The following is a 108,518-nucleotide window of genomic DNA, read 5'->3' on the forward strand; positions in this document are numbered from 1 at the left end:
ATAAGTATTTATTTGGTTTTATCACGTGTGTTAGGCAAGGCATATATGCTCTTAAAAGAAAGCTTGCCACTAAAATTTTATTCATTATTGTTGCCAGGTGAAAAAGTTGTAAGGGAAAAAATTCAGAGGGGAAAAAAAATCCATAAGCTAGGTTTATATAAAATCCACAAATAAAGATGATTCACTGTTTGTTTCTTAATAAACTGTTACTTCTATGAGTAAATATATCTTTCTTGCATGCTTCTCTTTACTGGTATGTACATTTTCCACTAATTACAAAATCTTCTAGGAGGAACATTTTTATGTGAAAATATGAATTCGATATTTGACTTGAAATTTCTAAACAGACTTTTTTTTAACTCAGTAGGATTAATCATCATTCTGATATTCATTTCTGTATATTGGTTTTCATTTAAACTAAGAGCCTAAAGAGTAGATCTGGTAAACTTTTTTATTACTTCATATATTTTATTAAAAATTGTTGTGCTTTAAAATTATGTTTCTAAAGACAAGCCACATATGAAAATTTCTTCCATTAATACTTAGTCATTGCTGGTTCAATAAAATAGGATTCCCATGTATTTTGTTCTACATGTTATATATAACATATACTTTCTACATACACAAGTATTTTATGCGTATATCTTTATGAATACATTAATCTATGTATATTTAAATATATACAAAAATTAGGATTTTATATCCAACATTAGAAATAAATCCTAATAATCTTGAGAATTCATTAAATGCTCTCAATTTAGTATAAAATGAACTAACTTTAAGGATTTCTATTGATATAACACTGAAGTGGTCAAGATTCTAAGCAGTCTTTGATTACCAGAGCTCAAAATTTCCCAGCATATCAAGTATTTTATTAAACTTTTAATTGTAATGTAACACTAAAAATAACATAGTAGTTTTCTTCAAAAGCATCAATATGGTAATCATTTATTCACAGAAACTAGCAACTATATGTTTCAAATTATTTTCTGGATAAAGATAGTATTACAAAAACAAAAATCCACTATGCCATTTTTTTGGTTGTATAGCAGCTTGGTAGGTTTTTTTGGAGGGGTAGAGGGGGTGCTTGATTGTCAATTTATTTTTGTTTGTTGGCTTTTTTATTATTTAAAGATTATAAAAGCAATATTGATTGTTTAAAATATATTACCAGCATTAAAGAATAAAGGTAAAAAGTAGAAGTTCCCCTTCCTATCAAATCCCAGTTAGCCTCTTCAGAGGTTGAATTATATCATAGTTTCTTAGGTATCCTTTAAAAATAGGTATAAACAAAGCGCGCTCATGCATACAAATAGTTTTTACATAAAATCATACTATACAATCTAAATTTTAAAAAATTTTACTTAATGCAAGTTGGACATGTTTGCATAGCAGTACATATAGATGTCCATCTTTTTAAACCTGATTTATTTAAACCTGTTCCTATTGAAGATGTTTGTGTTTTGCTATTACAAATGTCCTAAGTACATCTTTGTACAACTATTGCTGCATACTTATGTGAGATATCTGTAAAAGGAGATATCTGTAAGGTATATTTCTAGAGATAAAATTTCTCTGTCAAAGAGAATTGCATTTTAAATTTTGTTAGAGCCAAACAAAGTTTCAAAATGCACCTCTAAACTGCCATCCCATCAAAGCTGGTTACTGTTGATACTGTTGTTGTTATTTATAGTTTATGGATAATTTTATTTGCTAAATGTGGTTTCATTTCCCCTAAATTATTTATCTTCAAGTAACCTCAAGTTTTCATGTCTTTAAATATATTAACCTGAAGAGGGCATCACAATGCAAGATGTAATCATGAGTCTGAAGAGATTATTAGATTATAAACTTCCTTCTACCTTTAGACAAATTACACCTAACTCTCCTCCATATTCTTATTTAATTACAATTTCAAACAGAAATTTTATCAGGCAATTTGTTCATTGCATTTCCTTTTACATTCATTCTATAGGAAAGTGAAGATGATGTTCATGTGATTCTAAACAGTTGGTACACCTACAAACCAAGAAGTTAGCAGGCAAATGCCAGGAAAAGAACACCTATTTGAGGTTACTAACTTCAGTTCTAGCTTTAGAGATTAACATTACTAATAATAACACATAATATTCTTCGTAACACTGTCAACAGAAGAGGTTAATTGATGTTCCAAATTTAATATAGGACACTGGGGATAAAAACTGAATTCTGCATAGTCAACTCTTAATTATATGTACCAAAACAAAGGCGAATTGTAATTAATTCAAATCTACATATAACTTAATCTTTGTGAAGAGTCAAATTGTAAATATGCTCGTGGATATACACACAGTTTGGTTACTCTTAAAATTTGATCTTTCAATGAAGTTATATTCATAAACTTTTACAAAATGTAACATAATTTTAAAAATGAAACTCTAGCCTTTTAAACACTCCAATTTAGTGATTTTCAGTCTACCAATAATTCAACTGTGTTCCATTTCTAAATGACTATGTAAAATAAGTACCAGTGGTGGTAACTTTACAAAATAATATTAACTGAAACACTCCTAAAATTAAAAATCTAATCTATGAAGATATTGATGTGGAATAATTACATTTAAAAGCTACACAGGAAAATTCAAAATCAAAACCTGAAAAACTCTATCCTTTCACCCTACACTTCTCATCAGCAATTACTGTAAGATTTTCAGAATTGTAATTTAAAATACATTGTGTTTTATAACAAATCTTAAAACCAATTAATGGCAAAGCTATGACTACATTATATATTATATGATAGTCCTATTTATGAATGTTTATGCAGTATGAAACTTTTTCTATAATAAAGGAAGTTTTAATATGAAACTTTGCAATTAACAGTTGGTCACTCCCTGTCTTTAATATCCACATAACTCAATGTCACCCAATCCGCATACCTGTGAATATGCTGGGACATGCTAAAATTTCCACCCATCATGTGCCCATTCATTTGGACTTTGTATACATTTACATGCATGTTATGATCTGTGATATAGAGCAAGGAGATGAATTTCAATAAGCCATGTAAGAACTCAATCATCTTATGAAACTGACAAAGGCTTGATCTCCAGAATGTATAAGCAGCTCATATGACTTAATAAAAAAACAAACAACCCAATCCAAAAATGGGCAGAAGACCTAAATAAGCAATTCTCCAAGGAAGACATACAAATGATCAATAGACACATGAAAAAATGCTTAATATCACTAATTATCAGAGATATGCAAATCAAAATTACAAAGAGGTATCACCTCACACCAGTCAGAATGGCCATCATTCAAAAGTCCACAAATGTTAAATGCTGGAGAGGCTGTCTAGAAAAGGGAACCCTCCTATGCTGCTGGTGGGAATGCAGTTTGGTGCAGCCACTATGGAAAACAGTATGGAGATTCCTGAAAAAACTAGGAATAGACTTACCATGTGACCCAGTAATCCCACTCCTGGGTGTATATTCAGACGGAACCCTAATTCAAAAAGTCACCTGTACCCCAGTGTTCATAGCAGCACTATTTACAATAGCCAAGGCATGGAAACAGCCTAAATGTCCATCAGCAGATGACTGGATAAAGAAGATGTTGTATATTTATACAATGGAATACTATTCAGCCATTAAAAAGACAACATAACGTCATTTGCAGCAACATGGATGTCCCTGGATAATGTCATTCCAAGTGAAGAAAGCCAGAAAGAGAAAATACCATATGAGATCACTCATATGTGGAATCTAAAAAAGAAAAGAAAAAGACAAATGAACATAAATACAAAACAGAAACAGACTCATAGACATAGACTACAAACTTGTGGTTGCCGGGGGTGGGGGGTGGGAAAGGACAGAGTGGGAGTTCAAAATTTGTAGATACTGACAGGTATCTATATAGAATAGATAAACAAGATTATACTGTATAGCACAGGGAAATATATACGAGATCCTGTGGTAGCTCACGGTGAAAAAGAATGTGACAAAGAATATATGTATGTTTGTGTATAACTTAGAAATTGTGCTATACACTGGAAATTGACATAACATTGTAAACTGACTATAACTCAATAAAACAAATTTAAAAAAAGAAATCAATCATCTTATTTTATAGTCCCTTTCTTCTCTCCTGATGGTTTTCTTTGCAGCCACTAATGTCAAACTTTGTCCATTCTCTTTCAATCTTGTGATTTCAACTTTTTTTTAATGTATACTCCCAAATCTTTACGTCTTGACCTTTCTCCCAAATCCAATCCTATATATCTAACTACACATATCCCACAAGCCTCTCAAACTGTCTCAAAGTGGATTATATTTCTTTCTAAACCTAACCTTTCTCTGTGCTTATTTTAATATACCTCAAATTTTGTGGTCACCTCATTCCAAGGTTGGGCTTATCCTCTTTTTTCTTTGGTTTCTTTGGTTTGAACCCCACTCCTACCCCAAACCAACCTTTACAAAATTTTAGCAATTCTATTCCCTTGCCTTGGAAGTTCAGCTTTCTAATTCCCTGAGACATTTCACCTTCTCTTTAAGCCATCCTACTCTGTGCTGTAGCTCTGCATGGTTATTTTCAGAGCCCTGTGGTTAAAAGGCTCTGGGTCATGGGGGCAAAGTGAGGGTTTTATGAGTGGTGGTTTTTTTCCTCCTACTTTTTGGCAAGAGGAATGACATGGGTATGAACTGAAAATGGGCATAAATTACACAAAAACATGTATGCCATGATAATCCCTGGACAAATATTTTCTCTGGCTGAAGAAGCAGATCCAGAGTTTTGGTAATGTTTCAGTTTATGTGAATCAGCAGGGTAACAGAAAAAATATGGATCTTGGAGACATACAGGTATGTGCTCAATTCCAGATCTTACCATATTTTACTCTTCTGAAGCTCAGATTCCTTATTTGAAATGAGAATAATAAACTACCTCATAACATTAAGATTAAATAAAGTACATATGTACCTGACTCTATACATGATATAAATATTTAACTGAATGAATGACTGAAAATACCCCTACTCTGAACACTCCTCTCCCACAGCTTCATCTACCTAATTTCTACTTGTCTTTTAAAACTCAATTGCATTTATCTGGATTTCCTCAGAATGATTTCTGTGTCCCACTTTTATGTTTCTTTAGCTCAGATGCCTATCTGCTTATCACACACTCTACAATTACTAATGCCCTATTGGTTTCCCAAGTTATTATATTCTGATAAATTTCTTGACGATAAGGATAATTTCTATTTGAATTTGTATCTGCAGAAATCAATGTGTTCCTGGCACATAGCCTCCACTATTTCAATATATGTTGAATGAATACTTAATACACGAGTAACCAAAGGCCTTGTACCATAAGCTTTACTAATTTTATTCTAATAAAGTGCAAAGTACAAACATACTGGAAGAAATTAATTTTAACCACCAAATAGCTATAGCAAGTATTTCAACAAAATGTTCATTCTGACTGGGTCATACATAATTCAGAGTGACAAAAATAGGCATTACAAATACAGCCTCTCTACATACACATAATCACTCATCCTCACTAAGGACTTGAGCTGTGCCAGTTACCTTACTAAGTAATTTAAAGTTATTTGATTTAATCCAGTTTACGCAACTCCGTGTAGGGCAACTTCTGTATCTATTATTAGCCCAATTTTACAAGATGTGGAAACTGAGCACTAGAGAGATTAGGTAACCTCAAGATCACACAAGTAGTGAGGTGTCTGGGTTCTGTCCAGGATGGGGAAATTTCCCCCTCTACCCTCACTCGAGTTCTTATGGTTGGACTAATAATAAAATTGACAAAAGGCAGATTAGCAAGAGAAAAAGAAACAAATGTTAATTTATGTATATGGATGTCCCATAGAAATGAGGGCTAAGAAGCGGCAAACCAGGCAGCTTTTATACTTTTTAGACACAGAAACAAACTTGTGAGGAATTGTCAGGCGAAAGAAACTCAGGCTTCAGGTGCTTAATCAGTGAAGAACCTAAACAGAATTTGGGTTTGGGGTAGTAAATTAAACAAATGACAAGCTCTGTTTATATAGACTTTGCCTATCTCTGATGGTAAGGGTATCTTCCTACTTCCTAGTACAGGGAGCATCCTATTCACGTAGGAGATTTATTTCCTGGTTTCAGGGACACAAGAGGGTCAAAGTGTCACTCTTGCATCAGCCATTCCTCAAGTAACTTTAATTCAAAATAATCAAAATAATCAATAATCATATTTTGGGGTGGCCTGCCCTGGGCCCCAACACTTCCAACTCAGACTTCTGAAACCCAGAGCCCCTACTCTTAAACACACTATACTGACTTCCTAGCAATAGCTGATGCTTCAAAGATGCTTAATGTGGTACCCTGACGCATGATGACTGATGTTATGTCTTCCCCCAGACTGGAAACCATCACGGATGGACCAGGAGCACACTTTCCACACCAAACTGACAAGTTCTATCTGCAAACGGTACCCTTGAAGGTATGTGTACTTTGCGAATGCACAGGGTTTTTTTCCACATGCTTTCAATAAACTACACTTTTCCTCTAGATAGAGTTATATCTGTTTTTTGTTTGTTTGTTTGTTTAATAAGCCATGGCTTTCTTTCAATTAACACCAAAAGGTCTTTCCCATTGTGGCCTGAAAACCTAAAAGCTTAACAACTAAGCCATCATTTTCAGTAAAACCGCAAAAGAAAAAAGGCTCATTTACAGTTTTGAGATCAGAGATCCAAACGAGACAGTCCTCGAGCCAATTAGGAGTCTCACGAACGCAGAACTGCCAGGTTATCACTCACTTGGGGGAAAACTCTGGTACCTTGATCCCGACAAACTGGCTTCAGAATTCCGTTACAGGAGCCTCTAAATCGTTTGAGACCAATTTAAAGAGCTCAGGGGCCGTCTTGCGGACTTCCAACCAGCAAACTTGGAAGGTGTCCCAACATGGGGAAGAAATCAAACTTCGTGGAAAATGGAAGCGGTGGGTGATGGGCATATGTTTAACTTTTAAACCAACAAAACCAGGGATTTTGAGGCTACCCTGTAAAGATTCCCATATCTTCAGTGAACGTCACGAATAAGTTCGCCACAGCTTTTTTTTCTTCAGGTGAAACACAGTAACTTTGCCTTATTAAGAAAGCGATACCTTAGTGGTATGTTTCACTTATTTTGGTTCCTTGCGTTAACAAAATGCAGACACAAATTCACTCATGGTGGGGAATGCAACAAAAGGGGCAGTAGCGAGCACGTATATGTATGAAGTATCACTTAAAAGCATTTATTACCGTCGCTGTGTGTTGCTGGTGACAGCCAAACTACGGATGTGGTTAATGTAGGTCGAAGGACCCCCAGCGGTTGGAGTCGCACTACCATCCTGACTCGTCAGTCAGACCACAGGGTACCACACATTCTCAAAATGGCGGCCGCTCCTCTTTCCGCGGGAGAGCACTACCCGGCGGAGGACGTCACGTCACCAGGGCAACGACGCTCTTGCGTAGGGGCGCGACCCGGGTGAAAGTTCAGGGCTGGCGCTGCGACCCCAGCCGCCGTCTCTGGGCCAGGGCGAGGACAGAGTCCAAGCGACATCCACGGTCCCCGGCCAGGCGAGCCTGGGCCCAGGCCTGCAGCGAACGAAGCGCGTATCTCCCCGCACTCCGCCTCGCGGGGCCAGTTGGAAGCAGGACGCTTGGACGCGAACGCAGGCCGGGGGGCGGGGCGAGCCGGGCGCCCGGCCCGCCCCCGACTGCGCCCTGGGTTCCGCGCCGGGCGGCACCAGCCGGAGTTGACGTTAGCCATGGAAACGCGGAGCGGGCCCCGACGCCACCGTGGTGAACTGGTAGCCCGGCTGCTACAGCTTCTCCGCCTCCGCGTTCGGACCGCAAGCAGTCTCTCAGCGGGAGCGCCCAACCCGGGTCTGCCTGCAAAAATGCAGTCCCCGGGATGCCTTCGCATCGCCTCTTCTCTTGGGTGACTCGAGGTACGTTCGATCCCCGACGCCCACCTGGGAGCTTCTTGGTCGCCCTTAATTTTCAAAGCCTGTGCAGAGCCACGTTGTTCTTACAGTTTTAATTGCCATAGATATTTTTGTTCTTCGTTATGAAATCTTTTAAGTTTGATTATTGCCAAATGGAAAATGGACCTTTCATTCTAGATTTCGGGATGGCTTTGTTATCCCAATGATGTTTACAGACTCTGCCCTTAGTACTGTATTCATTCTCTCTTTTATCTCCACTTTTGCCCCAGATTAGTCGTATCATGGCCCCTGAATATCATGGGCCCCCGAATTTGAGTAATTCCTTCCTCACTGTTCTGCACAACACTCTGTCTCTCAAGGACCAGCATTTACTTAAGTGAAGTTTGCTCCTCTGAAGTTCCTTATCAGGGCTTTGAATTGATTTGCTGCTGTATACCAGTCATTTCTCTCTTATTCAGCTGTGTAATATTAGGTGGATTTTTTTTCCTCGTTTACTCATACCTGCAGTTAGGGCAAAGGCCATCCTTTATGTTACTACGTATCCACTGCCACCCATGCCAAACCTTTGTCATAGCATCCAAAGCCAGACTCCAAGTTCAGATATAGCTGCTTTAGTAATTTAACTGGGCACCTGTCCGCTACTTTTAAATTTCCTACTTAAAGGAGCTGCCTACTAGTTACAAACTGCCATAGAAAATACCAGGTAGGGAACTTTTTCTGTTTCTGTTTCTTTTTCTTTTGTAAGAACTTTATTGTTTTCACATTGCATACCATTCAATTTTGGAACATTTTCATCACCCCAAAAAGAAACCCTGTAGCCTTTAACAATCAGTCCCTCAGCCCCCCAGTTCTCACTGTCCCCACCAGCCCTAGGCAGACACTTACCTCTTTTCTGTCTTTATAGATTTGTTTATCCTGGACTTTTCATATAAATGGAACTATACAATATGTGGCCTTTTATGATTGGTTTCTTCCACTTAGCATTCTGTTTTCAAGGTTCATTCATGTTGTAGCATGCAGTAGTGCTTCGTTCTTGTTTATAGTGTAGTATTCCATTGTATGGGTATACCACATTTTATTTCATCTGTTGATGGACGTTTGTGTCGTTTCCAGTTTTTGGCTATGAATAATATTTCTGCTATGCGTGTACAGATTTCTGTGTAGACTTAAACGTTTTTATTTCTCTTGGGTAAATACCTAGGAGTGAAGCTGCTAGATAATATGGTAACTCTATGTTTAGCCTTTTTGAGAAACTGTCAGACTGTTTCCAAAGCAACTGCACCATTTTACTACTTGAGATAATTTCTCCATAACCTTGTCAATACTTGTTATTGTCTGTCTTTTTTATAGCCAGTCAGGTGGATTTGAAGTGACATCTCATTGTGATTTTGGTTTGCATTTTCCCAATAAGTAATGTCAAACATCATCTTTTGTGCCTATATTGGCATTTGTATTTTATCTTTTGAGAAATGTCTATTCAGATTCTTTGCCCTTTTTAAAATTACTTGTTTTTTCATTATTAAGTTGTAAGAATTTTTTCTATATTCTAGATGTGAGTCCCTTTCATATATATGATTTGGAAAAATTTTCTCCCATTCTGTCAGTTGTTTTCTCTTCTTGTTGGTGAGACCCTTTTCTTTCAGATACTTTCCCCACTTGTGTTTCTTTATGTCTTATCAAGCAGTCCTACCTGCCATTGCCAAACAAGATCTTCCTATTCTTACGTGTGTAGCTAACAAAATCTTCCTATTCTGACGTGTGTAGATTCCTCTAAAGCTAACCTTTCTTTGAACACCCATTCTCCCAATTTATCCTTCTATATCTGAATCCTCAAAAGGAAATTCCCTTTCATATGGCAGTAGCTTGGTGTGACTGAAAAACCCAATCTTCCTCCAACTGACATTGGGTATTGATTGAGTCACTTAATATCACTGGTTCTCAATTTTATTTTCTATAAAATGGATGGATTTATTTCTGGTAATTCATATGAGTGGTAGATTTCATTTACCTGATACTTGATTTTGAAAGAGAACTTGTTAATCCATTTGAATTTATAATGGGTAAAATAAGTAAGGTGTGAGAAGGGTAGACTGGGATAGGAGCAGAAGTATTGCAGACTGTGCTGCACACTTATGATGCTCTGATGTGACCTTTGGGTATTTCCTACCATCTTAGTTTTCCGTAAATAACGGAATGCTGTCGATTCATATTTTAATGTTCTACATTTGGAAAGTGTGAATCACAGATCCAACATCTCATCATTCCACCTGTAAAGCATTGCCAATACATATTCTGCAGTAAATAGATCATTTTAGCTATCTAATCACCCTTCCCACCCAGTCATAGTTTTCCCTACAAATGAGTTCCTGTGAATTTACAAAAAACTCTTAGATTCAAAGACCCTTCAAAATCTGGAATTTGAATAACTATTTAATATATCCAAAGAGATGTTAATGTTCTTGTTCTTTTCTTTTTAGGTGTTTGGGTAGATTTTTGTTTTGTTGCTGGGAGGAAGAGAGTGCTTACTACATAACTGATAAACTATAACATGAAATGTATTTTTCATGTTTCAGCACCAAGTGTTTTTCAAAAGAATCTTCAAGAATTTAGCTGTTTGTCCATGGCATAGCATTTGGTTAAGATCCCACAGAGTATTTTCATAATTATAGGGGTAGCTGTCTTTGCATCTCTAGATTCCTACTAGGACCCTCAACAGTTAGTACATGACTATCAAAAAAGTCTACATATCTGTACTTTTTAGAGCTGTTCTGGTAGTGTCAGATGATTTTTCTCTAGAGCAAATGAAAATTAAGCTGTTTCATATTTTGCTTTTTGAGTAGTTAGGTGTAGACCATTTTGCTTTTTTTCCAAACATAATGTTTTTTGTTTTCCAAATTAGTAAAGGTGATGATGGAAAAGTAGAACTTTAGTGTATTTCCTTTCAAATTTTAAAAAACACTTTTTAGGAACATGGATGAGTGCATTCTATTCATTACTCTACTGACAAAGATTGTGTAGGCATTTTTAAACATCAGCAGGAATTACTTTTCTTAACAAGTTTAATATTTAAAATAATTTTAGGTTATTTATATACTAACTTTCTATTCCTTATTTATTCTCTTAATAATGAAAATTAAAATAATTCCACAGTTGCTTTTAACAGTAACAATTATTTGAGAGGAAAATGATCTCTACCCTACTGGACTGTAAACTCCTTTGGGTCAGAGAGCAGTCTTAGTACCATCACCTAACACATTGTAGGTATTCAGAAGTTATACAGAAGTTTACAATTGTGAAAAGTACTAATTTATCATTTAGCTGTTTCCTGTGAGAAGGATAACTCATTTAGTCTATTTTAAAGACTATCAAAATGTAGTCTTTAATCCTTGCCAAAATCTTCTTTAACAGTGCTTTTCAAGAGAAAGTTAACATAGAGGGGGAAAAGGGACTGTAACATGTCAGAGTTAATATCCTTCATATATAAAAAGTTCTTTCAAGTTAATAAGAAAAGTGAACACTTCAGTAGAAAAGAGTCAAAGGACATAAGATAGTGTACAAAAACATAGCATTTATCTACACACACACATACACATATGTGTAATGAATATTCCCTGAGAGACAGACTATATTCATGAAATAATAATAGGATTCTATAACATTCTCTAACACTATATACAAAAATAAACTCAAATGGATTACAAACCTAAATGTAAGACCAAAACTCCTAGAGGAAGACATAGGCAGAACATTCTTTGACATAAATTGCAGCAATTTTTTTTTGATTTGTCTCCTAAAGAAAATAAAAGCAAAAATAAGCAAATGGAACCTAATTAAACTTGAAAGATTTTGCACGCCGAAGGAAACCATCAGCAAAACAAAAAGACAACCTACTGAATGGGAGAAAGTATTTGCAAGTGATAGACCTGTAAGGGGTTAATATCCAACATTTATAAACATTTTATTCAACTCAAAAGAAAAAAAAAACTCAAGTAAAAAATGAACAGAAGAACTGAATAGGCATTTTTCCAAAGAGGAAATGCAGAATGACCAACAGGCATATGAAAAGATGCTCAGTATCACTAACCATCAGCGAAATGAAAGTCAGAACTGCAGTGAGGTATCACCTCACACCTGTCAGAATGGCTGTCATCAAAAAGAACAGAAACAACAAATGTTGGTGAGGATATGGAGAAAAAAGAACCATCATACACTGTTGGTGGGAATGTAAATTCCACAGCCACTGTGGAAAACAGTCTGGAGATTTCTCAAAAAACTAAAAGTAGAACTATCATATGACCCAGCAATTCCATTCCTGGATATATATCCAAAAAAAAAAAATTACTAATTTGAAAAATTACATGCACCCCAGTGTTAATAGCGTCATTGTTTACAGTTGCCAAGATATGAAAGCAACCTAAGTGTCCATCAACGGATGGATAATGAAGATGTAGTGTGTGTGTGTATATATATATATACACACACAGCAGAATACTACTCAGTCATAAAAAAGAACAAAATTTTGCCATTTGAAGCAAAATGTTTTGATATACAGAGAGAGGAGAGGCACATTTGGTCTAAGTGCCCTGCAAAATTTTCAGAAAGGGTTAGACTGAATTTTTAAAGTTGACTAAAATTACTAATTATGAAAGGAAGAAGAAGACATCCTGGGCAAAGAAGGGGGTCATGAGCAGAGGCACCCAGAAGGATAAGCATGGAATGTGTTTGCAGGGGATCGGCTGAGAGTTCTAGAGGATATTTGGTAATTTGAAGAGGTGTCAAAATGTTATGTTTAAAATACACACACAAACATAGCCTAGTGTGTATGACTTCTGAAATTTTTTACACTTATATACACTGAACAACCATGTATACATGTGTGTGTACTCTTTTTGTATATACAAGTGGGATATCAGTATGTTTATTTTACTTTTCAATATATTGTGGGCATCTTTCCATTATTCCACATCAACAGTAAATCTTCTTCAGAATATTCCACTGTTTAGAATATAATCACAGAGTATTCCATCGAATAGGTAAGAACATTTAAACTAATTTAAATTGGAGTATAGTTGATTTACAATGTTGTGTTAGTTTCTGGTGTTCAGCATAGTGATTCAGTTTTTTTTCATATATATATATTTTATTTTATTTATATTTCATATTCTACTGAACGTAGTTCTCTGTGCTGTATACTAGGACCTTGTTGTTAATCTATTTTATATATAGTACTTTGTATCTGCTAATCCCAAACTCCTAATTTATCCCTCTCCCACCCCTTCCCTTTTGGTAATGGTAAGTTTGTTTTCTATGTCTGTGAATCTGTAACTGTTTTGTAAATAAGTTTATTTGTGTCATTTTTTTTAGATTCTACATACAAGTGATATTTATATGATATTAAATCGGTCTCTGTCTGATTCACTTCACTTAGTATGATAATCTCTAGGTCCATCCATGTTGCTGCAAATGGCATGTTTCATTCTTTGTATGGCTGAGTAGTATTCCATTTGTGTGTGTGTGTGTGTGTGTGTGTGTGTGTGTGTGTGTGAATATTTGTATACCACAACTTCTTCATCCAGTTATCTGTCAGTGGACATCTAGGTTGCTTCCATGTCTTGCTATTGTAAATAATGCAGCTATGAACATTGGGGTGCGTGTATCTTTTTGAATTAGAATATTCTCCAGATATATGCCTAGGAGTGAGATTGCTGGATCATACTGGTAACTCTATTTTTAGTTTTTTAAGGAATCTCCATATGGTTTTCCAAAGTGACTGCACCAAATTATATTCCCACCAACAGTGTAGGAAGGTTCCCTTTTCCCACTCCCTCTCCAGCATTTATCGTTTTGGGGCTTTTTAATGATGGCAATTCTGACTGGTTTGAGGTGATACCTCATTGTAGTTTTGACTTGCATTTCTCTGATAATTAATGATATTAAGTATCTTTTCACATACCAAATGGCCATCTGTATGTCTTCTTTGGAGCGATGTCTATTTAGGTCTTCTGTAAACTAAACTTACGAAAGACTCAGAAGTACTAAAAGGTAAATGAATATGGTTAGTAACATGCAGCTAGATAATCTAGTTTATAAGTTTATCTTCAGTTTTTGGCTTCCTTTCCCAGTGAGTCACATCACTTTGTTCCTGACTTGCCTCAGTAGAGAAGGGGCCAGCTTTTACCTAACTTCCTGGAGAACTTTAAGGCACATCTAGATTTTTTCAAAATGCCCAGGCCAGCTATCCAAGCTCATTTTCCTCTCTGATAGCCTCTTCCATAACTAACTGAAATAAGAATGTTTACACATGCTCACAGGAGCATGCCCTTACTTACCTATGGCTTCTACTGAACAATCATATCAGAATGTAGTACACTGAGCCTGACATCCATACAGGAAATATTCTCATTCAGAGGGGAGGAAGGCAATCTTCTCATTCCAAGATTGAACCATCAACCACTAAGGCTCCATTTGGCCCACTGGTTCTGTAATTTTTTAAGTACTTTCAGGACTGTCATGAGTAAAAGCTATGACTTTCTGTGCAGAAGTAAGACCAGTAGCTGGGGAATATGAGATGATAAGTGTTTGCAGTATAAAAGACTTCCCAACAGTATAACAAGAGGTGCTGTAAGGCAGTAATTCTTAATGGTGACCAAAAAACCTTCTGTGATGGCCAGAACCTCTCTCCAGGGCTGATACTGGTTGGGTAGAAGTGACTTGAGGAAAGACTAAGTTAAACTCATTGGAAGAAAGGTTACTTTAAGATGGCTGTAAATTTTGTGTGTGTGGTAAAATGCATACAACATAAAATTTACTGTCCTAACCATTTTTAAGTGTGCAGGTCAGTGGTATTCAATACGTTCACACTGTTGTAAAAACGTCATTGCCGTCTATCCCCATGACTTGTGATCTTATAGAACTCTATAGCCATTAAACAATAGCTACCCATTCTTGTCACCCCACCAGCCCATGGCAACTACCATTCTTCTGTCTATGATTTTGACTACACTAAGTACCTTGTATAAGTGAAATCATGCAGTATTTGTCTTACTGTGACTGGCTTATTTTACCTCACATAATGTCCTAAAGGTTCATCCATGACATAGCATATTGCAGGATTTCCTTCCTTTTTAAGGGTAAATTATATTCCGTTGAAAGTATTTTAACATAGTTTACTTATCCATCCACTCTTCAATGGTCACTTGGGTTGCTTCCACATTTTAATTATTGTGAATAATGCTGCTGTGAACGTGAGTATACAAATTATCTCTTTAAGACCCTGCTTTCAGTCCTTTGGGTATATATCCTGAAGTGGAATTCCTAGATTATATGGTTATTTGATTTTTAATTTTTTGAGTAACTACTTGTTTTCCACAGCAGTTGTACCATTTTACCTTCCCACCAACAGTGCACAAGGGTTCCAAATTTTTAACATCCTTGCCAGTACTTATTTTTTGTGGTTGTTTTTTTGGTAGTGGCTAGTCAGATGAATGTGGGATGGTATCTCATTATATTTTTGATTTGCATTTCCCTAAGATTAGTGATGTTGAGCATCTTTTCATGTGATTTTTGCTGTTTATATCTTTTTTTGAAAAACGTCCATTCAGGATCTTTGACAATTTTTTAATCAGTTTGTGTTTTTGTTGAGTTTTAGAAGTTCTTTATATATTCACATCTTATCAGAAGTATGATTTGCAAATATTTCCTCCCATTCTGTGGGTTGCCTTTTCACTCTGTTGATAGTGTCTTTTGATGCACGTAGTGTTTTAATTTTCATGTAGTCCATTTTGTCTATTTTTTCTTCTGTTACCTGTACATTGGTATCATACCCAAGAAGTCACTGCCAAATCCAGTGTCAGAAGTTTTGTCCTATGTTTTCTACTAAGAGTTTTATTGTTTTAGGTCTTCAGTACTTGATCCATTTTGAGTTAATTTTTGTGTATGGTATTGGGTAAGGATCAAACATCATCTTTTTACATGTGGTTTACCAGTTTTCCCAGTACCATTTGTTGCAAAGATTGTTCTTTACTCATTGAATGGTCTTGGCACTCTTGTCAAATATTTGACTGTATATGTGAGAGTTTATTTCTGTACTCTCTATTCTTTTCCATTGGTCTATATGTCTGTATTTAGGAAGATGGCTTTAAACTTAATTTTTCTTTTCTAACAACATATGACTCCTAAGGTAATGCTTTCCTAACTGATCTTGTGGCAGACAACTTTTTTTTTTTTTTTCAGAATAAGCTACTGAGTATATCCCAAGAAAAGAGAAGTTTGACAAGAGAATTCATATTATTTGATCTTAGGCTTTTATGTCTGTTAAATGAAAATAATCTAGGCTAAAGCATGTATGAGTCCTATTATTATTTCAGCTTTTCCTAGTTCTGATAGATTTTGGTAATTGACAACAGAAAGAGAGACTAAAAATTGAATCATGAAGTGGTTTGCATGTGGTAATGTAGTTAAAAATAAGCATTTAATCTGACTTGTGGAGTCTTTTGGTTTCCAGTTCACTGTTCTTCCTACTACATGTTGAGCTGCCAGTACCTTTTTATTGAAATGCTACTATTTTAGCAAGATTTGACTTTTTAAATTATCAGAAAATCCTAAGTTTACTATAATTGTAAGTGATGTGACTACACACTGAGTATTTCTATTTTCCACTTCTATTTCCATTTCAATTCAACAGCATTATAGAGAATATCCAATTTTATAGAGCAGGGGTGGGCAGACCTTGGCCCACAGGCTAAATCTGGCCCCCAGCCTTTTTGGGTAAATAGTGTAAAGTTATACTGGAACACAACTACTAATATCCACTAATGTATGTATTATCTGTGGCTGCTTTTCTGCAACAACAGCTGAGTTGAGTCATTGTAACACAGACCGTATGGTCCACAAAGCCTGAAATATTTACTCTTTGGCCCTTTATAGAAACTTTGCTCACTCTTGTAATAAAGGAAAAAGTTCAAAAACAAACAACAGAAGCACTCAGGGAAACAATCGGTTAAACCACCAGCAGAGTTAAACTGGCTTTTTGAACTTTCCTTTGATCTTAAAATCTGACAATGTGAGTTACTTAAGAAATTCCAAATTTATCTAAGTTCTAGATAAATTAATAGTGAAACGTTTCTTTTTAATAAATAAAAACAACTTAGCAACTATTTGTTTTGTGCCAAGTGTGTGTAAGACAATGGGAAAGAACTAGAGAAGTGAAGTTACAAATCTTGTCCTTGAAGGAACTAATAGAAATGTGGAATTTTTCTCCCCCATGTCTCAAGTATGCCAGTTTCAAACAGTGACTTTTTTCTTTTTCTTAGAGACTGCTGTGTTACAGAAAAGGATGTGACTTTCAGAATAATCCTGAGTGAGAAGGATGAGTCCAGATGTCCCTCTGCTGAATGATTACAAACAGGACTTCTTTCTGAAGCGCTTTCCACAGACTGTTCTTGGAGGCCCTCGACTCAAATTAGGCTATTGTGCCCCTCCTTACATATATCTTAATCAGATTATCCTTTTTTTGATGCCATGGGTTTTAGGTGGAATAGGAACACTTTTGTACCAATTAGGCATCCTGGAAGACTATTATACAGCAATACTTTCAGGTGGACTAATGCTTTTCACTGCGTTTGTCATCCAGTTCACAAGTTTACACGCCAGAAACAAATCGGTAACAGTAGAAAGAATGCTGACAACAGATATCTTAGCAGAAGAAGATGAGCATGAATTTACAAGTTGTGCTGGTGCTGAGACCATCAAATTTCTAATTCCTGGCAAAAAATATATAGCCAATACAGTTTTTCATTCTGCTCTTGCTGGGTTATTGTGTGGTCTTGGAACATGGTATTTGCTCCCGAACAGAATAACCTTGTTGTATGGCAGTGTAGGAGGCACTGTTCTACTGTTTGTCTTTGGATGGATGACGTTATGTATTGGAGAATATTCATTAATTGTAAACACAGCTACAGAGACTGCGACTTTCCAAACCCAGGATACTTACGAAATCACTCCTCTTATGAGGCCTCTTTATATTTTTTTCTTCTTTTCAGTAGATCTTGCACACAGGTAATAAGCTATCAAATATTTTAAACTTGCTTTGTTTTTAAGCATACATAGTTAAAGCACTCTCCTTAGTATTAAAAAAAAAAAAAAAGAATCTGTGAATTGAAGGTCACCAAACCATTGGGTGATAGATTGTTTTGATGATTAATCTCTTAGGACTAATCTCTGTTAAACACACATCCTAAAGCAATAATTTAATCTTATTGAAGAATGAAAAAAAAACCTTTTTGTATGATAAGATAAATAAGCAAAATTCCAATCCTGTGTTTTACTTTAAATAAAGAGCTATGAATCTATAAGATTGCCTGACTGAAACCTGTGAAAAAAGATGAAAGTCTCCTGTTAGGGGAAAATGAAGAATTTAAAGTTTATACAAATAAATATTATGCATAGTTGGAGTGGATTTAAGATGAATAGAATAACTTACTTCATTTTGTTATAGTAACTATATAGAAGGAATCTTGATTTTTTAAAATATAAAGAAATAGAAAATAGCAATTTTAAACAAAATTGTTTGATAACTCCTTTTGCTTGCCTTTTCTAAATCTGACTTTTCTCTGTTTCTTTGGATTGTAGCTTTCTCTTTCACAGGTTAGTGTCCAGATAGAAATGTATAGGCATGTTATGGGCTGAATGTTTGTGCCCTGCCCCATCCCTGTTTCAAATTCATATGTTAAATCCCTTAGTGTGGTGCTATTTGGAGGTGGGGTCTTGGGGAGCTAATTGGGATAATGAGGGTGATGCCCTGGTCTGATGGAAGTAGTGCCCTTATATGAAGAGAGACCAGGGAGCTTGATTTCTTCTTCCAACATGTAAGGATAAAGTGAGAAGGCAGCTGTCTGCAAGCCAGAACAAGAGTTTTAACCATACTCTGATCATGATGGCACACTGGTCTCAGACTTCCAGCCTCCAGATCTGTGAGAAATAAATTTCTGTTGTTAAAGCCACCCAGTCCATGATACTTCATTTTGGCAGCCTCAACTGGCCAAGACAGATTTTGATATGAAAAAGGTGGGTGCTCCCATAACAAATACCTAAAACTGTAGAAGCAGCTTTGGAACTGGGTAATGGGTAGAGGTTGGAGGAGTTTTGAAATGCATGCTAGAAATGTGAACGTTAAAGGTAATTCTGGTGAGGTCTCAAGACAGAAACGAGAACATGTTATTGGAAATTGGAAGAAAGGGCGATCCTTGTAAAGTGACAAGGGACTTAGCTGAACTATTTTTTAATGTTGTGGAAGGTAGAACTTGAGAGTGATGAAGTTAAATATATAGCTGAGGAGATTTCTAAGCACAGGGTTAAATGAATAGCTTGATTTCTCCTGGCTGCTTGTAGTAAAATATAAAGAGAGAGAGATGTATTGAAGAAGGAATTGTTAAGCAAAAGGGAACTAGAACTTGAAGATTTAGGAAATTTTCAGTCTATCCATATTACAAAAGATAAGAAAGCATGTTCTAGAGGGGACATCAAGGATGTGGCTAGACTATCACTTAATAAATAGTTTGTGGGATTAATGAGCAGAAGCACTTCCAGTTTGAACTTAAGATGTAATGAATGAAGGCTGTCAACTTCTTAGATTTGACAGGTTGGGGATAATAGAGCTATTTGGCTGCGAACATGCACTATACTTTGAGAGGAAAATTACCCCAAAATGATTCAGAGATTATCACATGTCAAAAAACTAGGACTCTGCTGGAAGGCTTGGGGCTGGTAATGCCCTGAAACCCTGTGGGGGTGTGGCTCCCCACCTAGCGCTATTTGAGTGACATTACCACACTGGGGACCTGGAGGGCAGAGTATGTAGCCAAAGAGGATTATTCTTCAAACTTAAAATCTAATGGAATTAGCCATGCTAAATATTGGATTTCTTTGGGACCTATCACCGCATCTTTCATTCTTGTTTCTCCCTTTTGAAATGAGAATGTCCATCCTGTGTCCTGCCATTGCATTATGGAAGCACATAGCTTGTCACAGGTTCATAACTGGGGAAGATTTTGCCTCAGGATGGATCTTTCCTCAAGTCTCACCTGTATATGATTTAGGTGATATTTAAATGTAACTTTGGGCTTTAGTGTTGATGCTGGAATGAGTTAAGATTTTTGTGGCTGTTGGGAAGGAATCAATGTGTTTTGCATGTAATTTGTAACCACGAATTTGGGATACCAGGGTGGAATGTTAGGGACTGAATGTGTATGTCCCTTCAAAATTCATATATTGAAGCCCTAACCTCCCAATGTAGTGATACTTTGAAAGGGTCTTTGGGAGGTAACTAGGTCCCTGATGAAATTAGTGCCCTTATAAGAGGAGATACCAGAGAATTTGCTCTCCACCATGTGAGGATACAGTGAGAAGTTGGCTGGCTGCAAGCCAGGAAGAGAGTTCTCACTTGAATCAACCAAAATGGCACTCAGATCTCAGACTTCCTACCTCCAGAACTGTAAGAAATAAATTTCTATTGTTTGAGTCACCTAGTCTATGGTATTTTGTTACGGTAGCCCAAAATAAAACATGGCATTTAAAAGTATTTAGCTAGTTTGTGTACTGAAACTGACCAGTTCTTAGGTGGTCTGTCTGCTATTCCTTAACTCTTAATCTCTTCTAATTGTGCTGCATTTATGGGTCAGAGGACACTCTTTAATACCCTTGTAATTCTTCACTTAATCAAATATGTAAGGGGAGAATTAATTTGTGGGAAGTTCATTTATAATTGGTTTTTTAGTACCACTACCATTTACTAACTATAAAATATATTACAGTTAAATGCTTCATTTTGAAAAGTTAGCAATAAAATTGAGTTTAAATGTATGTCTATATGACCCCTTTTGAAAGATTTAAGTTTGTAAGTTTATTATTTTCAAAATACAGACTATTGAGTTACTATCTCACTGCCATTTCTGATATCAGAAATTATATACCTGCTATAATGCATCTTTATGTTTAAATGATGCTCTAGGTTCTTTAAATGTTTTAAAAATCTCAGTTAATTTATATTTGGTTTTCTTGACTTCCTGTGTTACTTATTTCTAAGTGAAAGAGAATAAAATGTTTTTTTACTACATTCAAGTTGGATTTAATATACAGTTTTAATGTTTACATTTTAATAGTTACAAATAGGTTTTTTTCAACTATAGCTAGAAGAAAGGACAAAGGCAATCCTCAAATCTATTTTTGAAGGGAAAAATGAAGATTGTGCAGAAAAATTACAGTTTTAGAATAATCTTAGCTTCTGATTAATAAAATAATAAAGGATCAAGGTATTCTTTATACAGTTGGTGTGATACTGCAGATAAGTACTATCTGAAATGTGTGACTATTCAAATTTGGTGAGTTGTCAGATATTTCAAGTTGTATCTTAATTTTCTTTCAGAGAATGTAAAAGTTGAAGAGATAAGCCCGAGAGTGTAATAATCTTTTCTCTTTTCTCATTCTTTATTCTAACCAGTACAGTTGTATATTACTAATTTTAAGTGACTTTTTCTATGCATTTTTAACAAACACCAGGGTTAAACCTACCATGCTTGCTCATAGACTTACAGGAATTGTTTGAATGGTGCTTGTTTATATCATCTTAACCATTATGAGGAACATCTTTTTTCTGGGCATGTGGATCTTAGAGAGTGTACAGAATTTGAAATATTTTCATGGTTGTTAGAAAAACAAAGTTTTTTTCTTACGGATTTAGTTTAGGTTTTTTTTTTTTTTTTTTTTTCCCTAGCAAATTCCTGTTACATTATCAAATGTTAGAATTTAAACATTTTTCCATTTAAAAGAACCATAGTAATCATCTATTTGGGGCTGAGTCATACACACAGGAAAGTAATCACAATGTTTGGTTACTTCAATTATGTATTCTTGTATTTATTTATGATATCCTTATACTTGTGTATAAATACTTTTCCATACTATTGGTTGTTGTTTAAGAACAAAAAGATTGGGTGGGTGAAATAGAACTTGACTGAAATACTTCCTGCTTATACTTGATTTTTACATAAATTATCCTTTCCTTGAATATGTCGGCAAGAGAAGTGTTGTCTTTAAGGAAAAAAAAAAAACTCGACAAATCTACATGTTTTCTTTGACCTTCCTATTGCTTATTGTGTGTGGTTCGATTTTCTTTTTTGCTACTTGGGTGTTTTCTTCTCAGAATGAAATGAATTTTATTTTAAAACTACTTTAGAGAATGTAGTGCCCTCTAGTTTAGCATCACATTGTTAACCTTGTAGTCATTCATTCTCTCGGCTTATAAAAATTTGAAGGACATACATTATGAGGCAAAATACATTAGCTAGCCTAGTCCTGATATCTGTGTGAGCAACCACATTATGCCATTATTATAATCGTAGTTGCTGTGCATTTGCTTCTGGGCTATTAACATAAAATTAAGTATATAATTATTCTAGAAGTTGCCTTTCTCCTTGACTTTGATTCCTAGCAGCTCAGGTATTGAAGAACAATGATAAGTTTTGAGATTTAGTTTTCTCTTTTGTAAGTTGTCTTTGGAACTCCATAAGTACTACAGCAAGTGTTGGTTTCCAGGCAAGGTGTTTGGTCAGCCTTATTCCAAAATCTTAGTAACATACTGATAATGTTAATTCTTATGTGCTTTCAAGTTCTTATTACATTATTTGAAACAATTTAATGATGTTATGTTTAACGTAAGGGCAGTACCAAAAACCAGTTTATCCACTTTAGAAGCCTTCACTAATTTATGAGATTGTATTTCACAAGTTTGTGTTCTCAAACCCATACCGTTATTATACAAAATAGGAACAATATTATGTGCCTGTTAAGTTCCCAGGCTAACCAACTGAGATACATTCATAACCTAATGTTGCTGACCTCTGATATTAACTATACTGACTTAAAATTCTAGCACCTGGGAGCAGTACAGGAGAGAGTAGGAGAAAGAGAAGAGCTTTCTTTCTTTGCTAGCTACTAATGTGTGAACAGTGGAAATGCTTTCACTTTCCCAGAGTTGCTTAAAATTTTAAATTTAAAAATATTAAACTCTAAAGAATCATTGGTAGAATTTCAGCCAATGTGGTTTAGACATTTAAGGGAGAGATATTTTTGCCTTGGACTCAGTTCAGTTTTACAAATCCCTAAATTAAATTTTATTCAGTATTACTTCTAATTACTTCTTTCTTCTTTTCACATTTGAATATACATATTCTCTAAGTACTATACTTGTACAAAATTGAATAGTTGCTGGTATAGGGAAAGGACCATGATCACAATTTATATTTGTTGATCTTTTGTAATTTGGGGCTGTAATTTGTTTCGGGTGGGAGTGGGGTGTGGAGGTAGATGTATGTGTTGTTTTGTTTTTTCCTGGAAAGATCTTCCATATATTGCTTTGTATGATTTAAATTTTTTTTATTGTAGGTTTATGGTAAATGTACCAGTTCTACAACAATTGAATCAACTTTTACACATCTTGTTTATATTTTTACCCTTTCTGTGGGCGCTCGGGACTCTGCCCCCACCTGATGCGCTTTTCTTATGGGCAATGGAGCAGGTTTTAGAGTTTGGCCTTGGAGGCTCATCTGTGTCAACCCACCTATGGTAATTATTTTAAATATTGAAGTTATATGTAACTCATTCTTAAAGAACATTTTTTCTTTTCAAGCAAATCTTTTTTTTTTTCCTCTGCAGGTTATTAATAATGTTCTTCATTTCTGCTGGAACAGCTGTAACATCGTATTTCATTCCCAGCACTGTTGGTGTGGTTCTTTTCATGACTGGACTTGGGTTCTTACTGAGTCTTAATCTAAGTAAGATAGGTTTTGTCTTCAAACTCAACGTGATCAGACACAGAGTTGGAACCAAATCTAAGACTTTACCCAATTGTTCAGAAAAACAGTTTACTTGGAAGGAATACCTTTTCTACATCATTGTGTTAGTCTTGGCTCTCTTAGAAACTGGTTTGTTGCATCATTTTGCTGGTTTCTCACAGATTGCCAAAAACAGTCCCCAGGCTATTCTTGGCTATATTTTGATGGTATTATTTATAATACTATGGATACTTAAGGAAATTCAAAATGTCTATATCTTTGGAATTTTCCGGAACCCCTTCTATCCAAAGGATGTGCAGACTGTGACTTTATTCCTAGAGAAGCAAACAAGGCTCGCGAAGATTGGTGTTGTCAGACGGATTTTGCTAAATCTAGGTAGGAAGATAAAATCTAATAAACTTGTATTATATCTGGGAAGTGAAAAATATTATGGAATTCCTGTATTTGTATAATATTATACTACATACAAGTGTTTATTCTTTCATGTTTTGGGTATTATTTTTTTTTTTTTGGTTAGTTGCTTAAATGTGCTCATAAAAATACTCATACTGACCAAAATAAAATATGGTGGAAGGTGTTATTTTGCCTTCATTAAATTTGTTTTTTTGTTTGTTTGTCTTAGTGTCACCTTTTGCTATGATAGCATTTCTTTCATTGGACAGTTCCTTGCAAGGGCTTCACTCTGTGTCTGTCTCCATTGGATTCACAAGAGCTTTTAGAATGGTAATCCTAATATGCGTTTAGTAGTATTTTCCTATTTTCAAATTTAATTATAATTTTATTTACTCTCACAGTTTACTTAGATTATAAAATTCTGCCTAATAAAGTAAATTTGTGTACTGCAGGTATGGCAGAATACAGAAAATGCTTTATTGGAGACAGTCATTGTATCAGCAGTGCATTTGTTGATCTCTAGTACAGATATATGGTGGAACAGAAGCCTGGATACAGGAATCAGACTCTTACTGGTAAATATGTTTTTTAACAGCTTTAATGAGATGTATTTCATACACCATAAAATCAGTCACTTAAAAAGTATAAAGTTCTGTGATATATATTCAGAACTTTGCAGCCATCACCACAATCTAATTTTAGAACATTTTCAACATCCCAAAAAGAAACCTCATACACATTCATAGTCATTCCCCATTCCCACTCTCCAATCTACCCACCCCTCACTCCAGCCCCAGAAACCATTAATGTACTTTCTATCTTTAAGGATTCGCCTATTCTGGACATTTCACATGAATGAAATTATATACTATATAGTCTTTTGCATCTGGCTTCCTTCACTTAACGTGTTCACGTTTCATCTGTGTCGTAGCATGTATCAGTATTTTATTCTTTTTTATTGCTGACTAATGTTCCATTATGTGGATATATCACATTTAATTAATTCACTCATTAGGTAATATTTCTACTTTTTGACTATTATGAATAATACTGCTATGAACATTCATGTACAAGTTTTTATATGGACATGTGATTTCTCTCAAATATGTTTACCTAGGTCTGGAATATCAGTTATTTATGAATTTTATGTTTTAATATTTTCAGGGTATTGCCAAATATTTTTCCAAAGTGATTGCACCATTTTACATCTCACCAGCAATATATGAGGATTCTAATGTCTCTGCATTCTCACCAAGAGTTGTTGTCTGACTTTTTCATCATAGCATTTTTATGGGTGTGAGCTGCAATCTTCATAATTTTGATTTGCATTTCTCTGAGTGCTTATGATGCATATTTACATATGTTTACGGGCCATTTGTGTATATTTGGGTGGGGAATGTGTATTCAAATTCTTTGTCCATTTTTACTTGGGTTATATATCTTTTTATTGTTAAGTTTAAGAGTTCTTTGTATATCCTGGATCGAAGTTCCTTGACAGATATGTGATAAGCAAAAATTTTCTGCCATTCTTAGGTTATCTTTAGCTTTTTTGATAATGTCCTTTGAAGCAAAAGAGTTTTGATTTTGATGAAGTTCTGGCTGAAAGGTATAGCTCAATTGGTAGAGCACATGCTCAGCATGCAAGAGGTCCCAGGTTTAATCCCCGATATCTCCTCCAAGCAGACATCAATGAAAAAACCCAATTACCTGTCCCTATGAATACAAATAATTTTGATGAAGTTCGGTTTATCTTTTTTTGTTGTTGTTGCTTGTATTTTTGGTTTCATATCCAATAAACATTGCCTTTTCCAAGATCATAAAGATTTACTATGTTTTCTTCTAAGAGTTTTACAGTTTTAGCTCTTAGATTTGGGTTTATGATCTACTTGGAGTTAGTATTTGTATATAATGTGAGGTCAGGTTCCAAATCCATTCTTTTGTATCTGGATTTTCGATTGTTCCAGCACCATTTATTGAAAAAAAAAAAATTCTTCCCTCAATGACTTTTTTTGTCACCCTTGTCAAAAATCAAAGAACAAATGTAAGGGTTTATTTCTGGACTCTCTTGTTTTTTTTTTTTTTCATTCATCTATATGTGTATCCTTATGCCAGTACTATACTGTCTTGATTGTAGTTTTGTAGTAGGTTTTAAAATTGGGAAGTAGTTTTTAAAACTGTGAGTCTTACGAGTTTGTTGTTCTTTTTCAAGATGGTTTTGACTATTCTGGTACCCTTACATTACCATAGAAATATTGATTTTGGCTTCTCACGTTTCCCAAAAAGATATCTAAGACTTTGATAGGGATTGACTTGAATCTGTAGATCAATTTGGGGAGTATTACTATTTTAAAAATGTTAATTCTTCCCATTCATCTAAGTGACATGTCTTCACATTTAATTATACCTTCTTTAATTTATTTCACCAGTGTTTTATAGTTTTCACTTCACACATTATTAAATATTAGCCCTAAGTATTTTTTTCTTATTTGATGATATTATTAATGGATTGCTTTCTTAACTCATTTTTTGGGTTGTTTATTGCTCAAGTATAGAGGGATTGATTTTTTTAATGTTAATCTTATATCCTGAAACCTCACTGAAGTATTTTATTGTTTCTAATAGGTTTTTAGTGGATTTCTTCAGATGTTCTGTATATAAGTCATGTCATCTACAAATTAGATATAGAAAAGATAAGTTTTGCTTTTTCCTTTCCAACCTGGATGTCTTTCATTTCTTTTTCTTACATAATTGCCCTGGCTAGAACCTCCAGTGTAACATTGAATAAAAGGGTAAGAGTGGACATCTTATGAGGAAAGCATTTAGTCTTTCTCCATTAAGTTGATGCCAGTCTTTTACCATTAAATGTGATATCAGCTCTGGGCTTTTTGTAGATGCTCTTTCTCAAGGAGGAAGTTCCCTTCTGTTCCTCATTGAGTCTTTTTATCATGACAGGTGTTGGGTTTTGTCAAATGCCTTTTCTGTGTCTATTGAAATGGTCATGTAGTTTTGGTTCTTTAGTCTATTAACATGGTGTAATACATTGATTTTCAGTTCTTAAACCCATGTTGTATTCCTGGAATAGATCTCACTCAGTCTTGTTGTAGTCTTGTTTATATGTTGTAGGATTCAGTTGGTTAGTGTTCTGTTGAGAATTCTTGTGTGGTATATATATCTGTAGCTTTCTTTTCTTTTTATATCTTTGATTTAGATATCAAAATAGCACTAGCCTCATAGAATGAGTTGGGAATTTTATATCAATTCTTAAATGTTTGTGGTATTTAGTATATATCATAAATATCTTATAGTATAGGTATTTTGTAGTATGGAAGCCATCTGGGCCTCAGCTTTTCTCTTTGGGTAGCTTTTAAAGTACTAATTCAGTTTCTCTACTTGTTATAGGTTTATTCAGATTTTCTATTTCTTTTTGAGTCGGTTTTGATAATTCATGTCTTTCTAGGAAGTTGTCAGTTTCTTCTAAGTGATCTAATTTATTGGCATACTGTTGTTTGTGGTATTCTCTTATAATCCTTTTTAATTTTTCCTTAAGATTGGTGGTAATGTTACCTCTTTCATTCCTGATTTTAGTCATTTGAGTTTTCTGTGTATTTTTCTTGGTCACTCTAGCTAAAGGTTTGTCACTTTTGTTGATCTCATTGATTTTCTCTATTTTTTAAATTCTCTATTTTATTAATTTTTGCTCTAATCTTTATTATTTCCTTACCTCTGCTTACTTGAGATTTAGTTTTGTAGTTTTTGTTTTGTAGTTTTTCTAGTTTCCTAAAGTGGAAGATTAAGTTACTGGTTTAAGATCTTTCTGCTCCTTTAATATTGGCATTTATAGCTATAAATTTCCCTCTGAGCACTGCTTTAGCTATATCATAGGTTTTGGTATGTATTTCATTAATCTCAAAATATTTTCTTATTTATCTTGTGATTTCTTCTTTGTCCCGTTGGTTATTTAGGAATGTGTCTTTTAATTTCCAGATTTATTTCTGTTGTTGATTTAATTCGGTTTTGATTGAAGAACGTACTTTACATGATTTGTATAAATATACTTAGCATGACTTCAGTCTGTTGAGGTTTGTCATATGACACAATATCTATTTCTTAATCAGTAAAATACTCTCTAAAATAAGGATAAATTGAGGATAGTCTCTTAACTGTTTACTATTTCTGGGTCTCATGACTTAATTAGCATGTAATGCCAAGCTTAATCAACCTTAAGATAAACATAGCACTCTGTCAGTTCTCTTTTGTACTACTTTTTTTTTTTGAAGAGCCCAAACTTTAAAAAATGTAGTTTCATTTATTAATTGTGAGATTGGAGAAAATTATAACAAAGAATCTCAAATAAGGGCTATTTTATCAAAAATATTAGCACAATAATAAAATTATACAGTTGTTCTTATATGATCTTGAAAATTCATGAAAAGTCTTTAAGAATAAAAAAGACATTTTTATGTCTCTACAGGTTGGTATCATGCGTGATCGTCTGATTCAGTTCATCTCTAAATTGCAGTTTGCTGTGACTGTGCTTTTGGCATCATGGACAGAGAAAAAACGTAGAAAATCAACCACCACTTTATGTATACTCAATATTGTCTTCTCTCCATTCGTGTTGGTCTTGATAGTTTTTTCTACACTACTCTCATCTCCCTTACTCCCTCTGTTCACCCTTCCTTTGTTCTTGGTGGGGTTTCCTCGACCTGTTCAGAGTTGGCCAGGAGTAGTGGGCACAACAGCCTGTGTGTGTGCAGATACAGTGTACTACTACCAGATGGTCCCTAGTTTGACCACTGCACTACAGTCTGCAATGGCGGCTGGAAGTTTAGGTAAGTAAATGAGCCGTGCTTAAGAAATCCTCATTAATGTATTTAAAATACAAAAGGATGAACACACAAAAGAACAGTCTTGATCCACCTATTATACAGATTCTAATACTTTTGATGTGTAGGCAGAAGGACTAAATATAAAGTAGAAGTATAATCTCCTACTCCTTATTTTGAGGTAAATAAAGTTATAAAATAAAAATACTAAGGGAAAATTTCATTAGGGTGATTTAACAAATTTTAAAAAACATTTTCTTGAATAAAATCAGGTGATAGTCCCACTATGAAACATGAAAACCCTTTATCTCCCCAAATTTCCATGAATTTGTAATGAGCTCATGCCAAGTAGATGGAATAGCTTAGACCCACTGAGAGTGAAAACAAGCATTATATAATATCACTGAAATGCTTAAGGTAATTTGCTTGTATCTTATTAGTTACTGTCCAGCAACTTAAGCAGTCTGATAAGATCAGAGGGCAGGTAACATAAAAGCTTTGGTCAATGATCAGTAGCCTCCCAAATGAAGGGCTGTGCGAATATTAACAACATTTTTGATGAGAATGAATTTATTTTATGGTAATTATAATTTTGTGATAATCTTATAATTTCATCATATACTAACTGTAAATTTATATTGTACTTCCCAAGATTGGTTTTAGATAAGGTACAAGCTGATGACAATAGTGTGTTGTCTCCCACCATGTGCCTTAGCCCCTGAAACTTGTTTAATTATGTCCAGTGTCTTCCTGGCAAACTTATTCCTGGCAGAGTAGCAATTTAAAATTAGAATTTTAATGAAATATTTATTGGGGTTGAACTTTTCTAATTATCTATTATATGAGATAATTTAGGAAAAACTTTTATTTTTGTAGTATAAATTTTTATAAATAATCATTTCCCTTTCTTAAAGGAAATATTCTACACTTCTAATACTTTTATCCAGCTCTAGTTAATTTTTATTATATAGTGCAATGCTACTTTTTAAAATATCTGTAAGTTTTAACTCACATCTGAAATAATAAATATCTTAGTAATGAGGTAGAAATTATACTTTATTATCCAATCAATTATATTCAATCAAGAAGTGTGTTATAAAGTATTTCCTGGGGGGAAAAAAAGTGAGGTAACATTTCACACACATGTGATTGGCAAAAAAGACTGACATTAACAAGTATTGGTACGGGAATGGGGAACAGGAACTCTCAAACCCTGCAAGAAGGTAATGTGTAAACTCATACAGCCACAGAGAAAAGTAAACTTAATAGTCTGTAGTAAAGATGTACATATCCCATAGCCTAGGGATTCTAGTTTTAGATTCCGTGATGCAGTGATTCCAGTTCTAGAGAAACTCTTACACATGTGTTTTTGGAGGGCCCCCAAACCATTTCCATTTTGATGATTTTCTAGGAGGACACACAAGACTCAGCATATAGTTGTACTCATAGCTAAGATTTATTAGGGCAAAAGGATGCAGAGCAAATACAGCAAAGGAGAAGTCACATGGGATGAGAGACTGGCTGAAAACTTCCAGGTGTCCTCTCCCAGTGGAGTCACATACAGCATGCTTAATGCCCCAGCAACTGATTGTAACAGTATGTGTGAATACGTTGACTACCAGGGAAACTTATTTGAGACTCACTGCCTAAGGCTTGTTTGTATTGAGGAGTTGATCAGTAGGCACCCTCTGCCTGCCACATACCAAAATTCCAGAATCCCAAAAAGAAAGCAAGTATTCAGTATGAACTATATTCTTTGCAGAAACAGTTTAGGCACAATGAGAGATTGTTTATCAGTTAGGGTGGTGTGAACGGTCTTGAAATTCAAGTTTCAAGTTGCCAGCCAAGAGCCAACTTTGTAAGCAGGCCTTTCAAAGGACAGCAATCAGTTCTGCTGTGTTAACTCTTTTTTGCATAATATGTTGTACAAGCAGACTTGCACAAAGATAATTTATACATCATTATTTATAACAGTGAAAAATGAAACATCTGAAATGTTTAAGTTAGAGAATGAATATTTAAATTCAGCTATATTCAGACAGTGAATTCTCAGTGCAGTTACAATGAATGACTGAGCTGTTTGTCGTTGACATAATGTCTCAGAGACATAATGTTGAGAAAAAAACTAAGTTTTAAGAGTATTTGTACAGTGTGGTAGATAACATTTTATGTAAATTTTTAACACCATAAAACATTTGTATATGCTTGTATATAAAAATATCCAAAATGTTTTAAGTCATTAATATGAAGTTGGCTTATATATATTTAATATGTTTTCCTAATATATTTAACATGTATTTAGGATTTTATATAGCAGGTTCTAAATTGTTGTTTTTTGGAAAATATATCCTTGAATTCTTATATATAGTCACCTATAGATTTTTTTCTTCCAACTGTTCCTGTAAAGAGCTTAATTTAATGCCTCCTTATATGCAATGAATAGTTGTTTTTATTCTTAACATAAAAAGAAGGTAGAAAGAGTTATGAATTAGTTCCCAGTGAGTTATTGATTTTGAAGATTCACATGGCAAAATAAGACAAACTTGAACAATTACTTAACTTTTTTTTTCTAATTTGTTTTAGGTCTCCTCTTACCTGGGTCTCATTACTTGGGCCGTTTTCAGGATCGTTTAATATGGATAATGATTCTAGAATGTGGCTATACTTATTGCTGTATTAACATTAAGGTCAATGTGCATTTGAAACCTCTCTAGTACATGTTTAAAAATTTTGTTTGTTATGCACACATCACTTAGTAGCTCACTTTCAAAAAGTATCTTTTAATTACCTGTGAAAACACCTAGGGATTTTTAAAGTATATTTCAACATGCACATACTGAAAGGCAGACTAGTATTGATTGTATAATAGAGCATAGTAACAAAGTACACTTGCCCCCTTTTCGTCCAGTTGTATTATTTTTATCCCTGTCTAGTTGAGTGTCTCAAAAATGGGACTCAGTAGTAATATTTTCCTCACTCCTATATCATTTAAGCACTCTCAACTTTATAAAAACCTTCTTTTGACCCCATTGCCCTTACCTGCTAACACTCAGTTTTTCTCCTTCCTATCAGAGCATTTGAGTTGCTTATATCTCCAATTTCATTTCTCCCATTCTGTCTTTAACTTACTCTAGGTTTTTGACCCTGTTACCTATTACTTCACTAAAAACCACTGTTGACAAAGTCTGCAATGGCTGTCACATTGCTAAATCCAGTGGTCAGTTCACAGACCTGACCTTACTTGACTTGTCAGCAGCATTTGACACAACTGATCTCTTCACTTGTTTCACCGGTTAATCCTTGTCAGTCTCCTTTGATAGTTCATTCTCTTTTCCTTGACCTCTTAAATCAGAGTGCCCCAATCCTTGCTGACAATTCCATCCTTCTGGTTGCTCAACTCAAAAACATTTGGGCTTTAGTCCAGTGATATTTGACTCCTTGTTTACTTCTGTACCCCACATCCAATCCAATAAGAAATCCTGTTTACTCTGTCTTTAGGTCGTAGCCTGTGTCCCACTGTTTCTCACCACCCTGCTCTCCACCACCTTAGTCCCTTTCCTGGGTAACTGCAGTGCTTCCTAATTGGACTCCCTGCTTCTACTTCTGCCACCCTACAGCCTATTATCAATCAGAGTGATCTTTAAAATCTTAGTAAGATCATGTTACTTTCCTACTCAAAATTCTACAGTTGATCTCTTCTTTCATTCAGAGTGAAAGCCAAGGCCCTAAATGGTGAGACTCCCTGTTCCCTCTTTGGTCTCATCTACTACTTGAACTTTCTTACTGTAATCCAATATATTAGCTGTTCCTTCTGCCTGGAACACTCTTCCTTCAGATAACCACAACAGTTAACTCCCTAACCACCTTCAAGGTTTTGCTCAGATGTCACCTTATCAATGAGGTCTACTATGCCCATCCTATTTAAAATTGCATACGCACTCCCATACCTGCTTACACTTCCAGTCCTCCTTGCTTGCTTTACTTTCTGTCTATTTCCTTAGCACTTACACCTTCTAAAAAACTATGTAATTTACTTATTAATTTTATTACTGATTGCCTGTGTCCCTCCACTCTCTAATGTAAATGTCACAAGAGCAGGGATCTCTCTCTCTTTTTGGAGGATGTATCCTAAGCCCCTGGAACAGTGCCTAGCACATAATAGGCCCTTAATAAATATTTGTTGAGTGAACAGTGAATGAATGAATTTTTTTGTCTTAGCACAGATTGGATAAAATTGCTGGTAACTAAAAAGCTTTTCCTTTAGTCCCGTGATTCTCCAAATGCAGTCTCCCAGATTAGTAATATTGACATCTCCTGGGAACTTGTTAGAAATGGAAATTCTTAGGCCTCACCCTGGATGTACTGAATCGGAAACTCTGGGGGAGTGTCCAGCAATCTGTGTTTTAACAAGCCTTCTGGTAATTCTGACTCACCTAAAGCTTGAGAACTACTGTTCTAGTCTAACATGCTTAAGTAGGAGAAGGCAAAACAAAAAATCCTGAAAAATTTAGAGGATGTTTTCATTGCTTAATTTAGTTCTGTTTTTTAAATGGTATAGTTTTATAATACCTAGTAATGTGAGACCTTTATTGATCTTTTGTGCTCTGTGACATTTGTTGTATGAACACAAATGGTGGCAGTCTTTTTTTTTTTTTTTACTTTTTTGGACATAGGCTTGCTTAGCTACTACTAACATTTATATAATACTTTAAAATTTACAGAGGACTTTAATTACTATCTTCATAACCCTATGTACTAGGATTACTTTTCTTTGAAAAAGAAGCAAAAGGAATGTTAGAGGATAAGTGATCTACTCAAGATTGTGTACTAGAATCTGGTAGAGCCATGGTTTAAAAGCAGGTTCTGATATCACATTCCATGTTCTTTCCCTGGATCATAATACAACCTAAAAGCCTTGTCTTTTATTAAAGACACTGGTAGTTTTATAAAAATGTATAAATAAATAAACAATAATTATAATAATAATAGTAAACAGTGACCTGGCATATCCTCTTCAAGTGATTCATTCTAGGGAAGAAATCAAAATGTGTTTAAAATTTATATAAGAACTTATTCATAATATTCATTCTTTCAACATACATTTGTTCCATACTTCACTGTGTGCCAGGTACTGGTTTAGGTACAGAGGATATAGTAGTAATCAAAAGAGAGCTGTTTATGTAGTTGGAGGAGATTGACAATAACCAAATACATAAACCTTTATTTTTTTTTTAAAGACCAGAAGAGAGAAATGGTTAAATAAATTATGGCATATCCATACCATAGAATAATGCTCTCATATAATGCAGGATGGAAAGGATACAAACCTGTGCCTATTGTGTAACTCCAATTTTGCTTCCCCCTCCAATTTTTTACAATTTAAAAAAATTTTTAAAAGTGTGATTCAACCTTGACTATAGATATAGTCTTATAATTATCATCATGCATTAAAATTGTTTTATCAATTTCTAGTAGAGTTTTTATATTATTCTTCATCTCTGTAACCAACATCAAATGTATTAAGTGCCATTAAGTTTGAATTAAGGTGTAGCTCTTGTGTTAAAGAATTTTTTTCCATTATATATATTTTTATTATGAGAATCCAATCCATGAGCATTTACAAAACTAGTTAGTTTTCTCTGTGTAGTAAGGGATCATAAGCTTAAGTACTTATTTCCTCTTTAGGGGTTAGAATTGCAAGAGACTTCCTGTCATACTGCTGAAGCTCGAAGAGTTGATGAAGTTTTTGAAAGTGCCTTTGAGCAAGAAGAATATGCAAGAGTATGTTCCATAAATGAACACTTTGGAAATGTCTTGACACCCTGTACTGCTTTGCCAGTGAAACTGTATTCTGATGCCAGGAATGTCTTGTCTGGCATAATTGATTCTCATGATAACTTAAGAGAATTTAAAGGTGACCTTGTTAAAGTACTTGTGTGGATACTTGTTCAGTACTGTTCCAGAAGGTCCAGCATGCAGGAGAATGTTCACAAAATTGAAAATAAAAGGAAAGCATCTCTAATAGTTCTGCCTGCTTTGAATACTCCACCGCAAACTGAATCCCCAGAAGACACAGACAGTTTAAATTCAGAAACTTTGGATGACTGGTCTGATGATGTTTTTGGTGAAGAGCCAACTATCAAAAAAGGAAGAGAAAAAGATCAGTTGAAAATTTTGCCAGGTATAAATTTGCCTATTCCAGGATCAGTAGAATCACAGAGGGTTGGTAATCATTCTACAGGCACAGTTACTGAAAATAGTCTTTATAAAGCAATTGTATTGGGATACCCTGCTATTGACAAAGGAAAACAAGAAGACATGGCATACATCCCTCTCATGGAGTTCAGTTGTTCTCATTCCCACTTGTTAAGCTTACCTGAAGAGTGGATGTCTAACTGTTTGCCTAATTCCAAAGTGAAGGAGATGAGCTCATTATTTCCGGAAGACTGGTACCAGTTTGTTTTAAAGCAGTTGGAATGTTTCCATTCAGAAGAAAATGCCTCAGTTGTCGTGGAAGAAATTGCAAAGGACAGAGTTTTAAAAGACTTTTATGTTCATGCAGTAATGACTTGTTATTTTAGTTTATTTGGAGTAGACAATATGATTCCTAGTCCTGGTCATATATTGAGAGTTTACAACGGTGTTTTGCCTTGGTCTGTTGCCTTGGATTGGCTCACAGAAAAGCCAGAATTGTTCCAACTAGCACTGAAAGCTTTCAGGTAATTCTTTTTGATTACATGCAAGTTGAAATATTGGCTGGAAAATGTTGATTTTTTTTTTTATAACCTAGGGGATACTCCTTCATTTCTAATTTTAAAATCACTTTCCTAAAAATGTAAAATATGTTTTGTGTAAGAAGTACACTTTGTTTTGAACTTCCTTTTTTTTTTATGTGGAGAACCTATTTTTCATATTGCTTACTAGATTTCTTCCCTTTAACTCTACCATTTCTCTCTGATCTTTTTTTCTGAAATGTGTATGATTTTACTTCAGTGTCTTATAAAAATACTGATTGAACAAAATCTATTCATCTATAAGGTTGATTTTTAGAATTCTAAAATTCTCTGTTTCTCCATTATTTAGGTATACTCTGAAACTCATGATTGATAAAGCAAGTTTAGGTCCAGTAGAAGACTTTAAAGAGCTGACTAACTGCCTTGAAGAATATGAAAGTGACTGGTATATTGGTTTGGTATCTGATGAAAAGTGGAAAGAAGCAGTTTTACAAGAAAAACCTTACTTGTTTTCTCTGGGGTATGATCCTCATATGGTAAGGTTAAAAATGTGTTTTTGAATGATTTTTATATATTAACCTTAAAGAACAGAAATCATTTATAAGGTATTTGATCTAAGTTATAGAGATATAATATTCTACTTATGGATATAGTAATTATAATATTAAGGCATTTGTAATCAAGACTTTATGGTCAACATAACCCAGTCCTAGAATGACTGATTATTTACTTTGCAAACCTAATAAGTGCCAATTAAGAATGCTGTATAGCCATTGTGCAATAACTAAGCTATAAGATAGTCAAGTAAATGTAATCTGCTATATAGCATATTTGACTAGATGGATTATAGTTATGACAGTATAAAGTGTATGAATTATCAATTTGGGTTTGACTCCTAGAAGAAAAATTAATTTATAAGTGGCAAAGTATTTCTCTTGCTGACATTCATGCTTTGAAGCAGATCTGACTTGTGAAAATATAGGAAGACTCTAAATAAGGAATGACTTTTTAAAGATTAAGTACTATTCTCGTTGCATTTAAAATGTCATTGAGTGTATGCAATATGAAAGATTCAGTGTTACAGGCTTATTGTGGGTTCTGTGTCTGGTATTACTGCAAATGCTCTTCCCAATGAAAATGATGAAAGTTATTTTTAAAAGATAACAATTTGCAGTCTTGGAAATGGTCCTAAAGGCATATAGCAAGTGAAAAAACATTTATTCAAGAAAATCTACTAAAACCTAGGAAGAACAGTTAGAGACTGTATTATTGAACAACACTTATGCCCTCCCAGCTCAGCAAGGCAGAAACTCCACTCAGAATGGTATTGCCAAGAACACAGGGCTCCCTCTCCCCTCAATTCCCAGTTGGAGGACTATTTACCTAAAAGAGGAAGGACATCAGAACTTCTCATCTTACTCCTACCTGCCTATTGTGAGACTTGTTTCTAAACATGTGTAGTCAAGAGGTGGGAACTCCCTTCTGGCCACCCCAACTTGTTGGATGGAGGCTTTAACTGGGCATGGTTCCAGTGAGAATAGTGGGGCTCTGATGCCCCTTGCCTACCTGTAAGGTGAAGGTTGCACACTGGGAGAGGCAAGCCAAGAAGACCTGAGTTTACTGCTCCTCTTCTACCAAACACGTAAGTCCTAAAGCACAGGTGTCACTCAGAGAGAAGTAAGCCATTGTCTTACCCCCCAGTTACAGAGCTCTGGCTCAGAGATTTTGCCCACTAGAAGAAGCAAACCATTTGAAGAAAAAAAAAGAAAAGCTCCAGATCTCTTTCCAGAGGAAGTGACATTTGCACATAGTGTGGACCCACCGAAGCTTAAGATGTTCTCAAAAATAGTGGCTGTTGTGGTAAAAAGTGGTTAGAGGCAATTGGTAAAATCACTTGAGATCCAAGTTAAACTGTAGGCTAGAGAGATTAACAGAGAGAACCAGGGAAAGAAATAGCAGAGAAGAGCCCTCCAGGGGTCAAAACAAACTTCAAACATTGACCTCCAAAACTATTCTTTCAGAGGAGCCCAAATTTAATTGGATCAGCTTTTGGAGCAATTTAGGTCGCAGGTCATTGTAGAAAATGTAGAGCCACCAGCTAGGTGTGACTATTTAAAAAAGGAGAACTCTGCCAAAATCACTGCCGTCTCATTGTAACTGTGGGCATTCACAAGGCTGCACTCCCTGAGAAACAGTATCAGAGACTTTCTCATTTGGGGGGAGATAGGGATTAACTTCACTAAAGTCATCCAGCCATTCACCAAGTAAATATGCAAATAACAATAACAAGGCCTGGGATAGGTCAGTACCCAGAATTGCTAGAGTGTTATCTAAAATGTTCAATTTTCAACAAAAATTATGAGACATGGGGAAAGACACAGGAAAGTCTGACACATACACAGGGGAAGTGAGGTGGGGTGGGACAGGTGACGGAAATGGCCTGTGAGAGTGACCAAATGTCAGATTGAACAAAGATTTCAAAGTAACCATTATACGTATGTTCAAAGGACTGAAGGAAATCCTGATTAAAGAACTAAACAAAGTGGGAAACACAGTGAATATAGAGGGAATCAACCTCAACATAATAAAGACCATATGTGACAGCCCACAGGTAACATAATACTTGTCAGTGAGAAGCTGAAAGCTTTTCCTCTAAGATCAGGGACAAGACAAGAATACCCACTCCCATCCCTTTTATTCAGCATAGTTTTGGAAGTCCTAGCCAGAGCACTTAAGGCAAGAAAAAGAAACAAAAGCATCCAGATTAGAGAGGAAGAAGTAAAACTGTCACTATTTGCGGAAGATGTGATATTATATATAGAAAATCTTACACACTAATCACAAATGATCAGAAAGAGAAATCAAGAATACAGTCCATACAAAAGGCACATGAAAAAATGCTCAATATCACTAATTATCAGAGAAATGCAAATCAAAACTACAATGAGGTATCACCTCACACCAGTCAGAATGGCCGTCATTCAAAAATCCACAAATGACAAATGCTGGAGAGGCTGTGGAGAAAGGGGAACCCTCCTACACTGCTGGTGGGAATGCAGTATGGTGCAGCCACTATGGAAAACAGTGTGGAGATTCCTCAAAAGACTAGGACTAGACTTACCATATGACCCAGGAATCCCACTCCTGGGCTTGTATCCAGAAGTAACCCTACTTCAGGATGACACCTGCACCCCAATGTTCATAGCAGCACTATTTACAATAGCCAAAACATGGAAACAGCCTAAATGTCCATCAACAGGTGACTGGATAAAGAAGAGGTGGTATATTTATACAATGGAATACTACTCAGCCATAAAAACCAACAACATAATGCCATTTGCAGCAACATGGATGCTCCTGGAGAATGTCATTCTAAGTGAAGTAAGCCAGAAAGAGAAAGAAAAATACCATATGAGATCACTCATATGTGGAATCTAAAAAACAAAAACAAAAACAAACAAACAAAAACAAAGTGTAAATACAGGACAGAAATAGACTCACAGACAGAGAATACAGACTTGTGGTTGCCAGGGTTGTGGAGGGTGGGAAGGGATAGACTGGGATTTCAAAATTGTAGAATAGATAAACAAGATTACACTGTATAGCACAGGGAAATATACACAAAATGTTATGATAACTCACAGAGAAAAAAATGTGACAATGAGTGTGTATATGTCCATGAATGACTGAAAAATTGTGCTGAACACTGGAATTTGACACAACATTGTAAAATGATTATAAATCAATAAAAAATGTTAAAACAAAACAAAACAAAACAAAAGAATACAGTCCATATATAATTGCATCAGAAAGAATAAAATACCTAGGAATAAATTTTTTTTTTTTTGGTAAGTTTGTACCTCAGTCTCCCTCACCTATTTCTTTCCTCCTTCTATCCCCTTCCTCTCCTCCCTTTCCTTTGGGAAGCACTTGTTCATTTCCTATGTCTATAACTCTTTTTCTGTTTTGTTTTTTAGATTCCACATACAAGCAAAATTGTACAGTATTTGTCTTTGTCTGACATTGCACTTAGTATAATAGCCTCTAGGTTCATCCATGTTGTTGGATGGAAAGATTTTATTCTTTTTTATGGCTGATTAATATTCCATCGTGTATATATACCATGTCTTCCTTATCCAGTCATCTGTTGATAGGCACTTAGGTTGCTTCCGTAGCTTGGCTATTATAAATAATGCTGCAGTGAACATAAGGATGCATATATATATTTTTTTCTAATTAGATAAATACCCAGGAATGGAATTGTTGGGTCATATGTAGATCTATTTTGAATTTTTTGAGGGACCTTCATACTATTTTCCATAATGGTTGCACCAATTTACATTCTCACAAACAGTGTACAAGGGTTTCCTTTTCTCCACATCCTCACCAACACTTGTTATTTATTGTCTTTTTGATAATAGCCATTCTGACAGGTGTGAGAGGATATCTCATTGTGGTTTTGATTTGCATTTCTCTGATGATCAGCAGTGTTGAGTATCTTTTCATGTACCTGTAGGTTATCTGTATGTCTTCTTTGGAAAAACATCTATTCATGTCCTCTGCTCATTTTTAAATTGATGTTGAGTTGTATGAGTTCTGTGTATATTTTGGACATTAACACCTTATCAGACATATTACTTGCAAATATCTTCTGCCATTCAGTAGGTGGCCTTTGCATTTTGTGAGTTTCCTTTGCTGTTCAAAAGCTTTTTTAGTTTGATGTAGTCCTAGTTGTTCACTTTTGTGTTTGTTTCTCTTGTGTAAGGAGACATATTCAAAAAAAAAAAAAAAAACATTACTAAGACCAATGTCATAGAGCTGACTGCCTATGTTTTCATCTAGAATTTTTATGATTTCAGGTCTTCTGATTAAGTCTTTCATTTATTTTGAATTTACTTTTGTACATGGTGTGAGAGAGTGGTCTAGTTTCATTCATTTGCATGTAGTTGTCCAGTTTTCCCAACACCATTTATTGAAGAGGCTGTCTTTTTCCTACTGTATATTTTTGCTTCCTTTATCATAGATTAATTGCCCACATAAGTGTGGGTTCCTTTCTGGGCTCTCTGTTCTGTTCCATTGATCTGTGTGTCATTTTTGTGCCAATACCATACTTTTGATTACTGTAGCTTTAGTATATATTTTGAATTCAGGGAACATGATACCTCTAGCTTTATTTTTCTTTCTCAAGATTGTTTTCACTATTCAGGGTCTTTTGTGTTTCTGTACAAACTTGGGAATTATTTCTTCTTGTTATGTGAAGAATGCCATTGGTATTTTGATAAGGATTGAATCAGTAGATTGTCTTGAGTAATATGGTCATTTTAACAATATTAATTGTTTCAAACCATGAACATGGTATCTCTTTCCATCTGTTTGTGTCATCTTCTGTTTCTTTCATCATTGTCTTACAGTTTTATGAGTACAGGTCTTTTACCTCCTTAGTTAGATTTATTCCTAGATATTTTATTCTTTTTGATGCAATTGTAAATGGGGTTATTTTCCCCAAAGAAATCTGGGGTGGCAATGCTTTATATCAGACAAAAAAGACTTTAAATCAAAGACTGTAACAAGAGACAGAAGGACATTACATAATGATCAACAGATCAATCCAACAAGACAGTATAACAATTGTAAATATTATGCACCCAACATAGATGCACCTAAATACTTAAAGCAAATACTAACAGACATAAAGTGAGAAATTGACAGTAACACAATAAGAGTAAGGGACTTTAATACCCCACTTACATCAATGGACAGATCATCCAGACAGAAGATCAGTGGGAACCACTGGTCTTAAATAACCCATTAAACCAAATTGGCTTAATAGATATATATATAGAACATTCCATGCAAAAGCAGCAGAATACACATTCTCTTCAAGTGCACATGAAACATTCTCTAGGGTATATCACATGCTAGCCATGAAACAAATCTCAGTACATTTAAGAAAATCAAAATCATATTAGGCTTCTTTTCCAACCATGACACTAGAAGACTAGAAATTAACTACAAGAAAAAAAAGCTACCAAAAAAAAAAAACCCACAAACACCTGGAGGCTAAACTGTATACTACTGAAAAGACAGTGGATCACTGAAGAAATCAAAGAGGAAAAAAAAAAAAAAAAAAACCTGGAAACAGATGAAAACAAAAACACAATGATCCAAAATCTGTGTGATGCAGTAAAAGCAGTTCTAAGAGAGAAATTTATAGTGACACAAGCCTACTTCAGGGAAGAAGAAAAATCTCACATAAACAATGAGCCTTATGCCTAAAAGAACTAGAAAAAGAAGAGCAAACAAACTGCAAAGTTAGAAGAAAGGGAGGGAGGAAGGAAAATCAGAGCAGAAATAAATGACATAGAGACTTAAAAAAATAATAGAAAAGCTCAATGAAACTTAGGGCTGGTTCTTTGAAAAGATAAACAAAATTAATAAAGCTTTAGCCAGACTCTTTAAGAAAAAGAGAAGGGGCTAAAATCAATAGTCAGAAATGAAAAGGGAGATGTTATAACTGACAACACATAAATACAAAGGATCATAAGAGATTACTGCACATGACTATATGCCAATAAAATGGACAGCCTGGAAGAAATGGACAAATCCTATAAATGTACAATCACCCAAGACTGAACCAGGAAGAAATAGAAAATATGAATAGAATAATTACCAGTAATGAAATTGAATCAGTAATAAAGAAACTCCCAATAAATAGAAGTCCAAGACTAGATGAATTCACAGGTGAATTCTACCAAACATTTCGAGAAGAGTTAACATCTGTCCTTCTTAAATTATTCCAAAAATTGCAAAGGAGCGAGTGCTTCCAAACTCATTCTATGAGGTCACCGTCACCCTGATACCAAAACTAGACAAGGATATCACCAAAAAAAAAAAAAAAAAAGAAGAAGAAGAAGAAAAAAGAAAAAAAGAAAATTATAGGCCAATATCACTGATGAACAAAAATGCAAAAATCCTCAACAAAATATTAGCTAACTGAATTCTACAATGCATTAAAAGAATCATACACCATGATCAAGTGGGATTTACCCAAGGATCCAAGGATGGTTCAATATCTGTAAATCAATCAATGTGATACACCACATAAACAAATTAAAGAATAAAAATCGTATGACCATCTCAATAGATGCAGAAAAAGCTTTTGACAAAATTCAACATTCATTTATGATAAAAATTCTTAACAAAGTAGGTATAAAGGGAACATACCTCAACATAACAAAGGCCATATATGAGAGGCCCACAGCTAATATCATACTCAATGGTGAAAATATTTCCTGTAAGATCAGGAACATAACAAGTATTCCCACTCTTGCCACTTTTATTCAACATAGTATTAGAAGTCCTAGCCACAGCAGTCAGATAAGAAAAAGAAATAAGAGGAATCCAAGTTGCAAAGGAAGAAATGAAGCTGTGACTGTTTGCAGATGAGATGATCATATACATAGAAAATCCTAAAGGCACCACCAAAAAATTACTGGAACTCATCAATGAATTTGGTAAATTTGCAGCATACAAAATTAATATATATAAATCTGTTGCATTTCTATACACTAACAAAGAACTATGAGAAAGAGAAATTATGGAAACCAAGGAATAAATTTTTTAAAGGATGTGAAAGATAATAAAAACTATACGGCGTGATGAGAGAAGACACAAATAAATGGAAAGATATTCCATGCTCATGGATTGGAAGAATTAACATTGTTAAAACGTTCATACTACCCAAAGTGATCTACAGATTCATTGCCATCCCTGTCAAAATCCAATGGCCTTTTTTACAGAAATAGAACAAACAATCCTAAAATTTGTATGAAACCACAGAAGATCCCAATTACCCGAAGCAATCTTGTGAAAGAACAAAGCTGAAGGCATTATGCTTCCTCATTTCAAACTTTATTACAGAGCCATAGTGATTAAAACAGTGTGGTATTGGCATAAAAACAGACACATAGGTCAGTAAAACAGAATAGAGAGTCCACACATATATGGTCAATTTACAACAAAGGATATGCAGTGGGCAAAGGACAGTGTCTTCAATAAATGGTGTTTGGAAAACTAGACAGCCACATTTGCAAAGGAGTGAAATTGGACCACTGTCTTATACCATACAAAAAAGTTAACTCAAAATGGATTAAAGACTTAAACATAAGACCTGAAACCATAAACTCCTCCTAGAAGAAAACATGGATGGTAACGACTGTGTAAACATAGGTAAGCAAAGCCTTAACATCAGTCTTGGTGATGATTTTTTTTTGAATTTGACAAGAAAAGCAAAAATAAACATGTGCGCCTACTTCAAACTAAAAAGCTTCAGCATAGCAAAGAAAATCATCAACAAATTGAAAAGACAACCTACAAAGTGGGAGAAATATTTGCAAAACATATATCTAATAAGGGATTAATACCCAGTATATAAAAAACTTATATACTTTAGCAGAAAATCAGTCTGATCTTTAAATGGTCAAGGGATCTGAATAGACTGAATCTGCATTTTTCCAAAGAAGATATATAGATTGCCAACAGGTATATGAAAAGATTTTCAACATCACTATCATCAGGGAAATGAAAATCAAAGCCACTGTCACCTCATACCTGTTAGAATGGTTCTTAACAAAAAGACAAGAAATAACAAATGTTGGCTAGGATGTGGAGAAACGGGAATCCTTGTGTACCTTTGGTGGGAATATAAGTTAATGCAGTCACTATGGAAAACAATATGGACATTCCTCAAAAAATTAAAAATAGAACTACCATATATATGATCCAGCAAGTTCACTTTTAAGTGCTTATTCAAAGGAAATGAAAACACTAACTCAAAAAGATACCTGTACCCCCATGTTCATTGCAGCATTATTTATAATAGCCAAGACATGGATACAACCGAAGTGTCACTTATGGATGAATGGATAAAGAAAACACACGCACACACACACACACACACACACACACACACACTATTACTCAACGATAAAAAAAAAGAAATCTTGCTATTTGTGACAGCATGGATAAACCTCCTTAGAGGTTTTATGTTAAGTGAAGTAAGTCAGACAGAAAAAGATAAGTACCATATAATCTCATATGTGGAATCTTAAAAAAAATTTTTTTGTTTAGGACTGGGGGCATTAAGGTATAGGCTAATAGCTAAAGAGCACAGGGTTTCTTTTTGAGGTCATGGAAATGTTCTAAAATTGACTGTGGAGATAGCTGTACATATCTGAATATACTAAAAAGCCATTGAATTGTACATTTTACATCCGTAAATTATATGGGATGTGAATTTTATCTCAGTAAAGCTATTTTTTAAAAAGAGTCTATTGGATGACTGTTCACTGACTAGTAGTTATGACTTATGCATTGCTGAGGCCGGATGGGGTGAGGGAATAGAGAGGAAAGGAGAGAGAAATGAGTGCAGTGTCTGTCAGGGAACTTTCTTTCTCATACTTACTCAGAGAACTACCGAATAGAAGTGATTCTTGATTCTGAAGACAAGTAACTTGTGTGTACATTTTGATAACACCACTTTCTGTTTGCCTAACTACAATAGAATTTTTCTCTAAGTTTGTATAAAATATAAAGGCCTGAATGTTATCTCTCTTATTTTTCACTCCCTCCCACCTCCTTTATTCTTTGCAGGGAGTTTACACTGGGAGAGTACTTACCCTTCAAGAATTACTGATCCAAATCGGGAAGTTAAACACTGAAGCTGTTAGAGGTCAGTGGGCCAATCTTTCATGGGAATTGCTTTATGCCACAAATGATGATGAGGAGCGTTACAGTATACAAGCTCATCCACTTCTCTTAAGAAACCTTACAGTACAAGCGGCTGATCCTCCCCTGGGATATCCAATTTATTCTTCAAAACCTCTCCATATACGTTTGTTTTAGAGCCCATTTTGACTTGTAAATGTATTATCATCAAATGAGATGTTTTTATTTTTTCACTCTAGAAAAGTAACAGTGTGATTCCTCATAACTTCACTGGACTTCCCTCTCTCCTTCCACAAGTCACATGCCTGAGAAAAGCTAAGCTCTGTAAAGTTGATTCTCTTAGATATCTCAATGGTTTAAAACAACAACAACTTTATGTCTAACATAAAAGTTAGAACTAGTTGGCCAATATTTGTGCCCTATAGATTGTGGTAGGCTTTGGTAAATGTAAAGCATTTGTATAAGATTAGATAGTTTTTTAATGCTTTCTTAAATGTGTGATGATAAGTGACTTGCCTTAGAGGTGTCAACAGCTATGTAATTTTTACATACTTAAAAGATACACATATTGTTTTTAAGATGCTAATGGATCCTATTGAAGGTTACATAATGTATATATATTTATTTCAAATATAATTAAATTTTATAGTATTTTCAAACTTTGTACTGTTATAACATTTAACATGGTCTGAATGTTTTCACATAATCTATGTATTTTCTTTTCTTTACTTCAATTCAAAAATCTTCAAAAATTTTAGTCAAATCTCTTTAAAAAAAATCTTTTTTCTTCCAAGTGTCCTTTTGATACATGTGAAAGGAAAAGAGTTCATCCCATTCATCATGTGAATACTCACAGGATTAGCAACATTAGGGCAATCTGCTTGTGACTATAGAAGCCATTCTTTCAATCTGGGTCCTTCTGCGTTTCTTTTCAACTGAATATACTGCTTCAGTCCTTATCTAATAGGACTACCAGTTACAAGCGTCTTAAGGTATCTAAACTCAAGGCAGAAAGACATGAGAGAAATTTTTTCTTAATGTGATCACTATTTTATTTTCATCCTCTTGCTGCTTAGGAACTTTTTGCATGTTCCTCCTAAGGGGGATGAGCAATGAATCTGTGTCATTTGAGACATGAATTTCCTCTACCCCTTACTTTATTTCCACCTTATTTAATCTATAGTAGCCTCCTAGGTTGGTAGTACAGTAGTATATTCTTTTAGAAATTATTGAAATGATTTGAAATGTACCAATTAGGTTTTTATTACTATTATTCCATTTATTTGTTATGTGGAACAGTTCAATACAGCAATGTTAAAGGATAACAACTTTTGAACTGATTTCAATTAATGAATTCATGAGATTTGTGTGTTAGTCATTTGGGGGAAAGCAATATAGTATAGTTATTAAGATGGTATTACATCTGAGTTTAGATCTCAGGCTTATGATTTACATAACTGTGATTTACTAGCTAGAAAATTATATGTGTGTGTGTATATATATATATATATGTCACATAGAAGATGTTCTCATATCATTAAAAACACTATCAGTTTTAATGATTGGCTAACATTGACAGATACAACAGTTTATTAGACTATCCCCCCAATACTGGGCATTTTAAGTTGTTTAAAGATTTTCACTATTATAATAATGCCAAGCCATGCTTTCCCTTTACCTTTTATTCTTCTCAAACTGCTCCCATGTCTCTCCATTTCATTCCTGGCCAAGTTTCCTCATCTTCATTCACTTGTCAGACCATTCCAGTCTGGATTCCATCTCTACTATCCCCCCAAATAAAGAAGGTTTTTATTAAGGTCATTATTTACCTTCATATTGTCAAACCAACTACAGTTGACCCTTGAACAATGCAGGTTTGAACTGTGTATGTCCACTTGCATATGGATATTTTTCATTAGTAAATACTAAGGTACTACCCGGTCTGCAGTTGGTTCAATCCATGAATACTATATGTAGATTAACCCCAGTGCTGTTCAAGTTTAAATTGTAGTTACTTTTATATTCTCATCTTACTTATCCTTTTTTCTTTTTTTCTTTTTTTTTTTTTTTTTTCCTTTCCATTATCTTCATTTTCGTCTCATATCCCTGACTACTCCTTCTCAACCACCTTGGCTGCTTTTCCTTTTCTACCTTAACTCTAAATTTTGGAATTTCTTAACAACTGGTTCAGGCCCCCTCTTCTTATTCTACATTCACAGTGGACAACCTCATTCACTCCCAAGATCTAAAATATCAGCAATAATTTGATGCTGTTCAAACACAGGTACCTAGCTCAGCTTCTCTTAGCATCAAACCTGTATGTGTAACTTATCTCCATCTCCACCAAATTTTCTCTAAAACCAGCTTTTTTGACTTTCACTCTTAGTAGTTCATCGGTAATTCACATCAGGCATCTCATAGAGAACTGGCTGGGCAAAATTATATTTTTAAATCTGCTTAAGATATCAGAGAACCAAGAAGACAGTGAAGAATTACATCACCAAGATCCAAGGTAGAAATGAAACTTAGAGACCTGAGCTCAGCTTTTGAGCTGCTTTTCTTCTAGGAGCATTTGCCAATTCAGGAAGAGGTGGCTGAGAAGATAACTAACATTTTTGGCATCCTAGCTACTAAGTTAGAGGGTTAAAAATTGGAGTTCAGAGCTCTCCAAGGAAGAAGGGACCCTAGTAACTGAGCACACAGTGGATTGGGACCTCAAAGACTACATCCTCATTGTAAGGGTGAACAAAAGAATAGATGCAGTTTGAATCTTTTCAGTCCCTAAAACTGAATTAAGGTGACCCTGGATTTGTAATGTACCTAGCTACTAATCAGAGCAAATGTCAATCTTCTCTGGACCTTTTAAGTTATTTTTATAATTTTTCATATTTATGTTAGACAATCTAAAAGCACCTGAGGAGATAAGACAACATGATCAAAATCCAAGAGAAACAATAGACAATAGGAAGAAACCCATAGGGGTTTATAACTAGAAGTTTATACCTCTTAATCCCTTTCACCTGTTTTGCCCCCAACCCTCCCCACCACACCCAGCCATTTGTTCTCTGTATCTATGCATGCTTTTTATTCTGTTTTGTTTTTTAAACTCCATGTATAAATGAGATCATGTGGTATTTGACTTTGACTTATTTCACTTAGCATATTACCCTCTAGATCCATCCATGTCTCAAGTGGCAAGATTATTTTTATGGCTGAGCAATATTGCATTGTGTACATATGCCACAGCTTTATCCATTCATCAGTGGACATTTAGGTTGCTGCTAAATTTCTCAATCTTGCGTTTTATATCTTTAAAAGTACTAAACATAATTTTCAAGCTTATGTTTAATAACTCCATTATCTGGACCCACTGTGGGCAAAATGACCACTATCCTCTATGCACATAAATTTAAGTGTATGTAAACAGGATTGTGTTATAGTTCATCATTTACTTTTTTCACTCATCACCATGCTTTAGGATATATCCATGTTGCCATGTGTGCATTTATTCCATGGCTTTTACTTGCTGTGTCCCATGGTATAACCCCACCATGTACCACCTTCCCAACCTCCTCCACCAAAGTACAGCCACCAGGGTGGCCTCCAACTTCTCCAAAAACTATTCCACAGTTATTTTATGGGTGTTACTTTGCCCATAGCTAAACAGTGAACTGCTTATAAATAAGAACCATGTTTTTCTTCCCCTCTTATACCTCCCTTGACAGTAAACAGTCAAGGAATATTTGATTTTCTTTTGTGGCCTATGCATGTTTTCTCCTGTAAGGTGCTAAAGATTAAAGTAAAATTAATTATAATAACGAAAGTAAGGAGTTGCCAATGGAGTCTTCCTGAACTGAGTTTAACTCAGGCTTTACCTTCTACTAGCTCTGTGACCTTTGGAAAGTTACACTTAATTTACTTTGGGCATTTCTTTATTCACGTATAAAGGTGGATAATACCACCTACCTTAGAGGGCTGTTAGGAGCAATAAGCACCTCAGTACAGCAAATGACATACAATAGGTTTTTAATAAATTATGACTGCTATGAGTCCTACCAACTGCTTCGAATTATAGTCATTTGTATCTGTACTCTTCTGAGAGACTGTAAGCACCTTGGAGGCAGGACCATTTCAGATACTTCTTTGTATCTGCCCATTACCCAGCACTCTGCTTCCTGTAATAGTCCATGCATTTATGTTAAATGGATTACTGTAATTCTTTGGTTAGCATTCTCCTAGCCTAGGTTTTAGGCGTATATGCTAGAGTATGTTAAAAATGCTCTTTTATCCAAGAATATCATATCTGCTTATATCTTTATTGCAAGACTCATGGCAATCTTTTGTTATTTACTACATATTGAAAGTTGTGTCTATTAAGAAGTAAAAATCACAAGTTAGTTTTCAGTGTATAAGAAGATCACTGTTATCATGTTTTCCATTTCTCTCCAGTGGCTTAAAAAATGCAAATACTCCTTCAGTCATGTTTTGGCTTCCATATTTTAAAATAAGAAGAATCCGCATCCTGTAACAGAGTGGCAGAAACATGAGTCAGTCCCTCTCCTCCAGTCCTGATGATTGATTCCTTCTGCTTTGAGGAGCTCTATCATTATGATTCACTGTTGAGAATCCTTATAAAACCTGGTCAAGAGCTTAAATAAGAATAAAAATCAGCCAAAATTCTACATCTACACAAAAATTTTTCTAATGGGCTTAGTTAGCATCACTGTTTCCTCCATCGTTGGTTAGCATCTGCTTATGCTAGTTCATAAATGCTGAAATCTATCATTTCTCTTCTGGATCAGCATGTCATACCCACACCGACTTGCCTTAATAAATACAAAGAATAAGTCAGAGTATTTAGAATTGAAATATTTGACAGATAACTCTAAAATGACTTGTGAACTTTTAGTATATTGCTTCAAGAGTAAAACAAGGCAACTCAATAATCCCGAAGAGGTGACATTTCATGTGGGAAGATATGCATTTACCACTTGCAAGAATTTGCACTAGATAAGGCAATAAATTATAACACGAAGTTCAATGCAGCTATTGTTCTTGATCCCTAAAATTAATAAAAATTCATCAAAACAAAGTTCCAGACATACTGTTCCTAGCCTAAAAGACAGAAACAAATTCAAGTATTATCAACAAGTACATTTAATTTGGGTTAATACTGGCATTCTCTTAACTTAGATGCTTATAAACAAATCTAAGAAGATGGATATGTACAATAGAAAATAACAGTGGCGAGGAAAGAAGCAGGGAGGAGAGAACTGAATTTAAAGAAGTGAGGAAAAACTTTTAGAAGTTTCTAGAGTTTTGTGTAAAGAATGAGGTATATCTCAGAAATAGTTCTGAGAAATAAAAGGATGCCCAGTTTATCCTAGAGTGATAAAGCAGTAAGACTATGTAATAAGCAACATTTTAAAGATATTGGTAGGGAGAGAGAGGTCATCATTTTTAGCAAATGTTAGATAGAATCAAATGCCTTTTACTGAGTGATGTTTATATTTTAGAGGTAGGTATTTTGTAAACAAAACAAAATAACCTTATGGACATTCCCGAAAGAACAACAACTTCTACAGTGGGACTGAAACTCTAGCCCCTGGTTCTTCCTTCCCTTCTGAAACAATTAATTCTATCATGTATTCTCTCTCTGCCATATAATTTAACTCTTTGACCTTTGCTATCTGTTCACTGAATATCCTGCTGCCATCAAAACAAAAGCATTAACAGCTACTACCTTAATAAGCATAACACTGCATGGTATGTTTCAAGAGCTTTCCACATACTAACTCATTTAATCCCCATAACAATCCTATGACTAGACGCTATTAACATTGTTAATCTCTATTTTGTAGATGGGGAGATTGACTTACAAGAATTAACTTGCATGGGACAAGTATGGGGTAGAGCTGGTGTAGCCTGGCACTAGGCTGCATGCTCTTTACCAGGATGCTGGGTCACTTCCCTAGTAAAGTGGCCTTTCCCTCTCAACTCTTACCCATCACTAGGCACAGTGCCACTATATCTGCTATCCTTCAAATTTCAAACACAGATGTAATATTTGATGAAGCCCTACCTTTAGAACCATCCCACAGTACCAAGTCCCAACATTACCAAAGCAAACTGGTCCTTATTATAAGTTGGTTGAAAAAGAATTATCCCCTTTGATTTTTCAAGCTCTAGACACATGAGTGCATCATGAGAGTTTTATAACCTTTAATCTCTTGAAGCATTTTGTTTTGTTTTTTGCTTTTTTGACTAATTCATTTTCACTGTCCTACAAAAAGTTGGAACATATTTAACATCTAACAATTTGTGATTGCTTAAATAGTGGTAGGTTATAAAATGATACAAATGGTATGATCCTATTTTATAATTTTCTTTATATACAGTCCCTACTAACATTTCTAAAGAAAGTTAGTGATCATTGAAAGAAATACTTTAACAGTAAAAACCAGCCACAGAAATAACCTTTCTTCACATAATCATGTTTATAATTTTTGGCTTAACTTATGTTTCCTGTGCTGTTTATTCATTAAACTCTTTTGATGGCCACAGTTTTCTCAGAGTTTATAACATTCCTCACTTTTCGGTGAGAATGAGTGTTGAAAGAATGATCAGCATATCTTCTTAGACATGGACATAGGCACCTCAGATGTGCAAAGTACTTCTGGGAAAAGGTTGAACCAGTACTACACATGAGAGTACATCTCTTTTAATAGTGTGGCAAGTGCTTTGACAGAAGTAAGCAGAAGGCTGAGGTTCACCCAGTTGGGGAGAAAGGAGAGGGGAGGCCAGGTATCAACCCAAGGAGGTGACACTTGTAAGATGCTGAGACTTGTAGGATGCATAGGAGTTAGTGGGGAGAAATGGTGGAGAAAGTGCATTTTGGCACAAACACTGGCCAAACAGTAAGTGTAGAAGAAAAAAATAGCAATCTTTGGTTTGATTTTACCTTGTAGAAAACTTTTCCCAAAACCAGTAGCAATTTATAGTAAACCAACAGTTATGCTTGGGGGATGGAAACCTTTTTATACCTTTTGTATTCATACCATGAGGTTGGTGAGGGGTTAGTAAGAAAAGTGTTTAAGCACTAGAAAATTTCATACTTTCCTACACGATTGATAGGTTTTTTTAAAATGTATAAATTGGTCTTACCACACCACTCTTAAAGTTCTCAATCCTTTTCTTCCCTAATTTGTTGGTTAGCCACCAGGCCCAGGTTGGCATATATTGCCACAAATATGCCATTAACAGAAAAGGCTGCTCTGCGATCCAAACTTCTTTCAAGTCATTGGCCATGCATATTAACATGAGCCGTACACAGCGACTGGTTGCCATCTTGTGGGACTGGTCTGCCTCACTGCCCAGAGTCTAAGAAAATTTTTAAAAATTAGTGAGTGGTGACTATTTATCCAAGGCATTTCACAGAACTTTTAAGCTAGAAAGGACCCAGAGGACATCTAGTTGAGTGACCCCCTTAATGCAGCCTCATGCCCCTTAGGAGTCCCCATAGGTTCGAATGGCTGTCTATAAGCTGTTTGTAGTATTTCAAAAAGCATGAGGGAATTCACAGACTTAACCAGATAAGACTGTGCAGGCTAACTAAAATATAAAGGTTCTTTGCTTTTAGTTAGAATTATACCATCTGAATGATAACTATGTCACTTTAATAATAAAAAATTTTAAACAAATTATTAATACATTTAGCAAAGGAAATTCTATAAAACATGGAGTCCGTGGTGGATGAAATGGAGGAAGAAGATAAATGTGGTTTCTTGGTATTGAACAAATCTGGTACTGCCATTCTAGTTAATCTACTTCCATTCTACAAATAAATAAATGAAGGCCCAGAAAGGCAGTGACTTATCTGTGCTCACACAGATCACTTAGTGGTAACCAAATCTATATTCCAAGTTCCTTGATTGCTATAATAGAGTTCTTATTCTGTTTTACCATAGCACCTCCACAGAAAATGTGAAAATGTAAATTTTCTGTAAACATTTACATAGAAGCATATGCAGATGTATGTCTCAGTATAAATAGGTATTAATGGAGAAGAAGGAAAATTTCATGATCTTTAGAGGGATTTTATATTGTTGAGTGATACTAGATTCTTCATGAGACATTTACTATTCATTTGATAGATCACTTATATGTAATCTGAGAGCTGAGAGAAGCACTGGGTGAGGCTAACCTAAAATTACCACAGTTTGACAAGGCTTCTTCTAAGCTCCTTCATATTCCAGCTTTAAAATCCCAGTAAGATTTAACGTACCAAAATTCAGCCACACCGAACCTTTAAGTTTTGCTATAATTTGTTAATTGATAGAAACTTGGCTTTTAAAATATAGATAGCCCCCATAATAGTGGATTACCTATAAGCAGTATCTCAGTAACTTTAGCTTTTATTAAAACTGGATGCCAAAGCACTATCAGCTAACATCAAGACATTTCCTAATGCTATGAGTTAAGTTTTGTAAGTAATTCATAAGCAATTCTAACATGAAAACTCTGAGGCATAGTGATAACACCAGTATGTAATTACTAAAGCATTCAAATTATTCTCCAACTAGAAATGTTTACCTTTGTGACTTCTCCAGTTAGAGAATTCTTCACAATATTTGATATCACAGGTCCTGGGCAAATGTTAGAAACTGTTACACCTGGGTAGGCGTCAAGCTCCATTTGGAGGGTACTAAAAAAACCCTAACAGGCAAAAACCAAAAAAAGGGCAAATAAAATTCAATACAGACACAAATCTCATGTTTACTATTAGCATGAAATTACTTCAACTTCAACTTTTTATGAAGGACAATGGCAGCACATTATCAAAATATGTTCTGAAATGCTTGAGTAAAGGACAGGAAATGTAATTATGCAAGATGAGGCATTTTTAACTGTAATACTGGAGGCAATCTAGAACAGGCCTTCTCAGCTCTTTCCTGGTATGAATGGTTCGCCCCTGTTGGCAGTGGTGGCTTGTGCCATCAGTCATTTTTATGGTAGGCAAGCACTGGATAAGCGAGAGACTACCCCTGGAGATTCTGATGCACCCTCTCACCCAGTCCCTTGCTCCCCATTGCAAAAAGGCTGCATGCTCTCCACTGAGCATCACTGAGGCTGGGTTTTTTTTTTTTTTTTTCATCCCTCAAAGTGTCCTAAAGTGCAGATGGGGGAGACAGAGGAGATAAGTACTTAACAGAAACTATCATAGAGGATAGAGTTCAACTTTTTTAGTTACTGTTTTAACAGACCATTAGTTTCAGCAAAGATTTATCTTTTAGGGGTAGTAAGAGAGTACATAGCTATTTAAAAATGTAATATGATTGCTTACTCAATAACTTTTGTAAAAACAAGCTAGACCTCCTAGACTTTAAAGATACTGGCCATTTCTAAACCAAATAGGGAGTGAACATCTGCTTCCCCTCATCTCTTCTCCTAAATCAGGAAACATTTCAAGACTACATTGTTGTAAGCTGAGTTAACTTTCAAAAGCCCAAATAGCTAACCCAGGGTACATTCATTTATGATCCAATAACTTTAAACAGTTACCAGCCCTTAGTGCAAATAAACACAGGGCCTGTGAGGGTTCATGCTGTCAGAGAGTAATACTGTGCCTGACTCAGATGGACAGAGAAAAAGGCTTCATAAATGAATGCACTCCTGTACCCTTAACCCTCTGCTCCTCTATAGCAAAAGAGGGGAGAGGACCCCATGAAAGCCAATACAGCAGACGCTAAAACCTCTCCTTGTCTGAAATCACATGTAGCATAGTCTGTAAACTTTTCAATGACAAGTTCACTCCCTAGCTTGCTGGGCATCAAGAAAGGAAATGTGCTCTTCAAAAAGAAACTCCTGGTTTCAGTGTTCAACTACTGATATAACTAGAGTCTCAACCTGCCACATGGTATCACATAATCAAATCCAGTAATAAAACTGAGTCCTGGGAGGGCAGGCCAGACAACTCATATGGTGTTTGACTGAAAGCATCCTGCAGGTCTTATGAGATACTTGGTGCCAAAGAGATGGGGTGGCCACCTTCTGTCATCTGCCTGCCTAAGACTTGCCCAACTGCTCTGCAGGAAGCGACTGATACCTCATTACCAAATATGAGGAAATCATCCGTGCAGCATTTCATTTCACCACTCTCTGCAACTGTCTGCTCTTCACAGAGGAAAGAGGACCCTAAGGAACCAAAGCTTCAAAGTTTCATGAAACTGTGATGACCATTCAGCTATTGCATCTCATTATGCCAACCGTGAAACATTCTACTTAAAGTGACCTTCGACAGCATTAATTATAAATCTTGTGTCTTTCACTATTCTCCTCCTATTGGCCTTATGATTTAATTTGTTCCATACCAGTATAGTAACATTTCTTCATATCCATTCATAAGCCAACATTAAAAATTCGTTCATTTCTAATATTTACATCTCATCAGTTATGCAACCCAATCAAGCTTTCTCCTAGCCTCTGCCTTAACTAGATTTTCTTCTTACAATGAAACCAGGGTAAATAGAGTCCAGGCTAGACCCAGGAGGGATATGAAGCTGAGGACTAATCATCCAGTGGGCAATTCCTACCTCTGACATGCATGTATATTTAGAAATTCAGGTAAAATAAACAACAATAATGGGGAAGGAAAAAAATCACAGAAATGGGGAGGACAAGTGTTTGTAGAAGAAACAAGGGGTAGACCCCAAATTTGCCATGAAGGTGTGGCAGAAATGAGGATAAGGTAAAGGGTGACATGCCAACTAGCCTATATGCTTCTTGAGGGCAGGGACCATATCTTATCATCTTTACATCCCCAGGATCTGTTGCAGTACAACAATGTAGGTGCTCAATACATGTCTGTTCAATTAAGAAGAGGCATGTGAGGCTCAAGTCTTTTTTCAGCATCTTCCGGGGACATCTTCTATCCAAGGTCTCCTTGGGTCTTTCTGTCTCCCTACATCCCTACCCAGTTCCAATGACCTCTTTCAGTCATGGCCAAATCCCCCATATACACATTCAGGTCAGTTCTATCAGAGTTGAGTTTTGGCAGCCTTACCCGAAGAGCATGTTTGCTGGCACAATATCCACCAGAAAGGGGCACAGATATAATACCCAGGAGGCTATTGACAATAACAATCTTTCCTTGCTTCCTCTCAATCATGTGAGGCAGAACACACTTTGTCAAGGACACGGTCCCTAAGTAGTTAATCTCTATTAGCTCCTTGTAGACATCCACGTTGGTGTCCATAAACAAAGAACGCTGGGATACTCCACCATTGTTGACCAGAATGTCGATCTAGTTAAAGAAAATCAGAAAAGGGGCACTTTAGGGATGACCTATAGATAGATTGATGGAATTCCTAGGAATAGTTGGTTATGTTGTTAATGTGATGAATCAATGGAACAGACTGGTATATTTCCAGAAGTCAGCAATAAAAAAGATAAAATGGAAGCTAGAATTCACCTGTGAATTAAATCCTATCTTAAGTGACTTTATATGGAAAGTAGTAAGTGTCACAAAAATAGAAGGCACAGTGAATTTTTAGCTTCTTTTTACTACACAGAGGAGGCGTTAGTATTTGTTAAGTACTAATTACATAAAGCCACAGACTCGGAGATTGAGGCCCAACTCATTGGCCTTGATCTCACTGCATGAACCCATTTACCTAAAGCCCTTTTAATGGTAGCACCACAGATGGGAATCTCTTTTGTAGCTACTTCAGAGCAAGATTTACCCAGTCAAAATGTTACTTACTTTCCCAAACTCCTGGAGAACCGTTTTGGTAGCCTCTTCATGGGAACTTCTGTCAGCCAGGTCAAGGGGCAAAACAAGTATATCTTTTCCTTTCAAATTGCCATTCTCTGAATAAAGACACTTAAAAATTAATGTGGAAGTCACATGATAGTTCACTTAAGCTCCTTACTACTTACATTGAGTCTAACACCCACCCTACAACCAGATTTGGCAATGGACTCAATTCTGGGTGGCTCTGTGGATGAGGTTCTCTCACTAACCAAGAGGAAAATGGGTGGTGATATGGCAACATCTTATCAGACAGCGAGCTAGCTGGGTACATGGGAAGTAGAAGGGCTCTCTTCACCTTGAACGATACAGTCTAACAGAACAGACTCTAGAAGAAATCAGTATCATACTCCAAGCTAAAAAAAAAAAAAAAGCAGAAATTTTAGAGCAATTTCTTTAGAAGTATAGAGGTATATCTGCTTCATGACAGGTTCACAAATTAGTTGCTTTTTTACATAACACACTAAAAAACAGAAACAATTTATGCTGAAAATCAGTAAGAAGTTCAGAGTCCTCCAGCTGCATGACACCTAGAAGCTTCCTTCCAGAGGCTAAGGATTCCAGGAGGCAAAGACGGAAAAGGACATAATCCTGAAATTCCCAACCAAGAAATATGTTGGACTGTAATGCCCCTTTTCTATTTCTATTCATCCAAAGAATAGAAAATAATCTTTTTGGATTCTAACCTTGAAATACAACAAGGTTGTGTTTCAATAAGAGAAACAAGCAAGTAGAGAAAAACATACGTGGTGTAAAGGCTTTATAGGCAAAGGAGTAAATTGTGAAACATGAACTGTTTTAAAAGAAATAGCATAGTTTGCACCAATGATCTGACAGATAAAAGGAAAGCAGCCTTCTTCCAGCTAAGAAAGCTGTTATGGTTCATTTCTGCCAGCGCAAGTCTCAACAGTGGATGAGCAACTGCCATAAGAAGTGGCCCAGTGCAAAAACACAAGGGGCTTTTGAAAGCAATACCGTGAAGGAGGCAATGTGGCAACTAACTCTCTATTTCTGGGTGGTTAGTTCCATCAGCAAAGTGAAAAAAAGATATTTAAAGAATGACAGGTAGATGACCAAAAAAAAAAAAAAAAAAAGTCTGCTGGAAAACTCAAAATTATTTCAGCTTAGATACTAAATGTCCCATGGGGAATAACTACTTGGGGCTACTTTCAATGTGAACATAACTACACCAAAATCCAAAGAGACAGACAAAAACCCTGTTGTCCTATATATATGAAAAAGTATGATCTCAAGTTTTATTCCAAACTTAATTCCATTCCTGTTCTTTCATCGTTTATAACAAAAATCTTATACCATCCCATAGGACTTTAGTATCTGACATTTTAGCAAAATGAGTAAGGATCTTTTCTAATTAAATTTCTGTGGTTACACGTATGTCATACGTAAGAACCACACTGTTCTTCCTCTAAGATGAAAATATAAGACATTTATTTGGTCACTAAAAATCCACCAGCATTTGAGAGAATTGATGGCCACTCCTTAATGGCAAGAACCAGTACCAAAAACAGTAGAAAGGGGCAGAAAAAGAGAAGGCAAAGGCCAGGGAAGCTAAGAGACGACAAAAGGAAGAGGATTTGGGTCAAAGCACTTGGAGCATTTGGAACCCAAGTGTACTTCCCAGAAGAATCCCCCCCCTAAAATTCTCAGATTTTGGACTTTGGATTCTGATGTACTTGTAGGAATCCCTGCTGCTATTTTAGATTTACTTACCAAGGCATCTTCTTTTCACCCTTTCCAGCTCGTGTGCTCTTCTGGCTGAGAGCACAAGAGAAACTCCTAGTTTAGACAGCTGGTAAGCCAGCTCCTCACCAATGCCACTTGATGCGCCAGTCACCCATACCACCACATCAGTCAGCTCCCATTCTGTTGGAAAAGGGGCGGGGATTGAGAGGAGAAAATAAACTGTGGGTTACATCTGTAAATCAAAGATTAACCGAAAAAAAAAGTTTTAAACAAAATCACTGAATATGAAGACATAATGTGTGGAGCTTAAAAATGTAAATATCCTATGTTTACAGCCTTGATTGTAGTGATGGTCTCACAGGTGTATACTTATTCCCAGACTCGTCCAGTTGTATACATTAAATATGGACAGGTGTTCTTATATGACAATCATACCTCAATAAAGTGATATAAAATTTTTTTCAATTAAATACCCTGGGAAAACACGTTCTACCTAGGTAAAAAAAAAAAGCATGAATACAAATTATATTGATAACAGTGATCAACACATTATTTTGTATATTCTAGACGCTTAGTGAGTTTTCTAGACTTTACTTCAAGGTAAGCTTTATAACTCCATGGCCTGACTCTAAAGCTCTGATTATCTATTTTTTTGATGGAGGAAAGTAAGGCTAAGAATCTGGACTCACTGTCTCACTTTCCTTATCCATAAATGAAGGATTCAGACAAGATGACCACTAAAATTCTCATCTAGTTTTCAGCTGTACTGCTCCAACTTCTTGCAATGGAGGTATTGATGATGTATCTGAATATGCCAAATTCTCCTCTGGGGTATGGAGGAATCATCTCGGATTTTTAAAGTCATGTTTTCTTCATTTATCAATCATATCTGATACCTATCAATGAAAGGTCATTTTGTAAAAGTGCTCCCCAAATGCCTGAGCTTTCATCTGAGGAAAGATGAAATGCATATGACAGAGAGATGAAATGTTGTACTCTGCTTGCCCAAGTATGTTCTTGTTAAAGACTATAAAAATGTTACAGTAATAAAGCAATGATGGGTGGTTTATTCTCCAATGAAAAACGTATTTGCACCGCAGGACATGCTAGCCAGTGTCCATGTGAATTCATAGAAAGTCACTGTGGTACAACGTTCCAGTGTGCCTGAATTATTGAAATGTGTGTTATTTATCAAAAATAACAAACAAGGTATTATTTAACACACTGATTTTAGATCATAAAAGTTAAAGTCAGGAAACCAAGTTGCTGTTTTAGTCAAACAATTCTAAAACCTGACTGTTGGGTTAACAGCACAAGCACTGGAACTGCCAGGGTTCAGATCTCAGCTGTGTCACAGACAGCAGTGAAATGCTCCCATGTGAGAACTCAGTGCCTTCATTTTCCACAGCTCCTTCATAGGACTGTTGAGAAAAATGACCCAAAACATGTAAAGCACTCAGAGCAGTGTCTGACACACACCTAATAAAATGTCAACTGTAACTGTTGCTAAGCTTGTTAAACAAACGGACTTTTTGCCAGCAAAAAACATTCAGTCAATAACGTGTGTTCTAATTTCTCCAGCCAGAGACAATGGGGTTACTAACTATAATGGTTTAACATTTGTTCAATGCTTCCTATGAGCTTAAAGGCATTACCTTATTAAAACTCACAAGAACCCGGTGAAACAGGAATTACCTCAACTTTATAAAAAAGGAAACTGAGGTTCACAGAGATTCATTTACATAACTAGCCTGTAAATTCCCTCTGTTTTCCTTGTTCATTACTGTGTCCACAGAGCCTCGTACAGAAACTGGAATAGAGAAAGGACTCCATAAATCACGGTAAATAAACACCCAGGAACCCTGGCAGAGCAGGGACGTGAGGCTCCAAAGCCCACACTCTGAACACTAGCTTTATCGTGCCCACATTTTAATATGATCAATATTTTAAAACCCAACTGTTTCTTAGCCACTCTAGAAAAAGCAATGTGTCCTCAGGAAGAAGGTTTCATGTAAACATCTGAACTAAGGACAGAAACATCCCAAATTCTGTGTCCAGGCTACAATGCTTTCCTACCATCTTTGGTACTTCTGTGTACTGAACAACTTTCCTGAAGGACTTTACTAGCAATAGCAGAATGTATATTCAGCCATTCACTAACCACTCATTATTCCAAAGTTCTTCAAAACGCAGGCTCCATGGTGAATATTAATTTGTAACTATTTACTAACCAGCATAGAACAAAGATTTCTTCATTTGTACACCAATATGCAAGTATTATTTAAATACAACAATGAAAGCCCCAGGCTCACTTTTACTTTAGTACCCCTGCAGTTCTGCCACCCTTCTTCCCACGATGGAGAAGAAAACTTTTTTACCTAGCTCCAGCTTTTGTTCACCAAGTCTACAGAATCTGGAGTACATAACGCCCCCCTCCCCTAACCAAAGTCCTCTGAAAGCAGATTCTGAGTTGGAAGGAAATTTGCAGTTCAATCTCCAACCTAGTTTGAAAATTCTCCCCTCAAGCTGTTGCCTAGTCTCTGCTTAATTTCCTCACAGCAAGAGGAAGCTGCTTATCTTTGAGGCCCCTGCTCCTTCTTTGGACAAGTCTAATCACTCAAGGGCTTCAACGATTCTTTCTTATACTAATGTGCTATACCTTTAACTTCCACGGACCAGCAGCTGTTTCTGCCTTGCGGTAGTATCAGGATGAATAAGTCAAGCTTGTCTTGCACAAGACAGTCCCTCATCTACTTGACAACAACTGTTATGTCCTCCCTAAGTCCATTCATCTCTTGCTTCTTTAAGGCTAAGTAAACACCTCCAGTGTCTGCTACCTTCCCTCAGATGACATGGCATCCAGTTTCCTCACTCTTCTGCTCACACCCTCTGCACAAGCTCCAGTTGGTCAATGTTCCTAGTGAAGGGAGCTGGCCAGAGCAGGACACAGGATTCCCATGGGGTCCGGACAGTTCAGAGTGGCTGACATGACTTATCAGCTCCCTTGTCCCCCAGAAGGGGGGCTCCGTGAGGACTCAGAGAGTGGCTGGGTCGGTCACTGATGTTCCCCAGTGCCCAGCACAGAGGCCAGCATGAACAAGCAGGTATTCAAGACATCTGTTGTTGTTTGCAGTTTGTGCCATCAGACCCTACACGTCTCCCAGGCTTGCCTCATCTTTTCTGGCACCTCACTACACAGTTGACTCATATTGAGGTGACTGTCAACTAAAATCTGAGTTTTCCTCACATGTGCGGCTGTTAAGACTTTTCCTACTCTGGACTGGTGCCATGGATTTTTTCTGGATCTACATGCAATACCTAAAATTAGTCACTCTTAAATTTCACCATGTGAGATACGTGCTTGGAAAGGCAGAGAATTTCTCCAGGACGATACATAAAAGGCAGGAGGAAATGGTGGTTGTCTCCAAAGAGGCATACTGGGTGGTAGGGGGACAAGGGTGGGAAAGAGCTTTACTTGTCACAGTATAGCCTTTTGTATTTTTAAAATTTGCCTTATGTGAGTATATTGTCCATTTTTTCAAGTGACAAAAAAATAACAAACCTATAGAGAAGAAAAGGAGGATAATTTTTTTCTAACCTTGACAGAGTCTGCCCATCTTTCCAGTCTGAGCTCTTTTGGAAACTTGAGTCTGTCTTCATGTTCCTTTAATTTTTTTTTATTATCACCCTCACCCCTCAGTCCCTAGGAGTCTTTTGAGTCATTTTTTTTCCCTAATAACTCCCCCATGAAATTTCAATTCCACAGATACACTGTGTATCTGTTTTTGTATTTACATGTATCTATCTGTGCTTTATACATAAAAGAAGTTCTATTAGGTTTACTCTTCACTCAATGCAGGTTTTAAGAATGGTGAAATTTAAAAAATAAGTTAAAAGTTAAAGTAAAATGTAAAAGCTATTAACATTTAACTTTGTACCTGTATTTGCTGAATAACTTGTATTTACTTAATCTGTAATATATCATATTACAGATATAAATTAGCAAATTATATAACTACATACTAATAATGGCAAAGTAATCAAACATATTAAAAAAAACCTTCAAAAATTTTATTTTTCCAGTGAAAGTAAAATTGAAAAAATTAAAGTTCTTAAAAATTATCTTAACTTGTAACTTTTGCTTGATATGTAAAAATGACTTTTAATTTAACTAGCTGCTAGATATTGTCAACATTTTTCCTTTCCAGCACTTGATGTAATGGGTGAAATAAGTTTTCTAGACTAATAAATTATAAACTATTTGTATACAATTCTCACAGTCCAAGTTAACACAAAAGCACTGAGGATCAACCACAAACATCCACAAAGCAGCCAACAGGCATATGCACTCCACCTGCTGCGATGGAGCAAAGGACCGAGAGAAAAGTCTGGCAGTCACTGCCCTCCATTTGCCATAGTTTTGCGGTGTTGACTTTGTATATGTGTAATATACTTTCTATGAACTCAACATCAGCGCTGCACACACTATACCCCAAAAACCCGAGGAAGAAAAATGAAATACTAACGAATAACATTTTGTCAGGTAGAGTTGAGCTTTGGAGGGGCAGAAAACAATGTACTATCTAAGGTTTTTTCCGGTCCCCAAGAATGAATTTTCACCCCCATGGAAGCAATATGGTCCCCCCCTTACTTCCCGGGCCCCATTTTTAAAGCATATTAGCTATCGCTTCCAAGCAAACCTCCTCACATGACTTGCATATTTTCACACAGGAAACCAGGCCCAGGGAAACCCCACTTCCCCCCAGCCCTTGTGAATCCAAAGCCTAGCGCTGGGTAGGCCACTGAATTTCTCTGAACATTAGTTTCCCTGTCTGGAGAATAACATTAATAATGCCTGCTTTACAAGAATCATTGTTAAGGGTTCATGTGTGAAAAGAGCCGAGCACACTGCTTAGCACATAGAATGCGTTTAGTAAAAGACCATTAAATATTAAATAGAGCACACAGAAAAGTGAGATAGGCAGAACGCCCTTTATTATACCAATAATCTTGCTCCAGGCAGAACGCCAACCCAGTTCTATCTAGGGTTATACTTTCAGCCCAGTGAGAAGGCAGGTATGTGGGTGACTGGATTATCTCGGATTTTACAACTCTGAGTACAGTGTGAAGTGGACGATAAATAACAACAGGAAGTAGAAAAACCGAGCTCTAGTCTTCAAAAGGAAGCTCCTTTACAAATGCGCTGTTTCTCAAAGCATTGTCCACCGACCCTCCATCAGAATCCCTGGGAACGGGATTCGGAAACCTGAGGGCGCCCCCGCCGATTCCAGCGCTCTCCTAGTTTGGCAACCCCGCGAGTCCATTTGGACGAGGGCAGAAGACAAGAGGCAGACTCGCCCCGCCTGGCCCCGGCCCTTTCCTCCCGCATCCACAGCGCCCCCACCCCCGGGAAAGCGCCGCCCGGAAGCTCCGCGCCACTCGGAGAGCCGCGGAAGCAGCGGAAATCGGACCGCACGGAGCCCGGCCTCCCACTCCGGAGAGGCGGCTGCGGGTCCTCACCTGGGCGTCGCCCCTGCCACTCGGCCCACAGCAGGGTGAGGTCGCCGTCGGCCCGCAGGAAGCGCAGCAGCTGCACCACGAGCGCGAGCAGCGTGCCCAGCGCCAGCAGCCATAGCAGCAACTCCCAGCTCATAGCGGCCACGCGCGCCGGGCTCCGCGAAAGACTTACGGACCCACCGGCCGACTGACCGCCTCTCAGCCCCGCGGCAGAGCTCGTGCATCAGCGCCGCTGCCCCGCCCGGCCGCGCCCGGGCCCGCCCCGAGAGCAGGCTCGTGGGAGGAGGAGCGGCCTGGCGCGGCCGGACCCGCACCACCCGGCCGGTAGCCGCCCCCGGGCAGCGCTCTGCCCATAGGGCGTGGGGAATGCCGGCCCAGCGGCGAGCCCCGGGATCGCTGCCCAGGTCTCATCTGCTTGGGCGCCCAGTAAAGGATTGCAGTAAGAACAGACGGCATAGATGCCAAGTACTTGGCGATGCTTCTGTTGGTACAGTAGTCACAGCATTTGTGACATCAAGAACGATTCTTTAACAGTTGTCTTGAGGACATAGAGCCTTCAAAGCTCTTGTGTCAAGAGAAAGAGCAAATATTCCAACCTATGAATTCGGCCTCCTCCTCCTCCTCCCCCTTCTTATCTTTCCTTCTTTAGCTAAATGAACCCAACAAACCATCCATTTGTTTTCCACCCCCCTCCCCCACCGATTTAACCCAATGGCTGAGTGGGATTGTCCACCCACATTTGGAAAACACTTTGCTGGTGACCCTTGCCTCACTGCTGAGTGAGTAAGTGCAGATTCACACGGATGTTGAGTGAAGTGCTAGGAGCCATCTCAAATGGAGTTCAGTAGCTGAGCCCTCCGGGACTTTGAGTAAATTATCTCCTAAACTGTACCCGGAAAGAATATGTAGGGAGACTTAAATGAGACAATGCCTGTGAAGGGCACAGTGGCTCATATGCAATAATTATATTCATTCTTTCTTTCGTAGTTATTAGAATTATCATTATTAATTATTATTTATTGTTTCTATTGTAATTATCATTTCTTAGACTCCAACCAGAAAGGCAGGGACTTTGTTTATAAACTTCTATATTCTCACCTTTAGAGTTCCTTGCACCTGAAAGCAATAAGAGTGTTTACATTGTGATGAATCGGAATGTTGTGATATTCTGGGTTCCTGGAGAAAGATGTGCCCTAGGTAAAACTTGACCCTGACTGGTGATTTCCCCCAATTACAACTTGGAATAATATTGTCACCTTTGCAATATGGGTTTTATTTTCCTTATGAAAAATGACTTTTCAAATAAGGTGCTTAAAAATACTGTTACCGTTATAGCTGGACCTGAGCTCAGGTTCCTCTCCTCATTTCTCAAGTCAACGTTCCAAGAGACAAAGGTTGGTGGGGGCCAAAAAAACAAAAAAGATGGTTTATTCAGGAAGCTGGCAACCTGGGGACATGGTGCACTAGCTCCCCAAAAACCATCTCCCACTTGTCAGTTAGAGGGAAAAGGGTTTTATAAGAAGATATCAGGAAGTTTCAGGGGTGTGCAGGCCTGGGCTATGTGCAGAACAGCACAGTCAGCTCCAAAAATCACCTTGAAACTGGTTATGTGGTGGTCTGGTCAGCACTGTCTTGATTGTTTTAAATGCAGTTAATCTTCAGTTCTAGGGTCGATTTGTTACCATTTTGTTGAAGCCAGTTCTTGGAATTGTGCAAAATGGAGCAGCTTATGTATGTTATGTCTACAGTCTGGTCATCATGCAGTTAGCATCTTCCATTTGGTGGCAGTTTTAGTATCTGCAAAACAACTCAGGAATGTGCATCAGACACTGTTTTCTATGTCCTTCAAGGAGGAACTAAAGATTCTGTGACCCTATTGTCCCAATCAATAATTGCTTGAGCCTGCTCTTTTGTGACTCAGGGGAGGCCTAGGAGACTACAGTTTTTCTACAAACAAGAGACAGGGTACATTGAGTTTTTGTACCTGGGAGGGCTATTCAGGGTCATGCTTGGTTTCAATACTATACTGAGTCTCACTACAGTGAACAAATTCTATTCAAGAGTTTCCTCTGAGCCTTTTTTCTCTTCTGTAAACTGAATGGATTGAGTTATACTTTGTATCCAACAAGACCACACCATGGATGGGTACACTGAATTCTCCATCACAAACTCCAGCTGTGTTTGCAGGGGAGGAGGGGGCAAGGGTGAAAGGGGACAGATCTGCAAGTGGCAATTATGGGAGTGGGATATGGGACAGCAGGTCGAGGGCTGGGAAAAACTGGCCCAAAGAATACGATTTCTGATCTGTCAGCCCTGGAAGGTAAGAGGTTTACATGAGCTCTGAACACATCCAAGTCTCAAAAATCTGCCTTTGTCTTTTAATCTGATGATTTGGTCCAGTATAACTGTCTCATTCATTCCAGGGTATGTACTTGTTGTAAACTTATGTACATTTATTAATTTACAAGCTGTGATGGTTAATTTTATTTGTTGACTTGGCTAGGCCATGGTGCCCAGTTTTTGGTCAAACACTAGTCTAGATGTGGCTCTGAAGGTATTTTTTAGATGTAATTAACATTTAAATCAGTAGACTTTGAGTAAATCCGATTAGCCTCCATAATGCAGGTGGATCTCAGCCGATCAGTTAAAGGACTTAAGTGAAAAAAGACTGAGATCCTGTGAAGAAGAGGGAATTCTGACTCCAGACTGCCTTTGGACTCCAGATGCAACATCAACTCTTCCCTGGGTCTGCAGCCTGCCCAGTGGCCCTGCAAATTTCAGACTTATTGGTGCCCACAATTCTGAGTCAATTCCTTAAAATAAGTGTGTGTGTGTGTGTGTGTGTGTGTGTGTGTGTGTGTGTGTATGCATGTGTGTATCTCCTATTGGTTCTGTTTCTATGGAAAACCCTGACTAATTCACAAGCTATAAAAAACTTACTGAACCAAACTTGCATCTGCTTGCCTGGTGCAGCAAAGCCAATCTACTGACACCAGGTTGTGATGAAGGAAATTGCAGCATTTATTGCAGGGTGCTAAGCAAGAAGTCCAGGTAGTTGTGCTTAAAAGACCTCACTGTCCTGAGTTACAGTTAGGGTGAGGGAGGGGGGTTGTGTGGTGTGTGATCAGCTCATGGACATTCTTCTGACTGGTTGGTGGTGAGGTAATTGGCAGGCAACACCATCAACCTTCTGGTTCCAACCTGTCTGGGGTCTACGTGCTTGTGGGCAACATACTTCTCCCACCTGGTGGGAGTTTCAGTATCTGCAAAACAGCTCAAAGGACATGGCTCAGAATACTGTCTATAGCCCTTGAGGAGGAACTAAAGGTCCTTGACTTTTTTTAATGGGTAAACTATAATTATTTTGTCTTGCTTGACTATTTTCCTTTCTTTCTGTATTTTCTCATTTCTCTGATTAATTGTATTCTTTGGAACTTGGGGAAGCCTGGGAGACTGAAGTTTTTCTACAGACGAGAGGCAGGCAGAGGACATGGGGGGTTTGGGGGCAGTCTCTTCCCAGAAGGCCCCGTAGGGTCCTGCTCAGTTACAAAACCACACAGTCATTTCACCTCACCAGCAGTTCTCGCATTGAAAAGTGAAAACAGCAAATTAATACACAAATTTCAACATCAGAAATTTTATTTTACTTCAACAGAGGCATAATTCATTTTGCAGTTCCAGTATAAGTCTAAAGAATCAATTACTATCATCAGGAAAATAACTATCATAACTAATATCTTTGCAGTGCAAAAGGTCCTCACTGTTCTATTCACCGGTAAGAAAAATCCAGCTTCAGAATCTGCTGCCTCTGGGGAAAATACTCAGCAAGTTCTTTTCACAAATAGTGTCCATCTGGGTTGCCTCTTCCCATTTTGTACAGAATTTACCTCAAAACTTGAAGCCAAAATGCTCAAAGCAAATAAGATCAACAAATGAAGGAAATCTTCTGAGATGGGTGAGGGGTAACAGGCAGAGCAGGGGAACCCCAGCCTCTCCTGAATCAGTCCACTCATGAGCTGACTAATTCTGAACCATTTAAATATAACATTCCAGTAATTTTTTTAAAAACTTGATCAAACATAAGCTACATTATTTCCTCAGGGTAGGGGAAACTTAAACAACTGCCAAGAGACAAGGAGAGGATCACTGTCACTTCAGCCCCACTTCTCCATTCTCATCTGAAAAGAGCTGTGGCTACTCCTCTACTCAGGTCTCAGGATCTTTTTATGAGGCCAGGACAGTGCTGGAGAGAGTGGCCATCATGCAAGTCCCCACAAGCCAAGGCAAAGGACCCTCAGTTAGGACAGGGTGCTTTCACAGAGAAAAAAACTAAAACTTAATACTGTATTTTAGTACCTTACAACATGATTCTGAATACACACAAACTTACTCTCTGCAAAAGTATCTGCTTTGGCAAATAAATCCTTTATTTGGTCTTACATCTCCTACCCAAGCCATGATTCACATCCTAAACTACACAATGCAATGAAAACAGAAAGTCATCAAACACCACAGTCTAACTCACTAAATATTAAGATGCTGTTCTTGGTTAATTTGCACTAGAAATATGCTTCAAAACATTTAATCACTTCCTTCTAGACACCTACTTGTGTTAGATAAACATCAAGAGCAGCAACTTTCTTATTCTTAAGCATTTAAAAGCAAGAGCCTCAATCCACGAGCCTCGTGAGGACCAAGTGAGAGTGCCTAGAAACGGGGTCATAGCTGATAACAACAGACAGTCAAATGGAGAATGTTCTAGGCATTGATGCTGCAGAACTTCATCCCCTCTAACTCCTGTAGTACCTTGTATGCTCTGATCTCAAAGGCTGCTCTTTGGCAGAAGCGCAGCGTAACTTTATACAGTTAAGAAAGTGAGATAGTGGCTTCCCTCCTCAATGTTTTATTTCTTTGTCTTGCTTACCAAACTTCCTTTTCTTTCGTCCTGAAACATTTTGAAGAATGTTGCTTGCGATAATTAAATTTCCTTCAGCAGCTCTTCCTTCTCTCTTTCCAGTCCCATTGCAATCCCTCCACCACCACCCCTGCCCCATTCTCATCCTTCTCCGGAAGGTTTTTTTCTGGCTATTTGGAGCCATATCACCTCCTCCCTGGTCTCACCTCTTTTTACAGTTGCCTCTGATGGGAACTATGATATCTCTAATTACTTTCAGGATTAATGTATTATTGCCCCAATGAAACTTTAAGCCCCTTGAGATAAGGTAGCAAAGCTGATGTTTCTTTTGAAGAGACTACAGAACTTAGCTTAGTGTAAATATAACAATAAGCCCAAGTTGAATTAAATTCTCCTTTCCTGGAAAGTTAAACCTCCTTTAGTTCTCAAGTTGGTAATCAAACTTCTCTGAATGTCGTTAAAATGCTTTGAACAAAGTCCCAATCAAAGCCTTTTGTATAATCAGTAACCCTAGTTTTTAATTCCAGCTGTGACAGAATGATATCTCACCTTCCCTCCTTTCAGTTTTGATAGTATGGGCTCAGGCCCCATCAGGGTACATCAGCCAAGATGTAAGCAGTTGTGTGTAAGAAAATTCTCACCTTCCATAATAAATGCATGTATAAAAACAACTTAGAAAATCTAGATCCTCCAAGACTGGCAGTCTCTGGCAGCGGGGTGGGGGGCGGGGCAGGGAGAGAAAGACCCAATGAGTGGAAACAGAGACTGAGGAAGCCTGGGGACAGAATATTCTCCCTCAAGAGCAAGATGGGGGATTGTGGCTTTTGACTGGGGACAATGATTACAACCTCTGGGTACTTTTGGAAAGTTGTTGGGTGTGCTTTGTTTTTGTAGTGCCTGGTGACCAAGAGCCAAGTATGCTAAAGATCCCAACAGCATGTAAAGACATACCCAACCGAGAACTGTCTGGCCCCAGATGCCCACAGCACTTGTCTAGAAATACTGCAGCCTGGCCATGGTGGACGGAAGCTTCACGGTCTGCTCCCTGCTTAAGGGAGGGAGTCTTCCGCACCTCTGCATCTGCTGGGCCACACTTCATGCACAAGCAGTCAGGTTACTGTTTAGTATCCTGATATTCTGCAGACAGACAAGCTTAGACAAAACCTTACCCAAAGAGCCTTGCGCCTCTTATATAGTTGTTTCCTTTTCTTTAGCAACTTCATGGAATTTCTCAATAGGAACATTTCACTGTGCTCCTGGCCCCATGTTGGTCTGCATATCGTTGCACTGATTGCTTCTTTAGATTTAGATTTCTTCTTTAGATTAGCTAATTTCCATGTTATCCTGAATCTCTTAAACTTGGAAAGTTCACTGTGTATCTCTCTCTCCCTTTCTCTCTTTCTCAATGAATGCCTTATTTCAGACTTCTTTTTATGTATCTCAGTAAATTATTTAGTCAATGGTGGTGGTTACTCAAATTTACAGGTGATAAAATTGCATAAGATCGTGCGCACACTCACACAGATGGAGAAATGGGCACACATAAAACTGATGAAATCTGAGTAAGGTCTGTGGATTGTGCCAGTATCAATTTGCTGGCTCTTGACTGTTCTGAAATTATGTAAACTGTTACCAGTGGGAAAAACCGGGTGAAGCATACCCAGAACCTCTCTTGTTTCATTTCTGCAACTTCCTGTGGCTCTATGGTCATTTTATAGTAAAGTAGGAATATTTTGTTATTATAAGGTTCCTGCACTATAGTACAATGTCATTTGAAAGTAGACTTGGATTACTTGTAAATGTATATTGCAATTCTAGGGCAACTACTTTAGGAAGTTTTAAAAAAGGAACAGAAATATAATTAATATGTTAGTAAAGGAGAGTGTAGAGAAACAGAACCAATAAGATATGTGTGTGAGAGTATGTATGTTTAAAAGAAAGTTTATTATGGGAATCGCCTCATGTAATTATGGAGAGTGACAAGTCGCATGATTTTTTGTCTGCAAACTGGAGAACCAGGAAAGCCAGTGGTGTAATTCAGTCTGAGTCCAAAGGCCTGAAAAACCAGAGAAACCAGTGGTGTAAGTCCCCATCCAAGTCCAAATGCTCAAGAGCGCTGATGCCAGAGGCAGGCAAAGATGAAAGTCTGGCTCAAGCAGAGAGCAAAGTCACCCTTCCTTTGCTTTTTGTTCCATTTAGACCTCAAGTATATTGGTGAGAGTGATCTTTACTCAGTATACTGATTCAAATGCAATATCTCTCAGAAACACACTTACAGACACATGTTTTATCAGCTATCTGAGCATCCCTTTAGCCCAGTCAGGTTAACACATAAGATTAACCATCATGTGGAGAAAATAGAATCATATTAAATGCTCAGTTAAAAGCACAAAAGGCATTAAAAATGCTGGAAACAAAATTAGGAACAAAGAACAAGGGCAATAAATAGAAAACAGTAGTAACAAATATGGTGGGTATTAATCCAGTTATGTCAAGAACCACTTTGAATGTCAGTAGTCTAAAAGCACAAATTAAAAGACACAGATTGTCAGAGTAGATCAAAAAACAAGACCCAGTTATATGTTGTCTATAAGAAACTCACTTTAAATATACAATAGATTAAAAGTAAATGGATGGACTAGGCAATGGCTTTTATTTATATGACACCAAAAACACAAGCCAAAAATGCAAAAATAGACAAATGAGATGGCATTAAACTAAAAAAACTTCTGCACAGCAAAGGAAACCATCAAAATAAATAAATAAAAGGCAACCTACGGAATGGGAGTAAATATTTGCAAACTATATCTCTGATGAGAGATTAATACCAAAAATATATAAGGATCTCATACATCTCAATAGCAAAAATAAAAATAACTCAATTGAAAAATGGGCAAAGGACCTGAATAGACATTTCTCAAAAGAAGACATACAAATGGACAACAGGTATATGAAAAAGTACTCAAAATCACTAATCATCAGAGAAATGCAAATCAAAACCACAATCACAACTCCTCTGCCCTAATCTTCTGCCTCTACTCCCACTTGTCCTTAAGTGATTCCTGTAGAATGAGTTGTGGAAACCTCACTGCTTCCACTCACCATTGTACAGGCTTCTGTTTCCAAGGTTTCTAGTCTGGATGCAAGACTGTCCCTGGTTTCCTGAACAAGGAAGGGAAGCGTCTTTTCCCTCCTTCATGTCTTATGTACTGTTCCTTGTGCTCAGTCTCACAAAGCTAATGTAATATCTACCAGATCTGATCAGCCGCAAACCCTTCTCTCCATAAGAGCCACAAACCAGTCTTGAGGACCAGTTAAAGACAGCAAGCACCACTGATGCCTTGAATCATCTTCCCCACTGCAAGCCCCCAACAAAGTCTCTGAAGGGACACTGGGGACTGGGACTGGAAGGCTGGGACGTGGTGTCTGCACTGCCTTAGTCTAGGCAGCAGTCAGAATCTCTTCATCAGTACCTGAGCTGAGCTAGCACAGAACGCTCTTAGGTGTTCAGAGAGCAAAGCTGATGACTGCACTTCTGCTTTATAAAAAGGCATTTTTGCTGAATTCAAAAATATTCTCAGGTAAAGCTATGTATTATCTATCAGAGGCTTCCTTTAAAGAAAAAAGAAAAAGGCTTTTCATTACTAAATTTTGCATCGGCTGTTGAAGGCATCCATGAATAAGTCAGCACTGCCCTCTACTGGGTGATCTGTGTTTATTCCTCAATTGTGTCCAAGGTGATTTAAACAGAATTTTTGATATTTTTTCTGAATTTCAATGAAAGCTGCTTGGAAACTAGGAGATCCAAGCTGTCTGGATATTCCTCTATGCCTATTTATGTGGTCAAATAAAATGTTCCTCAAAAATAAGGCCTTTTTTTTCTGATTTTAAGAATTGCAAGTTTAAAAAATGAATTCCAATACATTAACAACAAACAGCAAGAGTCAAAGAGACAGAAAAATAGATCATTAGAGAAGAGGGAGAGAGAAAAAGAGACAGGAATACAGAGAGAAAAAGCCAGAGAATGAGAGTCAATTCTCATCGGAGTAAACAGGGACTGGTTTCCTACTCTGGCAACCTCAAAAATAAACTCAAGTAAATGCTTCCTTTGTGACATCCCCAGCTGCAGTTCTTACAATGTGTATGTTAATTCTAGCACATGAGATAAACTTTTTATCTTCTTGAGACAAAATTTAAGCTGTAATCTTGGTCAAGTATAATGATCGGTTCTCCTGCTATGAAAATTCAATCTGTATAAAAGCAGATTGAATTGTGTTTGGTTGGGAGTCACCGGGCCAACTGACTGGCAGTACCCAGCATAGTGACAGCATTAAAACCAAGAGATATCCAGCCCAAAGTCTGACTTAATAAAATTTAAAATAAAACAGTAATTAAAAGATAACACTACATGAATAGTTCTTAAAAAGAAAAAGAAAAAAAGGAAAATCTAATGTAAATTAAACACTATGCCAAAAATTATCCCAACAAGAACACCTTGATGCAGCCTTAATAAGACAAATGCAAATGCAGAATAAGCCATCATTTCTGGGTTAAAGATCCCAAACTAGATTCTCCAACCCTGACCTCCAACATCTCTCCCAGAAGAATTCTTAGATCCTGGGAGGGTCATGGGCTTTGGCATAGAAAACCTGGATTCAAATACAAATTCCTGCTCTGCCATTGTGTGGCTTTCAGAAAGCCCTTTTCTTCCTTACCTGCAAAGTGGAGATAATAATACATAATTCACAAAGTCTGAGGAAAATTAAATGAAGTAAAGCATGTAAATCATTTAACAGTATCTGGCATATATTAGGTTTCCAGTAGAACAATGGTCTTCTTTTTTCCCCTCAAAATTCTTGTAACTACCTGGTTACTAGACAACTCCAGATGACACACAGGCCATCAACTCAAAGCAGCATGTCTAGAACTCTTCTCCTTCTGCATCCTCTTTCCCAATTACTGCCACCCTTATTCACCTAGTTGTCCAAGCCAGACACCTGAACATCACGCCAGGTGCCATCCTCCTGCTCACCTCCACGTGGGTATAAAAAACTCCTCTACCTTCAAGGCTAAGTAGATCTTACCCTTCCTGGGAAAATCCTGGATTTCTCTGGTCCTCTCAGACTGAGTTAAGTTCTTGATCTGGTCCCCACAGATGTGTCTATCAGAGAACTGGTTATACCATGTTGTGACTTGCTTCTCTTTCGCACTGGGCTGTGAGTTCTTTTAGAGCAGAGATTTTGTTTCATTCAAAGTTTTACTCCCAAGTTCTAACATTGTACTTGCCACATGAGGATGCTGAGAAACATCTGTGGAATAAATGAATAGATGTATGGATTAATGAATATGTTCTTGGAGTTTCTGAAATGGTGATCTCACCCCTTTCCTCTATGGATCGATAGAGTTAAGGGTCACATGGGGAATGCCACCAGAACCCACAAGCCACCATCAGGCTTCCTATTCCTTTCCCCAAGTTTAGATGTCTAGTCCCTGGAAGTCAAGCAAGATTTGCTGAGCAGCCATTGTCCCACAGGGGAAGTGGCCTCCTGTCTCATTCCTATCACGTACAGAGTCAAGAGAGACCTGCCTCTGGAAGTCGGTCCTTGGGCCTTGACCCAGATGTGCTGACCCACAGAACCAGGGGCAGAGGAAAATGCATGCTTTTTGCAGGCAGGGCATTTCTAAAAATGAGAATGCTCATATAAGTGCAAGTTGTTCCCTGCACAGGGTGCCAGCTGAGGGGCAGGAGGGGGCTGAAATCCAGCTCACTCTCTGTTAACTGAGCTGGCACACTGCATTGTGCCTGTGTTGAAAAGAGATATCATCTGCTCATCAAGCCTTGTGTTTAGAGGACTGTGTCCACCTGGAGGGGGACCTTTGTCTCATTTGTACAAAACTTCCATGTGAACTCATGGGGCTCTCCTAAATGTACTTTCCTCAAATCTCGCCAGTCAGATGAGTCTTTTCCCCTTCCTTGGAAGAGAACATAACAGCTGGAAGGAAGGATGAAAACTCCCTTGTCAATGCTTCCAAAAGGGTGAACATTTCATTTTTTATGAGCTAAGAGAAGAAGGGAAGAGTTTTCTGTAAGAAAAATAGGTGGAGAGGAGAGAATTAGCATTAATTGAACATCTACTGTGTGCCAGGCACTGGTGCACATGATTTGGAGAAATCACTTCATATCATTCAAACAAGTCCATCAAAATCGGTATCTTCAGATGACTATACTGAGGATTAGCGCCAGAAAGACCACACATCAAAAACAGGTGACACTGACTCCAAAGCCCATCATCTTACCCTCACCCATGATATTCTGTACTCTTGCAACAGAGATCATCCTAGCGGTGACTTATTCTTTAGTAGTTCCGAGAGCAAACAGCATGACATTGAACAATGCAAACACCACTATTTTCCCAATGAGGTGAACTGAGAAACGCCACCAAGGCAGCACCTCTTTTTCAAATAGATACATTCCAAAAGTTTGTTCTAAGACTAGAACTTAGCAAATAGTTTTTCAAAGTTATAAATGAAGGTTAGGTTCTTAAGCTAGCTCATGAAAGTGTTTTTAGTGTGGTTTGGAACTTGAAGCCCTGAAATAAGTTTCTCTGATCCTCTGAACATAGAGTCCTACTGGGCACCCTCTCGAGCTGGTAAACCCCAAGATGGACTGACTAGTTATGCATCAAGAAGGTTTATAAGGTAAACAGCATAAAATTAAGAGTCTGTAAAAAGTCCTACAAATAATGTTTTGAACATCTCTATTGCAGGGTTTCTCCATCCCAGCACAATCAGCATTTTGGGCCAGATAATCCTCTGTTGTAGGGAACTGTCTGGTGGATTGTACGGTATTTACCAGCATCTCTGGTCTCAACCACTAAATACCCCTAACAACATCCCACTACCAGTTTTCTGTTTACAGCCAAGGAAATGTCCCCTGAGGGACCAAAATCACTTAATGTCCATTGAGTCTTTGGAATGCAGTGGTCTCTGAACAATGACTAACAACTACTTCAGTCCTCTGTAACTCTCCAAGGCCAGAAACCCAGGCTCCTGTGGATAAACTATTAATATGCAAAAACACATAAAATTTTAAAAAGGAAAATGCAGTTTTGAGAGTTGTGAAGAATTATCGCAATACCTTTAAAGACTTAATACCTTTAAGTATCTAGACATTTTTAATACCCAAGAAAGATTTAACACCATTTTCTTAAATAAGAGATGAGTAAAAATTGCTTTCCAGAATAAAATAAAATATACTGTTCCCCAGAATAGTTTAAGATATTTTAGATGAATTATGATACACTTGTTTTCAGGTGCTGATTTGGTATCAACAATGGGCCTTTTCTTTGGCTGTAAACAGAAAAATGTGGGTGTGGACATAACGAAGCAATTGTATGGTTGGAAATAGTGAATAACTCATATCCCTCATAGAGAGAGGGTCATGCTACCTTCACTGCCCAGGCCAAGAAAATTCCCATGATGCTAAGTCACAGAGAAGAGTTTCAGATTCCCCAAAATACTTTTTTCTTGTATACCACTATTCTCTGCTTTCAAAGGAGCAAAAACTGAAGTTTCCTTCACAGGCCATCAAGCTAATGCCCAACTGCCCCCCCCCCCCCCCGGGAGAGTTCAACCTCTCTTTCAGATGAAAATTAAAATTCTTATCTGGTCAACATCAAAATCTCCATTCAAAGATGAATACGCAGGCAGTGAGTTGCTGTAGCTCTCTAAAGGTTACACAAAGCAGAGGAAGGAGTCAAATTCCAGGACTCTTGTCCCCTGAGTCTTCTGCAGACAGTATTATGTATTCTCTACTTGAAAGCTGCATTCTGGGAGCTAGCTGTTACCATTAAACTGATCTCTCTCCTCATCCGCCTTCCCTAACACCAAAGCTTTCAAAGAGAGTGGAAAGCATTCACAGTTTGTATATGAGCACAGTGGAATGGTTAAGAGTGAGGACTCTGGAGCCAGTTCCAGACCTGGATCCAGAATCTCAGCCCTGCCACCTACTGGCTCAGGAGGATCCTTGGTACCCTTCCCTCGACCTCTGTGTGCATGTTTCCTCATCTGGCACTCAGAGATAATGGAGATCCACTGGAGATAATAAAAGTGCCTAGTGGTTCTGAGAAATAAATGAACTAGTACTTGTAAAGTACATAGTGTAGTGTCTAACATCTAGTAAGTGCTGTGAAAGTATTTGTTAAACAAAATTATAAAGTTAATAAAGCCACTTGAGGCTTTGGTCCAATTATTGAAATCAAGCAATGCCCTCAGGGAAATATTAAGAAACAGGCTTTTTGTCTTTCCTACCTGCACTTGCTTCTTTCAATCTCTTCTTTCTTCTATGTTCATCTTGAGACCCCTTTCCAGGTTCCTACCAGGGTATTAGCAGATCACAGCTGGTGGTGCTTTAAGGTGCTAGTCTAAGCTTTCTTCTCAGAGGGGCCTTTGAATTCCCCCAGAGACTCTGAAAGGCTGAAAAGTCACTAGAGCTTAAAGAAATGAGTCTCCAACACTGACAGACACATCAGTGAGGGGTTGTGTTTTCAGGTGGGGAAATGCTTCCCTACCTGGTCTGCACACTCCTGAGGCTGGTCTTGGCAAGAATGGTAATGTAAGTGAATACTTTTGAGCTTAAAAATTAAATTTAAAAAATAAGCAGCCTCAGATTTCTGTATTCTAGCATATGGCAATTGTAGCACAGTCTTGAAATGAGTCATCCTAAGCCCAAGTTAGAAACAGACATAAGTTTCCAGATGTCAAAAAAAAATTTTATTTTTCACTAAATAAAAAAGCAAGCGAGATGGAGTGTGGTTTTTAATACTGCTTATTTTACTAGCTGTTAATGTTTACTCACTTCTGATTTTCCTAAGATGATCCCCTTGTAAGCTGTGGCCTAAATGCATTTAAATTGCCTTTGAATATCCCAAGCAATCTTTACTACCATGGAAACAGAACCAAGGATATGCAAGATGACTCCTCTGGGGCATAATTCATTGCTTTAGATACTTTTGATTGGTTGCTCCCTCGTCTGCCACTCCTTTCTGAAGTGCAATCATGTTGATTGGATTTATTCTTATTATCCATGGGAGTATACAGTTCACCAAGGAGTGGAAAGTGCCATTCATCTGTTAAAAGTCCTTCCATAGACATTCCCAATCATGGGCAGCATTACCAAGGGCAAATCCATATGTTTCAGAAAAGATGGGCAGATCGTTCCGCAAAGATTTAGGCATTTGTCCAGTGGTCTATGAGCTAACCTGCACCTTTTGTACTTTGATTGGCAGAGGAGAAAAGACCATGGCCTGGTGCCCCCAAAGAGTGCTGCCTAATTCCCTGGCTCTTGAGAATGTGATTTGGCAGTTGTACAGTTCTGTCTAAAGGGCACAGGAGGTGCTAACAAGGAACCAAATTGAGAAATACACGATTCCTGACTCTGCTGGTAAATGATCTATAACCTTAATAAAACAAGCTAGCTGCTTTTCCCCCATAGGTAAAATGGCCATTTGTGGAGTGCAGAATTAGGGCTTGGGTTCAGTTCTAGGTCACTGTTTGTAAACTAATGATCCTTTGGACGAAAGATTAGACATAAAGAACAAGTATTATTTCCTTTACCTGTTTCATCAATCCATGATGAAGAAGGGAGAAAAATGTCAAGGTCAAGTCTGTCTTTCTTGTTCAAAAAATACCACTTGAGACATGATGAGGATCCATCCATCTTAGCCTCTTGCAGGCATAAGGTTCTCATGCTTCCTAGAATAACTAGATCCATGAAATGCGCAAAGGCTTAAGACAAATACCTGTGGTTTTCTATTCTTTTTTTCTTCTCTTTTTAGAGTCACTTGGAATTCTCTGAGCATATATGAGGAGACTTGCTGCTTCTTAGAATAAATGATATTGTGGACATAAAGGGGCACGAAGACGAAACAAGCTGAGCCTACCTGAGCTTTGCCCTGCATAGAAATGATGTGACATTTAGATGTTGAAAGATGAAAACATTGGCAACTAAGGTTAACCTCTACTGTATATAAAAGTTCCTATACACTTATGAGAAATAGATTAATAAATACATTCACAGGTGTTTTTAATAGATGAAGAATGTGGACTGATAATTTATGTGAGTGGATATAAAATTAGTACTTAGAAACTTAAAATTTAATTAGTAATCAGATAAACAAAAAAAGAACTATTTTATAACTGATTCGCAAAAGCAATTTAATTATCTAACACTGGTATTTGTGGAAGGTGAGGCAGACACATACTGCGTCTGTGGTCACGAGCATCTTTTGAACAACCTTTTTATATCTGGGGAAGTTGTCAAATTATAAGTCCTACCTCTTAAGGAAAAACACAGAACTCATTTTCCCAGGCTCCTTTGCACCAAGGATGTAGACATGTACTCTACAAATACATCCAATTAAGAGTTTGAGTAGAAGAGGGAAACAGGAGGAAGCAGGCAATGCCCAGAATTCATTTTCTGGTGGGGATGACAGCAGAGGTGTCCAGCTTTGGGGGCAGTAGAGTTTCTGTCATCAACCAGCAGCCAGACTCAGCAAGTGAGCTGCAGTGATGTCTCCTGATGACAACAGCAGAATCTTCTTAGAATAGTCCTGTAGTGTGGTTTAGGCATCCTTAAGGATGCGGAGCCTCCAAGATATACTTTCTGGACCTCTGGAAGGGCCAATAAATTCCTTAGTTTGCAACTAATGACCGTGATGAATATAGTATGTACATTCATACATCCTTCATGAAAATATAAATTGGAATGCCACTTTTGTAAATTGCTTCAGTATTATATATCAAGATCCAGAAAAAAATTTCGTCTCTGACTCATTAACCCTCTTCTAAGAATTTATGCTAAGGAAATAATCCAAAGGAAGGAAGACAATGGTATGAATGAGCATGATTTAAAACTCTGAAAGATTAGAAACAATCTGAAGGCCCACCAACAGGAGAACAATTAAGTCAGCTATGGTATACCCTTGCTAGTTAGTAGAACCCCAGCGTTTGTACATGGTAGGGATGTGGGATACACATTTTGTTGAAGGGAGGCCAGAGGCTTAAAGCTACATTTCGAGTGCATGCTTTTTTTTTTCCTTAGTTGGAATATTTTTTTATTTGAGGCTGCTTATGGGGAATGAAGAACGAGATTAGGGGGGAATAAAACCTGACCGAACTGTCTCCTCCAGAGATGCCACTATTGGCAGAATATTGCACAGTGAATTACAGTTATTAGGAAACTTATGTAGCAGAGTAGGGAAAAAATGCTCATGATATCTTGTTAAGGGAATAAAGCAAAACACAACATTTTATCTATGTTGTGACTGCGATTATGTAAAAATTGAAATAGTAAATTGAGCCAGGTCTGGAAGGAAACAGAAAAACAGTATGATTTGTTGAGTGACAGAATTGTCAATGAATATTTTGTTCTTGTTTTCTGCTAACATCATTTAATGCAACAAATATTTTTATGCTTTACAAAATTATATCTTTTCTTTGGCAATATTTGTGATATTATGACAACATGGCCACCTGCCCAGTAAGGATGACTTTGACACCTATTGTCTTTCGGCAGAGTTAGACTCAATCTGGGTTCCAGGTAACTTGGCTATTTTTAACATCCATGGATCCACAGAGAAGCCAAGGAAAAAGGCATAACTCTGTGATATCACCAGCCACATAAGCCTCTCCACCAGAACTCTAAAAATATACCTGCTCACACGGAGCAGTGGGGACAAGAGTAAATTGGCAAACCTCTTCAGCATTATCTACTGAAGTCGGATACACTGTGACCCAGAAATTCCACTACTGTTATTTACTCTGGAGAAATAATTGGCACATTTGCACCAGTAAATAGGTACAAGAATGTTTATAATTTATATTCCTATTCACCAAAAACTGAAAGCAACATCGGTGTTCATCAACAGTAGAATGGATTAAAAAATAGGTAAATATATGTTGTCATCACATAATACTATATAACAATGAATGTGTACAAACTACATTTAGATTCAGCAAAATGAATGAAGCATCAAATAATGATGAATGAAAGAAGCAAGATATATGGTATGACTCCATTCATGAAAAGTTTAAAAGTGGGCAAAATTAAACCATGCTATTTAAGGATGCATACAAAATTGGTAAAACTATGATGTAAAGTAAGGATATGATTAATTCAAAAGTCAAGATAGTGGTTACCTCTGGAGAGGGAAGGAGTTGGGTTTGGAAAGGGGCACGCTAGTGCTTCCGGCCTGGCAACGTTCTTCCTTGATTAGATGGTGTTTTGCAGATTTTCACCTCGTAATTCACATTAAACAGTGGTACATTACTGTATGTGATTGTTAATGTTTTGAAATAAGAAAGAGAGGAGACTCTAACAAAACAGTCTGTGTGTCAGGAGTGAAGAGTTAGAGAAATCACCTTTTCTAGAAACAGAAACCACTTTTGGGTCATTGAAGTAGAAGTTGAATGGTAGAGCAGCTAGCTGAGACCTTGATTAATGAAATAGAGACACCTTCAAGATCTGGTTATCCAGAAGCATGATTCAGAAGCATTACTTAGTAAATAAATGTGATCTTTTGAGTTCCTCAAAGCGAGGTGGTTAGAGAACCAGGAATTGTGAAAGGCTCTGGGCAGTAGAAATAAGAGGTCCTTGCAGGTCCTGGAGGCTGGTGCCCTGGGAGAAGGAGTCCTTTCAGTTCATGCTGCCGCCTTCTCCAGGCATCAGAGAAGTCGTGGCTACAGCTTCTGGATCCAAATTAGGGTTGTCCATCACTGCCATGAAGAGTCATGAACGCAGGCATGTGTGTTAACTGAGCAGCCCCACAGGGCCTGGTGGGCCATGAAAGTGCTCTGAGATGAAGCAGGAAAGCATTTCAAGGACTGTTAGCCTGGAGACAGGTCTCCAACAATTTAAAATAGTATCTAGAATGACAGAGCAGTGACGCCTATAAGGTTGTCACCACACTTTGCCGTGGCCAGTGAAGCCACCTGACTCATTGTCCTGGTTATAAACGCTGCCCTAGAAGATTTAAGTGAAGCCTATTGAGCCTTCCTCACACTGACTTGGAAAGCAAATACCCAGCAATTTGCTCAGTTGACTGGTCTGCATCAACTGGATGGCCTGCCCAAAATGAAATATTCTACCAAGGCCCGGAGGTTTGTATCAATTAGCTGTGCATTTGAAATCATCCTTTAAAACTCATGAGCTGAAGAGTCTCATTGACATTAGTTTAGTTTCGTGTTCCTGGCACATTATTAAACTTGGAAAGAAGGAAAAAGATGACTCAGTACTCTTGCAATGTAATGCTGAGCTTGACTTTCTATTGTTTGGGCTATTTACAACTCTGTAGAAGTGTAGGTGAATTTATAAGTTCTTATCTGGGTAGAGGAGCAAATGACTTCTGTCTGGTGAAATAGATAACCCTGAAGGTTATAGTGTAGCCCTTTGGACATTAACTAGTTTTGTATATAACTCAGCAGTCTTATACTAGTACTGTCAAAAATACCTACTTTCTCATTGGACAGGTTTTTTAATGAATTGGAAATTTGTAGGAGAAAGAAAGAAAGAAAAAAGAAAGCAAGAAAGGTCTTTGCTCTGTGATAGATCATGTAAATAGGTTAGACAAGCTACAGACTGAGAGAAAATATTTGCAAACCATATATCCAACAAAAGACTGATAGCTAGAATATACAAAAAATAAAAACTCAACAGTATAAAAAAAAATCCCCCAAATAATCAGATTAGAAAATGGATATAGGTCATGAAGAAATATTTCACTGATGATGGTAAATATGAACATGAAAAGATGTTTACCATCATTAGCTATCAGGGAAATTCAGATTAAAACTACAATGAGCTATCACTATACACCTATCAGAATGGTGAAAATAAAAATTAGTGACAGCACTAAACACTGGCGAGGAATGCAGAGAAACTGAATCACACTTGCATTGCTGGTGAGAGTGTAAAAATGGTACAGCCACTCTGGAAAACAGTTTGGTAGTTTCTCAGAAAACTAAACACACAAATACCATAAGATGTAGCAACTGCAGTCTTGGGCATTTGTCCTAGAGAAATGAAAACTTGTGTCTAAATGAAAACCTGTACACAAATGTTCATAGCAGCTTTATTCATAGTAGCCCCTAACTGGAAATGGTCCAGAGATCCTTCAGTGGTTGGATGGTCCAACAAACTGTGACATAGTCATACCATGAAGTACTATTCAGCGCAAAAAAAAAAAAAAAAAAAAAAAAGAGAGAGAGAGAAAGAGAGAAACTACTGTCTCTAGGGAGTTATGCTGAGTGGAAAAAAGAAAAAGTCAGTCCTTAAAGGTTACATACAGTATGGTTCTATTTATTTAACATTTAAATGTTAACATTTCACATCCCAATATGTACTACATGTATTTTAACATTTTGAATATTTAGCAGTCTGTTTCTTTAACATTTCGTGTTTTATATTATTTAACAAATCTAAGTATTTATTTAACTTATTTAATAGAACATTTTAGAAATGGAGAACAGATGAGTGGTTTTCAGGGTAAGGGATCAGGAGGGTGGATGGGAGAAGAGGGAGGTAAGTGTGGGTATAAAAGGAAACAGGACGGATGCTTCTTACATAAAGAAACTGCTCTGTATCTTGCTTGTGATGGTGAATACACAAACCTACAGGTGTGATATAGCTGTAGAGAGCTAAACACACACACACATACACACACACACAAATGAGTACAATGAAATAAGAGATCTGCAAGGGATCCCTGGATTGTATCAGTGTTGATATCCTGGTGGTGATAACTGCATGTGAGTGTACAGTTACCTCAACTAACAATTCAGCTAAAATAATAACACATGTTCTTTGTAAAAAATATGGGAAGTAAGTAAAAAGTATAAAAAATAAAATAATCCTCAATTTCATTGCTTAAAAATAAACTAAATCTTTAAAGTATATCCTTCTAGCTTTAAAAAAATTTATATTAAAAATGCTAGTACTGAACTTTTTAAAAGCTAGTGTTTTCACTTAGTATGCTGCAAACAGTTTTCCATATCATTAAGTAGTTTCCTAAAACATTATTTTAAATGAATGCATATTGTCCCTTCATATAGGGAAAAACAATCTATTTACTCATTCCCTTGTTTTGTTCTTTTTCTTTTTTCTATTACGAGAAATGTTCAATGATTATCTTTGCAGATAAATCTTTGGCCACATCTCTGATTATTTTCCTCAGATAAATTTTAAGAAGTGAAATTACTCTTCAAAGGGTATAAGAATTTTTAAGACCTTTGACCCTTATCACTTAAATGCTCTGAAGAAAGGTTGTAGCAAAATACACTCCTATTAACAGTAAAGGAAAATATTTATTCCTCAAACCTTCACAATAGTGAGGACTATAATTTATTACAAGTTGATCATTTTTGATAAAAGGTGGTAAGAGAAATATAGTATCACATTTTTAAATTTTGTATTCCTTTAAATATTAGTCCAATCAAAAATTTTTTATTTACTAGCCATTAGAGTTTTTTGGGGGGTAATTGACCTCCCATGTCCTTAACCCATATTTTGTCTCATTGGGTATTGTATATTCTTACTGATTTGTAAATGAGCTTTATATATTAAGACTTTTAACCCCATATGCAACATTTTTTCCAAATCTTTATTTTAATTAAAACATTTTAATGTACAAGTACATTTTTTGTATTGAAATTAAGCTCTTTTTCCTTGTGGCTTCTTCCTTTAATTTCAAGCTCGTTAAGTCCTTTCTCACCCTGATGGCTAATTAATAATTATCTTTATCATCTATATTTATTTTTCACATTTTATATTTTCATTTTGTTTTTACATTTAACTCTTTAATCCCCTCAGGTTTTGGTGTAAACTATAAAAAAAAAAAAGACCTAACAACTTTTCTTAATTGTTTATCATTTGTCTCGCCACTACTTTGGGTGTGGCTAAACTTTTCTTTACAAATTTTAGATGTTAATTTTGTCAATTACTAAAGTGTGTTTTGGAATTACTTTAGAAGATTTCTATTCTGTTCCATTGTTCTGTTTAATGAAGCAATAGTTTCACTTTGTTTTACTAATTGTCTTGATGGATTGCATTTATATATTGTAATATATAGCTATATATATTATATATTGTCTGGAATGCAAGATTTCATTTTATTAATATTCTTTTACAAGTTTTTCTTCTGTGCTCCCCATTTATATGTCAGATATATTCACCAATATATTTGACAGGTTTTTTTGCTTATGAGCATCTGACTAAATGTATATGTAGATATAATCTATACTTAGATTTCTTCAATGGCTAATTATAATAGGGAACGTCTACTGAGTGCTTTGTGCCAGGCACTGTTCTAAGTGTTCCTATATGCATCAACTCATTCAATGCTAGCAGTGACCCTATCAGGTGGGTACTTTTACTCTGTTTTATGGAAGAGAAAAGAAGCACAGAGAGGTAAAGTGAACTTGCCCAAGGTCACAAAGCCAGCATGTGGCTCAGCCAGCTGCTGTATGTGATACAAAATCCAGGCAGTCTCGCTCTGGAGCTCACTATCTGCCAGTTTAACAGAGATTAATATTATCTTGATTTTTTGCTCTAAACTGGAAGTTAGTATAATGTGATAAGCCTTTGAGATATACAATGACTAGAAACACTGTTCAAATCAGCTTCGTATGCATGTTCTATAGTCATGTGACTTTTCCCTTTAAAGTGATGAAAGATGGAATTTTCTTTAAATTGTAAAATATTGCTAACAGTGCTGAATCCCAACAAAGGAGCAAACAAGGGGCAGCAAACTATTACCAGATGGGTCTGGACTGGGTAACAGGGAAACAGGGATTCTAGTCCATTTTGTTGCTAACTAGCTTCCCCCTCATCCGAAGTGCTTTCCTAATTAGTCTGTAACTCTGGCTAACATTCCACTATTACAGATTCCTTGCTTCAGGTTAACTCTCTTTCTAAGGTGTAACTAGTGCTAGCGATATAATACTCGTAGGGCATTTAGTGTCTATACTGTGGTGTAATTTTACTTGCTCCTAACCAAGAAACTAGTCCTAACGTGATAGGAGGCGTTGTGGTCCAACAGGGAATAGAAGGCCATGCTCTGCTGGAGCCTGGCGAGAAGAGGATCTAAGAGGAAGGTACAGGGTGTGGGAGAGCACAGTTGACAAAAGGAGGCAGTTGGAGCATAGCCTCAGGTGACAGAGGGTGGTGAGAGAGGAGGCTGAGAGGAGGCAGAGGGTCCTGTGAGGGGACGTGAGGAGGGCCTCCTCTACTTGAGGTTTTCCCAGGACTGGTGCCCCGTGCAGCTGAGCTTTCTAAAAGGAGGACATCCTCTGGGGATCTGGAGGGAGGGAGGGAATGTGAAAAGAGTCCGCACCCTTGACATTCACCCAGAGGCTCTGAGGTTCATTGGAAAAGATGCATGAGAAGCTATGTCTAAGGGCATGCAAATATACACACACAGCACCATAAAAGGAGACAGTTTTTTAGACTTTCCTCAGACCCTCAGACCTATGAATTTCTTCAACAAAGTTCCCGGAAAAATTATGTCTCTCCCAACCCTTGCCCCATTTATCACTGCCACAGGGATGCTGACCTTGAATTCCAATACCAGGGGAGAAGGACGTGGCTGGGGGGAGGGTTAATAGCTCACCTTTGATGTAAATGCTTAGTGGCCCACATAGACACTTTTTATTTCTTTTTGCTTTATGGGAGTTGTGAGTGGAACAATTTTAATGGTTCTGCTGATTCTATGAATGCTTATTAAAAAAAAAAAAAGAAAGAAAAGAAGAAAGTGAGATTCTCCTTTCACTCTACCACACTGTAGTTGTGTCTCTTTCAGATTTTTCAAAATGGTACCACACTGTTTTGCCATCAGTATTTTTACTTAACATAATATTGTGGACACCTCTTCATGTCAGTCAGTGTAGCACGCCATCATTTTGATCAATGGTTCCAAAGTATTCTACTATATTTGCTGTACTATAATTTATTCAACAAACCCAGCTGATGGACATTTAGGTCGTTAAACTTTCTTCTGATTATACATTATCCTTGAACTAATTTCTCCCAAAGTATTAATTTCCTAAGAAAGATTTGCTGAGACAGATCACTAAATTTTACTACGTAGTTTTATATCTCGGGTTCTTGTTTATATCCTTTGCCATGTCTTTTGGTGGTGGTCAGCTTTTATCCGGAGTCATTTTAAAACGTGCCCTATTGTTCTTTATTCCATTTCATGACTGGTAGAACATTTGTTAGGTTAATAGGGCACTCATAGATTCTCAAATGTGGGGCATCCTTTATTCTTTAGATTTTAAAGAAATCTTTCTAGGAGCATCAGACATCATGATATTGGCACATGAGAAATCTATATGAGAAGACCCACCACAACAAAGGAGTGAGGCTCTATGTGCTTGGTGTTCATTGTCATATAATTAAATCTTCTTCATGATTGTTTTGGTGAAAATGAGTTAGGGAGAAAAGTGCACTTTTTTGGGCTTGATTATCTTGGACCACATGAGAGAAACCGGGACAGAATTACTGAGACCAATGACTGCCCTTTGCCCTTGTGCTGAACACTGCATAGAGAGATCAAAGCCTTGGGCATAATTTCTTCCTGGGCCACTTAGCTGCATTTTCTTCCCCAGTGCCCACTGTACCTTTAAACCTTGCCAGACTTAATAAATGAGAACTGGAGATTGGGAGAAGCCCAACCAGTACCACGTGGATGGCACCTGGGCAGATCTATTGGCCCCACTCAGAAGGTAGCAGCATAAGGTCAGAGCGAATTAGCATGTGTTATGTTCAGTTCACGGACTGCAGGCTGAGCTGGACTGGGCGGAGAATCAGGCTGTGGTGCCTATTGTAAAATCAACAGGAGAAGGAAAAAAACAGAAAATGTGCTGAATCAGGAAGCGGATATTTAAAATCCCCCAGATTGATCATTCCTGACGGTGTTGAGGGGTGGCTGATGAAGAAAGTCACAAATTCAATTGACAGGAACTCAACAAATAAATGCCTGACATCACCTGGATCTTCCCTCCTCCCCAGCAGGCTTCATAAATCTGTATGTTTTTGTTTTCTTGGGTCCTTCTTTTTGTTTCTCTACTTCTTGCTCCTTCTCCTTCCTTCCTTCTTCTTCCTACTCTAGGTACTGAAAATCCAGTGACAAATGAGACCTACATGGCTTCTTTCTCTCAGTGACTACCTTCTCCCTTCCATACAAACTGTCTCAGGCTTTCCCCATTCTAAAGAATTTCTTCCTTCAACAATGTTCTCCCTTTTAGGGGAATAGTTTATACCATACTTCATACTTTATAAAAACTTCATTAGCATCCATTCACTCTTTAACCAAGCTTTGCCACTAGAGCCTTTTCTGAAACCATGTTTCAAACATCCCAAGTGATATGATGGCCATTCGGGGATATTCAGCACAGAAAGCCTTTTTATATGTGAGAACTCTCCCATTCATGAGGATTGGCAGATGCAGACTTCATTGGCCTTTTATGAAAGTTTAAGAGGATCAGATTTGTCTTTCTCCCTATAATAATGCAAGTACATGATCTAGGTTTGGCCTTTAAGATTGGTAGAAAATACAGAAGGAACTTTGATTTTGGAGAACATGAAGCAAGAATACAAGGTCAGCTAGGGATTATTCATCGTAGCAGGGGTGAGGGTGCAGTTTCCATTTGAATGCAGCGAGTAGCTCAGATTGGGGGAGCTAGTGCGACTCTTCACTAGACGGTGAGTTTCCAGTTTTCTTCCAATACAGCCTTTTCTGCTGAAGTCAGCTGGAGTTGGTTTGTTCTGTTTGCCACCAAGAACCCTGTCCTCATCACCATGCAAAGGCCTTTCCCAGTTGCATCCTTCCTTAGCTCTTTGCAGCTTTTGAAACTGAGTCCTCTCCTTACTGAAACGTCCCTTACGTTGTCTTAGTGACTGTGTACTCTCAGGATGTCCACCATAGTCTTTTACTGCTCCTTCTCCATCATTCTCCCTCATCCTGTCCCGACTCTTTTATTTCTCTAAGGTGTCTCCAGTGATCTCACACTCTCCTCTGACTCCAGTGAATCTCTAAACTTAGCCTATGATCCATGGGACATCACCTTTACGTTCTGTCAGGACCTCAAACTCAACATCACTGTCTGTCCTGGCCTCTGTTCTCTCAGGCATCAGATGCCAAACCTCAGAAGTATTGTCGATTCTTCCTTCTCCCTCACCCCTCCCCACATTCGCGTTCATATTAAGACTTTTCTTGCCGCCTGATGAACTCATGGGAGAAGAAATATTCTCCTTTCAAGGTCTTATAGCCTTGTCCAGAGAGAGGCCGTGGTACTAAATGAATTGTAACATCTGTTTCCACTCTAACATTCCGCGGTTGTACAGATGCCAGTGCTACAGTGGATACTGCCTCTGCTGTCATTCTTCCCATGTTCTTTGTCACCCTTGTGGTGAGGCCTCACTTTGCAATCTGGGGAGCATCAAGTGGTGGCTCCAAGCACAGGTTCCAGAATTAGGCATGTTGGGTTCAGACTCTGGTTCTGTCTCCACTACTTTTAAGCTGTAACCTTGGGCAAATTGTTTAACTGGCCTGAGGCTCATTTCCCATTTCAAATGGGAGTAATAATAACAGTGCTTATCCAATAGGGCTGTTGTTGGGATTAAATGAAATCACACTTGTCAAATACTATGCCTGGAATCTAACAAATGCTAAACAAGTGCTAGCTGTTATTAATTCTTCCATAGACAGTCACGGTGGCATTCCAGTTGTCTTCCCATCATCAATCTAGCTTCCATTTCACTTTGTCATTAATCAGATGTGATTAATAAATTTGCATAACTTTAATATTCTGAATAATAATTTTAAAGTCCTCAAAAAATATTTTTATGTCCCAAAATAATTCTCAGTAACTCCGCATAATTCACCTTGACATGATCTTACTTTTAAGTGACTCAGCCTCTCAGTTTTCTAATTCCCTGTCCCCAAGAGAAGAGCACACTTTTGTGAGCCAGGCCACATCAGGGACAGAGAGCTGGCAAACCTGTAAGTGAGCTGGCCAAGTTGAGTGAACATTTGTGTCCAACCATCTCCAATCAGAGGTGCAATCACAGGATCCACTGCCCGGTAGCTGGGGCTGTGGGTGGACCAGATTCTCTTAGAAAGGACTGTGGGTGGGCAGAAAATGACTGACATTCTTCCCTGCTCTATCCCATTGCCACCTGTAGAATCCCTCCTCTTACTTCCAAGCCCAATTCAGTACTGCCTCCTTCATGAAATATTTGCTGATCCTCTCAGTCAAATGTGACAACTGTCTTATCACTGCTTATCCACTTGGTTTGCATCTCTGTGTGGTGTCATCATACCCTAGCTCCTGTTCTGAGGTCCTTGTTTCTTATACCCATACACACAGACCCTCTAACAGCAATTGGACTGTATGCTTCTCAAAAGCAACTTCGTATTTTTCAATGTGTTAAATATAATTGACAACTGATTTGCTTAGGGTCTTCCAACATCAATGAATCCTGGGCCATGTACATAAAAACCACTTACTGCATCTGTTATAATACAGACTCTCTGACCTTGTCCCAGAGCTAAAGAATCAGAATGGGAAGAGGGAACGAGGTGCAGGAATCTGGATTCTAACGAATCTCCCAAGAGATTCCTGCATTCACAATTTTCTGAACTCTCTACTCTAGCAATCATCTACCCCAATGAGGATCAGCATCTCCCCTTCGCAAACTGTAGAAAGAACTGTGACCAGCTCTAAGCAAAGCAAGATGCCTCCCACTGATGGCCTAAGCAAACACACACCGCCTCTATCTAGCTCTTGCCGCTAACCTGAACCTCAAAATCCATATGACCTGTCTTCACCATAGGCTGTGAAGAGACTCTGATGGCTTTTCACATGCTGAGAGCAGCTGCAGTTGCTCATGGCCCTTTTGTAATTATAGCTCAAGAGTAAAACCTGAGAATGATAATGCCTTGAGCTCTGCTCCTGAGTGCTAAACAATGAACTAGAAATGCTCAGCCTTGAACTCCACCTCCCTGCTGACCAATCACGAACTTTGTGGTTTCTCAGTGAGGTTGCAAGGACAGCAGGTGGCTTCAGAGTGTGTGTGTGTGTGTGTGTGTGTGTGTGTGTGTGTGTGTGTGTGTGTGTGTGTATGTGTGTGTGTGTGCAGGCACCATCTGCTTTACACAATATAGCTGGGGACTCCCCTGTGAGTTAAGTTGGAGCATAGGCAGGCTTTAGGGCAAGAGTTCTTTACCTTAGCTGCTAGTTAGAATCACTTGGGCAGCTTAAAAAAAAAAAAAATCCATAACCCAGGCTGCATCCCAGCCCAATTAAGGCAGAATCTCTGGGGGTGAGACCTGGCATCAAAACTTTTTAACAGCTCCACAGCCATTCCACTGTACAGGCAAGTTGCAAAGCCTCTGCTCCAGAGAAAGTTAATGTATTAGTTAACCCACAGCAATTAACCTCCACTCACTGTTGTCATCATCAGCTGGAAGCCAGGATGTCTTATGCTGAAGCACCTACCAACTGAAACACGGGAAAATTCTGACGCTACCAGATATGAACCAGTGGTTTTCTCAGTCCCAGGTAAAGCGTCTCACCAACGGAATCCTAATTCTGTTGAACAACTGAATTTTACTACTGGTGTTTTGAACAGCTCATTCCTTAGTAAGATGGGAAGAGCCTTTTGTCAGAGAGGTTACGTGAACCTCTCGGGCTGTTCAGGCTCTCCTGTGGACTCACACATTTATGTGTATGTGCATTGTGTGTGCATGTGTGTGTTTTCACATCCTTTCTTTTCAAAGTGGCTGTTATTGAATGTGACAGTAGCGAAGACAAGGGAGGAGAGGTGGAGTGCTGCCATACAGTCTTGTCTGTTTCTGCTCGCCTCAATGATTTCCCAATGGCACCATGGCACTTAAGAATATTAGCACTTTTTTGTGAAGCACTATATGGATATTATCTTGTTGAATTTCAACAACACTGTGAGATAGGTGTTATCCTCAATCTATAGATAAGGAAATGGAAGCACATAGAGATTAAATTTGCCTGAAGTCCATCTGAATCCAGATCTATCTGACTTCAAAATCCAGGCTCTTTGCCACATTACATTGCCTCTTAGAGCATTTTTGTGATCATCCTCTGTGAGCCAATGTCAAGTATTAATAAAATGTGCTTTATATCTTAAAGAATACCAGAAATCATCTTTACTGATCCTATCCACAATGACAGTTTATGAATCTCTAAAGATGCACAGTGGGCAAATTTACTAAGGCAGTGCTATGCCCAAACAGTGCTTAATAAATGTTTGTTGATAAATGGATGGATGGATAATGGGTAAACCAGTGTATAGATGGATAAAGAAATTAATGAGGTCTCTAATTGTAATTGACACTGTGTTTCTTATTAGATTAAGCTCCTTGGGGGAAGAACTATGTATTGTTAGCCACTGACTCTCTGCCTTGCATAGTACCTGGCATTCACCAAGTTTTCAGATAACTACAGGAAGAAGGGGTTACAGGTCACTGAATCCAAAATTATCCTCTTGGTTGGAATTGAAGAAAATAAATTGTATTCCAGTATCTTTCTATAGAATGAGAAGGCCTAAATCTTACCTAAATCCAGGGGGAAAAGGTGCCAAAGAGGTGGCTGAAAATTGAAAAATATAGAGAACTTCTTCATGTTTTCTCTATAAAATAAGCATCCATACATTACATTTCCATATGTTTCTCTACATTTGGAAAGTACAAATTTTAAAATATCTTTTGCACTGTGATTTTATTTCTCAGTGTTGGATATGCAGAGCCTCGGGGTTCTACAGACAATCACAGTGTACTTCATCCACAGGAAGGGAAGTGGGATTCTGTGTAGCATACGAAGAGTTTATGAAATCTGATAGGTGTCAAGCCCCTCAGGGTTGGGAAGTGGACGTGTTCTCTTTCTTGGTCTCCAGAGCCACTTTCAGACTATTCCTCTCCAGCCTACGTTCTTATAAAAACCTCTTCTCTTTGGTTCACCCTATATAGACCACATCATACCTGCCCACCTTGGAATAATGATCTGCTACTCACCCCTTTGCTTCCTGCTCACATGGACTGAAGGGCCTGGTTTCCAGCCCTCCCCTCCTGGTTTACAGCTCCTGCCATTACCCTTGAAGGATCTCTTAGGCAAGGACATGACCCATCCAATGTCCTTGCACACCAGTTCCTTAACCTCCTAGTTCCTGATGATCTCCTCCATTCCTCTGTAGCCACACATGGTCACACCCTGCTGCTTTTTACTACCAGAAATTCATCACCTCCCAAATCACAACTTTTCACATCTCACGTCTCATCTGTATCCTCCACCTTCCAGCTTTCCTACTTGGCCTCATGGAACTTTGTCAGCCCATGGATCCTTTCATTTTTTTCTTGTGTTTTTTTTCATTATACCCTTTGGCCCGCCCTGCCCTGACACCAGCTTACATTCCTGGGCCATCGTTACAGTTGTCCCATTGCAGAGATGCTGGCTCACTGGGCCTCTTCTTTCACAGCATCTGGCCATAGGACCACAGTCTTGTATGAACTCCATCATCCCCCTCCCGTGTTGGTGCCTGAGGAACTGGGTGTTGTCATAAAAATCACAAAACCAGTCCAGACTGGCATTGCAATAAAATTTCAATTATAGATTTCAGAGGGTGGTCTCCATGGCCCAGTGATCTTACTTTTGTTCTCTTATCTAGAAAGCTTGAATTCGGCAACTAATATTTCTGACTCCTTTCCCTGTCACTTTCAGAGGACTACCTGTCGTAAACATTGTAGGTCCGCCCTTGTTTATAGAATCCTAATTTTATTTCAGTCACACGTAATCAAATTTGGGTAAGCCTGCAACTTTTAACCTGTGTTATGTAAACGTTCACAAGAACACAAAGACGTTTCAAGGGAATATCAGCACAGCACCTCAATTACCTTTTGTAAATTTTTCTGACCTGATCCACCTGAAAATACCCTATCTGTCCTCTGGTCTCACTTCCCATCTCACAGTTACCTTACTTTGATTTTGCAGAAGAAATTCACAAATTTTACCTTTTAAAAATCTTACTGTGAGGAATTGTATAGTGATAAAAGCTCTGATGCACTAAATCAAGGGATATTTCAAAATACTGGTATCTGAGAAGTTTTCTTTAATTAAGTCACCATAAACTTAAAATAGGAATTCATGTCTTTATAACATTTTTCAATTAAGAGTGAAGTATAGTTTTAGAAATGGGACATTTGGCTTATATTAGGATGCTTTGAATTAAAATACATTGTAGAGTGTGACAGTGGGAGTAATGACAACTTTCATTTAATGATGTAGAAGAAATGTTGAAGATGGTGTACCTTATTTTACCCATGGCAAGGCTCCAGAATTTCTCTCTATCTTAGAATTTGTGTATTTGATGCAGGAAAAACGGATGTGGGGAGTGAGGAGGGCCATGTCCCAGACTTCGGTTGAGCCCCTGGAATGTGCCCTGCCAAGTGTGGATCCTCGGCTTCATGCAGGAAAGAATTCAAGAGCGAGCCACAGTAAAAGTAGATTTATTCAGAGAGATACATTGAAAGGCAAGAGAAAGGCCACCAGGTGTGGGGGTTGGGGGCTCAGATCAAAAGTAGGTACACATTCCAGAGACAGAGTGTGGGCCCTCTCTGAAGAGGGAGAGAAAGGGGGCAGCGGTGGCTGGTGGCGGCGAGGCATTCTGGGCTTGGTGGCTTCATATGCTAATAAGTGGAAGGACCAGTCTAACTGGCCTGGGGAAGGGGCTGGGATTCCCAGGAAGTTGGCCATTTCCCACTCTTTGTCCTTTTGTGGCTAGCCTTGGGACTGTCATGGCGCCTATGGGCATGTTATTCACTGTGTAAATATATTACAATGGGCGTATAATGAAGCTCAAGAGCTGCTAGAAATCAAATCTCCCACCATCCTGAGCCTCAAGGCCTACTGGGGGTTGAATCTTCCACCATTTTGATGTTAATTGCTGTATCATTCCTTGAGTGGCTGTGCCCTGCCCCCTTCCTGTCTCATATTCAAGACAGTAAAAAGCAGGCTGGCAAATACCAACCTGCATCAAAGCTAGTCTCTGAATCTTCACCATTCACAGTAGTAAGAAATTGTCAGATGAATACTTTCCTTTATCTGTGTCTACAGTTATGCCTCAGTTGCATATTTTGTTGGATTTCAAGGAGGTAGAGGTGAAAAGTTCTATGGTGCCTTCTTCCAGGTAAACAATACAACTTAGAGTAAAAAGAACATGGGTCAGAGTTAATGTTTTATTTTGTCAACCAGACTAATAGGAAAACATTTTCACTAACATTTATCAAAAGATTATTGGGTATTTTAAATCCACACTCATTTTGTGAGTGAACATCTCCTACTAGCTGTCAGCAACAAATACGTCCTTGTTAATTTATTTATACCTACCATCCTCTTATACATGGACTATCCCAGCAGAAATTTATAGTGGATTCTACTATGTGTTTAGCAACTAGTGCTGCAACATTGCACAACCCCAGGGGGTACCATTACCATTCCTATGCAGCCTTGTTAACAACAATCATTAATGATCCTTTAGGAAGCCTGAATTTACAAGGGTCCATTATCTTCCACCCTGCTTTCTCTCTCACTTTCTGTAAATTTGCACAAAGTCCATTCAACTACACTACAAAAAGCAGAATTTCTACTTACGAGATGATGCAGGAAAACGTGAGGAGGGCCGTGTCCCAGGTCTTGGTTGAGTCCCTGGGACATGCCCTGCCAGGTGTGGGTCCTTGGCTTCGTGCAGGGAAGAATTCAAGTGCGAGCCACAGTTGAGTAAAGGCAGGTTTATTTAGAGAGATACATACCGCATAGAGTACAAGGCAAGAGAAAGGCAAGGAAAGAGGTGTGGGAATGGGTGCTCAGGTTAAAGTAAAAGTAGGTACACACTCCATAGACAGAGTGAGGGCCGTCTCCAAAGAGGAAGGAGTGAAAAAGGCCGCTAGGCGTGGTGTTGCCAGTTTTTATGGGCTCACACAGCTTCATACGCCTGAGGCAGGAGCTGGGATTCCCAGGAATTGGGCCACCGCCCATTCTTTGGCCTTTTGTGGTTAGGCTTGGGACTGTCAAGGCTGTGGGCATGTTATTTATCACGCTGTTACAATGAGCAAATAACGAAGCTCAAGATCTACTAGAAGTCAAACCTCTTAATCCTCAAGGCCAGCTGGGAGTTGAATCTTCCACCATTTTGGTGAATCTTCCACCATTTTCGTGTTAAATTGTCATTCCTTGAGTGGCTGTGCCCTGCCCCCTTCCCTCCTGTCTCAGTGTGAGTGTAGGACAATAGGTTCATTAAATGCAGCCTAGGGTGTAAAGCTGGCTTCATCATTTCAGGCAAAGCTATTCAATTCTAACAATTCTAACTGCTCAGCCCTGGACTTTACATTAAGAGAGAAAAGTAAACCTTAATTTGTTTAGGCTGCTTTTGGTTGGGTATTCTATTTCTTGCAGCCAAACCATCCAAAACTCACTTTGCATTCATCAGACAGTAACTCCCCACCATGAATCCCACAGAATTTCCTGGACCCACATACAGACTCTCTCTCTCTTTTTGCCACGATGGAGGAGACACCCCTCCTCCGATCCAAAGCCACTTAGCCATCCAGAGTTTGCCTTCCATCTGAGGACATTGCTCGGGTGGTTAACCTCCTCTCTATTTTGCATCTTTAGCCTCTTAGTCTCCACCCAACCCTTCCAAACAGCAGCCAAACCTCCTCTTATATCCTCCCCTCTCAAACAACAAACAGAAATACCTCCCTGGATTATATATTCTCCTCTGCCTGTGCTCCTTTGTCTTCTCTCCTTTCCGACTCAAGGTCCACAAGTTATCTGCACTCACTATCTCTACTTCCTCTCCCCCTTTCATTCTTCTACCCCACCAATCTACAAAAACAACTCTTGCTAAGGTCACCATGACATTCATGTTACTAAATCTAGCAGACACTTCTCAGTCTTATCATATATAACTTCTTAGCAGCATTTGACATTGTTGATTACTGACCAATCTTAAATCATTTTCTTCACTTGTCTCCTACGAAACCACACTCCTGACCTACTACCACCCCTGTGGTCGCAGCTCCACAGACCCCTGTTCTGATTCCTCCTTCTCAAGCTGCTTCTGATTGTCCAGCCTCCTCATAACTCTATCCTAGGCTGTCTCTTCTTGTGCTCTGTTCTGTCATCCCAGAATGAGTTCATCTGTATAGGCTGCTGACTCTTAAATGTCTATCTGCAGTCTGATCTCTTTGCTGAGCTCCAGCTTTGCATAGATAATTGCTAACTTGATTTCTTTATTTGGACAGCTCACAAGCATCTCAGACTTGAGATTTACAAAACTAGACTCTTAATCTTTACTCACTCAGCTGTGCTCCCCTTTGGTCTTCGTCAATAAATGACATCTCATCTACTTAGATGTTCTTGCGAGAATACTGGGTGCATCAACATTGACATAGCCCTTATCTTCAATCTCACCTCCCTCCTTCAAACATGACTTCAATCCCAAATAACATATTCCCAAATCCTATAGATTATACCTCTAAAACCTTCCTTGTATCAATCTACTTCTCTCTGCTTCCACTCTAACCACAGTCCAAACCACTAAAGACTTACAACAGTTCTTAACTGATTTCTCTCTTATCCTTTCTCTAATCTATTTTTCACTCAAGAGCCAGGGCAATGGTTGAAAAGATAAACTTGATCATTCCATTTCCCAATTTAAACCCTTCAATAGCTACCTAATGCACTTGGATAAAAATCCACTATCTTTTTTTTATTATTATTATTGAAGTATAGTCAGTTTACAATGATGTGTCAAATTCTGGTGTACAGAATGTTTCAGTCATTCATATACATGCATATATTCCTTTTTGCATTCTTTTTCGTTACAGGTTACTACAAGATATTGAATATATTTCCCTGTGCTATACAGTAGAAACTTGTTGTTTATCTATTTTATACATAGTAGTTAGTATCTGCAAATCTCTAACTCCCAGTTTATACCTTCCCATTCTGTTTCCTCCTTATGGTTACCACCTGGTAACCATAAGTTTGTTTTCTATGTCTATGAGTCTGTATGTCTGTCTTATTTGTAAATAAGTTCATTTGTGTCCTTTTTTTTTTTTTCAGATTCCACATATAAGTGATATCATTTGGTATTTTTCTTTCTCTTTCTGGTTTACTTTACTCAGAATGACAATCTCCAGGTCCATCCATGTTGTTGCAAATGGCATTATTTTATTCTTTTTTATGGTTGAGTAGTATTCCATTGTATAAATATACCACAACTTCAATGGACATTTAGGTTGTTTTCATGTCTTGGCTATTGTAAACAGTGCTGCTGTGGACACTGGGGTGCATATATCTTTTCAAATAAGAGTTTCCTCCTCATTTATGCCGAGGAGTGGGGTGGCTGGATCATAGTAAGTCTATTTTCAGTTTTTTAAGGAATCTCCATAGTGTTTTCCATAATGGCTGCACCAAACTACATTCCCACCAAAGGTGTAGCAGGGTTCCCTGTTTTCCACACTCTCTCTAGCATTTACTGTTTGAAATTATCCACTATCTTTAATATTGCCTTTGAGGCATTGCAAAATTTATCTCCAATCTACCATCCCAGTCCCATCACATGCCTTTGCCCGTGGCTCTCTCCTTGACCCAACCACATTAGCTGCCTTCAGTTCCTTGAGGGTGCCAAGTTCTTTGCTTATTCAAGGTCTACTCTTTGCCAGGCTTTGTCTTCTAGCCTGAATTTAAATGTCATTTCCTCAGAAAGTTCTTTCCTAATATCACAATCCAAGTTATACCCCTGCCATTACTCTATATACAATGTTGATCTTTGGCCATAAGCGTTTTCCACTTTTCTTTTGCTGTTTCAAACAGTGTTGCTATGAACATTTTTGTATATGTGCACAGGATTTTCTCTAAGGCCATGTTTTTCAAACCATGAGTCTCAAACTGCTGTTGCATAGTAATGTCTATTTTAAAAAGAAAGAAAGAAAGAAAAATAAATAGAAGAGAAAGAATGGAAAATATTAGAGTACATTGCATGTAACAAGAATAAGCTTTGTTTAATGAAATTTTCATTTCAGTTCTGTATGTGGGTGTGTGGGTGTGTGTGTGTGTGTTGGATCACAAGGTAAAATAGATTTACTAGTGCAGGTAAAAGTCAAAGGTTGGAAAGTCACTATTCCAGGGTGTATTTTAAAAAGGGATATCTTGGGTCACAGTGTTCAACTGTAGTTTTAAACACAAATATAGGAAATCAAAAGCTCCAATTGGGAAAATAAAATAAAGTAAATACATACATACATTGCACTTTACCCTTGGTTTACTCATGTTAGTTCCCATAAACTTTGGCTCACATTAACAGTTCCTTTTTTTTTTAAAGGGAGGAAATTCTTAGAGAAAAATATCTTACAAATGTTGTATAAGAAGTAAGTTATTTATGTAGAAATCAGTGTTGTTTAAGCATGGAGAGTGGTGACAGAAACCAGGAGGTCTGAAGTTTTAGCATGCATTCTCTTTTCATAACTTTCCACATCACCAATTTACATTATGGCTAGAAATAAATCCTCCATGTTTATTTAAACACTGAAAGTGCAGAACACATTTATTTTATTGTATAAAACTCTACTGGAAAAATCCTGGCTGCTTAGGATAGTAATCCCCAATCCATGGACAAAATGCCATCTCCGTGTGCTGTTCTCTATTCTCGGTTCCATTTGGTTCCCTGCTGACCTTTAACCTACCTTTATTGCACGGCAAAGATCTGAAACTGCGCCCAGTTCTACCGAGCCAGAGCAGACAACTGCCTCTGTGTAGGACTTGAAGGGAACTGAAGGACAGTCTGCCCTGAACTATCCATCCTACTGCCTGATTCCCACCGTTAGAGTGGCTTGCCTGCTTTCAGCCAGAAGATGTTAAAATCCAAATACTGTACGTAGGAGAAAGTCACATCTTTCAACAGCTAGTTTTAAAAGTAGGACCAGGACCTTGAATGAATGGGATGGAGATAAGTTAGCTGCTAGGGCAGGCTGAGGTGGGAAGCAGCTGCAGCCCCTTTGGTGAGGGAGCAGCCAGAGTTCCCCAGCTGGAGGCGGAAAAGAAGGGCTGGGGACAAACTCTTCCTACTCAGCAGTTCTGCCCTGCCTGTCAGTACTCTCCCTGATACTGCGGGGACATCTTGGAAGCACCAGGAATCCAAGCCAACATTTATTTCAGCTCTGCTCTATTCAACCTCATTCACACGCTGCATCCATTGTGAGGTTTCAGCGTTGTCCCGTGTTCAAACGCAGCCTCTCAGAAGTCAATATTTAGAATCTAGAAACCAACCAGGTTCGGATACTCATCTGGTTTATGTGTCACCCTTTCATTTCTATGGTAATTATCTTTAATTACAACAAAGGGACTGGCCTGACCCTTCTTTTAGCCAGTTTCGTTTTTTCAGTCAACTCCAAATAGATATTCCACTTGAGCAAAACCAGTACTGCCCTGTAAGCTAAGCCAGAAACAAAAAGGGGAATGCTGGATTTCAAAAGCAGTAAAAGAAAACAAACCCAGACAGAGAACAGGTCTGTTTCTTGGGACACATCAGCGTTACACCACGTTGCCAGAGTCACTTTTTATTGAAGATGACAAACAGATAAAATCCCTCCATCGCCAATGTAAGACGTCTTTTGGTAAAAACAGCAGTAAAGAGAACTTAGGTCCAGGTCAAGATTGTTGGGCGGGTGAGTTATGAACACCCCACCTGACTCAGATATACAAGATGTACTTGACTTGATTTTGCTCCAGAAGCCCAGCAGCTCTGTGCTTGGGGGCATTGCCTTCAAGAGTCCACAGCTTCTACTTCCCCATCACCACTCCCTGGGCAAGATTTTGAATAAACTCATCCACCATGAGGCACAAGTGGTAAGTGTGGCTGCCTGTTGGGTTTTGACCCTCTTCCTACTGGAAATGCACAATCCACATTAGCATATGAAGGTACTAGGATGTCCCACAGAAAAGGAACCTGTCTAACTTGGATTTATTCAAAGTGTTTGACCCAGACTTGTTTGACTCTGGAGCTTTGTGTGCCGTCAGAATAACTTAACATTTTTAGGGGCGCTAGCACTGTGATAAACATGTCTCTTTAAGTTCAGTGAATGCATCTCTCATTCATTCTTTCTTTTTTAAATTTTTTTTTTATTTTTTAAATGTCTAGTTTTTTTCTTTTTAAAAAATCATTTTTATTTATTTATTTTATTTTTTCTGGTGTGGGGAGGAGGTAATCAGGTTTATTTATTTATTTATTTAATGGAGGTACTGGGGATTGAACCTAGGACCTCGTGCATGCTAGACATGCACCCTACCACTGAGCTATACCCTCCCCTCTTCACTCATTCATTCTTTTTAGCAAAGTGACTGAGGCCCAGTATGTGCCAGGCACTAGCGAGTGAAACAGGCACCTTCATGAAGCTTATATTCTTTAACCAGTTTGTTTCCCCTACAGTTTTTGTATAGTTAATTAATAAACATTAATAAAATAATAGCACAAGCAAGGATATGGCCAAGCAAAAGTAGCCCTGAAAGGTTCTCTTCCAGATGACCGAGGACACCTGGAGGCAGGTGCTAACCAGGTGAACGGGGAGGAGGTGTGAGGGGAATAATGTTCTGGAAAGAGGGGATGCAGGGACAAATATTCGGTTACAGGAGAAAGCATGGTGCTATTCAAGGAAGCAAAGTGAGAGCCTTCTTCCTGGTTGAGGTTGAGGAGGTGGGTAGAGGCCAGATCACATCAGGAAGTTGGCAGGGGAGGGACTTGCTTTGGCCCAGGGGTCCTTCTCCATGCCACTGAAATCATGTCACTGCCGTGTGGGGAACTTGCTAGAAGAGGTCACTGCACAGCAGGCGTCAGTGGCCCCATTTTCCAGAGAAGCATGTGACCTTCCCAAGAGCTCCTGGGAGCAGAGACAGAATTTAAACTCAAGTCTGTCTGAGTCCAAAGCCAGGTGCCAAACTAACAGCCTCCTGAAGAAAGCTGCCTGCTCAGGAGGCCTGTGACATCATGCGTTCCCTCCCAGAGCACCTAGTTCCTGAGGGCTTCTGTTCCCTGAGGTTGGTATGGCCAGAGAATGACAAACACAAATGTCACGTTCAGGGTGAGAAAGCATAAGAGCAGGACACCAGAAGGCACCCTTCAGGACCCAAAGTACAATTACAATTCTGAGTACCAGAAATGGAGACAATTTTCCACTTTACATTGTAAATTAGGCCGTACACCCCAGTGGAGAAGGGAAGACCGGACTGCCCTAGGGAGGATTTCCCTATGCTTCTGAGCCCTGAAAGGGCAGTGGCCTTTAGACACCCCAGGAGCATAAGCTTGTGGCCTCCCAGGGGCCTCCATGCCAGCACTGCAGACCCCAGACCCCCTCTGAGAATCTCCGGGGCCCTCAGAGAGAGTGGCTGGTGATATGGATGAGGCCTGAGGAGATTCTTAGCTGCCAAAGAGTGCTTGAGACCGGAGGGCGGGGAGAGGGGGAGTTGGTTTCAAGGCTATTTAGGAGACCTCAGAGTCTGGTGGCCTGCTTCATCTATAGAAAAAAAGTATGCCCTCAAAAGGCCCCAGGTCTTCCGTTTCCTCTCTAGACTTTCTTAAATGTCGAGTGGCGGATGGGGCCAGAACTCTGCCCTCCTGTTGTCCTCTACACCATATAACCATGTGCATATGTGTGCGAGTGCATGAGTGCGCATGCACACACACACGCGCACACACACGATTCTTTCCATCTCAGCATGTTGCACCTTGTGCCTGCTGTGGCTTTAACAGCCAGTTGAGTTCCAGCCTCTTGTATCTGGTCATGGTTCCGGTTGGAGATGCCCCAATGATATGTCATTTTTGGGGCTGAAATAGCCCTCAGGCCCTCAGGCTAACCATGCCATTACCCACTGGCCTACACAGGGCGAGCGTGGGAGACTCCCAGGTGCAACTAATTCCTGTCTATCCTACCTGCCCTTCAGAACATCACAGCCCAGAAAGCAACCCTCCTGCAGGGGATAGGCTTTGATCATGCATACATCTGAGTTTGATTCACGGCCTTGCTATGTGATCTTGGGCAAGACATTCAGCCTCAGTTTCCACATCTGTTTCCACCTTCCTGCTGGGATACTTGTAATGATTAAACAACATCTAAGTCAGTTCACAAAGTCCTGGGCACACGGTAAGCCCTTAATAAACAGTTGCAATCACTTTCTCAGTGACTGTCAAGAAGTCAAGAGACAGAGGTGGGGAAGCAGGAAGGACTAACAAAGAAAATCTGAAGCAGTGTATCTCTGGCTCCAGTGACCCCACCCCTTCTCAGACTGATCTCCAATTAGATCTAAGGGTCCCTGGACTAACTGACAAGTGGCTGAGGCTGTCAGCCATCTTGCTGGACCAGGGCATATCTTCAGAATTGAGGCCACACAGGGTAGGAGATCAGGAATAATCCTCACAGTAGTCCTGCCTCCATTTTTCTTGGTTATTTGATCTTAGGCAAATCATTTACACTCCCTGCATCTCACTTTTCTCATTTGCAAAATGAGAATAATAATGACACCTATCCCACAGGACATTTGTGCAGATTAATGAGGTAATATAGAAAGGTGCTTGAGGGTATAGTTATGTTTTATGGTGAAGAGAGAGGAATAACTTTGTAAATTCGGCCTCTGCTGGAAAACTTCCAGTAACTATGAGTTCACAGAAAGGATTACATTATCAATCAGTTTTAACTGTCTAAAGTTTTCCCTTTACGTTAAGTAGATGCCTATTCTTCATCTCAACCCCGACACATAGAGATTTCACAGGACAAGCCTCAGACTCCCTAAATCAGTATCTCTGCAGACAGGAACTGGGCTTGTGTAGTTAAAATCCCTACAGGTAACGGAGGGACAGCCTAGACTACCCACCACTGACTTAGGAACCAAGACTGGCCTGGAATTCGGGCAGAACTCTCTGGGGCTAACATTGATACGCTCAGTTCTATGGACAGCAAGGACAGAAACCTACCCAGTGGGATTCATATGTTACCCTTGGACAGGAGTTCAGCTGGGATGAGAAAAGATATATTAGGAAAGTCTCCAATTGGATTAGACCTTCTAGATTTAACTGGCATCCTCCAAATGACCCAAACTCAATTTATTCCTCTAATTGTTGCCCCCAGATATCTCTGGGGTGTATTGGGGTGGGGTGGAGATTAGCCACAGCAAGGTTGGCAGATGGACTGGAGAGACTGAACACCCCCAGGTTCAGAGGCTGTCAAACAGTGTACTCAGAACAAAGTGAGGAGTGCGTGAGGAGACTTCTCTGCTGTTTCCCTGCCTTAACCGGGCCTCTGTGTACTTGGACTGAAGTGGACACATTCTAAAGCAATAAGAAACTTTAGCCATTATTGGTTTGTGGGTACATGAGAGATTCAGCTCATAGGTCAAGAAAGTGTTTTGCCACATAATGTATCTTGTATAGTAAGTTATTTAAAGTGTAGAACATAAGCAGTACACAGTCATCCCTCGGTATCCTCAGAACACTGGTTCCAGGACCCCTGTGGATACCCAAATTCGCAGATGCTCTCAAGTCCTTTATACAAAATGGCATTTAAACTACACACAGCCTCTGTATACTTTAAATCATCTCTAGCTTATTTATAATAACTAATAAAATATAAATGCTAAGTAAACGGCTATAAATACAATGTAAATGCTATGTAAACAGTTGTAAATACAATGTAAATAGTTGCTGGTGTATGGCAAATTCAAGTTTTGCTTTTTGAAACTTTCTGGAATTTTTTCTTCCAAATGTTTTCTATCTGTGGTTGGTTAAATCTGTGGATGTGGAACTTGCAGATAGAGAGGACCTACTGTAGTTATAAGAAAAATATATTGTATTTTCCATGCTCTTCATCTTGGAAGCTATCTATACACTTTCTTACAGTGCTTTTTTGTTTAAAATTGTGTTATTTTCCCAAGAAGATCAGGAACTCCTTGAGGAAAGGGATTCTGTCCTATGAAACCTGATATAGAATTCTGAGCGTTTGGTAGGGGTACATCAAATACTTGATGAAATATTGAATAATGTTGTACTTTATGCTGCCAGCTCTGTGTCGAAGATAGGGCTGGCTTCTTTGGAAAGTACCGCCCAGTGCCTTATGTCAGACTATGACAAAACATCCCTGGGAAGGCCCCAGAAATTTCTCTGACTACTTTCTATGCCTGCCATCACCTGAGTGACAGGATATGTGGGTCTCTAGAGACCAGGCTGATGGAATTCACTTTCTCTTCCCTTTTCTTCACAGGGCAGCATGTACATTGTTCATCGAAGGGTACATACTTTTTGTAGAGGGCAGGTTAGGTTTCAGACAGATGCTGTCTCCATTACTCAGTTCCCTGGGTGTGAATCTGGGGCAACAAGCTCTTCTTAGCCCAGTCTTTTGACTCCCATCCTACTTTTCTTCCCTCCCTCTTTTCTTATTTTTAATTGATATATAATATTATATTAATTTCAGGTGTACAATGTAACAATTCAATATTTGCATATATTATGAAATGATTGCCACATTAAGTTTCCAGACAGTCCCTGACTTATGATGGTTTGACTTACAATTTTCCAACTTTATGATGGTGAGAAAGCATTATGCGTTCAGCAGAAACTGTCCTTTGAATTTCTGTCTTTTCCTGGGCCATCACTATGCAGTACGACCCTCTCTGGTGACGCTGGGCAGTGGCAGTGACCCTCAGCTCCTAGTCAGCCATGAGATCACGAGGGTGAACCACCCATACATGCACAACAGTTCTGCACCCATACAGCCATCTGTCTTTCACTTTCAGTACAGTATTCATAAATTACTTGAGATATTCAACACTTTATTATGAAATAGGCTTTGTGTTAGATGATTTTGCCCAACTGTAGGCTAATTAAGTGTTAGGAGATGTTTAAGGCAGGCTAGGCTAAGCTATGATTTTGGCAGGTTGGATGTGTTAAATGTATTTTTGCTTTATGATATTTTCAACTTATGGTGGGTTTATTGGGATGTAAGCCCACCATAAGACAAGGAACATCTTCAGTTGACATCCATCCATCCATCCATCCAGCTATATCCATATATTATACATAGGTAAGTTTTTTTCTTTTTATGACAACTTTTAAGATCTACTCTCTTAGCAACTTTCAAATATGCAATCCAGTACTATTAACTATCATCACCATGCTGTACACGACATCCCTGTGACTATTTTATAACTAGGAGTTTTTACGTTTTGACGACCTTTGCCCATTTTGCCCACACCCCACCCCTCTCCCAATTTGTCTTGCTTCTGCCAATTTGTTTTGAGATCCTTGATTTCCAAAGTATAAAGTGACTTCTCCTGAGTACCTGAGTTTCTTTCCTAGAATTTTCTCTCCTTCTAACCACTGGAGCCCACCATCAACCAACGTCCTGAAGTGCTATTGTGGTGTAAGTCTTGACATTAAGGCTTAATATTATATACTGTCTTGATATCTTGTAAAATCCAGGGGTCCTCAAATGGCCTAACTGCAAGTTCCCCTCCCTACTCTATACTTGGGGACAAGGTCTTCTAGCCAAAGAGGTCCCTCCTTATCAAAGGGACCAGGCACAGTGCCTGCTAATCAGTTCCCTGCCAGCTCGCAGAATTATCCAAACAAGCCAACCACATCCTCCTGCAGGAATGGGGGGGCACCACACCCTCTTGATACTACAAAGCCTGCCTCGCACAGCCCCTGTTTGTTCATTCTGTTCTCAAGTGCATCCCCCATGTGGCCCTGCACGACGTGCAGTGTTCTCCTCCCCCAGGCTGTAACTATAAGTGACTAATAAACTGCTGTTGAATTCATCTGTCCAGTGTTGGGTGTCAGGTGTTCCTCCATCCCCGTAATCCTAGGGCAGGAATCCCTCTGTCACCAATGGGGTGAAGGCGAGGCAATTAAAACAGCTATGCCCACACTGTTCCTGAAGCGGATCCTGTAAAGCAGTTCTTGTGCCCCTTTCTCAGCATTCCTAAGCTGCACCTGTTCCCTGCAGATGCTTCCCTCCTTCTGCCGCCTTTCTGGAGTGCTGTGGGCTGCATCTTCCCATACTTGCTCACCTTCACATTCAGCTCTTCACATTCAGCACGTTACCAACTCTTACAACACCAACAACATGGAAGAAACTCAGAAGCAACTTCTTCTAGATCAGTAAAAAGTAATATTTGAATATTTCCCTTTCTTTCTCTGGCCACATTAATGTTCTTCAAATCCTCTTTAATATTTTACTACATCCATCCACCACCCTGAGGGTCATCCACACATATTCTGAGAGCAAAGGAAATTTTTGCTATAGAGACTCAAATGTCAGGTTGTTATACAGTAGTATACTTAAAAAAAAATCCATTACTTGAATGAGAAGCCACTTATTTTTTCACTTTCTTGCAACACTTAAGCTGACTAAAGTATGGTCCTAGGAGGTTGCATTATTAACTGACCAATTTACTTCTGGCGTGTGGTGTCGGCAGTGGGCTCTGTCATGCCCTCAGGAGCAGCAAAGGAGAAAGAACATCGCTCCTGTGTTGCCTCTACTGAATTTTGGTGGATCCCTTACATGCTCTAGGATATCTCTCTTCTGTAACTTTATGACAGTTTGACCAGTTCACCTGAAGATTTAGAAGTTATATTTATTTGGATTAGCCAGAAAATGTAGGTAAATATTTATCTAACTCCTGATTAGGGAAGGCCTAAGTTTGAAAGCAAAGTAAGAAAACATAGTAGGAAAAGGTGATAGATTTAACTTTATAAAACAGGTAAACTTCAGCAGGCTAAAATTAAAAATTCCTGAATGAAGTTAAAGGTCAAATTGGGGAAAAGATGAAACACATATGGCTGTCAAAGTGTTGGTAGTCTTACTGTTAAAGAAGCACTTACAAAAAAGATATATGCCCCAATAGAAAGTTAACTATTCTAATAGAAAAGTCGTCAGAAATGTGATTAGG

General features: G+C 38.0%; 2 protein-coding genes across 4 annotated transcripts; one reads left to right on the forward strand and one right to left on the reverse strand.

The window, feature by feature from the left end:
• The first annotated feature begins 7,252 nt into the window (after window positions 1–7,252).
• Window positions 7,253–46,156, forward strand: PCNX4 (pecanex 4). Of its 3 annotated transcripts, none has more exons than XM_032482134.1 (11): window positions 7,253–7,971; window positions 17,280–19,032; window positions 23,407–23,586; window positions 23,677–24,191; window positions 24,439–24,539; window positions 24,662–24,784; window positions 28,681–29,041; window positions 31,619–31,722; window positions 34,721–35,754; window positions 36,119–36,305; window positions 45,421–46,156. In XM_032482134.1, the coding sequence occupies exons 3-11, from the start codon at window positions 23,411–23,413 to the stop codon at window positions 45,670–45,672; spliced, it is 2,853 nt and encodes a 950-aa protein (XP_032338025.1). In that variant the 5' UTR covers window positions 7,253–7,971; window positions 17,280–19,032; window positions 23,407–23,410; the 3' UTR covers window positions 45,673–46,156. The 3 variants fall into 3 exon arrangements, with proteins under 3 accessions (XP_032338025.1, XP_014415626.1, XP_032338024.1); XM_014560140.2 differs by having other exon boundaries at window positions 7,259–7,971; window positions 17,280–18,024; XM_032482133.1 differs by lacking the exons at window positions 28,681–29,041; window positions 31,619–31,722 and having other exon boundaries at window positions 7,264–7,971; window positions 17,280–18,024.
• Window positions 46,157–49,792: 3,636 nt separating this feature from the next.
• DHRS7 (dehydrogenase/reductase 7) lies at window positions 49,793–64,811 on the reverse strand. Its single transcript, XM_032482136.1, has 7 exons — window positions 64,529–64,811; window positions 59,036–59,188; window positions 57,257–57,363; window positions 56,558–56,797; window positions 54,088–54,210; window positions 52,660–52,875; window positions 49,793–50,017 (listed from the first exon to the last, which is right to left on the reverse strand). Exons 1-7 carry the CDS (start codon window positions 64,659–64,661, stop codon window positions 49,970–49,972), a joined length of 1,020 nt encoding a protein of 339 aa, XP_032338027.1. The 5' UTR covers window positions 64,662–64,811; the 3' UTR covers window positions 49,793–49,969.
• Between the last annotated feature and the right edge of the window lie 43,707 nt (window positions 64,812–108,518).

This window comes from Camelus ferus, chromosome 6 (assembly GCF_009834535.1).
Source record: "Camelus ferus isolate YT-003-E chromosome 6, BCGSAC_Cfer_1.0, whole genome shotgun sequence".
NCBI lineage: Eukaryota > Metazoa > Chordata > Mammalia > Artiodactyla > Camelidae > Camelus > Camelus ferus.

Bases quoted from the DNA above. Each gene is read 5' to 3' on its own strand.
- PCNX4 (XM_014560140.2), top strand. From the start codon at position 17,336: ATGAGTCCAGATGTCCCTCTGCTGAATGATTACAAACAGGACTTCTTT. The intron at 31,723-34,720 runs GTCAATGTGCAT...TTTCCTCTTTAG, and splicing joins ATTGCTGTATTAACATTAAG to GGGTTAGAATTGCAAGAGAC. The intron at 36,306-45,420 runs GTAAGGTTAAAA...TATTCTTTGCAG, and splicing joins TGGGGTATGATCCTCATATG to GGAGTTTACACTGGGAGAGT.
- DHRS7 (XM_032482136.1), bottom strand. From the start codon at position 64,661: ATGAGCTGGGAGTTGCTGCTATGGCTGCTGGCGCTGGGCACGCTGCTC. The intron at 56,798-57,256 runs GTAAGTAACATT...TTCTTTAACTAG, and splicing joins TTCTCCAGGAGTTTGGGAAA to ATCGACATTCTGGTCAACAA. The intron at 54,211-56,557 runs GTAAGGCTGCCA...TTTGCCTGTTAG, and splicing joins CCAGCAAACATGCTCTTCGG to GGTTTTTTTAGTACCCTCCA.